This window comes from Aphelocoma coerulescens, chromosome 14, assembly GCF_041296385.1.
Source record: "Aphelocoma coerulescens isolate FSJ_1873_10779 chromosome 14, UR_Acoe_1.0, whole genome shotgun sequence".
Lineage (NCBI taxonomy): Eukaryota > Metazoa > Chordata > Aves > Passeriformes > Corvidae > Aphelocoma > Aphelocoma coerulescens.
Window position 1 is genome coordinate 5,707,237 of NC_091028.1, and position 125,952 is coordinate 5,833,188.

A 125,952-nucleotide genomic window follows, 5' to 3' on the forward strand; every position below is an offset into this window, starting at 1 on the left:
GAGGAAGACAGGAAATGTAACTGAGGTGCATCCTTAATAAAGAGGTACCTCTCAGGAGCTTGCTGCCAAAGCCCTCTTGCGTGTAGTACAGAAACTGCATCTCCCTAAATAAACTTTCACTATCACCCACATTATAACGTCTGTAGCCACGCTGGCTCCTTTAAGTCCTTCTGCAGCCACAAGATATTCCTGCTTTGCCCAAATATCGTGCATACGTGAAACAAGGTATCAGCATTTCTTAGAAAAGCAATTGCAGCAGCCCCATTTCTCACACAATGTACCTTTGTGCTTGAAAGCCCCCATGTAATGCAGCTTTTTAGCTACTCCTCTGGTTATACTAAGCCTGTGTACCAGTAAGTGCCTCTTGCTGCAGATTGGTGAGATTTTGTGACAAATATAATCTGCTTTGCCTGCAGATTGTTGGCACTCAATAGCAGTGAGGAACATGCCAGCAGAGAGAGAGACTGCAGTAATAATTTATGTGGCATCGTATCACCACAGGAAGTAAAATAATCTTCTGCTCTTTCACAAGAGACAGATAAAAGGAGAAAAAAAATCTCCAAAGCATTTTTGTCAGATGTTCATCCAATAGAATTCCTCACAGAAACTGCAATGGGAGATCTGAATGGCTTGCTGTGTTTTCCATTTCATTGCCACTCAACAATCTTGACTGTAAAAATAGGGAAAGATTATTTCATTCTTTAATAATTCTTAGCCTTTGTTGAAGGATGAAGATGATGAGAAGGAGACATTTAGAAATAGATACAGACTATAAATTACATTCCAAGGTTTTTTTGAGCATTGACTCCAATTCTTCCTACCACTCAAGAGAAATACAAGGATTATCTATAGCAATTAGCATCATATGACAAGTAATTAATACACAAATACCCACTTTTGAATTAGATCCTCCTGCTGAAAGATAAAACAACTTCAACAGCCCTGGCAGACTTGCAAAGGAGGTGAACTAGAACACAGATGGGAGTCTGGAGCACCTCTGTCTGTGATTTTGCCCAGAGGGCTGGTCAGCCGCAGCGTGTCCAGCTGCTGAGGTGTCCTGTGCCCGCACACCATCCGCACCCTCTGGACAGCACGACTGACCACACAGCCCCAGAGCCAGAGCAGCAGCCAGCTCTCACTGCAGGCGAGCTCAGCTGGGAAATGACTCCCTAAAACACCATGGTCCAAAACGTAGATACTAAAATCTGGTGGTCTAACTCTGTCAGACATATTTCTGTTGTTAAAGCCTCCCAAAGACTCTGGTTTATGGTGTTTCCGCACAACGCTTAACTCAGCCTTGTTTATTTCACCTGGTTTTTACCTAATTAAAAACTCTTCAGAATTAAGCAACTAATCCCCCAAACAAGTGCACAGCTCTTGCTTCAGCTAACCTTACAGTGGTAATAGAATGCTGACGGTAATCTGGACTAAGGAAGAAACGCCTATTTGCCTCCGCAGAGGTTTTTCCACTTTGTTTTCAAGTCGTTTGGAGATTTTTCATGGGATTACAGATGAACCGAGACAGGGCAAGTGATGCTAAAGACAATTAATAAAAGAACGCGAGTAGGAAACGCGTGTTGAAACTCCGAGCAAGTCCTGCGGATGCTTCAGCGCAAGGCTGAGGTGCGCTGCTGGCGCTGCCTTTCCCCGCCTCCCCGGCAGGCTTTTACCGGGGGTTTAGTGCTGGGTAAGGCTCAAAGACAGGCGATCCCCCGGGCACAGGGGTCACCCCACGGCCGGCAGCACCGCGGGGGCCGCCGGGCAGCGGCGTCAGCGGAAGGAGCCGGAAGGAGCCGCCGCCTCCGCAGCGACACCGGGAGGCGGCCCAGGGGCCGGGAGAGGCGGGACCGAGCGGGGAACGCGGGAGAGAGAGGTGGGATCTGAGCGGGGAAAAGCGGGACAGCTGGGACCTGCCGGGGGCACGCGGGGCCGAGCGGGGAGAAGCGGGACAGGCGGGTCCCGCCTGCGCTCCTGCGGCCGCCCCGCGCCCGCGGAGCCGCGCCCCGGCCGCGCTGAGCCCCGCGGAGGCTCCGGTGGGTCCCGCAGCAGGAACGGGAGCCCCGCCGGGCACAGCCACAGCCGGCGCTTCCCCGGGTCAGTGGCCGGCAGCGCTGGGCGGGCTCCTGCGCCGAGTCCCGCCGGGAAAGAGCAGGTTTGGAGCTGGGGCAGGTGTGGGAGAAGTTAACAAAACCGCGCAGCTGCAGATACAGAGGCTGCCTCTAAAGCGTGGAGTGTTTTTAGTGTGAATATGTATGATGGTCCAGCAGGGAACTACTAAGTTGATCGTTGGTCTGGAGCATCTCTCTTACGAGGAAGTTGAGGCTGAGGTTGAGAAGAGATGACTGAGAGGGGACCTTCTTAATGTGTATAAATATCAAAGGGAGGTGTCAGAGCATGGACCAGGCTCTGCTCCCTGGGGCCCAGCAATGGGACAGAGGCAGTGGGCAGGAGCTGATGCCCAGGAAGCTCCACCTGAACGTGAGGAAGAGCTTCTTCACTGTGAGTGACCGAGCACTGGGGCAGATTGTCCAGAGAGGCTGTGGAGTGTCCCTCACTGGAGATATTCCAGAACCATCTGGACACAATCCTGTGTGCTGTGCTCTGGGGTGACCCTGCCTGAGCAGGGAGGTGGGACCAGATGAGCCACTGTGGTCCCTTCCAGCCTGAACCTTGTCCAAGCACAAGCAGATAATAGCAAATTTAGCATAATCATTCAAGATGTTAATGCCGACACAGGAAATGGCCTTATTTCCTTTGAAGACCTTGATTTAAGGTTGTAATTCTGTGCAGTCATGGTAACATTTGACTTTTTTCAGGGGAGGTTGTCTGTAACACAAGCAAATTAGTAGCTCTTCCTAAAATATGCAGTGGCTGCCACTGAACTACTAACAGTTACATATTTGAGGATTCTGTAAAAGAGAGCATTGGAGCATTGCTACTTTATTGAACAGTGTCATCTGATTTTTATCTTCTGAAATACTGCTGGAGCAATGTTCAGACAGTGTCAGGGTACCACTAAAAGCTGTGTGTGTTTGGTTTTAGGTTGAATATCCTGACAAGCAGGTTGTTGTCTTGGAGCATGGTGGAGCTTCCATAATCACACCTTGCCACACCTTTCTCAGAAATGATGTCCTGAGGTTCCCTTGCTGAGCAAAACTGTTACTGGATGCCTGCAAATGGAAGAGAATGGAATCCCTTTGTGGCAGCACTGCATGAGGGACTGTTTGAGCACTGCAGATGTTCCTCTCACCAGCACACCATGGTAGATTTAGCAGAGAAGGAGATGGATAACCCCACGTTTAGAAGTGACACTGTGCTGTCTGATGTTCACTTGCACTGCCCAAGCAAAAGACACCTCATGGTACGACTGAATGCAGTTGGACAGCCAGGTAATGGATGCTTACACTGATGGAGCTGTATTTTAACTGTACTCCCATCTTTGTAATGGCTGAATTCTCCTCTAAGTGGTTGATATTAGTAGTTACATATTTTATTCCAGTTATAAGCAGAATCACCTCCTACTCAATCTTTAGAAAGAGGGCTAGCTGTGTTCTCCTCATGAAATTCACTCCAGAAATGAAAACTTGTAGGCAGCCTGTCTTAAAAATTTAACTTTAAGTTACTTTCTGGGAAAAAGTAACCAAATTTACTCACTTGCAGGCTTAATTTTATGTATTTGTTCATTGAGCTAAAGTGTCCATATAGCACTTTGGGAATCATGAGTTTAAAAAAAGGTTGTGATGTTCCTTGAACACAAACAAAAGGTGAGAACCCAGGGGTTTTAAATAGTGTAACTTAAGTTTAAAATAAAAACTATCAGTAATTAATTTATGACGTTTAATTAAATGTTTATGTGATGGTTTACCATCAATTCCAGAGGAGCCTAACAGCTTTCTTTGGGCTTTGTGGTGTTTTTTTGGTTTTGATTTTTTTTTTGTTGGTGAGGTTGTTGGGGTTTTTTTTTTGGGGGGGGGGGGTGGTGCTTAAAAAAAAAGTCAACAAGAAAACACAAAATAGCAATGGCTTTAACTGACACAGAATTTGACGAGTCAAGGCTGTAGAGGCAATGAGTTGGCAAATGCCCCTGGCTGATTGCCAGCCTGTAGGTTGCTATAAAGTTGTCAAGGGAACTGCCCTTGGAGCTGCTGGCAAAATGTTCTGTACAAAAGTCCTGCTGTGACAGAAGAGTTAATTGTTTTTTCAAACCCAGTTGTGACATAAAAAGAGTAACTTCTGCAGCTGTTCTGGTGTATGACAATGTGAAAAATTATAAAAGTAGGCCTGACAAAGAAATGAATAATAATTTTGACCCTGTTCAGGTCAAAACTCAGGTACTTAGTGCCGTGGTGGGTCTTCATGCTGTTTGACATGTGTTTGCTGTGATTTTGCTTGGTGCAAAGAACCTTTCAACAGAAGGAAGTGACAGTGTGTTCTACCTACTGTGAATGAGCCCTGTCTGGGAAATTCCTCTGGTTATTGAGACAAGAATTGGATTGTAGTATGACAGCCTTTAATGCCATAACAATCTACCACTGCCATTTTGCTGTGTTTTAGGGAAGTTTATGGGGATTTAGTCTCTTCCCCAGTGAGTCAGTTTGACTTTCCACCTTTTGAATGCTATAGAAATGCAGAGGATCAGAATGGACTTGGAGAACAAAAGGAATTAATTCACTGATGGCATCCTCTATGCAAATTAGTTTCATCTGGCCATCATGCAAACAGTGGAGACTTTAAATATTTCTCGTTCTAGGACAGGCATTGAAGATTTTATTAGATCTATCTAAAAATGGTCTCCCTAGAGAGGACCCTCAGTCAGATTTCAGTAGACCACCTCGGAATGTCTTGCCTACCAAAGAAACTGGAACAGAACTCCATAAATTATGAAATTGTTGAAAGCAGTGGTGGCAAGCACTTTATCTCATCCCTTTTGCTGGGAATGCAGATAGATGGAAGGAATGTGGAATGTTCATTCTTCCTCATGCATGGTATTCAGGCAGTACAGATACCTATGATTAAAATTGCAAGGCCCATGTTTCAATAACTTAACATTTTAATAGATGCTGATGTCACTGAGTATTGCAAAAGATTTTTAATTAATTGGTCATTGAGAATAGCTTAAGTCATTTAATCTCTTTGAATAATCAGTTTGAACACTTAAAAAAAATTACTAAAGTCTCAGCTTTGGCAAGTGCCTCCTGTGCACTTATTTCTGCTCTCATATACTGAGCCTGTTTCAAGGCTTGAAGTTGATTGAATTCCTAAAGACTTTCAAAGCAGTAAACAAAATTTCAACTTTCATTTTACTAGAACGTGCTTGTTTCTTACAAGATAGGAATCTTAACCAGAAGAAACGAATTTGAACTTCTATTAATTCTGCTTTCAACTTGGTTTGAACTTGTGTGAACAGAACAAGTTTTGGAGGATGTAAGAAACCCTCTGCCCATAGTTAAAATAAGTGTTACTAAATCAGATGAATGTGCACGTTGTGACTGCAGATGCTGAGTCAGTCAGTGGAGTGTGAAAGTGCTTCATTTATTTCTACTGACAGAACTTAAAAACAGAAGTATTTCTTCATAGCAAATAAAACTATATTTGAAGTTACCTGTATAATTTTTTTATTCTATAGATTTTTAGTACATGTAATGCATACCAAAATCTCATGCATGTGGAAGTTGTGCATAGATTCTGCCTCATCTGGTGTTTAACCTTTCCCCCCACACTGTGTTCTTACAGTATTCCTGTCATATTTCAAACTCCTTTGGAGCACAGAAGATTTGGCATCTGGGAAACACATGAGAGAAATTACAGCAGGAAGAGAACACCAGAGCAGAAATGAACTGTGTGACAAGGACAAGAGTAACATAAGAAAAGAAGAAGAATTAAATAGTGAAGGAGTAGAAGCTCTGCTAGATGATGATGGAGACTTGGAAGTGGTCAGAAGGCCTCGAAGTGCCTCTGATTTGGAAGCAGAGGATCTTTTGAGGGATATAGTGTGCCCTGTAATTCTGATGAAAGGGAAAGAAGATGCTTTTGAAGATGAAGAGCAGGAGTGCACTTGCAGTGATTTTGTTAAAATAGGTAAATAATAAGCTTTCCGTCAAGGAGAAATGGGGCAAATATATTTCTGTAAAACAAAAGAAAAATAGGTTTTCTTTAGAAATGGAACAGCAGTTTGTTAAGTGAAAGAAAATAATGAACATAATACCATGATATTGCAAATAAAAATGTACATTTTTTCCTCTGGAAGTGATTTGGGCAGTTGTATACCATGGGAAACTCAGTGCTCCTTAATTAGACTGGGTGTTTGGCATTATCTAGCATTATTCTATAGAATGAAGAGTGTTTAGTTCTATATTTGAAAGGGAAGCATAACCTTAGTTTCAAACTTATCACTGTGGAACTTGATTTGAACAATTTTGAGGTAATTATTTCTGCTGTGCTCTCATTTCCACAGAACACACTATGGCAACCCCCTTAGAAGACGTTGGTAAACAAGTACGTGTTCTGCCTTGTAGCATCTTGATTTGCATGGAATGTGCTTCAGAATTGCCTGAGTTTTAACTGCTTCCCTTGTCCCCAGGTCTGGCGTGCTGCCTTCCTTCTGGCTGATTACATTCTCTTTAAAAGGGACACGTTCAGGTGTTGCTCTGTGCTGGAGCTTGGAGGTGGCACTGGGATTTCCAGCATTATCATGGGAACAGTTGCCAAGAGAGTTTATTGCACGGGTAAGGCAGTTATTTTCAGTTATAGCTAATCATTTTTTATTAATGTGTATCAAGTTGTGTTATTTACTGAAAAATAACAGGAACTTTCTCAAGGGGCTGAGAAAGCACAAGAGTTTAAAAGCAAGAGATGCTGGCATGAACTCAAGATAGGGTGTCCAGATTAAAAGAGGTAGTGTAGGGATCTAACTTCTTTCTTTCTTCAAGGATTGCTCAGAGCTTAGAACTGAAAGACAAAAGGAAGAAGGAATCTAGGGAAGCAGTCATCAGTGGACAGAGTTGCTCTGAATTTTCCTTAAGCTCATGGGCTTGAGAGAAACTTCAAGTATTAGTCTGAGAGGCATACATGGCCCATACAAAGTGTTCTTATTTTTGATATCATTATCACTTCTTTTCCAGATGTTGGTGAAGATCTTCTGGCCATGTGTGAGCAAAATGTTGCATTAAACAAACACCTGAGGGAGCCAGGAGGTAAGTGCTGTATGGTCAGACTGCCTCTTTACTTTATCTCAGGTGCTGTCTGAAAGGCCATTTGTGACTGACTGATGTGATTCTTCTTCACCCACAGGAGCAGAAGTTAAAGTGAAAGAACTGGATTGGCTGAAAGATGAATTCTGCACTGGTAGGTGCTTATAATGGTTCCTTTTAGATTGGGCTTGGTGTTTGGTTTTACATACTCAAAAGCCTCTCTTGAGCCTCAAAAAAAATTCTGGTTAATGATAATATTTGATACTGCCAGTTGAAAAGGTTTTATGTTTATTAGACTTGCAAGTAAAGATTCTTTTAATGAAGAATAATTTTTAAAAGCATGATAAGATATGAAGAATAATCAAAACTTTATATAAAGTTTTTTGTTTGTTTTATGGGGTTTTGTTTAAAGGAGTACTTGCTTTAATGTATTTAAAGCTGTGATCTTGCTACAGCATTGTGAATTCTGAAGTGAAGGAAAACTTTTGCTTGTCAGTCAGCCTTGGGAGGGTTGGACATAACACAGAGAAAGCAGGGGACTGAGGGGACTTCAGAGAATGAACAGAGCAAGGTTTTGATTTCCCTTTAGTGGTGTGCTCTGTTTATGGAGTAGCAGATGCCCACAGGAGCTAAGAAGTTCCTTTTCTCCAGTCATTTGAGACATTTAATCACGTACACCAAAGCCATATTCTTTCTTACAGATCCTGAAGCTCCTTATAGCTGGTCTGAAGAAGAGATTGCTGATTTGCTTGATCACTGTTCTGTGATAATGGCAGCTGATGGTAGGAAAATATAAACAGTAAGCTTTTAAATCAAACACTCAAGCATTATGAATAATAATTTAAATATACCTAATTTGTTTTTAAAATCTAATAGGTCAGTTCCTTACCTAATTTGCCAAAGCTCTGCCTTAAGTGTTCCTGTCTGTATTTTTCTTTTCTAAACACTTGTATTTACATTCTGAATTAGCAATTGGAGAACAGATGTTGCAAGCTACTAGCTCTTCCTTTTCTTTGGTGTGTTAATTCTTTGTGGCTAAATAAATTGCTGGACACAATCACAAGTAACTGATGAATCAGGAGAGTTGTGTTGTCCTATCATTGTCTTGTATTATGTAACTTCTGTGCAAATAATAATAAATAGGTTTAAGATTTTCTATAATGTGAACAGCAATTTCAGATGCTGCAGTTTCCCATGGAGTGTTTGGATATCACTTTTCTGCTTTTTTTCTTGCTTAAGTGAAGGACTTTAAAATGACAGGCTAGCTTATCTGTATAGGAAAACCATTGTTGTTTTGATCTGTAGATCAATATATAGATCTACAGATTTCTCACTAGAGGAGAATTGATTTTAGTTAAGATATTGAAAGGAGTTGCAAGACTGCTTTCAAAGGAGATCTGGTTATAAGGGTAAATTAATTATGGCCTGGTTTGGGTTTTTGTAAGAAAAAAGGCTCTATACTCTGTGATATCATGGGGTTTTTTTCAGCTTTATAGTCAGATTATTTCCAGGCTGAGAGAATTCTTGTTAAAGCTTGTAAATTCTGACAATTGATGCCCATTCTGATGAGAGAAAGCTTAAAGTAAGCCTGACATAAATAGCAGAGGTGGATACTCTTGCAGGGTCAGTTGTTGCCATTAAAAACGTACTTTGCACTTAGATAAGATAGGGACTTGTTTGATTAGAGTAATCAAACTAAGGCCTGTTGTTGTTTCATAATGGAGACTTAAGTAAAGTACACCCTTAATTATACATATGCTCCTGATCTTGTTTCTTGTAGTGTTCTATGATGATGACCTGACAGATGCCTTGTTCAGAACTCTGTATAGACTCACACACAACTTGAAAAATTCTTGCACAGTTTACTTAGCACTGGAAAAGAGGTAAGTACTACCAAGAACTTAAAATAAAAAGCACTAAAAACTTTGTTTTGATGAAAGGTTGGCTTCCAATTTTCATTGTATCAGTTGACCACAGGCTGCAGTATATGCTCAGGACAAGCATTTTTTTTCCTACATGCTTAATTTTTATCAGTTCAGAATTTGAGTTTCACAAGAGTTTGCCTTTTGTTGTCCTGCCTTTGCCTCACCTGAGATAACTCAGTGCAAATAAGGATAAATAGGTAGCCAGATTGTGACCTCAAAAATATATAGCAAATGTTGTCAGGCATTATAGAATACATCAGAGTGAAATGAAGTGATTTAGAATTAGGATTCATATTTCCCAGCTTGAGAAACTCTAGAACAGTTTCTCTTGTTTGCTTTCAAGGAATCATTGAATGTTTTTAAGTAATTGTCTGTTAGAGTACATTCATAAGCTGATACACAAATAGGCTTTGCTTAAATCTCTGGAGATAGGGAAGCAGTAACTCCTCCTGTGGTTTGTTGCCAGGTGTTTGTCCAGGAAGCTAAGCCAATAATTCTGTTGTGGCAAAGTGCCTTAAAATCAATGGAAAGATTCATTCAAGAGTTCCTGTGTATTGATGCTGACATAACATCTTTTCTGCTTTTCAGGAGTGGGGGGGTGTATATTTTCTTGGCTGTTGGGAGTTAATTATGCTGAGAAGACCCATTTTTTCATTAGGTGAGGGAAGTTACACACCTATTTAAGAAGCCAGCATAGGAGAGATGTTCTAAATGAAATACTCTTTTGCCAGGCTGAACTTCACTTTAAGACATATGGACGTTACATGTGAGGCCTACAGTCACTTTAGAAATACTCTAAATGATTTGGAGAACCTCCAAGATGGAAAAATGAAATATACAGTGGAGCCCATTAAGCTTGATTTCTGCCAGTTCCTTGTTTATGAGCGAATTGAGCAGTTGGTAAGTGGCATTCATGAAAATAAATGTAATATGTCAGGCTAATCACCTCACATTAATTATCAGCTGTTTATGTAGCATGAAGTAAGAAGAGGAAAATAAACATTATCTTTTATCTCCATTTAGCTTTTTTGATTTAAAGTGATCCTTGTTTGTGCTTACATAATCTGTACTAGATTGACATGTCCTGGTTTTGGCTAGGACAGAGTTGATTTTCTATCACCAGTAGCAGAGTGGCTCAGATTGCACTCAGTTCCTCAAAGGGTAAGAGACATTTACTTCGTAAAATGCCATTTTTGTGACTGAACTGGAAAATGTTCAATATCTCTTCTCATTTATTTCCTTGTAGGAGAGCTTTCATTTCACAGTTTTTGTAATTCCTTTCCCAGTTCAAAGTTCAGGAAATAATGTTCTAATATCTATGAAGAAGTCAATTAGCTGTAAACTTCTGTTATTGAGAAACATCCAGATGTAATATTTCTGGTTATCTAATTACCTCTTGAGCACTTAAGGTTCTCTTTCTCCCTTTTTTTCCAAATTATCTGCCCTTAGGAATATTATACAGGGTAGCTAACAGCTTGCTGACTTCTAGAACAATCCAATCTAACTGATATTTTTAGACAACTTTCAAATCTTGTACAGGATTGCAAATCTGGTACCAAGAAACTATGTTGCTGTAGTCAACTATTGCTGTGTGTATGCATAGTGAGATTGCAGGGGCCACAGTTACTTCATCAGATTGATGTATTTTACTTAATGTTGATACCTCCAGGCATAAAATGTATAAAACGTGTTTAAAAGTTTTACAAGTACACAAAAGTAACCTGGATTATACCTACATGTGTAAACTCATTCCCTGGGTGCTTTGAGGAAGGCTGCTGATCCTTGAAATCTTTTTTCTTGAAATGCATTTTTAAATGCCTGTGGTTTTATTTATCATTAAGTCTATTGCCACAACTGGAAGATATGGTGAAGAGTACATGATAGTCTGCTTAATTATCCTTTGTGGAGCAGACAAAGTGTGTATTAATATATTCTAAAGAAACTAATTGGTTAAGGATTTTTCCTCCTTGTTGTCCATAAGATTGAGAAGGGGGATGTTTATATAAGCCATGCATTTGTGAGACTTTGATTCCTCAGTAAATTATCTCTTCAGCTGTTTTTTACCAGCATTATTGAAACCATTTGTCAACACAGGCTAAGAAAAAGAGCAGGATTATCAGACAAAATAGTGCAGAAGATCATGCAGATCAGTGCAATCACAGAATACTCTGAGTTGGAAGGGACCCACAAGGATCATTGAATCCAACTCTTAAGTGAATGGCCCCACACAGGGATTGAACCAACAACCTTGGCATTATTAGCACCATTCTCTGACCAACTGAGCTAATTTCAAACTATTTTGAAACAAATTATTTTGTACTAACTGTACATTTTCTTAAAAATCATGCTACAAGAATGAAGCAATCAACTATATTGCTCTGTTTCAAAGATAATTTGGTAGTTGTTCCAGGAGACTACATAGATGGATTTGGTATCCATCCATGGATGGATACCATCTGTAGGTGGAGGTATAGGGTATGTCTTAAAATTTGTCTTACAGTGAGCATTTGAACTTTTTCATAATTGCAGCCTACTGATGTGAGAAAATACCTGTATGTATTCTTTCTGCTCCTACAGGAATTGTGGAAGATCATGGCCGAACACCTAACGTGACAGGCCCACGAGAACATAGAAGATCTTTACCTTAGGAGAAGGGCTGTTTTGATGTTCTGTTAAGATAAGGATTTTCATCCCAAGAAAAGCATCTTCTGGTGGAATTGTGTTCTGAGAAAGTATTGCAATGCAGTTTTGCTTTACTTTTTTGGTTTTGGCATTTGGTTTCTTGGACTTGTACACTTGGACATGATTTCTTTGTTGTTTCCGAGTACCTGCTGGATGCCAGACAGTGGCAGTGACGTGATGACTGGCTCTTTGGGATTGCTGACTTCAGTTTTAGAGCCTGGCAAAGAAGTATGTAACCTTTTCCATGTGGCTGATTTGCAAATGTGCATTTCCCTTTTTAGTTTACAGAATATGGACATTTCTCAGTCTCATCCCAGTTCCACATTATTTGTATTTATGGACACTTGTGAAACAGCTTCTGGACAAGACTTGTTTGTCATGAATGAAATTTTCCTTAAGCAATTTGTTTATGAAACTTGGTCATTAATTCTCAGTTTGTCCTATCTGGATCACTCTAGTTTAGGGCCACTGTCTGAACTGAAAGGAGACAAGATGCATTTTGTTTGAGCCTCTAAAAATACTCCACAGAGGTTTTGGAGTATAGGAGGTCAAATGTATATTGCCCTGCAGGAATTTTAAGCTATTGTATTGTAGGCAGGTTGAGGGTGAGAACGTACCACATAAAGTGAGATGTTCCAGCTCTTGAAATATTTGGAATTCTACCCTCAGCATATACATGTGAGGGTGGGGAGAGGGAGGTGGCTGAGAATGTCTTTCCACACAAAAGGGGGCCTCCAATAACTTACTTTTGGATTAAAGTAAAACATATTTATTAAATCTCTCCTGTGTTATTAATGAAACCAAAAATCTGCTTGTACTTCTCTAAATGTTATGTGCACTGTTGTGTTTATATCACTTTGCCATATGTACACTGCCATGAAAATCCTTGTGCCCACTGGATTCCTCAGCACTAGGAGAGTGTCAGTGATGAAGCTGTTCCAGCCTGGGACTCGTGGGAGTGTGCAGACATTCATTAGAAGCATCTGACTGATTTCTTGAAAGCCCGTTTTACATTTGGTGTAGGTCAGTTATTTCATGACCTGCTTATGTGTGTGAAGACCTATTTTCTGTGTTCTGTAATGGGATGAAAGGTTATTATATGATGATGGCCATTCCCTGTGAGTACAGTCAAAGTAAAAATTACATTATGTTAGCACCTGTCTGCCTAGATTAATACAAAACTTCTCTCTCAGAACCCTCATTTGAACTTCAAAGATAAAAAACTCAATTTTAATCCAAAGATTCCCAAACTAGTGTTCGTTTGTTTGTTATGTAATGTTATTAACTTTGGTAGATTCAGCTATTTTTGAATGCTTATTTCAGTAGTGATTTTTTGAAGGCTGTAGAAAGAAATCAATTTGAACTGATGTGAAATAGTATGTGCAGTTAAAGAAGATTTTTTTCTCACATGGGATTTCTCAAAGTCTTTGGAATTATCAACAGAAACTCACCTGCAAGTCCTTCATTTCTGTGAAGGAAGAGAAAGTAGGCACTTAATTTAAAACTTATGAATATTTCTACTTGGCTGTGGAGATTAAGTTGGAAAGTTTTCATTTGGAAAACTGACTTTCTCTTTTGCTAAATAAAGTCATCAGGCAGTTGGGAGAATTTCTGGATCTGGTTGGCAAATCCAGTGGTCATCCAGATGGATCATTTTCTGGAGAGAGGAACATAGAGGAGGTGAAGGGGAACCTGTGGAACCCTTGCAGTGCACTTAGTTCTGATGAAAGGGAAGAGTGTCCAAATATTCTTGGTAATGGACAGACTCATGATCTTCCAGGAGGAATCTGGCTTGAAGCAAACTGATTGTCATTTTTGTCACTGCCATATGGTGAAACAAGAAATGCCTTTTCTCAGTCCCCATCCCTGACCTGCTTTTATCTCTCTGAAGAGAAGCAAAAATGACACAATTATAGATACTGGTCAGGAGAAGAGCTTGAACTTTTATGCAACATCTCAATAAGCATTACAAACTAATTGCATTAATTTCTTTTAAATCTCTGTTGATGTGAAACTGAGAGTTGCTTTGTTGTGAACATCTGTGTGTCCTTTTGCAGTAGAAAAATGTTGAAGACACTCCCTCGATGGGGTAGATTCTGTATATTTATCATTGCTGGGTGTTCTCAAGTGTAGGTGGCTATTTGTAGGCCATCCTTGTAGCTCCATCTGCTGTACAACACTTTGAGTCAAAACATTTTACAGTTTGTTCAACACCCTGTTCCTTTCTAGTTTAACAGTATTGTATTTTGGAGTAGCAGCTTAGGTTGCATGTGTGGTTCTGTACTTCTCACCTAGACTTGCAGATGAAGGTACAGTGGAAATAATCCTGAAAAGAAGGTGGTGTTTAATTGGCTGCTTTTTGACAGGAGCTTTAGGAAGCTGCCTCCAGCAGTTTGGGGTTTTCAGGTAACATTCTAGGAAAAAGTGGACATACTTTGTGTGTGTGGTAGGGACTTCTCATTCCTTAGAAGATGAGGACTTAAATTGGATCTCAAGGTTTTATAGCAGATAACTATTGTGAGATTGTCTGTTCTTTAACTCCACCGTTTGTGGACTTCCATATCTACCACTAGTTCCAGTCCTATTCTGTTTTCACCAGGGAATTAAGGGCTTTGCCCCTGGCAGTTGCATTTCTGGGTTTTGTTTTGTTTGCTTTGTTTTTTCATTCTGATAAACAACATCTTAAAACTTGAAGAAATAATTTTGTGTGTCTGAGATTTCTACTTAGTGAGCTTATTTTATGTTCCAGTTGTATATTTCCCCCTTCCATAGTGTTGGTGATAGCAATTTTGCAATCTGAATTCTGATGGTTTTGATTCCAAGGAACCCAAACTGCAAGTGTACTTTTTCATCGGTTCAATGAGACCTAATTCAGCTGACTCCTGTGATCCAGTTGGGGCCATCAGTGGGGATCTGTTGCTGGGGGTATAAAGAGAGAGCAGACCAGCTCTTTTGATGGCAGTGGATATCTGGGTCCACTTTGGAGTTATGTGTAACTGTGCTCTCAATAAATGTGGCAGTGCAGGGTGTGTTAGCAAAGCTGATTTACCTCAGTCCTGTGCCTGAGACCACATTACCTGGAGTCAGACTGCCAGGAGTGTGAAAGGCAAGTGCTGCTGCTGATTTTAAAGACAATTATTGGTGCTGAATACTGGGTACGGGAAACTGAAGACTGCTTCTGAAAAGTGGGTGCTGAATTCCTGTCTGTCTGCTTGTTCTGACATGTCAAGGATAGCTGCCCGTCTCATAAGCTTGTAGAGATTTTTCAATCTGCAAGTAAATTGAGAATTATTCACTTAATGCTTAGCAACTTGTCTTTAAAATGCAGTTCATCTCCTGAGTGTGATCATGGTGTTTGTAACCTGAACACTTTGGAGGTTCAAGTGAAGGAGGATTTGAAAATGAGCTACTTCTTGCTGCCAGGCTGTCATGCTGTGACATAGTTCCAGAGGTTTGTGTTCTCTCACAGACTTCATCCTGCTGTTGTTCCACTCATTCTGACCCTGACTTTTTGTGTGTCCTTTGCATCTGTGCTGGAAGTTGGTGCATTAACAGAATAAAGGTGCCTCTTGAGAAATAACTACCTCTTTATGCTGCCAGTAGTGCAGTCAGCTGTGTCAGTACAGCACATTGCCTCAGAGAAAAGTTTCTCCCAGCAGATGGCACATGGAATTTCTTTAACAATACCAGCACCTAAAGGCAGTAACAAAATATCTACGTGTATATATGTGTGTGTTTGTTCACACATTGCCCAGGCCAGCCCCACTGGTGTGAGCAAGAGGAGATGCAAAGGAACATCCCTAGCCTGCTAGCAGGGTGAGTGTATTCTCTAAGCTTTTTGAGCAAATATTCAAAGGGAATACTCATCAGATAGTGATACATAAGATGTTAATAATAGTTAGAGACATAATATAAACATAACTCCTGCCTCAAAGTTGAGTAAAAATACATATAATAAATCAGGCAAGAAAGTTGACAGGGATTTGGACAGAAGATAGCATGAAAAAAGTAAAGTTTACTGCTCTGTAATGGCCCTGCTCAGTTCTTGTTCTATGGGATGTCAGTAGCAGGTTTACATTGTAGAATGATCAGAAGGGGCACCAAGAAATTATCTGCTCTGTATTCCTCTCAAAGCAGAATCATATTCATCTGAGAATCTTGATGACTGTCTTGCTTCTTATCAAAGGCTCTCATCATAGAGATCCTGTATTTCTCCCAGTAATCTGTTCTAGTGCTTCCTTATCCTTTATGATACAAATGGCTTACTGCCATCTGAATGGCTAAACTGCTGCCTCTCTTGCAATTTTGGACCATTAAACCTTTCTTACTGTAATAAACTGACAGACATAAGGGTTCTGGGCAGGGTAAGTGGAAATGAGGAGGCGTAGATGGCCTAGCCTCAAGTGGTATGTGCAGGGACAGAAGGATCCTGTAACACCATCTGCAAATTGATGGTGTTGCAGCGCAAAAGAACAGCTCTGGCCACTCCAAGCCCACAGCGTTCCTGCCTTGCTTTTGTCCTCTCCAGCTCTCCTGTCCAGTGGCCTTCAGCTACTCTGCCACAGTATCTGCTCCAGGATACTCCCTGGAGCCTTCAATGGAGGTAACTGGGGACTGAGCAGGGTCTGACAGCTCCCCTCTCTTGTGACTAAGTGTGCATCCCTTATGGATCGCAGTGCAGGAGTTCTCTGAAGTCCCCTGGACAGGGAGAGGGTGCCTGTGTGCTGCTCACAGGAGAGGGGAGGGAGGTGTTCGTTTCAGAAGCGCTTGTTGGCCTTCTGTAGACAGGCCTTAGGTTTTCAAGAAAACCGAGACTGTGAATGAGACATGGAATTCTGTAAGATGAGAGTCCTGGTGGGGTTCAACATGCTTGCCATGGGTTCTGTTGTGGATGAGATACATAATAATTATCATTGGGTTGGAGTTTCAAGGGCAGCATTGTGTCTGCTGTAGCAGAACCAAGCAGCAACGGAGCAGAAGGGCTCGTTAGGGGATTGAGCTGCTTCAATCCACTACCATCCACAACAAAAACGTGTTTTGGCTAAGTCAGGCTTAGGTGTTGGTGAAGATTTGAGTTTTAAATTTGGAGTTTGACATTATACTAGTTTCAATTTTAATTTCCAATCAGAGTTAGAAGACCAAATCACTTTCCCAGTAGCTGCCTTTGCTAAATTAAGTATGTCCCAAGTGGCAGCAGGTAAATACGAGGCAATAAGGAAAGGACAGTGGGTGTTCGTGGAGCTGTAACAGTGCAGGCACGGATTCCAATCGCGGTTAGGAAACAGGCTCCGCTGCGCTTCTCGCGGATGCGCGATGGATGGAGGAAACAGGCTCCGCTGCCCTTGTCGAGGGTGCGCGGTGGCCCAGGGGGCTGGGGGACGCGGGGAAGGCGGAGAGGAGGGCGGGCAGCCCCAGTCCCGAGGGTCCCTCAGAGGCCCGCGCCCCGCCGGCCCGGGGCCCGTCCCTGCTCTCCCTCAGGGTCCCGGCCCGGCCCCGCCCCTCCCGGCGGGGGCGAGCCCCGGCCGCGCTCTCCTATTGGCCGCGGCGGGCGCGGGGCTGCGGGCGGCGGCGCTGATTGGCTGCGCGGAGCGGGGAGGGCGGGGCCGGCGGGGCGGGTGGTGGTGGGGCCGGCGGGAGCGTGGCCGGCCCAGCCCAGCTCAGCTCTCAGCCCAGCCCAGCCCAGCTCAGCCCGGCGCAGCCCGGTGCAGCCCAGCTCAGCCGAGCCCGGCGTAGCCCGGCGCGGCCGCCGCAGGACGCGCAGCCCCGTACTTCCCGGTGAGCGCCCGAACCGCGCGGGGCCGCTGCCTTCGCCGCTCGTCGCTCCCGCGCGGCAGCGGGACTCTCCGCGCGCTCCGTCTCCCGCCGCCTCCATCCCCGCAGGCGGCGGTGCCCACGTTGCCGGCGCAGCCCCGCGTCCCCCCCGCCGCTCGCTGATGCCCTTCCGCCGGGTCCCCGGCCCAGCGCACCCTGCGGGGAGCGGGGCGGCACTGGGCCGTGGCCGCGGGGCTTCTGCCGGCGGGCGGGGGTTGCGGGGGCTGGTGCCGTCCTTGCTGCTCGGGGCACCCAGCCCCGCCGGAGCTGAGCGTGGGGCTGGACCCCGGCGGGGCCCGGCGCCGTGCCCGTGGACCCTGGGGAGCGCGGAGCGCAGGAGGGTTCGTCGTTCCCCGCGCGCTCGGCCGCACCGGGAGGCGGGTTTGCGATGCTCTGCGCCCCGGCAGCGGCACCCCCGGCGGGCGGGTGGGCCCCGGCACGGACCTGCAGCGAGAAAAGGGGGGAAAAGGGAACGCGAGGGCACAAAACCCGTGAGAAAATAGCTGCGTACCGCGGGGAGAACGGCGCTGGCTTTGCGTGGAGGGCTCCCCTGGCTGAGGTGTTGCAGGCAGCTGAGTAATGGTGTTAGTGGAGGCCTGGTGCTGCACTTCAGCTGAGGTTCAGCCGGGCTTTTCAGTTTCCTGTTCTCCGGCTGGTGCTGGTGATGCAAAACTCAAGCCAATACCTCATGCTTTGGTTTGATACATGGTTAGCATCACTTCCCTTACCGTCATGTGTGCTTAAAGTAGCGCGGGGCTGTTCAGCCAGAGCTTTGCCTTTGCCTAGCTGGGCTTTTACCTCTGTGATTCTCCATCTCTGTTTATAAAATAGAGAAGGGAATGATATGCAAAGAAACCGAACTATTGTGGGAGGTTTCCAAGTAATTTTGTAATCAGTAATGAATGTTCGGGCTTACAAATACTGGATTTTGCCCTACAGTTCAAAGGCACAGTTGATGGGTATGGGCTCTTAAAAGGGTCTTTGCTCTTACAGTTTGAAGCAAGGAATTTGGTAGAGGTTGAAAGTCAACTGGTATAAAAGGAGGGTAATAGTAGGGTTACCTTCTGGAAGCTCTACACTAAGGAAATTACCTATCGAATCCTGTTATAATCTGGTTATTGTGTTATAAATTTAATCGGCAGTTTTTCAGTTCTTGTTGCATTGGTTTTTTATTGTAATTGTTTTTTCTGTAGTGTGAGTATTGGGCAAGTTGTGTCTGGGGCCAGTTTGTCTTCTCTGACTGGAGTTACAAATGCAGACTTGGGGTCAGTGATTTAAATGCTGGATCACAGCTCACCATATATGTGCACAACATATGCAAAGAAGGATAATATCTGGATTTTGTAGTGCTTCTCATCCTTAGTGTTTAAAGCACTCCTGAAACATCACTGGTCTGACTGTATAGATAGGGAAGCTGACAGAGATACAGGGAAGGAAAGCTGTTATTGCAAGTTACGTGCTGGGTAGCTTTTTGGACTGAAAATCTATGTTCAGGTCTTCTGTGTCTGCAGTGTGTGTGTGTGGTTCCTCCTGGACAGCCTCAAGTGCAGAGGACAGTGATTCAGACATCTGCAGATAAATGGAGACCTGAGTCAGGGCAGTGTTATTAGACAAGGTGACCACTTGTAAAATATGTGTGGAAAAATGCAATAAAACTGTTCTATTAGTCTTTCATTAGGCCTTTAGTCTTCTTAGAAATGTCAGCCTTGGAGGCATACTGTACAGTGAGGTGTCTTGTGCATCCAGATACAAAGTAAACTCAAAGAAGTGGATAAAATTGGGTATTTATGCCCGGTGGCAGTAAGCAAGCACAGCATGCAAATAAACACCAAGCAAATCAGTAGGTGTCCTGCTGGCAGCTGTGCTGTCATTGGGAAAGGAGAACGTCCTAATCTGGATTTCTTCAGAAGCAGGGAGGAACTCAGATGCATGCCAGCCATGTGTATGTGCATTCAAACCAGCTCTTGCTGCCTCTGCCAGCAGTTTGGGCGTCTCCAGGTGGTTCCCCTTGCCATGTCTGTGGTGCTTAACAGCCAAGTTTGAGAGCAGTTTATCCAATGCCTTGTCTCCCTACAGGTGCAATGGGCAGCAGCCCAGCTGTAGCTGCCTGTGAGTGCAGGTGCAGCTGTACAGGCACCACTCCTGCTCTTGGTGGTGTAGAGTTTTCCTCTGGGTTTGTGCTCTGAGTGTTGGGCCTGAATTAAAACAGCTCAGGTGATGTTGTGATGTACCTCTACTACTGCTTGGCCTCATACATTCAGGGATTATTAGGGTTCACAGGATTGGGAAGAGTTCACGTCTGGTCTAAGGCCAGTTGGATCTGCTTCTTGGCTTCTGAGCTTTGTTTCATGACTTCTAGGATTGAGAGTCCATTCCAGAAACACTGTTAAAATTTTTTATCAGTTTCAAGTACAAATTAAATTCCCTTCCTTTCTTACCCGAATGAAAACAGCTCATGGAAGTGCCTCAGAAAAGAGGGCTGTTAGTTGCACTATGTGTGTGTGCAATATGAACAGGGTAGCATGCACTGCTGTATCTCTGTTGTAAAGATACAACCCAGTTATATCTTTAAATCTTACTGGATTGGCTGTATACCAAGAGCTTTAAATCAAATGGGGACTCTTTGAACTTGGATGAATCTCCTTTGCTCTTGCCTTTGTGAGAGCAGTTGTGAGAGGGAGCAAGTAGGAGAAAGGAACAGATCTTGAGTAATTCTCAGATTTCATGTAAGACTTTTCTCATCATTATTGGTTTCAAATACCTTTTTATTCCTCCTTGTATGTTGCAACTTGTCCATCTGTGTGCACGACTTTTGTTCAAGCAGACTTTTCCAGTAGGGCCTTTTCTTCTTTCGCAGTTCTTTTTAAGCTCTTAAGAGTTTTTCAGGCATAGTGATAAGTCTGAATCAAATAGTGAGGTGTCCTATCCCGTTTGAAAAAGTAGCATAAAAGAGCTGGTTCCATCAGAAGGAAAGCAGCTGGTGCTGACGTGTAGGGAGCTGTGAAAGTACAGGTAAGTAATGCAAAAATGACACATCAAGAGCACTGAAGCTTAAAGACCAAGAATCCACCACACAGATAATTATCACTGTGGGCCCATTGCCTATGGAAGGATAGATATGCTTTAAAAGTTATGTAACAGATTTATCTTTCCAGAGGCTGAAAACACTCTATTCTTTTTCCTGATGGATCTGCTTTCAAATTTCCCTTCTTTATGTACAGAAGATGTTGCCTTAGGGGTCAGAGCTGCTACCAACTAAAAGTAGATAATTTTCCCAGCCACTGTTCTGTGGCTTGAAAACCACTTCTGTCCCCTCTTGGTTTTCTGAATGTTGCAATCTGTTTTATCAGATCATGGTCCTGTTGCCTGAAATGACAGCTATGGTCCAGGAAAATAGAGAACGTGCCATTTTCTTAGCCATATGGTGTTTGTGCAAAAATAACAGTATTCTGGGGGTTTTCCAAAGCATGCAAAGTGTCTAAAACAGAGAATGTTGTTGTAAACTATTTCTGTGGCTTTCAAGCTCTCTTCTGATCTGTGGGAGTAGGGTTCTGTACTGCATCCTTGTATTAGATTGTCTTTCCTTTGACATAATATTTTACTCTTCCTTTTCCATATTTAGCCAGTGTTAGAAATTCAGCAGAAGAATGAGGTAGTAACCTTGCTTATGTGTTGCAGCTCTTGGCTGTATGGAAGAAGAAGCGTGTCTCTCTTGCTGTCCAGTGAGAGGCACATCTACTTGCATCAGGGAGAATAATTTCAGAGGGTATGGTTTTCTTTTTGAAAAGAAATCCCACTTTTTGCAGCGTGAAGTTTAGGTTCTCTTTTCCTAGTTTGTGAATTTGGAGTAATTTGCATTTTGTGTGTGACAGCTTCTATGGCCGTAGATTCTGCTGAGGAAATGGATGCATGTCCTAGCAAGGGCTGGACAGTCATGGAATTCTTTTATAGCACCAGCAAGGAGCTGATCTCACTAAGTGCCTTAGGGATAGCGTTGGGCACCTGCAGTGTCCAGGACACAGGTCTGCCCTAATGATGAACGTAACTTTTATAAAATGATAAAGCTGTGCTGTCCTGGCTGATGTGAGAAAGCACTGAAGTCACTCAACTGAAAGTACTGCCTTTAGTAAGTGAATGCTGTCAGCTTGAAGAAATGTGAACTTAGTTTTTCACAATTTAACAATTCCCCTTTGTAATGCCTTCTGCCATATTTCAGTGAACCTCTCCCAGTTTTTATGCGGGAAATAAAGTATTTGTGTAGATGAGTGCTCGTATTGTATCGAACTCCTCCTTTGGGCTCTGGCTGAAAGGCAGTGTACTATATAACTTCTGTGGCAAGGTGCAAGGCACTTTAACGGCAATAAAGCTTCAGACTTAGTGACTTTCCCATTTAGATTTTGTGATTTTTCCTGAAATGCAACTTGGTGTTGGCAAGTAGTGTTTACCTTCTTGTGACTCTTGTAAAAGTCTTGGCAGTTTAACATCTAGTTCTGGTGTTTCAGGGGGATGTACTGCAGCTTGCTGAAGAATTCATGTAAAAAGTCAGTGTCTCAAATGCTCTCCAGGTGACAGGATGAAGTGCCAAACTTACTGCTTTAGCTGTGTAGCTGTAATTCTAAGAGCAGAAAAAACTTCTGAACCTGTCTCCAGCTTTCCCTTATCTCAAACATTTTAAAATATTCTTTATTCCAGAGGGAATTTCCCTTGCTGTCTCCAAACAAAGTTCAGTTTTAATTTTACAAATGAATATACCTTGCTTTGCAGCTGTTGTACCCATATATAATTCTGTTTTACTTAGGAATTTTTTAGCAATGTCCTCAAAATGCCTGAAGTTTGAAACCTGGCATAGTTCCAGTACCTTGAAAATTGGCTGGATAGCAGAAAAAAATGCCCAAAGGAATTGGGACTAGTGCTTGGGACTAGTGTATTGGAATACACTAGTCCAATTTAACCCTGGCCTGCTTGGGATATGACAACATGCCTTTTCCAAGGTGTGGGCAGCTGCTGGGAACCCACACGAGGGTGACTGTTCTGGGAGTGCATCCCTGAGATGTCTTCCCAAGCAGAAAGCTGTTCCTTTGCCTCAGGAGGGGACTGCTGTTGTGGGAGAAACCTGTATGTGCTTCCTTTGGTTTATAGTGCATTTGTATTCCATGTTGAATCCCTTAGGGTGCTTTTTGCTGGGTCAGTGGAGAGGTTTGGATTCAGGTTCCTGTGTCAGAGTCTGTTCCCCACAGACCGTGCTGCTGTCCCAGCTGTATGGACTGTGTTGGGGAGCATGGATGATCCTGGAGTCAGGATCAGCACATCTCTCGCACATTTCCTTTCATCTCTTCTGCCATCTGCATGCCATGAGCACCCGATTTCCTCTCCTGGAGTCTTTCAGCCTGCCCGCAGTGTCAGTGTGATGTGCTCTCCATTTCCACTGCTCTTCCCACACAGCTTCCCAGCCCTTGTGTTCATGGTGTCTCAGATCTGTTTTAAGAGCTCTTAGTCCTACCTGTCAGCTCTAAAAACAAATGCTTCTACCTGGAAGACCATTACTGCTCTGCAGGAGGCACGGCAGAACATCCGCTGTCCTGCTGGGTGAAGGAGCTGCTCGTGTGGAAAGGGAAGCTGGCAGGGGGACGGGGTGAACTGAGGGAAGCAGTGGGAGAGGTGCTGCCCTGCCCATGGTGTCAGTGGACAGCTCAGCCTGGAGTGCTGTGGGTGGAATGCTTACAGGAAATGTGTCAATGTGTTACCCAAGAGCGTGGATTGCCAGCACGAGGTTTTCTTTCTAGTTGTTTGTTGGGGTATTGGGGTTTTTTCGGGGCTTTTTTTTTTCCCCTCCCCTTGTAACTTTGGTTTCATCACTGGTTTCTCACAGAACAGAACAGTGGGTGTTAGGAAAACACAAATTAGTGATGATGTTTTCATGGTGTCCTATTTTTGATGTTTGGCTCAATTTTAAAGCATCCAGATTCCATCTGTAAGCCTTGTACTGGGCAAAGCACAGGGCAGCAAGTTCCTCATGGAAATTTCTTCCCCAGTGCTGGCTGATTTCATGCTGGGTTCGTTGCCTGTACTCTCAATGTTAAATCACCTCTTCCTCTTTCCTCCCTAGCAAATGAACAATCCTACAGATTTTTTTTTCACAAGACATGTCACCTCTTGTCCTTCCAGGCCTCTTCCTTTCTGAATGAGGTAGGGCAAGAATACAGGCTTCAGAAGCCACTGAGGAAAACAGGAAAAAAAATCAGTTTGCAGGGAAAGGAAAGAATAATATCCCTCATTTGTATTTGTAGCTCATCAGGCTCAATCTTGATTAAAGACTTTGAACATCACCACAGTATGCCAATTTTGGCTTCCTCTTTCAGTGAAAGATGAAGTTTGCAGAGGTTCTTGGCAGCATCTCTTGACAGCAAACACAACTGAAATCAACTCATATGTTTTTAATTGGTTTGGCAATACTACAGAAAAGTGCTTAAGTGACATAAATATCATGAAAATTAAGTATTTTAAATAAACTTGGTGCAGTAATATTTTCTGTTTGTATTATGTTTTCTCCCAATTTGTCTGCCAGTCCTTCTCAAATAATGGGAACCAGCCATCTTGTTCTTCTCTGTTAACTCTCTTTCCACATCTGTCATGAATTACACATTTTTTGCAAGGTGCTTGCTTCATATTGATGTTGTGATGTTCACCAAAAAAAATTAGGTCACTGGGAGCAGGATGGAGGTAATAAGTTTGTATTGAAGCATTTTTAACAGCTCTCACTGATTGCCTTGGTGGGAATTGGAGAACATGACAGGTAGAAGAGCTGTTAGAAACCAAACCAAACTGCTCTGGACAGATTTCAGGCATGATGCTTTCTTCACAGCAACAGGCCAGAGGGTAATCCTGCCACAGGGTGCTGTGGGCAGGCTACAAGCCATGACTTCTCCATCCTTAACAGCTGCATCACTTCAGGCAAAGCTGAGCACACTGACACTGATGGGCCCCCATGGCAGGTGTGAGGGGTGGGATTTACCCAGTATGGACCGAGCTGCAGCTGTGAGGGATGGGATTTACCTCTACATGGACCGAGCTGCAGCTGTGAGGGATGGGATTTACCTGTATGGACCGAGCTGCAGCTGTGAGGGGTGGGATTTACCTGTATGGACCGAGCTGCAGCTGTGAGGGATGGGATTTACCTCTACATGGACCGAGCTGCAGCTGTGAGGGATGGGATTTACCTGTATGGACCGAGCTGCAGCTGTGAGGGATGGGATTTACCTCTACATGGACCAAGCTGCAGCTGTGAGGGATGGGATTTACCTGTATGGACCGAGCTGCAGCTGTGAGGGATGGGATTTACCTCTACATGGACTGAGCTGCAGCTGTGAGGGATGGGATTTACCTCTACATGGACCAAGCTGCAGCTGTGAGGGATGGGATTTACCTGTATGGACCGAGCTGCAGCTGTGAGGGATGGGATTTACCCAGTATGGACTGAGCTGCCATTCACTCTCGTGTTCTCCCCTCTCAGTTCCAGTATAAAGCAAGCCTTGTTTTTTGCTCCACAGCTATTGCTGCAATGCAGCTTCCTGGAGAGAGAAATAGGATTACACAATCAGAGTGTGCTGGTGGAGGTAGGAAAGCAGAGGATGAGCTGGGCTCAGATGAACTCCACATTCCTTGTTTGCAGGGCGGTTTTACCAGGTAATGGAGATACAGGGGAGCAAATCTTCCTTTGTTCTGTGCTTTGGGCAGTGGGTGTTGGAAGGGGCTGCTGGAGCATGATGCTTCTGCCTTGGCTGTTGTGAAAAGCAGCTGAAGCAAAACATAGAAAGGGCTGGTTAGTGTTACAAGGGGAGGGAGTAGAGGCAAGTGGAGACAATGACAAGCGGTACTAGGGGCTGGATTTATGTTATGGGGTCTTTGACTGGGAAGGACTTTACTGATTGCAGCAACAGTCTGTGCATTGCAGTAACTATGACTGACAAATCTTGTGGTTTTCTTCTTCCAATAATTAAATCCAAAATGCCAGTTCCTTTTAGCAGTAACAGGAGACTGCTTGCCTAATTTCTTATCAGTAACTTTTTTTCCCCTTGGCCAAGAAGGTGATTGGAAAACGCTTCTTGTTAGTAATATAGGCTGTAGGATTCCTGCTGTTCATTTATTCATTAAAATTGGACCCTTACCTGATTGTGTATCAGTTTAGAGTTTGTTGTTTCACTTCTCTGTTGATTTTGGTGTAGTGGGACTTGGTTCCACCAAAATGCTAGGACTGACTATGGACATGGGTTCCATGGGTAGGTGATGTTTCAACAGGGAGTCAAGCGTGGTGGCCCCTCAGGGTGGACTTCTTGTTCCTCACACTGCATGAATGTTTCCTTTCACTGGTGTACCTGGTTTGCTCTGAGCCAAACTTGTGACTCTGCTGGACACCAAGAAGGGTTTGGTGATTTTTCTTCCCCAAATTAGGAATCTCTGTGGTGTAGATTGGAGACTGAGTGATGGGAGCAGGTGACAGGAGAGCTAAAACAAAGTGGGGTTCTTCAGAAAAGAAGCTCAGAAGGTGCTACTACCCCACAAACCCAAGGCTGGTTGCATCATTTCAGAATGAAACACTTGCATAAAGCATCTTTTTTTCCCCAGAAAATATGCAGAGAAAATTAGTTTCTGGAGTGATCTGATAAATTATAGGAAATGGCTCACAGCTTCACTTTTGTTGTTCCAAATGGAAAAGAGAGAGGAGAAAGGAACTGTTTGTTATATCTGGTCAAAATCCACACGCAGCCTTGCATAACTGATCCTCTGCTCTGTCTGGTGAGCAAGATTAGCAGGCTTGCAGCCACATTCCTCTCATCTTGCGAAACTCCAACCTCTGCATCTTTTATGTACTTTCACTAGTTAACAGCAAAGAGGGAAAAGGGGCAACTTAAGATGATACTGACACTCAAAGCACATGATGTATCTTCTATGAAGAATTACCTGATTACTGGTAAGTCCTGCAATTGCATCCATTTAGTGAAACCCTGATTTTATGAAGGAGAAGGGAAATTTGCTCTTGTTCTTTCTCTGAGCTTCTATGACAGTGCCCTCTTGAGAGAGAGAGGTTAAGTACCAGTGAGGGCAGAACTCAGAAGGGAACCACTTGCTGTTCCATTGTCCTGATGCTGCTTACTTTTATAAGCTACCTTTAGGAAGATAAACATCTCACACAAAAGGTTTTTGTTAAATAAATAAGCTGTTTAACTTTACTGCTAGCTCATTATTCCATACTGATTGTACTTGTCCTGGAGTAGTGATCCTGGGTTTGCTTTCCCATGTTCATGCAGCCTCTCTTAATATCACAGTTATAAAAGGCATCCTTCATCAGTTTCTTGGTTCCAGGTCCCTCTTCTCTGACCCCAGCAACTAAGCTGGACATGTTCAACTTGTATTAGAGCTTCTGTAAAGATTTTTCCAAATTTAGAAGTTTTCCTAAAACTGGTCAACACTTTTTAACTACCAAAATGTGGTGCATAAAATCTCCACATGGAGGTACCAGACTGAAGAGCAGAGCCCAGTTTCTTGTGTGGCTGTCAGTGTTACCATAAGAGTTGAGGGTGCAGTAGAGATGTACCTTGAGAGCCTTTACCAGTGAGTTTAGCCATTAGCACACTTAGTAAGGTCCAATTTATCTCCTCAAATTTGTATCCAGGTGTTTAGTACCTGTGTTGAAATGCTGTGATGCAGCAGATTCATTAGTTTGGTTAAACAGGCAATATTTAAGGAGTAAATAAGCACAGTTTATGCAGGAGCCTTGTGGATTTTTCCCTAGTGGGTAACTTTCAGGGTTTGATCACCAGAGAGTCTTCCAGTTCCCAGTTTTTCTACCTTGCCTTTAACTCAGCAGAGTACTTTGGCTCATTCACAACTGTAGTTTTGTGAATGGGCGCAGTGAAGTAAAAGGGATTACTTGAGAAACATGTATCTTGCTGAATCAGATTGGCACTAGTTTCTTTCTCCATCTGGAGCCCAAAAATAATGTTCTAAACATATCAGGGAATTTAGTAACAGAGTCTTTTTAACACTGTGTACATATCTATGTTTCCTGAACTGTTCTGAAAACTCCCCAACTGCTGTTCCTTTTTACCTGTTGCCTGAATAAACAGGAAATAATAGGACTTTAAATAGTAGAATTTCATGGTAATTGTGCTTAATTCCTCTATTCCTTTCTGTCTGAATGTGAAGTTCTCATGTTTAATGGGAATTAAAGCAGTTGGCATCTGAAGAACAGAGGGGGCGTGATGCCCCTGTCCCCAGGTCAGTGTGAGTTACAGTAGTTACTGATTAATGAGTAATGCAGGTGCAGTTCAGGTGTGCCCTGCACATCTGCAACCTCTGACTTTTTCAAGCTCAATATCTGCCCACCAAAAGAAATCCCTGCAGTTAGTGGTACTGATTGTGCTGAATTCCACTCTGTTCACGAGCCTTTTAACTTCTTTCACAAAAGAAAAACTGCCTCTGTACACGGAGTGTAAAGTTACTGGATGTGCTAGGCAAGGAAGCAGCCTTCTGGCCAGCCACAGGTTGGAAAGCTGCAGTGTGCTTGCTTTCCCACAAAGCTAAGCAATCCCAGTTGTCCTTTTATTTTGTTTTGCCCTTCATGGTAATCTTCTTTGACTAAATAAGATCTTTATCCTACTGTCTGCAAATTGTTTGCTCAGATTTTTGTAATTAACTTGGGGTCAACATTTATATAGTCTTATTTTCTTTCCTTCCAACTGCATTGAAATACTTCTTAATTTATTTTAAGGTGAACCTAGTGATTACTGCTCACAGTACCTAAAAGTTGATATGACACTCCAGCTTGTGCTTTATTCCTTCTCCAAACACAAGCCCTTAAGAGAGGTGTTGGTTTCCCTCTTCATGCAGGTTTGGGGTCCTGAGACCCTGCTGCTGAGTCTTGTGGAAACTCTGTTTTTTTGAAGGAGGACTAGGACTTGGTGCTTCTGGAGGAATTGGCCATCGTTTGCAGTGAAATGCGTTGATATCATAGAAAACCTTACAATATTTTCCATAAAAACAAAATATCTTTGATACTAACCATGTGCTTTTACTTGGTGTTCTGGCCTGGCCAGAATCTGATCCCCATTTTGCCTTGTATCATCATCATGTATTTCAGAAGAATGTTTGTAGCATTGATACAGAGAAATACATTAGCAGTTGGTTCTACTGAAGCTGGAGATTACTTTTCAACAGTGAAGGATTGTGTAATGAGTGAGTCTTCCTTTGACAACTGCAAATCAGAGCAGAACGTGAACTTACTGCAGGTGGTTGGCCACATCCTTTCCAATGACAGACTGTTCAAATAGGTTTCATTACCACTGTTCTCTTAATTAAATCAAATGCAAGTCCATGGGGTTTTTGTTACAGCTCCCACTTTTGTGAACTGCACATTTTTAATACATATTAAATAAAGTTTTAATAGTTATAGTTGCTTCAAATCACTGACATGGGACTTCTAAGTTTTTTGCCCTGCAACAGGATTTATGTGGTCATTGTCATCCTCTTTGTGCATCCAGCCTGCCAGGCAGGGTCATTGTTGGTATGGAGGGATGAAAGCAGCCATACAGAACAACAAGAATTTAGGCTCTACCCAGGAAGTGGCAGTTTGGTATTAATCAGCCATTTGATGCAAGGGTTAAAGCAAAAAAAATCCATGATAAATAAAAGTCCACAATGGAATTATTGTCTCTCTGCAGGATGGGTTTCCAAGCAGTTTGACACAACGTGACTCAGCACGATGGGGCACGGTGCTGACTGGAGTCTCTAGATGATGTTGCCATATAACTTGGCAGCACTTGGCAGCATGAAGTACTTTTCGTCCAGCATGATTTTGTTTAATGAGTTTAGCCTCACGTTATCCAAGGCAACACGCAGCAGAGGCACAAGAACCTCAGTCTTCCTTAGGAGCTGTAATCCTGATTATTCACTGAATAAGTGTAGTAATGAATCACTGACACAAGGAATTGCTCTTGAATTCAGTGTTTTGTACAGGGCGAGTGTAAGCACCTACAGCTTTTCTCAGTCCTTCCCCCTCTGCTTTGTCATGTGTCCCTGCATTAACCATCTGTCTGAATAGTATTATGGCACTTTCTGTGGTAGATTATCTGGTTAACAGGTTCAGTTTGAAGCCAGCAGTTTGTTCTAATGACTGGTAAACAGAACAGGCCAGCTTAAATGTGTTGTTTACAGTCTGTGTATGTAATGAATAACAGATTTTAAATTATGAAGAAGGTGGGGGATCAGTTTTGGTTCTTATTTTGGATCAAATCAACTGCTTGTTGTGGGATCTGTCTTACAAATAACTGCAGTCTGGGCTTCTTTCTTGGCAGCTGCTCACAGTACTCACATGAGATCCCAGGCTACAGTCTCCAGCAAAGGGAGAAGGGAACCAGAACAGGATTAACCACATCTGTTTCTCTTCCTTGTTGGTGTTAGTGGCATTTTGATTGGCAGTTTGTCTGGATGCTGATCAGTTTTCCATTTTGGGTAGAAAAGCTCTGGGAAACAATGTGGTGGCTTTAAAACTTGTACTCCTGCAACGGGTGTAAATGGGTTGTGTGGATGCTGGTGTGGCATCTGTTGGTGTGTAAATGACCTGGTAGTGTTACAGTGGACACACTGCAGTGTGTAACTAGTCTGCCTGAATGACTTTGTCCCTCGTTGTTCCTGTGTTAGCACAGTGATCATGACACCACCCTCCCCAGCCGAACCAACACTGCTGCTGTGGCTGCTCTGAGTGAAGGGGAAGAAGGAAGTGTGGTGCTGCAGGAGCAGCACAAACTGGAGTGACGTTTGCCAGGAGCCTTATCTGCTTCCTGTAAGCATTGCATCTTCGGTCTTTGTCCCTTGCTGCTGATATCTGTCCTTGCCTCTGTCTGCCTTGGGCCCTTCCTTGCACCTGACTCTGCTCGTGCTGAACCAGCAGCACAAGTCTGGGGCTGGCTCTGGCTGCTCCCTCATCTCCCCCCTTGCAGACAGGGTGCAGTGCCTCAGTCCGAACCCTCTGCTTAGGAAGCATCCTGCCCAAGTGTTGCATCCCACAGCTGGAGCCTACAGAGCCTAAAGCGGGACCCCCAGCTCAGCTCTCACACCTGGCACCCTGCTGCACTGCAGCCCTGCCTGTTGGGGAGCACAGGCTCCCCCTCCTCTGCTCGTTTTAATGCCCTGATTACTGAAATGGGTAAGTCACCACCTCGCTTGTAATAATTACAGATTTCCTCTGTGATTTTTCACTAGTCGGTTGCCACAGCAACTGTGCAGTGGCTCGGCCGAAATGCTGTCACAGGGATTTAAATCTGAAGCGGCTTAGCCTCTCTCTGCGTTCTGGCGCATCTTCCCTCTTGCCCCCTGGTACCATGGCAACCTGGCGATGGCAGCCCAGCCTCGGCCATGGCACCCTGTGCTGCTTTTCCCTGCATCCCTGTGTCTGAAGGGACGCTGCTGGTGTTTTGTGGGTACCCACATCTCCCCCGTTCCCGTCAGGAGCAGTGTGCAGCGGGAGGTGCGGCTGGGATGCGTGCTGGCTGTCGTGCTGCCTGCGCACCACCTGAAGGGAATGAACCAAACCAAGGTTATTCTGTGACAGTCCTGTGCCTGGGTGTCACCTTGAGGATATTTGCAAACCCGAGTAAAAATACGGGGTTTAGAGACAAAACCTGTTCTTCAACTTCCACAGTTGTTGAAAACTAAGGAGCCATTTCAAACCTTAACGCAGTCTGGCTCTGCATCTCGGAATTTGTTTTCAGAGAGCTGCCGAGGAGGCTTTTGGATGAACTCGGACGCCCGTATTCCAGAGCCAGATGCTCTCGGGGTTGAGGCAAGTCGGGTATTCCTCTCTGCTGGCTTTGGCTGAGTGCGGGCTGTAGCTGCCAGAAGCTGGTTCCATTAACCTTCATTAACTGGGGCATCCCCCCAGCTGAGCTGCGGGGCTGCAGCTCAGGGCTTCCTCTGGGTGATGCCTGTCCTCGCTGCGCGGCTGCTGGAAGGAGCTGGCAGCAATGGCATTCCTCACCAGCGCAGCCGGCAGCAGCCTGCGCTGAAGACAAGCAGGGAGTGAAGCGGGGAGCAGCACTTCCAACCCAGGAGCTGGCTGTGGGCAGTTTGGGAGCAGCACTTCCAACCCAGGAGCTGGCTGTGGGCAGTTTGGGAGCAGCACTTCCAACGGGAGAGCTGGCTGCGTGCTGGAGTTTGCATCCGAGTCCTGTAAGTGCCTTTGCCGTGTGCCCGCGGGCAGTGGGGTGGGCTCAGAGTCCGGCCACGCTGTGTCCAGAGGGGAATGTGGGAATTTGTGTTTGAGCAGGTGTGTGTGTGTATTGTTACAGTGTCCCTGCCATGGATACGCAGGGATCCTGCTCCTGGTTTGTTTTCTGGACCCTGTGTACAAGAGATCTCCCGCATGGCTCTGCTTTTCCATGTCCTCAGCTGGAATGGGGGTCACCTTGAGAAAGCAGAGCTCTCGCCCTGGCTTAAGGCATTTCCCTTGGTTTGGTGCAGGCTGTCTCCAAGTGAGCTGTTTTATGCCTTAGGACACAGAAAAATAAATTGTGCTTTTATTTTACACTATTTATCTATTCTCCTGATCTCTGAGGAGGCAGCAGTAAGATGCTAGGAATAAAATCTTACAAGGAATATAACTGAATTTCCTTGGAAATACCACTTGAAGGTATTACTTTGAAGGCAATACTTTAATTTTTTCAAAACTACAAAATGCTTGTGGAGCAACTAATCTGAAAAGCACGGCTGTGCCATAATTTGTTTAATCCATTGTGAGCTGGGCTGTTTTGGTCTGGGAAATATATGGAAATGAACAGGAATGGTTTGGCTATGTTGTTTCCATCTGCATTTAAAATAATGGATTTAAAATATGCAGGCTTGAAGAGATGTTTTTATATGTACCTCACTGGTAAAGTTCACTGAAATATCAAAGTGCAGGTTTTTTCAGGGGGAACTACTAAAAAAAATTTAGAATTTTTCAGCTAATATAAGTTTAGTTGTGCTTGTTTTTAATCAGCATTTATGTATCATTATGCCATTTATGTAGTTATTGTTGGCTTTGCATCTGGAACTTGCCCAATTTCTAGCAGATGCTTTTTCAATCCCATTTTTTCTTTTCCTGAGACAATGTACTTCTTTCACAGGGAAGGTATAGGCACATCTCATCCCACCTTAGCTGTGCCAATAGTTCTTGGATCAAAAATGAGCTGCTCAAAAGTTTAGTAGGTCACCTGAATCCTAGTGTGCCATAATCACAACATTCCTACCTGTTCTTATTTATTGGTTTAGGAACCAGGAGTCCTTCCTTGGCCCAATATTTTTTGAAGAGAGGGTGAACAGAAACAAGGGCAGAAATACTTTATTTTAAGAAAAAAAAAAAAAATCATATGTTCATATCCGGCCACCAAACCCTGCTTAGAGGGCACTTGAGAAGGAGAACCTGGACACGAGTGTAGTGACACTTTTGACTGTAAATGAGTTTTAAAACTTGATGGAAGGACTGAACCTGTTCTGGCTTTACTGCTGAGTGCAGGTCCCATGAAGGAGGTAGGGATTGTCATGTCCTCGTGGGTACTGGACAGTACTTCCAAGCTGTAGGTGTGAGGTTTTCATCTTGTGCAGTGAAGCTTGGTTTGTGCTTTTGCTGCAGTGCTCACAACAGACAGACTTGAATGCCAGCTGCATGTGGAGGGAGAGAAGGGAGCTGTGCAAAAAAACAGTTTATTATGCCTTTGTGTGCAGTATTTACTGTTTTGTCAAGACATGAAGGACAAAACCAGTCTCTCCATTTCTATTCTCCTGAAGACTTGTGGGACTGTCCAACGCTGTTGGTGTCAAAAAATAAATAGGCAACCCTGAATAACCAACACTTGAGCTTTACTTGTAACTATGACAACTGTGTCCTTGACAACTTAAGTACAATCGTGGAGTTTTCAATTACATACTGTTCTACACAAAGCCATTAAGATTATTAGAGGCATAAACAGCCTGTCAGCTTTTGTGGTTTTTGGCAAAATCCATTTAGGTGGTAGATAGACGTTTCCACTTGCAGGTCAGCGTTCTGTTGCTGGTGTTCCTGGTGGGAAGTGCCTTGGTGAGCTCTGCAGGCACAGGCTTGCCAGGCCTTGGGGAGAGCCACACTTTGCTCTTTCTCAGCTGCTGCCCATGAAATTGGGCCACATAAGTGTTGAGCTTCAAAGTGCTCAGGGGTCTCTTTTGGCTGGGTCCTGCAGACCCACCACACCTCTTCCAGGGTGTCCGTCTCTGTCCTGATCCTGCTGCGTGGGCTCGATGTTGTGGGGTGCCTGGAACCACCATCACTTCTGGAGTACGAGGCTGTGGCCTTTGGTTGACCTAGGGATGAGCAGCTTCTTGTTCTTTGCTGTGCCCTCTCATGAAGATGCTGCCAGGTACTGTTCTTCTCAAAGCTGGGGGTTCCAGCTCTGTTTTGTGCTGGGTTTGTATAGACACGTGATGAAAAAATCTAATGCCAGGCTTTTATGAACACTAGATGTAAATCTTCTTTCAACTTCCTCTTAACAGGATTTTTCTATTCAATTCTATTCTATTTCATTTGAGATAACTTTAGCCTAGCTATGACTGAATTTCTAAGTTCTTGGTGTTACTCTTACAGACTTCTCCAAATGCTGCTGTAAGCTAATTCAAATTTGTTTCAGAACTATACTTCGGGATAAAACCCCTGTTGAAGTAAAAGGACCTGTTGTATTTCATTGTGTGCGCTCAGGCTTTCATAATTCCATAGTCTATACTGAACTCTTAACTCTGCTCCTGGGACCAAGTGAACTGCAGCTACATACATCAACACGCTGCCAGGCCTCTTTATTTACATTGGTGTTTACTACATTTAAGTGGCTAAAGCAGCAAGTCAGGATTTCTAACATCACCCTGTGCTCTGTCAGTAACTGGTGAACTCATTCAGTTGCTTTGCTTTGATCTGCTGGGCGTGGACATTCCCTGTCTCCCCAAAGGAGGGTGGGGCTGTGCATTTTCAAACAGCTAGTGCTGTGTTCATTGGATCTTTTTATGCAGATACCATGATGACATTACATTACCTGATTCTTCCTCAAATGCAGACTAAGGAAGGACATTATTATGTTTAACGGATAACAGCCTTGACTGTCTTCTACCTTGCCCATACTTATATTTCTTTGTGAAATTGTGGGGCTATTCCAGACTCTGGGATCTCCTTGAGCTGTTTACAGGAGTAAAATACCTGAGCTAAATCACCTATGTCGTTAAAGATGCTTGTTCATGAACACTACAAGCCAGGAGACTTGTGCCCCATTAACAACTCCAAGATGGACCTGGGTCCTGCCTGACTTTTCAACATTGTCCTTCTTAGTGTCAGGAACCACAGCTGACTTGGTTTCCCAGTTTGCAGTTCCTTCACTGTTAAAAGGCACATGCAGAAAGAGCAGTGTCAAAGCACACTGAGCTGTAAAATAAAGAGCCTTTTTGCCTCTTGGATGGACTCCCTCCTTGCATCCTGTCCTGTGCCAGCTCACCTGAGGGATGCCTGGGCAGGCTGGCTGTGGGAAGCGAGGGTTGGCATTCAGGTGCAATGCTGGTGCTGCCGTGGGCTCCAAGAGAGTGACAGGGCTGCTGCAGCCTCTGCACCCACCAGCAGCCCCTGTGCAGCTCACCGTGTGAGTGAGCCTTGGGCTGGGTTCACCTCCACATGGATCCAAGCAAACAGGACTAAGAGATAGTCAGAGATTCTTAAAATTTCACAGTTAGCCCTTAGCATGACTATACCCTTGCTGTGCAGCCTGGAAAAGTCAAGCAAAGGAAACCATTAAAAAAAGGAATGAATTTGCCTTTAGGTCCCTGCTCCCCACCTCCCCAAATCCACTTTTTGGAAGCCTTGTGAAGTAATTGACCAGTGCAGCTTGTGCTGCTGTTTCTAAACCATGTAATTGTTCCTGGTTAAATGGGTTTGGAGCAGCTGAGGGACAGATGAATGTGCCCCCATGAATTTCAAACAGGTTTCTGGGTCTTTGTCAGAGTTGCAAGAAAGAGACGCAAACCTGCAGAGCTGACTTCTCCTCCCAAACCTGCAGAGCTGGCTTCTCCTCCCACCCCACTGGGTATTAGTTTTGCCTTTACCTGTGCACCTCCCCAGAGGATGTTTTCCAGGGCAGGTTCTGTGAGCTGCAGTCTGGCACACGGATGTCATGCTGCATTAGCTTCTCTGCTAGGGAGTGAGATTGGTGCACAAACTCCCAGTTTGTCTATTTTCACTCTTATATCTGGATTGAGCCCCCTCTTTTTAAAATTTTTTCCAGGGTTCCCCCCCCCCCCCCCAAAGAAAACACAATCATGTTCGCTCATGGAAACAATGCTTCTTTCTATGTTCACATAGCATATGTGCTGCTGAATGACTGTTGTCCCTAGTAACTAGTTTTATCTGTCAGAAGTAATCACTTGGTACAGAAATTTAGCAGCTGCTGTTTAAAAAAAATACATACAGTTTCACAGCATGCATTTAAAAAATCCACATTATGTTTCATGTGCTTGATAAACTGGACTGAGCTTCCTCTTTGAAAATAGTTTTTCTTACTAGAAGAATGTGGCTGTGGCTTAAACATATGCAGTGGCAAACACACTTTATGTAATGCGAAATTACAGACAAAATTATGCAAATGTATTTGGAAAGTTAAAGTAGTGAGCTTTCACTTCAGAATAGCAGTTGTGTAGAGTCATCTGCACCTATGGCCTCCTCCAGCTCAGTTGCCAGTAGAGGAAAAATGTGTGGGGAAGACTTACGAATCTTTTTCTGGAAGGGTGTCACATCTTCATGGTCTGCTGGTCCTTCCCATCCCCTTTCCTGTCAGGTGTCTGAAATTGGTGGCTGTATTTTGCCTGGATTTGGGGAATTTGTGTGTCCGCAGTGGCTCCGGAGCAGCAGCGGTGATGGAGCGTGGCATCGCTGCAGCTCTGACATGTGCAGGAGAGCTGATTTCTGCTGGCTTGCAAACCCTGCTGCTGCTTGCAGTGCTGGAACAGGCTGGGCCCGTGGGAATCGATCAGGAGATGAGTTATGGAGGCAAAATTCAATTGGTTATTGTGATAACCAAATAATGCTTGCTTAGACTAAGATACCAATCACATCAGCTGATGTCCTGTGAGAGCCTGTGTGCATAATGGAGATGGAAAAGATGTTGGGTTTAGTTATACTCACATGTGATATTACATGATTTATTCTGACTCTGGACTAGAAAATGGTAAAACTTTTTATATAAGAACTGTCAAGGAAAATTAGGACTAAGCTACTTTATTTTTAAACCTCATGCAGTAATTTTTTTTCTACGAGTAGTTCAGAAAGCCAATATCATTTCCAATTATTTTTTTCAGCCTCTAATGAATGCTGTAGTTTTAGCTATTAAAGGACTCAAGATAAACAGTAAGTATAAGAAAAAAATAAGTAACATTCTGGGAGCAGACATAGTCATGGCTCACCTAGGGAGAGAAGAAGAAGGGAAACCTGGACAGTGGTGGGCACAGCTGTGGAGTGTGACTGGAAGGTGGTTTTGATTTGTATGTGAAGAGGCATCTCATCCTTGTGGAGAAGGAAAGTTGGACAGCTGGCAGCAAAACCCCCCATGGGAGATGACTGAAGGGCATGAGAATAAGGAGTGAACCTTGGTGGGTTGTTATGTTCGTTTGCACTGCTCCTTTTGTGAGTTCCTGCAAAGCTGTGTTACCTTTTAACAGCCTCTTAAAAAGTGATACTTTGCAGAGCAAACTTATGGAGGGAATTGGAGATTGGAGAAGTATAGACCAGATAAACAGCTCTGAGCAGAGGACATCAGTCGAGGTGCTGGGCATCTTCTCACTGACTTAGACTGGCATTTGGTTTTTGCTAGAGGGTAGTTATGAGATAAGAAATCCCTGGTGTTGGGATATTTCTTCACACATTGATTATGCAAAAGTTAGCACAACTAAAGAAAAAGTTGAGAGAGAAAACATAATGAATGAATTAAACTGATCTTGTCTTATAAGTGAAGTTACTCTTTTCTGAAACAAAATAAACTAGTTCCCTCAGCACTTATGACCCAAAGCCTTAAGAAGCTAATTTTGCTCCTCCAGCATGTGCACAAGTGTTGTGCAAGTGTTTGCTCACATTGGCACATTGCAGACTACCTTGAATTTTAACTTGGACTCAGAGCAAACTAAGTGAAACCAAGTGCTATTGTCTGGAAAGGCACAGGGAATTGGCTTTGTTCCTGAGTCTTAATAGGTCTATGAATTTATAAATCCCCGTAGGTAAGAGTTTTTTTGTTTTCCTTTATGTATTTTGAAAAAGCTCAAGTGTGAAGGAGAACAAATAGTATTTTGCATAAGGACAATAAAGAAACTAAATTTCTCATATTTTAGTTCTGGGTAAGAGATACTTGTTATCATGGTAGCAATAGTTCAGCTACTTCCCTGCATCTGGTCACAAACATCTGCTGGCATGTTTTATTGATGGCATAAGACTGATGGAAGCTGTAAACTGTGATCTCTTTCTGCTGGAAGATCATGTCTACTATTGTTAAATAAAATTTTTCCAGGTTTATGGATAATGACATTTTGTTTGGACTGCGAGCCTCGGTCCACTGCTGCTCCGTGGTCTGCATCCAGCAAGGTGCAAATGCCAGGCAAAGGGCTCCAGTGTCCTTCACAGAACACAGGGGGCCATGCTGATAAGTGTGAAGTTTGAATTTAACCTGTGTCCTGGATAATAATTCAATGATCTGTTTTATCTATTCCTGACTTCCAGCCAGGCTTTCTGCACAAGTGATCCAGAGTGAAAAGGGAGTCATGTTATTGTTCATGCTACTTGACTTTCCAAGGTCAATTATATGTAACCACCTGAGACAGAACTGCAGAATGGCTGAGGCTGGGAGGGAGCTGAGGGTGTCTGGTCCAGCCCTCTGCTCAAGCAGTGACACCTAAAGCAGTCTGCTCTGGACTGTTTGGGTTGTGGATATCTCCAGGCATGGTGATTCCATGCCCTCTCTGGGCAACCTGCCTGGGGTTTTCCTGTGTTTAAATGGAGCTCAGAGTATTTTAGTTTGTGCCCATGGCCTCTTATCCCATCACTGGACACCTCTGAGAAGCCCCTGGCTCCTTTATTCGCTCCCATCAAGTATTCATTACACATTGATGGGATGCAACCTGAGCCTTCTTCAGGCTGGACAATCTCAGCTCTCACATTCTCTCTTCACAGGATTATGATTAATGGGTATAAACTGGGTTTTCAGGAGATTGATTTTTCTTTTATTTCCTAATGCTTGTCCTGCTGTCTTTTGTATTAGATGAGATTTTTCTCATAAACTTAGGTCAAATAAAAAACATCAGCTTTGGCTTGAGAGACTGACTGGAAACAATTTTTTTAAAGTTCAACACAGTCTACATATATAGAGAAAGTAGAGAGGAAGAGCAAGGGAAAACAGGTGCTGACCTTTACCCCCTGGCCCTGCAGAAGCTGGGACATACAGCTTTAGCCTAGAACTATTTTGCCTTAGTAAGACCAAGCCAAGAATCAGATATGGGGCTCAGTCCTGAGGCTGCTCTGAACATCAGCATTAATCCATCAAACCATGCTCTTGGTGTCTTTGGATGGAAATTAGTGAAAGGGGGAGTTGAAATGAGCAGCACAGTAATAGTGGCTGCATCTCTAGGGACATAAATAAGTGTTTGCTTTTTTTTTGCTTTTTTTTTTTTTCAGAACATCAACCAGAAAGAAACCTCTCAAGATTGAGTCTTTTTCAGTAAAGAAAAGATAAAATGGCATCAATGCTGCTTAGTCGACAGCTGACCTGTTGCCTGCAGCAAAACTCCAGACTGCTGGTATTTGGTGAGTATTTCCTTGTATTTTCCTGCTTTGTATTTGGTGAGTGTTAACTTTACATTGGTGGACAGAATTCCAGTTTGAACATCACTGGGGTTTGTCCCGTGCTGTTGAGTCTTTCAAAACTTGAGGAATATGATGTTCTGCATCTTAGATAATGATGCAGTTGTAGTCCAAAGTGTATCTGGTTGATTTTTTCTCATTCTGCAAACAAGAACATATAAAGTTAATAATTTGCCCTTTAAACATGCTTACTTGAAGTAAAGCTCTTCAGCCCTTGGAACTCTGCTTTACCCTCTGGCACTGCACAGTGCAGAGATGAGACAATCATCCATCAAAATGAGCTGGGCTTTCTCTGTGCTGTGTAGCACAACCTTGCACATCTCCTCTTGTGAAGAGGTTTTGTGTGACTGGCATGAAGAGGTGGCCCTCACTGGGGTTGTGTGTTTCTGCCTCAAATGAGCTCTAGTGTGAAATAAAACCCTGCCACACGGCACCAAATTGCTTTCTCCTAAGTGAATGGCAAGTTTTTCTTGGCTATGGCTTGCAATTTAGCTTGTGTATGTGTATATTAAACCTGCAGTCTCTCTGAAATAGATATAAAAATTAAATTCCCATTGGCTGTGTTGGACAAAATGGTGTGGAGTCTTAAGATCATCCATTCCATGTACTGTTACACTGAATACAGTATGGCTGAATGGCTTTTCTTGTGACTGAGTAAATCTTAGTGTTTCTCCTGTCCTTCCACCCTCCCTCTGCAATGCCACTGTGCTCTGGCACTGCCAGGATAAACCAAGCACCCCCTTCCATTTGCTCAGAAACTTAAACATCATTGATTTCCTTTTAAATAATACACTTTGGGGAGCAACTGACCTTTGACTAAAGAACACCGAGTCTGGTCTTATAACCATTAGAAAATATTAGGTCAGTGTTTCAGTGCAGGATGCGCTTCTATTTATGGGAGTGACGCACTGGTTATCCACCCTGGGCAGGAGCAGGGATCGTTTGGTCGATCGTGGGCAATGGAAAGTGCTTGCAGCAAGCAGGCCTCGTTAGCTCCTGGTCCTTTGAGCTAATCTGGCACCTCAGCACCACTTAATGCTCCCTGTCCCTCCCAGTGTCTTGCACAATTCCGTGCTGCTTCCCTAGCACAGAGGTGCAGAAGGGCAGTGGAGGGCAGATGCACAAACTCCTCTTCCTTTCTTGCTGTCAGTGAGGGAGTCTAGATCCTCCTAAGAAGGGAAAGCAGCTCTGGACTCCATTAATCCATCCTTGCTTCCAGAAAACTTCCAAGCCTACTAAAATACTGAAGCAAATAATAGAGGGTCTTGGTTGCAGGTTGTATAAGAGACCTGTGGCCTTTGGGTCTGAATGCTTTGTGTGAGTGAGCAGAGATCAGGAAAGATGGAGCAAGAGGAGAGCCCCTCACCAGAGGACCTGTGTCCTGTGGCACTGCTGGCTTGCAGAATAGGCAGGAGGCTCTGGTGGCTATTGCCAAAGCTGGAGCTTCAGGCCATTTTCCTGAGCCCCAGCTCAGGTTGCAGTGCTGCTGGGCTCTGTTGCTTTTAGGGAGGCGCTGAGGGTGATGTCCAGGAGCTCTCTGCTCCAGAGTGCTCGCCTCCAAGGTATTTCTGAGCACTCAAGTTCAGAGCTTTACAGACTAAAAAAGAGACTTGTACATTACTCCCACAGAAATCCTGCGGTGCCATTTGGGCTGATGCTTTGGGGGTTTTTTTTAGATAATGAAATTACAGGGTTTCCAAGGGGGGATGGAGGTGGAGAGGGGGGAATAGTTTGCCTCTTGGTAGGTCTTTGTGTCTGTAGGCTGTCATGTTTCAGTTGTATGTGCATTAAGCAAATCATCCTGTTCATCTTGAATCTACGATAAATTTATTTACACAGAGGCTTTTTCATCCTTGACTATTTCTCTAGTTGGAAAATTCTTGTTACCTAACCATTGCATACTGTTCTCATTACTCACACAATACTAACCCCTGGCAAGCAAACTAGAAAGGGAAAATGGAAATCATTTAAGTTGATCAAAATGCAAAAGCTAAGCAAAACACATGAAAGTAATATGCAACTTAAATCTTACCTGAAAATGTGAAGCCTGTAAGTACCATGCCTTCCTTGAAAATAAGCCCTTAATCAGAGATGCTTTTGTTTTCCTTCTCTGTTTGATCTGCTCAATAGTTTGCCCTCAAAGATAAAGTTCACTAGAACTGGAAGGGTGGCAGAATGGAGTTAGTAACTAACCTAATCTTTCTTTTACAAAGCCTCCTGCATTGTGCTGTCCATGGGTATCAGCCAGGCAGGGCCAGGAGAGGCGGCTGATGGTGGAGAAATGAGGATGTATCTTGATGTGACATCTTACCTGAATTGAGTTCTGTTGCTCCTGTCAGCCTGGTGTGCTGCAAGTTGATCACAACTGGTAGTGTTCATGTAAATGTTTATTCCCCTTGTGCCAGCTCTGGTTTTATCAGCTGGCCACTGCAGCAGGAAAGCTGTTCTGGCTCCATGCTTCGGAGGCAGATGAGGATGCAGTTGGTTGTTGGCTGGTAGGGCAGTACCACAGCTATGAGGACAGGCTGGCACTCCAGAGATGTAGTTCAGTTTCCTGCTGATTACCCAAAGGGGTTGAATTTGTCTTTGAATCCTGCACTGAAAGCATGGCAGAAGGTCAGGCTGCTGCCTGAAGGTAGCATCAGTTTGCATTAGTGCACGCCCATGCCCTTCTAGGATGCTGATCTGTTCTGCAGCTTCTGCAGCCTCCCCAGGCAATTTGCTTATTGCTGAACTGATCTTACCTTTAAAACTTTATTTCTAACATTTAGCCTAAGTTTCAAAACAGGAAAAAAATCAAATCCTTACTATTTGTCCTGCCCTCAAAGGACCTGGAGGCTGGAATATTTCTTTTTTCTTTGCCTTTTACGTATTTGATAACTACTGTCTCCCCCAAGACCTCATACTTTTCTCTCTGCTGGCCTAAATACTGTTTGAGTCTCTCCTTGTAGGTCCAGTTTTTCTCCTCCAGAGTCTGTGCCCTTCCACTGCAGTGCACTAAGTGGACTACACTTGTCAAGGCTGTACCTCACCTAACTCAGCCTGTTTCCTGTCTCTCTGCAGAGGATAATAATGTTTAGCACTCAGGTGGGCTGCTGTAAAGTCTGAGAGATGTTCATACTAGTTATTGACTTGTCCCCATCACAGTTACCACATAGAGGCTGGAAAGCCACGAGAATTTATTCTCAGTAACACTTTCATCTCCAGTATTGATCCTTGCTAAGACTTTTTACTTTTTTCACTTGGTTTGTACATTAAGAGCCTCCCTAAGGAAATCAGAGAGAGCAGCCTGGATTTGTGTGAGGGATGTGTGGCAGAAGCAGTGAACAATCCCCGTCTTGGGATTGTAAAGGTCAGCTTGAGGTCAGCTTCAACTGATGCCCTGGAAACTGGAGTGCAACCTCTCCTGCTGGACTGAGGAACATTTGCTTTTCTGTCTGATCAAACACTTTTACAAAAAGCTGGGATATATAAAAGCAATCATATAAAACCTGTTGTTGTAAGCAGGCTCTGGTACAGGGCAGAGTCCAAGCTGGGACTGCTGTTCTCAGTTCCTTGAGTGAATGTGATGCTCCTGTGTAGTTTTCTTGTTCCTTCTGTGCCACCAAGGGTGGCTGTAGCAATGCAGGCTCTTTTCTCACCTGGATGTTCCTTGTTCTTGTTCACCTCCAAAGGTGTCCTGATGAGCTCTGTAGCTGTTGAGCTGTTCAAAGAGGGAGGATGTTATGACTGGTTCAGATCACAAGAACTCCAAGACCAGTGGTTGGATGCTCATGTAACTCTGCTGAGGAGTTGATTTAGGATTGTGCTGGGATGAGGAAGGGGAACTTCTCTTGCTCTTTGTTACAGGAGTTTCCACTTCTTTATGGCCTATGTGGTATTAGTTTTTTTCTTCATCTTTGGAGAATCCAAAGTGTGTATGTGGGAGTGCTGAAGCACAGACAATCTCATGTGGAAGAGCTGCTGATCTTGCAGCATAAGCGCTCTGTAAATAGCAATCTCAGTTTTCACAGTGTTATGCAATAGTGATGTTCATTTCCCAAACATCTCTAGCTAGCCTGGCCTTTTGCCATTCCCTTTCAAGATCTGTTAGTAACAGATTCTACTTGTAACACCTAAAAGAGGACTCGGAGGAAATCACAGTCCTCCTACTTTTGGCTGTCAGGGCCTCTGTGCTCTAAAAATTCTGTCTGGAAGGTGGTTTGATCAACACTGTGGAGGGGAAGTTAAAGGCATCCAAGGGAAGTTGCCTGTCTGCACTTGCACAGGGCAGCAGTGCTGTGGCACATGGAATGTGCCTCCCTGGTGACTGCAGAGCTTTCCCTCTACACCCCTTCGCAGCAAGACACTTGTGTTTGAGAGATCTGGTTATGCCAGCATGCACTTTCATTCCTCTTCTTTTTCTTTTCCTTGGAATTGTTCCTTCTGTTAATTACACTCCAGTGCCTCCACTGGAGTTTCTCCCAGGTAATATCCAGTTGTACTCAGGAACTGTGTTAATGGGAGTGTTATTTTTGGTCAAACACAGGAGAGGTTGAAGCTTTTTCTAGCCCTGGCTTGATTGTACCTGTTATCAGAGATCAGCACTCAGCACAGACCTGCCAACAGTGGTGCTCTTTGTGACTACAAGCACCACCAAATTAGCAGGGTGCACTTATATTAATTATGTTGCTATAGCAATGTGGCACTTTGTTCAAATTGCTGACTGGGACTCCTGGTGAGTGATGGGGCCAGCGCAGGGAAGCAAAGTTGGGAAATGAGCTTTTCTGCCTGCTAGCAAGTGATGACATCCTGTTGGATGAAAAGGAAGGATGTGATAATTTGCTGATGTTATTCAAGTGTTCAGAAAGATGATGTGTGATGAGAGCTTTGGGAAGTCTGCAAGAAAAGTAGAATTTAACTTACTGTCCCCACCCTCTTTAAATAGGATGGGTAGAAAATTCTGTGCAAATTGTTCAGCCAATGTGCTCTCTGAAATTAGGTTCTTTAACCTATGCTTGTGTTTTGATGTTAGCCATGATGAAAAGAGACAGCTTGGTTTACCAAGGAAAAAAGGATGCTGTTCTTGGTCATGTTAGCTAAATGTGATTTAAGAGCTTTGGTAATGCTTCTTCAGAGAAGGACACTTGGTTGGAGCCCATTAGCTCCACACTCTTTTAAGGTGAGTGCTGAGGTTATGTCATTTGCTCCTCTTCTTAAGATAATATAACACAAGATCCCCTTTTTCTGTGGGAGTTTGTTCAGATGTCAGCAGAAAATCGAGGGATTACCTTTTATTACAAAGTTAGTGCTTTTAGTTCCGTGAAGGACCAGCCACCAGGGATTCTCAGTTCTTGAAAATACCTTGCTTGGTCAATGTGAGAATCTCAGTTTTTTACCTGTCCCATCTCTGCTGTCATTTTGGGAGGCAAAACCCCAGACCTGGCCTGCAAATGTCTAAAAATCCTAAATATCAAGTTGGAGTAGCCTGAATTATGTGGTATGTTCAGGGTTTCTATGGCAGGGTAAGTTGATATTAAAAAGTCAAACAGGAAAAATTTGGGCTGAGTTGTAAAGCTCATTGAGCACCTTCAAGACAGAAATGCCAGCTGAGCAGAGCCTGCTGCAGTTTCCCAGGGGATGAAGCACTACAGTGAGTGACCTGATTTATTTGCATTTACTTGCACCATCAGGAGGCTGTGGTACTGATGCTTGGGCTGGGGGGAAGCAAGGAAGACAGAGCACGGCCTGAAATCCTCCTCCAGGCTAAACAAAGCAGGTATTGATGCAGCCATCCATCACCATGTCCAAGTGCCTGGAAAAGCCTTTGCAGGAGAGCAGCCACGTCCCAGAGCTGTGCTGTGAGCAGGGCCACAGGCACTGGGGAGCAGGAGGCAGCACCAGTGTCCTGCTGTTCCTCGGGGCCTGGGGCACAAAGCAGTGCAGGGGATCCAGAGTGAGGGGTGCCAGAAAGCCAGTGAGTGCCCAGGCAGGGGGTGCCCAGGCTGCCTTTGGCAGGGCTCTGACATCCTCTGTGCCTTTTGAGAGCTGCCTGAGCTCCTGTTTGGCTTGCAGAGGAAGGGCAGTGGTGGGGATGGGAGGAAATGGGCTGTGTGAAGGGGAGCAGTGCTGGGGCCATACCCTGTGCTGGGAAAACTGCTGCCTTCAGCTGAGCTGGAGTTCTCAGCTGCTCCAAACTGCTGGGCTTCCTTGCCTTTGTCAGCACAAGCCTTTGGACAGGTCCCTGAACACCAAGGTAGCATTGGGCTGCAAAAGTCTTGGGCTGTGTGGCAGTAAGAGAGTTTGTGAGTGTGCTGGTCAGGTGCCCTTAGCCAAGGAGCTCCTTATGTGTGCGTGCTGTGGCTGGCACAGCCTGTGTGCCCCCAGCATCCCCTGTGTGTGCCCCCAGAGTCACACAGAGACAGAGCTCAGCACTGCCACTTTCACTGTCAGTACAATTTCTGATCAGAGTCCCAATTTACTTGAGTAAGAGTAGGGGAAGAAAAAAAGAGGTGTTAAAATGGGGGAAGCAGACAAACTGTGTTCTTTGTTTTTAAGACTTGGGTTGTTTTGTTTATTTTTAATCAACCCTGTGAACAAGTGTGCCTGTCTGATGAGTAGTGAAGTGGGCTGTTTGGCATAAATCTACTGACCTTGATAGAAACTGTGTGAGTTTATGCCAATCATTTATTATGCTCTCACAGGGAGAAGAGCTTCACTAAAACAAAGGATTCACTCCACTTTGGTTTTAGCTTTTACTACCAAAGACTTTGCTAGTATGTTGGAGTTTTGGGATCCTGGGAGGTGAACAGAGGGGATGGGTGGCACAAGGTCTCTGGCAGCAGGGCACCAGGCAGGGTGGGGAGGAGGAGGGTAAGGACAGTGCATGCAGGTTTGCAGGTTATAGCTCACCTGTCTTAAACCTGCAGCTGTGCCAAACGATTCCGAGTCTGATGCTGGGTTTCCATATCTTTCCTGTTAGTGCTGATTCCCAAAATGTCCTGTGCATTCTGTGCCTCATGGTGCTTTCCCCTTTGTCATATGAAATAGCACCCAGAGCCTGGGGGGAGGGAGAGAAGGGGACACAGGAGAAGCAGAAATGTTTGCAGCTGGTTTGGTGGTATCTCCATTGGGTAAGTAGTGGGTGCACAAAAGGGTAAGTTTGGTCTCTTCCCCTTTCAGACTTGAGCATGTGTCTACTAAACGTGCAGCCTTATTGCCTATGAATTGTGCAGGTTTGATCTTTTATATGCAGTAGCTTTTTTTCCCTCAGTGGAGCAGTTGCCATGCAGTCTCCAATTTACATGAATGCTAAACAGAATGACACAAAAATGGTGTTGCTGTAACGAAACCTATTAATAGCTTTGCGGAGAGGCACTGACGCATCTGAATTAAAGCTGGGGAGAATCATCATCTTTGCAGACTAAGTTTTCCCAAGATGAGCAGTGACTTTAAGTGCTCAGAGATGCTTTCAAAGGGCGGTGATTTTCCAGATAGTTTCTTGAGAGCAGGCTTGCTTGAGACATCCCAGTTTGGGCTGACACAAGCTGAGGCAAATGTCTCAAGTCCCTGTCGGAAATTTGGGCTGAATGGCTGTGCTCGGAGCACTGCCAAGCAGTATCACAGGATACCTGCTGTTTTCCTTGATAAATATTTGGTTTATTTAACAACTGTTACTTCCAAACACAAAACATTTTCAGTACATTGCTGAAACAGAGCTCTGGCAGTGAGAGGTGGTTATGGATGGAAGTGCAGAGGGGCTGGTGCTGCCAGTGTTTCTGGTGGCAGTGCTGCACCCCAGGGATTTCCATGTGTTTGAGTGTTGGCCTGCCTTCCCAGGCATCTCCCTTCCTGCACCTCTGCCAAACTGGGGTGCATTTTATCGATTTAGCACCTAGCAGCACTGCCCTGGCTCAGCAGGGTGTGGTGAGTGGTACTTTCAGACCCTGTTGCTCTGAGTGCCCCAGGCAGAAGCTGGTGTTGCCTGACTTCCCATGCTGAGCCCAGCTCTGAGCTGCAGCTGGCAACAAGGACAGCTATGGACCTTCATTCTGGGCCATCAAATTGCACCAGCTTAAAAATGTCTGTCACGGATGTAAAAAAAGTTACTCCCTCTTCTTTCAAGTCCAAGTGTGATACCCCCAAGTTAAGAGTATTAAGATCCGTTTGTTGTTGATACTGTGCTGGGTAGAGGCTTGCAGATGCTCCATGACAAACATGTAATTGCCAAGAATGTTGGTTTAGTTCAACATGTAACCAGAGCGTGCAGAGCAAGCTCATAGTCTCTTGCTGGTCAGCTTGGTAGAGCTTTGGAGTCTGTACTTCCTTTTTTGCAAATGTACAATCCCCATATTATCCCATAATCCCCTGAAGGGACTATGTACATATTTGTAATATATGCTTACCAGAACTGTCTCTGTCATACGAAGTTTGCCTAAACCCTGTGTTTTGAAACAAGTTATTTCAGAAGGGGAAGCAGAGCCTGTTATTGGTGAAGCACAGGAGATTTTTGCCTTTTTGTTTTCATTAAGCTCTCAAGTTTATTATGATTCCCTACACAGGTGGATAAAAACCAGCAAGATCAGAGGGAAAAGTGGCACTGATTGGGACTCAGATTTCAGAGCTGCACTGCAGGATGCTGGTTTCATGTGAGCCAAGGCCATCTACCTTTCTGAGACAAACCTTTCCCAAAGAGTGTTCTTTGAGCTATTGAAAAACATCATACTGGATTTTTCCTGTGAACTCCATTAGGCTTTTTGGTTATTACTGGTAGTCAACTAAACCATCTCAGTGTAGGAGTGGGGAATTTGTGGCAAAGGCTTGCACAGGCTGTAATGAACAGACTCAACAAGAGAGATGGAAACAGATGTGCTCTCAATCCTCTTGTGCTTTACAGTAGGATTTCCCTCTGTTTCTCTAGGGTTGCCTTGTCATTTCCCTCTTTTTTTTTTTTTTTTTTTTTTTTTTAAGCCACCTCACTGGTATTAGTTTTATTTTAAGATTGGTCAAAGATGAGCTATAACAAACAAAGATCTTCACTTCAGACAGTTCAATGTAATCAGTCTCACCTGTCAAGTGTTCTCAGTCAGGCAGTATGGATGTATCTTCTGAGAGTAGAGCACAGAAAATATGGTCTGTACTCAGGTTTTCATATTTCTTACAGGACACAGGTATATCAGTCAGGCTGCAGCTAAAATTGATGTGGATTTTGATTATGATGGACCTCTGATGAAGACAGAAGTTCCTGGACCACGATCCAGAGTAAGTTTCCAAAGTATAGTAACTTGGGGTTTTTTTATCTTTAGCTGTGTCTAACTTGCTAGAAAACAGATTTCATTTCAGAACTTAAATCTGGTATGAATAAACATGATTCCATAAGTCTATGCTCGCTTTTATCAGGACGCTGAGAATAAAAAGCTCGTGAATGAAATGCCCGTCTCTGAGAGGCAGATTTGAATCTCAACTGCCAAGTTCCTGAATGGAATAATTCAAGGCAAAAGAGCATCATTTTAATCTGACAAGGCTTGGTCACTTGTGCTCCAGCTGAAATAGAAACTTTTTATGATGTGAAATAGTGCTTTGGTTTTGAAATGGAACAAGAGTTTCAATTTACTGGACATTGTTTTACTCTGGCACAGTCAGCATTTGTGCATGTGGTGGGTTTTTGGTTTTTGTGAGGTTTTTTGTTGTTTTCAATAAAAAGGAGCTGTCTTTCTAGAACCAATGTACCTGTAGCCCTTCTGTGTGACTCTGGCTTCTCTTATTTTCTGATTTTTCTCTTGTTTTCTCAGTTCAGTTGGTCAATATAGAAGAGGCAGCTTTCCCTTTTTGGAGATTTACAGTTAAACTGTGTTTGCAGCCCGTTTAGCTCTGCATGCCACAGGTCATAGTTTTGACTGTAATATTTGCAAGATGCACCATGAAAGTTCCTGTGGCAGGTAGAGTTGCCTGGTAAGCACACAGGACTACAAAGTTTGTATATGATTTATGGGATCAAAAAAAAGAAACATACATTCTCCATCAGTATTTGCTAATTACACACCTGAGACTCTGACATTTGTTTTTCTGCAGGAATTAATGAAGAAGCTGAATGGCATTCAGGTAATTTGTCAAGTTTTCTGTGTTTTGGGGGTTATTAATACTTTGATTTCAGAAATTGTTTTAAAATCCTGGTTTGTATGTTTGCGCCACAGAGAAAGGTGAAACACTGACTCTGGGATTCCACACTGAGTACATTATGTGTGGTTTATGTGTGCATTTGAATAAAATTTTTTGTAATATATTTTTAATACTGCAGGATCATTTTGCTAGCATCAGGGGTTTTTTCTTTCAAGGTATGTGTTTAAACTTGTGTGTTTAAAGAAGAACCTTGGAGTTGTTACAGAGTGGCCAGTAAAAACAAGGTATGTTAGGGCTTGAGTTTAAAAGTATGTCAGCCTAAGTACATACTGCCTTCCTAAGATGAGCAATTTCTCCAAATCTGTGCTTCATTTCTGTAGAAAAAGGAAAGACTTGCCCTTTTAACAGTCACTATAAAAATAGCTTTACAGTTAATTCCCATGCAGTGAATATAATGTCTTTTCATCCTAGCTTGATATTTTTATCAGATTTTGCTGTATAACCATTAGTTGCACCTTCCTACATACTGCCACTTTTTAAAGCACTGTTTTTCTTCCTTGAAGAATGCAGAAGCTGTGCACTTCTTCTGCAATTATGAAGAGAGCCGAGGGAACTACCTCGTAGATGTAGATGGCAATCGTATGTTGGATCTCTACTCCCAGATTTCTTCCATCCCAATAGGTAGGAGGTGGTTGTACCAAAATGTCTTTGCTTTGTCCTCAACCTGTCATTTTCTTATCTCAGGCACTACCAGGGAAGTTGGTAGATTAATTTAAAAAAGCAGAGGTGACATAATGAACATCTTGTTGTGATCAAGGACAGCTCACTGCTGTGTATTGTTTAGTGGGGGATTTGGATAGCTGAAGAAACTACAAATTCAATATCTAAAGCTCACTTAAAATGTGTTGGTGCCTGGAAGAAGCTCTGGTATTAATCTCAGTTTGAATTTGCAAGTTCCACAATTCAGGTTGTCTTTGTTGGCTTGGATTTGTGACTTTGTGATTCTGTAACAGTATGTTACTGTTTTAAACATTAACAAGCATAGCATAGACAATTTAACGTGAAATTATAGGCTTTAGTTAACATTTCTATCTCAAAATAAGTGGGGAAAAAAAAAAGGAGTGAGCCGTGTGGACTGCAGCAGGATGAAACAAGCCCCAGCAATGAACTGTGGCACTGACTGAAGCGAAGGTGGCAGCTCATTCATTGTCTGAGGGAGCAAGACACGGGGCCTGGCAAGTGCTTGGGAAAGTCAGCTGATTGCTTTGTGAAGCCTTTCAAGCAGAAGCAAGGCAGAAATGTGAGCCCCAACTGCAAGGCATACAGGTTTCAGTAGGAGTTCAGTCCAGTTTCAGTTCAGTTTGTTCGCTCCATGGTTCCTCTCAGCTGATTAAAAATGCACTTCTGCAGAAGCAAACAGAGCAGAAGTGCTGGGGTAATTTAAAAGATGGATCTTGTGCTATGTATAGAAACTGTGATGACTCAAAATCATCCCTACAGGCCTCCTTGCCTGGGAACCAGAATTTGATGATGTTCAGGTTGCTACCAAATTTTTGGCATCTGAGACCTTGTGACTGCAATGGGTGTTCACATATCCCAGTCTTCTTTGCAGACAATGTTTTTGCTGTCCTGTAGCACTCAAATCAGTGTAATCAGTCCAGAACCCTGCAATGTTTGTAGCTTTATTTCTCCAACATGAGTTCTCACTACTTTGTATCTTTCAGGCTGCACTGAGATAACTTGGCTACTGCTCACATGGAAATAGGGATGAGATAGAGGAGCACAATGTTTGTATGCCAATGAGCTTGGATTTTAGGTTTCTAGGAAAGGAGATGTGTTTAGTGTTCATGACTTCCCATTCTTCACACGAGAAATTCTGATTTGGAGAAACAAGTCTCAGTCATGTAGTCAAATGCACACTCCAAAGTGTGAAAGTCAGTGCATACTCCAAAAGAATGAAATTCACATTGTACAGACAGGGCACTGAGGCCTTCTGACCTTCTGGTGCTTGATGGTGCAAGCATAGCTCTTTTAATATAGCTTTGTGCATAAAATATTAAAGTATTATGGAGGAAACATTGTTGAAATGGGCAGGAGCTCTGCAGTTTACTTCCTCTGGTTGACTGAAACTGGTGACAGACAGACAAGACTCCAGTGCTGTGACCCTCCTGAGCCGTGTAGTTCCTCCTTCACATGTGGCAATGCCTTCTGAGGACAAGCTGGGTTTTCATCCTAGGCAACATGTTCCTCAGTCCCAAAGGAACTACAGTGCAGTGCTTCATACAGCTTCTCAGATAATGGCTCTGGGATGTACAGCAACAAAGAGTAAATGGAAATTTAATACTTACAGGCTGACCCAAGTCTAACACACAACATTAATTTATATGTTTCAGTTGTACTGAATGACAAGACTATCTGAAGCTGCCCAGGTTACTAATAATGTCCCTCTTGGTGACAGAGGTAGGGCCTGGACTGGGAGAGCAAAACAAGATCACAAGGTGCTTGTTAGTCATCTGTGCTTATCTCTCTGCAAGTAAATCCAATAAAACCTTTCATGAATCTGTCAGGACTCCCCAAGATTTAATAATGATCTGTTACAGTAGAATATATTTATCAGCAGAGGATGAGAGGTAATAAGTGTCTGTGTGGAGAGATAAGAAACAAGTATAAAAAACCTCTAGGCAAAGATGCTCTGGGCTGTTCCTTGCTGAAAAACAAAAATTAAAATAGCTTTTTACCACACTTTTGTGGGCAGTTGTAGCACAGCATAGTCCTTTCATCCTGCATCTATTCTGTCTAATAGAGTTAGAAACCCCATGGAGCCAGATGCAAGAGGGATGCTATTGACGTGTTTGCCAGCAAACATCCTGGAATAACAAATGAAACAATGTGTTTTTCAGTGCTGGGAAGGTCTGTTTTGTTTGGGGAGATGCAGAGAGGTGTAGTTTGATATTATTGACAGCAGCCTGCTGCTCAGTTCAAATGATTCTTTGGGCTTTCTCCATCTCATTATTTTAGCAGGTTCTAGTTGTTTTTCCTTTTGCAGACAGGCACATTCATGAGCCTGGAGGACATACACGTTCCTGTCACAGTGATCCAGACACACAGCAAGAGTGATGGATCAGGTGCCCCTCCCTTGGAGCCAGCTCAGTCACCTCTGGGAGTGGATTTGTAACACTGCAAACCCTTGTGCTGGTCATGGCACTGGAACGAGTCAGTGCCTGTTTGCCATCCCAGCCTGGAGCTGTTTGACTTGTCTACCACAGTTACACAAGGGCTATTCAAGCATTTAGTTCTTCCTGGTGTTAGTTCCTGACTGAACCCACATGCCAGCTCAGCTTGTGTCACACACAGCCTGACTCTTGCACAGCAGTTGGGCTTTGAGGATCCTCTCTTCCTTCACTGGGGCCTGTCTGAGGAGGTACAAGGATGAGGGAGTGTTAGGAGGAAGACCAGGCCACTTGGCCTGAAGTGAAGAGATTGGGAGAGAGATTCTATGGGGGAGGAATATTCTGTGGGGGTACAAAAGGGTAAATGGGGGCTAATAGAAGTTTGTGTTGCATAAGAGAAGATACAAAGATACTCACATATGGTAACGCCAGCAACAGGATTACAAGTTCTTACAATCAATACCAGAGTTGATCCTTGAGCTTCCTAAACAACAGTAGCTGTTTATAACAAAGTTCTGTGTGCTTTGGAGATTTCTAAAACACTTGATTTGCTCTCAAAGGGGGTCTCAGTGGCAGCCACAGGTGCAGTTCTCAAGGACACAGCTCTCAGTGTGTCATTCCCTCTAGTTGAACAACAGCTATTCCCATGACAGCAGATGCCATGCAGATTTAGCTGTTCTGTGTCCCAAATAGCCACTATTATTATCTTCATAATAACTTTAACAGATTTATCAGCATGACATGCCGCTAAAACAATATGGATATTCTCTTGTTTTCAGCTAAAATATTCAAAACTGAGCTTATAATTGATTTGTTAACACAGTAGCCTAATGCTTCATTGCTCAAAAAGGATAATCAGGGTTGTTGTCATTCCACTGGAATGGGGATTCAGAAGCACAATAAGCGTTTGTAACAAAATTAGCGTGGTCTGACTTCTTGAGCAATAGGGAAAATGAGGTTTCCAACTGTTTCTACAAGGAAATTTAAAAGATGATGTTAATCTCTGGCGTTGGCATTTCATACATTAGAGATCAAGCTTAAAATGAAATTTCTGGCCTCCTTTGAAGATTTTTTTTTTTACAGCAGATAAATTGGTTTTGCCTGTAAGCAAGCAAGTTGTCTTGTAGAATGTCAATGGGTGTAAATTAAGCACCTTCATTGTGTTAAAACTGAAGCTTAGTTTCTTAGTAAAAAGGACAAATTGTTGCAAACAAAAGTTTGTCAAAGTAAGGAAATGGGAAGGAAAAAACAAAAAAGCTGGTTATGAGAGAAAGTGAAAAGTGCAGAACCTCCTTCTTTAGCAGGAGACAGCAATTTATCAAACAGGTTTTTTTATGGTGATGCAGGACTGAGATATGTAAATCTGTGTCTGAGAAGAGAAGATTCCCAGCCAGGTGTCTCGGAATACGTAATGGGCTGTGGCAGGGCAGGGATTCAGGTGCTCCTTAGCCCATGGGTTTTGAGTGCATGGCTGGCTGTGCAGTCAGCCTCTTCCTTCTGGTAGGACTGAGATGATTGTGCAAGAATCTGCATGTGAGGGGTGAAATCTGTATCCCGAGCCTGCAGTGACTGTGAGTGTGTTTTTGTGGGAAAGGCTGGATAACAGTGAGGCTGGGGCATGCACACCCCAAAGTTGGGTTCAGCAGCGCCTGCCACAGGGTGTGTGTGCTCAGAGAGCACTGCAGAGCAGAGTGGTGACAAGTGCCATCCAGCTGCCACAGGTGTCAAGGAGTGCTGTCAAGCCATGGGCACAATGCTGCTGGAGACTTCTCTGTGCTGGGTGTGCCACGTGAGCTTGGTGCACACACAGTGACAGCTCCGAACAGCAGCGCTGTGCTGGACAGCCTGCCCTGCACCCAGACAGGCTGTGAGGGACAAAGAGCCCAGAGGTTTGTCCTGCTTCAAAAGAAGTCCCCTTATTAGTTAAAAGTATACAAGTTACACAGAAACAGTCAAGCATTAAGTTATGGTTATTCTCTAGGTTATGCTTTGCATCACTTTATTGAAACCAGATAGAAAGGACTGTTTTCTTTCTTTGTTCCTTTTAATTAGGTTACAGCCATCCCTCTCTGATAAAGCTTTTGCAGCAGCCACAGAACCTGGTAAGTTAATTAGAACATTAAGCACATGAAGGAGTTGTCTCCCTCCTTGTTGTGGGCCTTCTCTTTTTTTCTTACACTGATAGTGAATGCTAATGATTCAATTTCATGTATGATAGGATCTGATTGCTTTACTTCTCACTAGATGAAAAGAGCTTTGTAGTGTTTAAGAAGACACCAAAGCCTCTGGGATGTTTTACAAAAAGCAAACATTTGGGTGATGCAAGCACTTGATATGTTTGCAGCCACATTTAAATCATAGTTCAAACTTAGTGTCTCCAATTAACCATTTTAGTAATGTTGTCTGAGTGGAGATTTTTTGAGCCTGAAAGCAAGCACAAGATCTTGAGAGAGAATACAGTATCTTGGACATGGTGCCCTACATCTGGAATGCTGTGGGAAGTTTAGGGTTTTTTCAAAGCTGGGGATGGTGACTGATTCCCGTCTCCTAAGTGCATTCCAGCAGAGCAAAGAAATGCAGACATTTGAGCTCCCTGAGCTGATTTCCTTTATGGAATATTCATGTCTTCAGGATGAGAAATACTGCCCTTCCCAGAACTAAAATACTTCAAACCAACAAAAAAAAAAAAAAAAAAAAAACAAAAACACACAAACAAAAAAAAAAAACATCAAAAACATCAAAAAAAACCCAGCAACATACCAGGACCAGAAATGCTGAAGTTATCAAAGGCACATCTGGATATTTTGGAAGGTCTAATATTTATGAATACTTATATTAATTCATAAAGATGATTTCTGAGAATAATATTTTCATTATAATGCAGCAGCAGGCAAAGTCAGGTTTATAAAACCAAGAAAACAAAAAAGAATAAACAAACAAAAATCCCAAAACCAATAAAAACTCAAAAAGCCCTGTTGCTGTTGGCAGTTGCTGATTTGCCCACTGGGCACGGGCAGGTAACAAAGGGGTTGGTGTTTCCCAGGAGGGACTTTTTATTTGGTTTGTCTGTAATTCTCCACAGCTGTAAACACAGAATGTGCATCTGTTTATTTGAGTCCACAGCAGCTTGATGTCAATGTTCTGTTTTTCTCAGTTCTGGGTGTCTCATTATCTACCAAAGAAAAATACACTTTTCTGCTTAATGGCAAATGTTGTCAATTGACTGTGACAACCCATAATCAAATTCACAATAAATTTATGTCTTCTCTCTTTAACTTGATACGAAAATTTACTTCTGAACTGTGATAAAAAGTCAAGTAAGATTTCTCATAGCTACGAAACAAAAATGTGGTGTTAACCTGTCAGTAACATCCTTGCTTAGGTTTTCCTTGAAGCTCGAATCTGTTGAAATAGTGTTTTGGAAGTAAGACACTTGAACAATTTACAAAGCTCTAGCTCATCCAGTGTTCTATCTTGTGTGATACTTGGTATTCCCTAAGAATCCTGATGAAAAGTCCTTACAGGTACAGTGTGACCACTTACACCTCTTGCTGTGCCTCACACTTCTTGGAATGAATGAGGACTTGTGTTGAGGAGAAAGACTGAAGGATGCTGATAAATGTGCAAGCTTGAGCTGCACTGAAAATATGAGTGTTTTGGGGAGGCTGTCTGTCCCCTCTGGAGACCCACTGAGACTTAAATTATTGAAGCTCAGCCTTTAATTTCAGCCATTATTGTTCAACAAGAAAAACAACAAACAAAAGAAAAGGGCAAATATGCTTGGTAGTTGGCAAATTTATTGAGCTTGTCCTTCTCTGAGAAAATTTAATTTAAAATAAAGAGTAGCACGGTAGGAATCAAATAAGATTACCCACAAAGACTAAGAGCAGCAATGAATTAATTTTAATCCATGACACAATTTAAATTAATTGCATAAATGTGACAGTCATCTCCATTAGTGGACCAGGGAGGCTGAGGGGCTTTTTCCAGAGCTGCTCCTTAGAAACCCCTCTGTGGGCAACAGAAACCCCTGTGTGGGCTGTTCACTGACACCAGAAGTACCTTTCCCAAAGGTGTGAATCCTCGTGTGGCCAGTTCCCAGTGCCAGTGAAGGGACCTCAGGTGGTGTCTTGGCCAACCTCCTGCTCCAAGAAGGGCAGCTGTGAGATGAGACCAGGGTGCTCAGGGCTTTATCTGGGACCTAGGAAACCTCCAAGAAGAGCAGCCTGTTTCACTGCTTCACTGTTCTCTTGCAGAAAAACCTTTTCCCTTTACCCAAATCAGTACTTCTCATGCTTTGATTTACACTCATAGCTCCTCATCTTCCACTGAAGAGCCTGGCTCCACCTTCCCAGTGTTGCAAAATGGTCTGTCTTGAAGCTCAGTAAGGATAAGAATGCTGCTGCCCTAGTTGAATTTAGCTACTCAAACTGAAAGCAAGTAATAAAGATTTTTAAGCATATTTCCTGTGTATAAGGAAAATGCAGATTGAGCAACTACAATGGCAATATTGAAGAGAAAATATCAGTATGAGTTAGCATGCACCTTTCCTAAGGTGTCCTGCAAGAATAAAGTAGTAAGGATTAGACAGAAAAACATGTGCTGAGGCAGGAATATTAATCCCTATCTCAAAACTACTTGTGCCATGATACAGATTTCTGCCTGGTATTTATAACTAGAATAAAATGTAACTGCTTTGATATCAACGAATTTTCCGTGGGATGGTAAGACCTAACAATTCCTCTTCCTTTGTCTTTTTAGAGCACTTTTATCAACAGACCTGCCCTAGGGATTTTACCTCCAGAGAACTTTACAGAAAAACTGAAGGAGTCTTTGCTCTCAGTAAGTTTAAAATACCAGTGGACTGATCACTATTATTATCACAGTTATTATCACTTTGCACTACACTTGTGCTCAGTATTTCAGAGTAATTTTCTGTCTTTGTTGACAGGTGGCTCCTAAGGGTCTGTCACAGGTGATGACCATGTCCTGTGGATCCTGCTCTAATGAAAATGCCTTTAAAGCAATATTCATGTGGTACAGAGTAAGTAAAACATTAAGATGTTTTTGTAGGTTTAGATGTAGAAATGAGTATTTATTCATCATCAGAATTGTTATTGTAAAACAAGTGGGGCTTGGAGGTTGTCTTGCTCACGATGTTTGTTATATTCAACCTAGTATAAAATCTTAATTAAAATGTTTTTGTCTAAGCTTTTACTTTATATTGACACAACTTAAGAAGTTATAAAGAAAAGGAAATAAAGAAAATGCAGATTGCAGTCAGCATGTGAAAGCCATAGTCAGGGTCTTTCTTGACTCCAGTCGAATACCAGCGTTACTGGTTTGTGGTTCAGCCATAAATGCATTGGTTGCAACTACAGGAGCACTCATGTTGGGTTGTTTGGGTTTTTTGTAGAACAAGGAGAGGGGCCATAATAATGTCACAAAAGAAGAACTGGAATCTTGTATGATTAATCAGGTAATGTTTGTTCTTTATCAGATACACCTACAGATGTACCACTGGTTTGGCTTGTAATGGAAGATTGAGAGGAAAAGTTTGGTTAGCTACATGTGAAGTGTAATCTCGGCTTTGTAAATTTAGAACATGGTGAAATACAGACTGCTCCCAACAAATATCAGCAGGTCATCAGGAGTGCACGGAGGGCCCAGCACAGGGCAGCCCCAGCCTCTCCTTGCTGAGCCCCCACAGCCCCAATACCACCCCCAGGCACAGCCACCCAGTAAAAAGCTGCTCCTAATTTGTGTAAAAAGGGGTGATTGTGCTGATGGCTCAGCCTGGTGTGAGCTCACCTGTGCAGTGATGTCAGGCCACAGCATGAAACACCAAGGACTCCTCAGTGCCGGGCTTTGGGAGCTGGGGCAGGCTTTAGGGTGTGACCAATGTACTTGTTAAAGGGGGGGCTGTAACAGTTGGTGGGGCCTGATGGAAGAGGAGCTCAGGGGGCAGTGAGGGGGTGTGTGAGCCCCTCGCTGACCCCACTGTGTGCTCTGCTTGCAGCCCCCCGGCTGCCCCGACTACGCCATGCTCTCCTTCATGGGCGGCTTCCACGGCAGGACCCTGGGTAAGCTGTCCCTTGTCCCCCCTCAGCCACTGCAGGGACCCTCAGCTCACTGTGCTTGTCCTCAGACACACAGTGGAGACAATAGAGGTTCATTGACGCTTGCCTTGGAAGCCCCACTTGCATTGAAACAGAATGTTTGAGTGACAGTAGGAATTGATTTTATATTTTTTGAAAAACTGTTCCAGACGGGCTCTTATTTTCATTCTGAATCTGCAGTTTCCTGTCTATACTCGTGAAAATCTAATTCCTGGGGTAAAATCCCCACAAACATGCTGTCACTCGCTTTTACTGGCTTCTATCAGCTCAGTCCCTGTTCTAAGCATGTTACCTGAGAGTGCTGCAACTGTGAACTTTGTGAGCAGTTGTCTTTGGAGGGTTGAAACCCACCTTGTCTGAGCAACCTGTTCAGACTGACAGAGGTTCTCCTGCTCTTCTGGAACAGTGCATGTGGAAACTGATGCTTAAAATCTAGAGCAATCCATTTAAGCCTGACTAAATCCAATTACCCAGTATTTCAGAAGACAGTAAAAACACAGCATTTAATAGAATTCTATAGTCAGGCCATTTTTCACTCTTGGTAGCTTTTTTCTTGTATTGTTCCTAGATAGGTATTGTTTTAATTTTTCCCTCTCTGGATTTAGGTTGCTTAGCTACAACTCACTCTAAAGCAATTCACAAACTGGACATTCCCTCATTGGACTGGCCTATTGCTCCATTTCCAAGGCTAAAGTATCCCCTGGAAGACTTTGTGAAAGAGAATCAACAGGAAGAAGCCCGTTGTTTAGAGGAGGTAAAAAATTCACTGGCAGCTTTCTGTTGTTTTCGATTTGAAATAATGAATAGTGTTGGTAGGATTAGTGCTTTTCACTGAAAGAATGTTTTCAGGGATTGGAACAGCCTGTGATTGGACCAGCATTCAGTGTTGTTTACAGTCAGACCCTTCTCCCTGCCAGCTTACTGGGAATACAGGGCTGCATGAGTGATACCAAAGTGAAATTTCACCTCATAACTTTGTTGTATCACAATGAACTTGTCTCCCAGCTCTTACCAAGGGGCCATGGACTGAGAGAGAGCACAGTGTGGATAACCCTCTCTGCAGTGAGAACCTCCAACACTATTTCAGCCTTTTCACCTTTCAGTGGCAGCCTCTGGCATAAAGCTCTGATCATGCAGGGTTGGACTTGCGAGTCCACTTAGCCAAACCTGCCTCACTTCAGAGAACACAGAAAGCACAGCAAATGGCTTCCCTGGGGCTGCTCCAGGGTAGCTTTGGTGGGAGAAATGCAATGCTGGGAGCCATTATTTTAACAAAAAAACAAACCAAAAAGCCAAACGTTTTCTTAGCAAGTCTGTGCTTGGCTTACTGGCCCCCTTTGGAAACCATTGCTTTGCACAGCCTGCAGGGGATGTGGCCCTGAGAGTTGTGAGGGGGATTTCAAGCACAAACACAACACTAATTGCAGCAACTGGCACTATGAGGTTAATGAGAATTATCTATCAGCCCCTTACAACAACAAGATTTCTGCACTATTTCATCTGGTTAATTTTAATATATCTGAAGTGAGTGACTGGAAAAAGTAAATTTTCCAGATTACCTTTTCTAATATGTTAGCAGAGTTTCGGTTTCTTGCACAAAAATCTATCCCCTTCCATATCACTTAGGTGGAATGACAGCAGTGGCACAGTGAGCTGCAGTAGTGCTCACCACACTGCCAGCTGAACCTGGCTTGAGCTTTCACAGCACTGTAGATAAATATGGAACTAGTTACAGTGTGGTTAGGACATGATTTAAACCCATTCAGGAACAAGAAGGCAGTGTTAAATGCTGGAGGAACCACTTGTTAATCCTTTGTGCTTCTGGCACCTTTAGAGCCAGGAATGTCTATGCAAAGGTGAAGTTCTGCTGAGATTTAATCTTGCTGGGAGGAAATGTGCAAATGTTCTGGAAGGAGAACGTACCATAAATGTTTGTTTTACAGGTGGAAGACCTGATTGTAAAGTACAGGAAAAAGAAGAAGATTGTGGCTGGAATCATTGTGGAACCGATACAGTCAGAGGGTGGGGACAATCATGCTTCAGATGACTTCTTCAGAAAGCTACGAGATATTGCCAGAAAGGTAATAAAACATTTCTCTGGGCACTTAGTGGTAGCTAAACATGCACCCACACATTCTGGGTGTCCCCAGAGGCTTTTCCCTGCCCCAGGCTCTTGGAGGGCTTCACAGGCCTCCTTAGCAGCAGTCAGGGTAGTTATGTACCACATACAAGCAATGTCTGCTCTCTTCCATTTGATCCACACCTAATGGTTTCCTCAGTCCAATAAATTACTTTCTAATTTGAGAGTGAGAAAGAAATATTACTCTGATTCATTAGCTATGAATTTTTTGGGTGTATTCTTTAAATGATAATGCCAGTTGGTTGGGGAGGTTCAATTTCTGAAGAAGCGGATTGTGAAAAGTATAAATTTTTAATGACATGTTTTTAATTGCAAAAAAAAAAAAAAAGCTGAAACACAACTGAAGTCTGGCCATAGTGCTGATGTTCCAATAAAACAATGAAAAGGACAGATGTCTTGGTACTTGGAATGTAAAGTTACCTATTTAGAAGCTATGACCCTCAGTAATACCTACTCCATGCTTTTTTTCACCCTCAAAACATCTGTGTGCTGAAGAGATGCTGCCAAAAGTACTTGCCCATTGTTTTTAAACACAGTATTGTGATGTAGCTTGCTTTCCCTGTCACAAAGTTTGTACAAAATAGTCCTTCACATAAAAACCCCACACTGCCAGCTCACATGAGTCTCTCTTTCAGGAGACGTGTCTGAAAAGGCAGCTTTTCATGCCCCCTAAACTGAACAGCTCATGCTGCTGGTATTGCCTCTGTGCTACATAATGCCCTACTCAGACTGGTGGCAGAGGCTTCATATTTAAAACAAACAAAGCCCCTAGAAATGACACTCTGCTTCCCTCAGGGGCTTTGAAAATGCCACCTCTGCTCCTCTCAGATGTTTTCAGGTATCCTCTAGAAATGCTCAAGACTATATAAAAACATGTACTTTGTGAGTATAGGTAGAAAACAAATTTCTAGTGCCTTCCTGAAAAAACTGCTGAATTTTTAACTGTGAAATCTAACGCACTGTGAGTGGCATTGATGGAGGGATTGAGGAGGGAAGGTTGGGGCAGTGAAGGGAGAGGAGGAAGGGGTGTTGCCTGTGAGTAGCTTGTGTTTATGTGTTCACTAAGGGAGGTGTTTCTGTTTTGGGAAGGAGGGCTCACATTCCCTGCTCCTCACGTCTGTCTCTGCAGCATGGCTGTGCTTTCCTGGTGGACGAGGTGCAGACGGGAGGCGGCTGCACAGGGAAATTCTGGGCACACGAGCACTGGGGCCTGGATGACCCAGCTGATGTGGTAACATTCAGTAAGAAGATGATGACAGGAGGATTTTTCCACAAAGAGGAGTTCAGGCCAAACGCTGTAAGATTTTCAATGAAACTTGAACTCTGTGCTGGTTGGTGACCCCCTGAGGAATGACTGTGACATGCATAGAAGGGACAAGGTTTCCTTCAGCAGTGCAGGTCCAGCTGGATGGGGCTGCTGTTTTACAGAAACTTGCTGTGTGCTCACACAACAGTTGTCATCACCTCTTCCCTTTTATTCCAGTTGTTGTCAGTCACCAAGGTCATCAAGCTGGTGGGGGGGAGAGGAGAACTGAGTTTAACCTAATGGAACAAACCTTCAGTACAAAATCCAGCCACAAACTCACTCCTTGTCCTGTAGGGCAACTTGGGAACTTCAGAGCCTATATGTCAGCATTAGAGATGTTGTCAGCAAGATTTCTTCTTTGCACTAATGACATTTGAGATGTAATAAATTGGAAAAAAAGTAGAATTAAGGGGAAGAACATAAATCTTGATGTAAAAGCCTGTATAGATGATGGTTAGTTCCTGTCATCTGTAGCTGCATTTCAATGAGACGTCAGAGCAGCGAGGCACAGTGCAGTAAATAAGAAGCATGAAGTAGTCACCCCATGTTTCAGCTCAGCAGGGCGGTGGGATTTTGCTTTACAAGATAAAAAACAGAGGGGTTGGTGAGATTAGTGCATGCCTTTTCATATATCACGTTTGCATTGCCAGTGTGATGCCTTGCTTTTCTTAATTTACAGTGATTTGCCTGTTAACATGTTCCACAACTCTTTTTCCACCCTTTCCCAAGCCCTACCGGATTTTTAACACCTGGCTTGGAGATCCATCCAAGAACCTTATGCTTGCTGAAGTCATTAAGGTTATTAAAACAGAAGACCTTTTAAACAATGCAACCCACGCTGGGAAAGCACTGTTGACTGGGCTGCTGGATTTGCAGGTAAACTTCTGGAAGGATTGTAGATAAGGAGAAATTTCCTGATGAGGTAGGATCTTACCTCATCCATTTTAAACACGTGGACTGAGGAACTCCAGCTGGGGTCTAGACCATTATAATAACTTCAACATGAGCCTGAATAACTGTGTCATTTGGAATTGAAGTAAACTTACTGACTTAAACATGCTGGGTTTATATAGCTTAATCCAGTATAAAGGGTAGTTCCCAAAATACCTTAAGGTATGAACTGCAGCTAATTAAATTACTTTGTAGAAGGTTTTGTTACCATAAGCAGCTGGTATTTTATTGTCCTAAAGTTTTTTTTCAAGGAAGGTGCTTTCATATTTTTTTCCTATTCTGCTGGGCTGTTGAAATAAGAAAATTGTATCTTTCCCTCCCTTGTTTAAGGGAAATTCCTGACAGCTTCTACTATGGAGCTCTTCAGACAGGCATTTAAGCATAGGCTTGTGGTGCTCACCTCCCAAAGGCATTTTGCACAGGACAATCCCAGACACAGTCTCTGCTCTCTCCACAGCTTTAAGACACAGCAGGCAGAAGAACAAAAAACACTATAATCTCATACCTTGGAGGGCCAGAATACAACTAGTTTTATCCAAAAGGTTGCTCTTCCAAACGATGAGGATTGTAATTGAGAGTAAGTGATGCAGATGCTACTGGCAGGTGTCTCAGTGCAGGGTAAGAATGAGCTGGTTTCTAGCCCCAGTGCAGATGAGTCCACTGTAGATGTAAGTAAGGTGTGCTAGGCTCATTCCAAAGAATATTCTACTTGACCCAGCTGATGGGTCAGATTCATTCTCCCTCCCTGCTTTGTGTTGGGCTCTGCAGGCTGAGCAGGACGTGAGGCTGTGTGAGGCTCCACTCCAGCAGAATGAGGAGGCATCAGGGTTTCCACCTGGCAGAGCCAGGCTTGCCACCAGATGCCCTCTGTTGCAGCACCTGCCATGTGCTTGTCTCTCCTCTCTCTGCAGGCTCGTTACCCCCATCTCATCAGCAGAGTGAGAGGAAGAGGAACATTCTGTTCGTTTGACACTCCAAATGATGCAACTAGAAACAAGTTAATTACAATAGCCAGAAACAAAGGTAAGAAACTTTGTACGTGTGGATGAGCTTCATGTGACAAACAGTAGCACAGGTAATGCTTTACATTTTCCTTTTCATATGGTGCATGTGTATTTCAGTATCACAGGACAGCAGTAAAATGACAAAGTTGTGGTTAGACTTAGAAACACTGTTGTCAGAGATCTGAGAGCAGTCTGTGTGCATTTACCAGTCTCTACAGGTCTGAGGTTACTGGAAGAGATCTGTATAGGGCACGAGTTTTTGTGACATCAGTTTCATAGTCCTCTGCAGTGACCTTAGGTGCCCATGGACATGGTTTACTTCTAGAAACAGGAAAGTTAGAAGAAAGTTAATGTCACTCAGGAAAACACAGGGAGGAGAACTGTGAATTCTATAAATACATAATTCCTATACCTAGGAACACCTAATGATGAAGTATGAGTGCCTAAAATGGGCACAGATCTACAGTGACATCCCTCTTTTCCCACAGAACTATTACCAGCTGCAGACAGGCCCAGGTATCAGGAGGGGAACCTTGGTATCTACACCTAACATTCTCTTTGAATTGAAGTGTGTGGGCCCTGTGTTTGCTGCTCTCTGGTTTTGCTGTTACTCCTATCTCTTGAAAGAAGCAGCCAGAGTGCATCTAAACCGTGGTGAAACCAAAATTTTAGAGTGCAAAAGACACCATTTTTTTTCTTGGAAACTAAGCCAGCAGGGAGACGAGGCAAGTGGTTTGTTTCATGGGTAAACCAAGGCTCTGCTTTGAGGCAGGGTAAGCTCAGCTTAGTAATATGGGTTCTCGTTGCTCAGACATTTCCAAGAACTGATTTTGGGCTAAAAAGTGCATTTTAAAGCACTGCAGGGAGCGGTTTGCTGGCACTGAGACATTTTAACTTTTTGTCATTAGAAATGAATTAGTTTACAAACCAAATTGCAAAGAAACCTCCTGTGTCTTGTTGTGGCACCAAGATACTTGACCAGCAGAGTACTGTAGCTCTGAAATCTCAGATGCTGCTTGACCTCTGTGCTGGATGGATTCTTTCCATTGCTGTCAGGATTAGTCCCAATACTCCAAGTGTTTATAGAACAGCTCCAGGCACACCCACAGTGTTATTCTAAGGTGCTGTGAAGCTTGAGGGCATTCACACCACAATGTGCTGTATCATGGTGTGGCTAGCAGGATGTGGGGAGCTTCTGCTGGCCCACCACAGTGAGGTTATCCTCATTCAGAGACCTGAATTTTTCTGGATATTTGGCAAACATGGAAATGACTTGAGGACCTATTCTGTGCTCATTTCAGGTGTTGTTCTGGGAGGCTGTGGAGACAGATCCATTCGTTTTCGTCCAACACTGATCTTCAAGGATCACCACGCGCACCTCTTCCTGAACATTTTCAGTGACATCCTAGCAAACTTCAAGTAAAAAGCAGTTCCCTCGCACTGAACAGCTGATTATGAAATTAGTTTGCATTAATTCATGTCTTCTCTACTTACAAGATAAGTGTAAAGTCATAAACTGAGGTTTGTGTTCTGTCTGTAATCCTGCCCAAGGCAAGCTGCTCCATGCACACGTGCCCCAGGCAGAGCATTGGCACTGGTCACCAGCAGGTACATGCAGCTGTCCCTCACTGTGCATTCCCTAGAAAATGTGGCCTGGTGCACTCCCTAGAACCTCCCTCTTCTGGCCTGGGCCATGTTAACTGCAGAGTCCTCCCTCCAGCCATGTCCCTGACTCTCCACTGTCTGAACAGGACCTGGTACAGTCTGTTTCCACAGGTGACCCTGGTAGATTTGTGTCCAGAAGCAACAACAACTGTGGCCAAACACGCAGAGCCACACACCTGCCACACAGAGAGTGCCATTCTCTAATGGCAGCTGGAATAAAATCAGTGTTTCAAGGAAAGCTCTACTTTCCACCACTGCCAAGCACAGTATTTTAAAGAATAATTTCCAGCTTTATTCCCTCGAGTACAGGCATCTGCCACACCAACTGCATCAGGGCACTGTCAGCTCTGCCCAGCCTGCACTCACTGCTTCAGGGGCACTGGTGCCCTCAGCCACACCTGCAGTGCTGCAAGTGGCACTGAAGCCCTTGTCCTTTTGTCCTCATCATGGATGAGTTTTAAAACTTTTGACTTCTCTTACAAGCAGACTTGTACAGAGAAAACTCTACCCTGAAGTATGTAATTTGACAAAGCTTAGAGAACCATGCAAAGCACATTCTTCCACTTCTGCCAGCAGTCTAGAATGATTCCAATTATTTTACTATTTGCCCAGAACACACAATAGCCATTAATTTATCTATTACAACTTCTACACGAATACTTGAGGTATTTTGTAAAACTAAAGCAGAACTGCTTTATCTTAGCCATTATCTGGTATCAGAGCCACTACAGTGAAGGCCTAGTCCTGACTGCACATTTATAATGCAAAGTAATTCTATTTTTGTTCTAATAGTATATTCTAAGTCATCAATACTTCAGAGATCTTCTAGAAAGCCACAGGATCAAAAAATGTGTCAACAGTTCATTAATTTGTTTCTCTTCAGAGAATTGTTTTGGACGTCTCTTTACTGTTTGCTGAAGGCTGACTTGAACTAGATCTGGTGCCTTTCTTTTTCTTGGTGAGCATCTGGATTTTGTTTACTAAGTTTAACTTTTTGTTGTGCACCAAAAACAGGGACCACAATGGCCTTTACAGTTGCCCTATCAGGACCTGACCACAATTTTTAAGTACATAATAAGAGACAGAGAAGTTAAAAGATTTACATGTTTAATACAGCTACCAAAATGTGAAAAGGTTCCTTACCTGCTTTGAGAAGCGTTAATCATGGTTTTCCCATTTTGAAGTACTGGTATGGGAAACTCGAGCACAGTCACTTCTGCCAGCTTTAAACCCAGTGGGATTTCTGTAAACCTCTGCAGAAAGCAGAACTCTGGTACCAGCTGGGCAGAACCTGAGCAGGTTTTTGAACAGAGGTTGTAGAAATCTGGGGGAAGGACCGGTAAAAATTGGTGTTCAACAAAACCTCATTGTCATCGCTGTCCTCGTAAGCGTATTATCAGCAAAAGGAAAGTCAAACCAAGAACTGGATTTGACAGCATTTTGGGAATTAGTTTGTTCAACATATCAGTGCAGTAGTTTTAGTGAATGTCTCTAGCAAGTCTTGTACTTTTACAGAAGCAAAGGTCCAGTAATTTGAAGTCTTACCACGTCTTCACTTTTATTATAACTACTCTAGGTGTTTTTATAATTTTTACTGACACTCAGTAACTGTATAATTGTGTACAACATGTTGATGAAATCGTTAGAGAATATATAGAAAGCACTGCAGCTGAAGCATATAAAGTTAATATTGTTTACAGCATACTGTGGACAGTGCCAAATAAATGTTTAAACAAATACTTAAGTACACTTCATGGTGTAACTAGTAACTGTACACAGATTCATAACAAATGACATCAATCGTGTAATCAATATTCTTAAATAAAATATTTATAATTGAACTTCTCCAGGGCTTTTCATTTTGCACCCAGTACACGCCTAAACTGAACAATGAGTGTGTATTAAATACATCTTGATGAATATAAACCTCCAAAAAACACAGTGTACCTGTACAGCCCACTGTATTTTGCTGCCATGGCGTTTACACCAAGGAACATTTGGATTTCTTTTGATATTGCTGTGCCACACAGTATCAGCCACAATTTAAACTTGCAGAACCCCATTAGGAAAAGCTCAACACGAATAAATAGTAATTCAGGGTTACCCTGTGGCACTTAAGTGGCAATTTTATTTAACTGCGTCTGCTGATCCACCAAGAAACAGAGGTTTCACTTCACATGAGGAAGAAATAAGGGAAAGAACACTGCAGATTATTGGAGAGGGTCAGTTTATTTGCCAGTTTCAAATGAAATAAGAGCTAGAAGAGTGGTGTGAGGAGTTACCTTGCTTCTGACAGTTCAAAAATGCGTTATAGGTGGTAAGTTTGGTTCTTTCTTGGGTTTAAATTCCTCATTTCTACTGAGGTTTTGGAAAAGGAAGAATCATACCAGTACCATGAAATAAACCCACAATCCTTCACAGGCACAGGTGCTGCATTTCCCATTCCAATGAAGAATGGCAATTTCTGTAAAAGGCTCCTGAAATAGTGCCCCAGCCTTTAACTTAACAGCTGAGCTGCCAGTGTCTCTTGGAGCACACACCCTTGTTTTGCCCAGTTCCACTCCCATCCTGGAGGACCCTCCTGAGGCCAGGACACCCCCCCATGCCTCCCCAGTTCCCTCAGTTGCATTAACACATGAGCATGTCTTTCTCTGACATGCAGCAGTACTCATCATATGGATGTACCAGACCAGCTTTAATTTCCAGAGCCTTCCCAGCCAACCTGAAATTGGCTAAAAGAAACAGAGTTTGCAGTGAGGATGCTCTGGCAGCTCCTGCATTTCATTTCAAGAGTTTTTTCATGTTTCGAAACAACGGAAGAGGCCAACTAAAACAAACAGTCAGGGTCAGCCCCAGTACTTTGGCCTCCTATGGAATCTGACATGGAACAGACACTCCTCACACCTTTAATCCAGTGGGCTGTGCTTTACCACTGTGACTTTCTACACTGAGTGCACTTAGAGCAGGCTTTGCACAGGAAAAGGACACAGATGTAGTTTGGTAAGCTACTTAAACCGCATGGAACAATGAACATGCATCATAGAAAAACACTGGAAATGAGGTGCTGTGTCACACATGTTCTCCAAATATTTGAGTAAACTTCTGTCTGTCTACAATCTGGCCATACTTAATTGTAAAATACAAAGTATCTGTACTGTTAGACCGTTTGAACTGGAGAAGTAGCTCCTCCTTGGTATCTCCAACTTCATCCAAAGTCACCACTGTCTCTATGGGACAGTAAATGTCATTACGTCTTCCCCAAAATGTCAAGTGGGCCACTCTGACAGTTTGGCCGGTTTCACTTAAGTAGATGAAGCCAATAATTCTTCTGAAAAAGTAGCTCATACCATACAACATTACCCCCGCAAAGACGGCGATGCCAGTTGTATAGAAGAGGATATTCTGAGACACGTGGCCCTGCAGGTAGAGGTAGCAGATGGGAGGCAGCATGACCATGGAGGTGGCAGTCTGCAGCAGCTTCAGTCTCGACAGGACCCTGCAGTACTTTATCCCTGGGAACCTGTAGACCAGTTTGAACTCTTCTGTTCTCCCATCCACAGCCTTCTGTTGGACCACATCAGCAGGGGCCGAATGGGACAGACACACAGACGGCTCTCGCAGTCTCCTGATGTAATTACTGACACCATGAATCCGCTGGGTTTGTGACTGCAAACACTCCCACGAACCAAAAATCCAGGGTGGGCGAGCATCTTCCCTTCTCCATGACCTTGTCCAGAGCTCCTTCTGTAGACATCTCCCAAAAGCTGGTGCCGTGCAGACTTTAGTTCTAACTGTGCAGAGCCAAGCCTGTAGGGAAAGATTCCCACAGGTCATCATTTGAGTCCTCTTTAAAACCCAATCAGTGAGCTCAGAGTTGGTCCCCCGGGCACCTACAGACAGTAGAGCACAGGCCCCAGCTCACTGCAACCTTAAACCAGTGTTCTGACAGGAAACTGATGTTTGTGTTCCCATCCCTCCCTGCAGAGGGTGAGGGAAAACTTTGCTAACACAGCTGGTATCAGTCAGCTCAGTGACCGACCCTTGCCCACCCCGTGCCTGTCGCTGTCTGAGCAATACCACAGTGAAAGCTGCCTCTACCTACTGAAATCGGCGACTCGTTAAATAACCACTTAAACAGCAATTTTAGGGAAAAAAAAAAAGTATACTAAGCACGGCAAAGGGGAGGACAGCGCGCGCTAGGCCGAAAGAGAGAGCAGACGCTGGGAACACGCAGAACTGAAGAGAAAAGGCAGAAGAGAAGTTCCGCGCTGCCCTCGCCGTGCTGCAACACACGCGGGCACGCGTCTGTGCAAGGACCCGTCACCGAGCGGCCCGCGACGGGATGGGGACAGGGCTGGGGAAAGGGGACGGGAAGGAGATGGGGAAAAGGGAGAAGGAGGGGAAAAGGAGGGGAACAGGGAGCGGCCCACGATGGGATGGGGACAGGGCTGGGGAAAGGGGACGGGAAGGAGATGGGGAAAAGGGAGAAGGAGGGGAAAAGGAGGGGAACAGGGAGCGAGCGGCCCACCCCAGCAGCCGCAGCCCTCACCGCCGCCATGGCCCCGCCGCCTCAGCGCGGCTGCGCCGCCGCCCCGCCCCGCCCCGCCCCGCGCCGCCTCTCCGTGAGGGGCGGCCCCGCCAGCCCGCGCCCGCCATGGCGCCGCCGCCCTCAGCGCTCTGCCTGTTCGACGTGGATGGGACCCTCACGGCCCCGCGCCAGGCGAGTGCGGGACGGGGCTGCGAGCCCGAGGGGAGCGGGGCGGACCGCACGCCGCATCCCGCCTGCGAGCCCGCGGGGACCGGCGTGTGCCGCACGCTGCATCCCGCGGGCTCCGTGGGCACCCTCAATGCGCTGCTTAGAGACCCGCACGGGCTTGTACTGTGGGCTTGTACTGCTTGTTGCGGAATGGAGGCGCTGGCCTCTGGCAAATCTGACGGCTCTGTTTTGGACCCCAGAAAATCTCGGCGGAGATGGCGGCGTTCGTGCAGCGGCTGCGGCAGAAGGTGAAGGTGGGAGTGGTGGGCGGCTCGGACTTGGCCAAGATCCGCGAGCAGCTGGGCGAGGACGGTAAGGGCCGGGCTGATGCAATCCGGGGCCCACGGGGAAGGCGTGAAGGTTACGTGGAGGTTAAAGCCCATTCATCTTCCTGTTGCCTTGCTTTTAACTCTTTCCTGGTGGTGTTGTGTTGAGCTTAGGATGACGAGCTACTTACCGGCAATTGGAAATCGCAGCCTGTTTGCACTGTACAGGTATCTCGGTATCAAATTAAGAGGTTGTTACTGAAGGTGAAATTCTGCCGTGGTGACAGAACCTTGGGGGGGCTGTTTCACACTGCTGTGTACAGTGGAATCGTGTATGTGACGTACACGTGTGGGCTGCTCAGCTGTCGAGCACATCCCTCAAGGACCTGATTTTGTTCACTGTGGGGTTATGATACAGCAGTGGATTCTTGCCTTAGTCTTTTATTTTTAATGGTCTTTACCTATTTGATGCCACTGATAGCCTCCTGCAGTCCCCAGACAAATCAGAGTTTGTTTGCCTTCCCAGTGGTCTCCAGTAAACCGTATCATCTTGTGTTGTGCTGAGAGTCTCACAGCTCCCAGGCATCTGCTGAAGATTAGTGACACTGAGGAAACAAACCTAACAGGGCATTATTTGGCTTGCTTTCTAGCCAGGCTGTGTGCCAGGTGTTTGCAGTGTTTGAGGTGTTTGATCATTTCTTTACATTTAATGCAAAGAGTCACTTGCAAGCAAGGAAGAGCCTCTAAGTAAAACCACAGATAATGCAAACAAATGACTTCATGTGATTTGAGGTGTGCGTTAATCTTGGTGAGAAAGGGGACTAGCATTAATCTTGTGCTTCATGCTGTGCTGCTGAAACTTTCATGCTTTAGGAGCTAATGTTTTGTGTATTTTAACCTATTTGACATATAAGACAATTCTGCATGAAGCATACAGGGGAAATGGTGAGTTACTGTCTTTTTGCTTGTTTGCAGTGATTGAAAAATATGACTACGTGTTTCCAGAAAACGGCCTGGTAGCATACAAAGATGGGAAGTTCTTGAGCAAGCAGGTAAGTGTGAAATTTACAGTCGTGGGGAAAAAGAAATCTGCTAAGCAAGATTTTTAGTTTATTGCTACAGAGTAGTCTTCTGTAATCACCTTTTCAAAGACCAAAATTACTGCTGGTTTCATATGTTAGTCCTGTTAATGCATCATTCATTTGGCATGTAATGTTTAACATAAGTGATGGAGAGTAAACATTTGAGATCCTGGCTGAATTTGCTGCCTTGACCAGTGGTTCCAGCTTACTGCAGGAACAAGCTCCATTTCTTCATGCTTGGCTGTAGCAGACATTAAACGCAGCTTTTTGTTTAGGGCTGCTGCTTGTGGCCCCCAGTTTCCTTCTGAAGCAGGTACAAGTAGGAATCACATTAAAGGGCAGTTTGCTGTTATTAAGTGAACAAAAAGGAAAATGAGAGCCTTTAGTTAGTACCATGTGAGCATCAGCTGATGTTACTGATTGAAGGCATGTTTGTTTCTCTGTGGTATTAACCATGCCTGATTACCCAATATCTGTGTTTTCCATGTGACTTGCTTTTAGAATCTCAAATTCTGGACCCTTGGTTGAATGGTGTTTGTTTTGTTAGAGCATTCAGGGCCACCTGGGCGAGGACATCCTTCAAGATGTCATCAACTACTGCCTGAGCTACATTGCAAAGATTAAACTGCCAAAGAAGAGGTATGTGCACACAGACAGCTCAGTGTGGGCAAGTTCTCCATGCTGGGATGTAAAGCTCAGCTCAGGGTGCTTAGCAAAAAAATGAGTAATTTCTGCCTAGGGAGCAACATTGTGTGTGTGAAACAGAGCTCCATCCATGCAAGCTCTCAGCTGGAACACAGGGTTTGAAATACTGACGCAGTGTTTTTATGTCAGGGGAAAGGAGATTCGGTTTTGAAGTAGGAGTGTTGCCTTGCCATGGTTGGAATTCAGCAGCACAGTGTTTTCCAGAGATGAGAAGTGCAGCTGGACCAGCTGTCCTCACCATCTGTGTGATGTGTGAGGTGCAGCTGCTCAAGACACTGAAATGCACCGTGTAAGGCAGGGCAGGACACTGCCCACATTGCTGTCAATTTTGCATCTCCACCCCAAAACTGACAGCCTGGCCTGTCAGGCTCTGAGGTTGATGGGATGCTCCAGTCACACTTGTAAAACCAAATTGTACCTTTAAAAGTTGGTGAGGATGATGTTGAGGTTGCCAGATTCAAAGTTCAAAAGACTTCTTGGTGCCAGAGGTGTCTGCATGTTTGGGGTTTATGCATACAGTGAGACAGTTGCCTTTAGAATTAAATGGAGACTTATTATGATATTAAGTGTTTTGAGCAATTTTCTCACCTATTTTCTGTCTTGCTAATCAATTCTCTTGCAGAGGCACTTTCATTGAGTTCCGAAATGGGATGTTAAATGTATCCCCCATTGGAAGAAGCTGCAGCCAGGAAGAACGACTTGAGTTCTATGAACTTGATAAAGTGAGTTACAACTCTTGAAAAATACCCAGCTCTCCTGGAGGAGGCAGTTATGGCCAGGTTATGATTTTTAAAAAACTTCTATAATTTGTACCATTTTTTTCATTTTAATCCTTTTATGTGGTTTAACTAATTTCCTCATTCAGACCTCAGGCAATAAGCAATGCGGTTTTTTGTTGCAATAGCAATGATTACTTGCAGAAAGGTGGGTTTGGCTCATGTTTTTAATCCAATATCCAGAATACTGAACTGTTTCTATACATGGGGTTCCTGAAAAACCCTGTCCTAGGTAAAGCCATAATTTCTCGGTGTGCTCTTTGGTGTAACCATTCAAGTCAATAAAACCATTCTTTTTTTGAATATTTTGGGGTGTTTCTGGGTTATCTTTTCATTGATAAATCAACACAGCGTGTGTGTAACTGATGTTTTGTTTTCTTTTTTTCTTAACAACAGAAGGAGCATATAAGAGAGAAATTTGTAGCTGATCTACAAAGAGAATTTGCAGGCAAAGGCCTCACATTTTCTATAGGTAAAACTTTAAAATAATGTCATTTAAAACATCAATTAATTTAAATTTCATTTAAGTCATACTCTCTTATGGCTGTGACATCCCATCTCATTTGTGTGACAGGTCTCTCTGGGGATGGCTGCAGGCAAGACTGAGCATCTTTTTCTTTTCAGGCTTTTACTGGGACATTTTAATTGAAATCCATCAACAAAGAGAACTTTATTTCTTGTCATCAATTCATTGTCCTTTAATGTCAGTTGTGTGACTGATTCTGCTCATTTTGGAGCATATTACATGCTTCTGGTCAGTCAGAGTTGTTCCTGTGAATCAGTTTTGATCAGAACTACTCCCTCAGTGCTGTTCCAGTTGCCCTTGGTTCTTCAGCTGTACCTGCATTGTGTGGGAGGAAAGAAAGAATCCAAGAGCAAGTGCAAGCTTAAGGAAAAAAACAATAATAAGGGGGAATTAATTTTTCATGCATTTTTTTCTTTTTTACCCTCTCCCCTAATATATCACCATATTCCTGCCTTTTATTACTTTTCAGAATTGCATAGCATGGTTGCCATTAGTGCTGAAGTGCTAAGGCAAAAGTGAAGTGCAGTGTAGCTCTTCCTCTCTCCTTTATGTTGGAAATACCTTTTGGACACCTGCTTCAACTGGGAATCCTGCTCCTAGGTATTTGTGAAGGCCAAGGGCTCAGAACTGGAACAGTTCATTGTCCTGTTAGCATATGCTAAAAGGGCTGATTTCTTCCCTTTCCTACTCTGAAAGCCTTAGAAAGTCTTTTGCCTGTGATTTTATGGCTGTACATTCACCAGTGGCTGTGTTCATTTGTGTCCTTTCTTTCTAAAAGAGGTTGAACATAATTCTTTTTAAAAGGTTCACTTGGAGAGCAGTGAGTATTTGGGAACATGCTCAGACTTCCATATTTGTGGAAAATGGATAAATAATCTCTGAATCACAACTGTGGGAACTGATACCCTATAAGACACTTTCTGTATTTGCAGGACTTAACTCGGGGCTCTCATAACATTTCTGTGCCTTCTGCAAAGCTCCCTCTGCCTAAAATCATACCCACTTCAGGGTTTTTTTCACCTCCTCTCCCTTCATTCTTAAAATGAAACAAGTCTTGGTTCCTCTCTCTCCTAGGAGGGCAGATCAGCATCGATGTGTTTCCAGATGGCTGGGATAAAAGGTACTGCTTAGGAATTGTTGCCAAGGATGGATACAAGACTGTTTATTTCTTTGGAGATAAGACCATGCCAGTGAGTATATTAGCTTGTTATATTAATTTGAGAGCTGCTGGTTTTTAAACCACAAGGACTGTAGGTTCTAACCTTACAACCTTAATCCTGGCAAGAGCTGAAGTCAGGATATAACAACTGTATGTCCATGTTTACCTGGCTGCAGCTGGGAGGTTTTCCTTCTGTTTCCTGAAGTGAACACAGGGTTCTTGCCTTAACAGAGGTTGTTTTAAAATTGAACTCCTGTAATTCTGTTGAACACCTAGGTGACATGACTGTGTGAAACTGATTATCCTGCTTGGTTAGTGTAGATTGATGATGCTTGTTGGCTGGTGTTTATTAAACATATTTATTCTTATTTAACATTGTGCATTTGCTCACTACTCTGTCTGTCTCCACTCTGGGGAACTGAACATAGTCCCTGTCCCTCATCATGGGGCAGAGCTCTGTAGGGCAATTCAGAGGCTTTTAAAAACCCTGAACAGAGACCTGACAAGAGCTGGTGAGAGCACTGGCAAGCACAAGGACTTGGATGAAATTAAATCTGTCTAAATATGGCCAAGGAACAGTGCCAAGCTAAGTTTTGTAAGAAAAGGCTTAGTTTTATAAGAACTTTCAGTTACAAAACTCTTAAGTTACAAGGAACTTTATACATTTTAAAAGGTAAAGTTTTATAAGAAAAAGACAAGATTGAAATTAAAGGTTTTTTCCCCCACATCAGCTGCAAAAGTAATGACCTGTCCCTCTGGCACAGAGTTTACAGACAGTTCATTTTAAACCCTCTAAGTGGCAGTGCAGCATTTCCAGAGTGTTGAAGTACTAAGAGCTGATGCTGAGCCTGTGAAAGCAGTGAGGCAAACAGAAATTTGGGAACAAAGCTGTGGATTTTGGGGATCTCTGCCCATACAGTGGCAGTGCTGTTGTTCACTGAGCCTCATCACTGCAGACCCTTGGAAAAAGTCCATTCTTTCCCTGTTTCTTTCCATGTTTTCCTTTTTGTGACTCTGCTTTATGTTAAATAAAATTAAATCCTCTTCTGCTTCCAGGGAGGGAATGACTATGAAATTTTCACAGACTCCAGAACAGAAGGCCACAGTGTCACATCCCCACAGGATACAAGAAGAATCTGTGAAGAGCTATTTTTTAAATAAAAGACTTTTAGAATTCACACTTCCAAGATGGTTAAAACAGCAAAATAACTTGAAGCATCATCTTCATTCTGTATTGTTTTTTTGTATTTGGTCATGAATATCAAGTGCTTTGCAGGTCAGTCATTACTGAAGGGAAATGTGGTTTTTAAGATACCTGTAAATTTCCTTACCAAATTAATTACAATTTAGGGGGGGAAGGGGAAGCATAATCTGCCTCTGGTTGATTCATGGTCTCAAAATTGGCCTGCAATGCTTTGTCCCTAGTTTTTTATGTTGAAGCTGCTTTTTAAAAGATGCAGTTGTTTTTTTTTTAAATACTCACCTTGTGCTATATGAATTAACATTAATTATAAGACAGGTGGGATTGTCTTGTCTAAAAATGGAAGATGAGTAGAAGGGAAAGGTTTTATTTCTTCCTGGGGGTGGGAAGATGGAACTGAGCCAGAAGTCCCTGACCACCACCCCTGGCAACGCTGGGCCAGCTGGTGGCAAAGTTCCCTCCTCAGGGTGGATTTGGTGCCAAGGCACAATCAGGCCATGGTACTACACTCTCTGCAGAACAAATCTAAAAAATAATTTGTAAAAATTAATTAAAATAACTTCACATCAGCAAAATCTATTTCTGTCACTTTCTGATCATATTCTGAGATTCCTGATTAAGGAATTAAGGGTAGGTGAGAACTACAAAAATGACCTAAATTATGTTTCTATTAAAATTCAAGTCAATGCCTGACACTCTGTGTAACTGTTAATATTACTTTTCTCATCTAGTAATCTTGAGTTATGAATGGTTTGAGAATAAAATCTCATTTTATGATGAAAAAATACTGTTCTAATTGTCATCTTGGCAAATAAAATACTTAAAGCAGTCCTGTTGAATGCTGCCTGTCTGTACAAAGAAATGAGTGACTTGAATCTTTCCAGTTCCAGGTTCATGTGATACTTGCACAGTAAAAAAGCAGAGCAAGGAGGGGGAGCTGTAATGCACCTCATGCACCAAAACTGTTTTGTCTTCTAGCACACTTCTTCCCTAGGGTAATTCCTGTTTTAATGGAGCAGACTTAGAACCAGAACTACCTGTGGTGTAGGAATGCTCTTTAGGACAGACAATTTAAGAGCTGCTGCTTTGTCTGTACTCGCATGTCCTGTATCTGATGCCTTATTTTGCTGCAGGGCTGGTTGCAGCAAGTTACCTGTGCAAATATCCTGTGCAGGACCAAAGCCAGCTTTGTTTTCAGCCCCAAACACAACATTCCTGGCTGATTTGTCTCAGGAGCCGCCTCTGACATGTCCTGGCCTTATTATTTCCAAATTGTTCTGGTAATTGCAGTCAGTTGGTGTGAAAACATTTTCCTCAAATAAAACTTTTAAATGTCATCACACAGGGGTGCTTGTGCAGGCACCTGCATTCTCCCCTTCTTTCATGCTGATCCTCTTCAGCACCAGCTACCCAGGGAGCAGACTGAAAACACATTTAAGCACTGAAATGGTTGCATTTATTGTAAAGAAAGCAGGGAGTGATATTCCAACAAGCTGCACAGTGATAAACCCACCACTACCACGTCTTACGGGTCATAGAAAACAAAACCGAACCCAAACCCCACTACACCGTGGTGTAACACAGGTACAGCAAAGGATAAACAAGCCAGCACAGCAGTTCCTGGCCCCACACCCCTGTGCTGTCCCCACATCACACCTGGGAACAGATCAGCTGCTGTGAAAGGCTCAGGACATGTCCTGACAGCGAGCACCTCTTGGTGAAGCTCCAAATACAAAACTGAAGCTGCACTGTTTCATACAACTAACAAGAGTTGTGCCCTTTTCTTAAATTTTTTTTTTATTTGCAAAGTCAATAAAAATCCACTGTTAGGAACATAACAGAGAAAATGCTTCATTTGGAAAAAAAAATATGTGGAAGGCAAATAGGAACAAAACCAATTTAGTAGCACTACAACTACATGAAGAGTTTGGGGAAGGGTGGCCCTAACACATCCTACCAAGCAAGTTTGCCAGGGAAATAGATGCAGAATGTACTTCACCAAGACAGCTGAGCGTGTTGAGTAACTCACCCAGAGTTTAACAGACAGGCCCCTGGGCAGCCCACACCTGCTGGGCAGCAGTGCAGGGGGTGTCCTGCCTGCCCAGTGGCACACCATGGCAGTCAGCTGGATGCAGGCTAGAAGGCGACTCTTCAGCCTTGTCAGAATTCAGACACAGTCAGAAGCTATGAAGTATCCACTATTCTACACTTTTCTACCACTTACCGTGAAGCAAATTTAAATTTAGGATGGGATTTTTTTTTTTTTTTTTAATACTGGCCTATAAAATCTGTTGCTAATCAACCATCAAGGCACCTAAGTAAATTCACAAACAGCCCCAGCTTTACCACCACAACACAGTTTCCACACCATTTGCAGTGGTGCACCTGATGGGCACTGGAGCATAACCACCTGATGGAGATTTTCCATCCTGTGGCAACTGCTCTGTTTGTGAACTTCCTTCCATGAGGAAAATAAATCAGCAATGAACACCTCTGTCTCTCCAGCCAAGGCATTCAGGCACTGTTATCAGCAATAAAGGTACTGCAGCCCTACAGAAGAGCAGCCCAAGGGAACACAGGGCTCACACAACGCCCAGGGCTCAGTTGTGCTTGACCATCTGCACCAGAAGAGCTCTCCTTGAAACCTCTCCCCCTTCCCCTGGGCATTTCCTGGAATCAGTTCACAAGATAAAAGAAAACCCAAACCTCCCATCCTCCACCAAGCACATAAACTAGGTCTCTTTAAATACATTTCTTGTAAACACATTATGCTAGATTTTTTTCATTAGCATTTGAATTGCCTTTTTTTTTTTTTTTTTTTTTTAAATCAGGCCAGCTGTAAAAAATTGTAATTTTGGCCTGCTTCTGCTTTATTGACAATGCAGTATTTCCTCACACACAATATTCTTCAGCCAGGTCCCTGCAGCCAGTTGTTGAGCAGAGGCCACGCCGGCAGCAGCTGCGTTCCCAGGGGACACTCAGGAGCTGATGATGTGCCCCGACCACGTCTCGTGCTTGGTGCCAGGGGCCAGGTGAGTGATCACCACCTCCACTGCCTGCAGCTTCTCGTTCTTGGGAGGGATGGTGCACATCTTGTAGGTGACCTCGTCGCCTGCCACGGGAACGTACTCGCCTTCAATGCTGTGGAGGGAAGCTCCAGTTAGTCATCAATCACATAAACACTCGTTCTCCTTCGCAGCTTGCTGAAGTTTTTATCATCATTGTTATCTTAGATGTTCAAAGTACTTCAGGAATTTTATAGAGTCTGTCATCCATCAAAGTCTGAGCTTGATTTTGGTTGTCTTGCAGTGAAATCCTATGAAAATACTATAAACACCACCATCGTCCAAAAAAAAAACCACCAACAAAAAAAGTACAAAATAAAAACCAAAATAAAGCCCACAAAAATCCTCACCGTAATATGCCCTAAAGAATACTCAGGTGAGTATTCAGGCTTGGACTGAGAACTGTGCACCAACACCTCACTCACAACAGCACTAGAGGGCAGGGCTGCCACTGGCTGCCACTTACTTTGGGGATTTAGTTCTTAAACTAAAGAAAGTTGATATCTTTCTGTTTGGTTTCCTCCCCGCTCCTCACTTAAGCTTTTGAAGTTTGAGTTTGGGTTTTTTTTCCCTTTTTCTTATAAAGAATTGTGCCACGTAATGGCAAGATTTTACCTTTAGGTTATTCCATCGTAACAGCATTTGTGGTATGCAAAAAAAAAGGAGCCCAAGTGAGATATGGTATCAAATATTTCAAAATTACTTGCTGTGAGAAAAGAGAGTTCTACCATCCTGATGTGTAGCCTGCAGAAACTCTCATCCAGCACTCAGGGAGATTTCCAGGAGACTCCTACCTGGCCTCCCCAGGGTGATGCCAGGGGATGCTGGAAGACCTGCGCTGTGCATTTGCTACTGCACGTGAGTCTGTGTTTGGAATTGGTGGGAGATGCCAAAAGGGCTTCACCTTCTGTTCAGAGCAAGGTGCTGATGGAACAGAGAACTGCAAAGTGTAACAGCCCTCCTCACCTCCACCCCCGTGCTTGAGATCAGAGCTTTGTAATAAAAATCCCAGCACGTGCCAGTGAAGACTGGCAGGGATTCCTTTATCCTGCACTGCCGTGAGGCTCTGACAGTACAGGAGATGCTACTTCACCTTTCTTTAAATATACCTACACAAGCCCATGCTCAGCCTCCCCTGCCCTGACAGCCTGGGCTGCAGATCTTAGTGAAGGTTTTCAGTGTTTCTCAGCAGCATCTGTATTTGGGAACAGAGAAACACCAATAACAAATTCTACTGGATGTCTAATTGATGTGACTTGCTTGTGAACTCCTGTTACACTGGAGGTAAGGTTTGGGTTCAGAAAGAGAAAAAAAAGTGGTCTAGGTCAGGAGTTTGTACTGCACCACTGAGTTTGATATTTGCCTTCTCTGAGAGCACACTGGGAGCATGCTCACCCCACCCAGGAATTTCACCCCATGTTTCTGTTAATAGCAGGGATCTCAGATTTTACCAGTGCCCTTTATATCCACTCTCCTTTTGTAACCCATTATTCTTAGGGGTTTTCTATTGCAGGAAAGGCTGCCAGGACTGATAGGAGGTAAATACACTGGCCCTTACTGCCAGTTCTAACCTCACATCAGAGTTTGTTTCTCCTCACACTTTGGCAAAACTTCTTCAGCTTCATCTCCAGCACTGACTCTCCCCAACCCTTTCCCCTTTGAGGGCTCCTGTCTGACTCCTGCCCTGCAAGTGCTGCTCAGGGAGCTGGTGCCAGGCCATGGCGAAGCAGGAGCAGCCCATACCCAGGGACAGGACAGGGTAACCAAGAATGTACAAGGGAAGCTAAAAATGACACATAAATCAAAATTTCTCCCATGGGAAATTCAAAAGAAAAGTCATTGTTTGCTAACTGATTGTATCAACGTGACATTGAAAATGCTCCTCTATCTAAATATGAATCTAAAACCTGCTATGAGGAGTTAAAGGCATTCCCAGGCCTGTGGCTTGAAATGCATGTCCTTCAAACTGTATTTCCCTGGAAATACCTCTACTCCAGAGCTACCTGTGACTGTGGCAGCCAGACCCAGGAGGGCATGTCCTAGGCTGAACCCTTCAGAGCAGTGCCTGGGAAAATGGGAGTAAACTGAAGGCAGAAGAAATATTTACAGAAGAATCAAGATAAAGCCTCCTTCATCAGACCTGACAGCCCTTTCCAACCCACACAGGCTGATCTGACTGACCTTTATCTACTTCCAAAGTCTCCAGGCCATCCTGTCAGCCCAGCCCTGGATCACACTGGACAGGCTCCGTTCAAGCTCCCACATCTGACCTTTGTTGTGGCTGTCCTCCCCAGTTACTGCCTCCATTTATACCCCACTTCCCACAGGTTTAAGATCCTTTCAGGTGTGAAGGGATTGCACACCCAACCCTTACTGTCCTTCCAGGAGCAGAAACTAATTTACCTCTTCTAGTGCCAAAGGAATTTGCTACCAAAGCCCAAGAAGTTTACCCTGACTTTGAAACAGCAGTTTTCCATCAAGGATATACTGGAGCTTGATGAGGGGACATGAGGCCCCAAGAAGAGACACAGAAAGGGGTTGAAAGTGTCAAACCACAAGTGAAAATAGGAATGGCATATAAAAAAAAAAGATGACATCACCTTTCCTACTTGAACCTCTCGAATCTTGAGGAACCTTGATCCTTTGTTGCCAAAAAAAAATTGTTGCTACAGAGCTAAAACCACTAAAACTAAAGCAGCATCTCCCCTTGGCATTCCAGCCACACACTGCAGCACCCCAGGCCCCTGCAGGGAGCAGGAACACGTCACCACTGTGCAGCCACCCAACCAAACGGATGCCCTGCCCAGGAAGGGATCTCAGGTTTGCCTGAAACTCTTTTTTTTTTAACAAACAGGAACCTTACATGTTTTTTAAAAGCTCCTGTAAAACAGGATGAGCCACGGTTAGTAAAATAAACATTTAAAATCTGCAAAAGTAGGTAAATATGGTTAATGCAAAAGGAAAGTGGATTCGCAGTCTCCTGAAGCACCAACACACAAAAGTTTTAAGCTCCTGAAAAATTGAGATTAATTAGGTATCACTTGAATATTCAAAATCAAGTGAGGAAGAAGTACAGCTAGAGCATTAAATAAGATGGGTGTTTTGTTGGGGTATGTTTTGTTTAAAATTGAAGTGTGAATAGGTGCTGGACAGGTTCTGGTAAGATGTGCGTTGCAGGTACACTGGTAACAAAGTGATTCTGCTTTTCCAATAAATAAGACCAAGAGAATCACTACACACACACAGAGAACATGCCTAATGTACACGCTGCAGCCAGGGAGAGAAGAAGCAAAGGCCCAGCCTGCAGGACACACTCAGCTCTCACTAAAGGCACCACATCCCTCAGCCCTTGGGAGGTCACTGTTTGGGGCACTGCCTGTGGAGCCCCTGGTCTGCCAAGGAAAAAGAAAAAAACAAAGTATTTGTTGACCCACATTTCTTATGCTGAACCATGAGGATAAATACTCATGTTCCTTCTACTGAACAGATCAGGTCATCCCCAGAATCTGCAGAGCCCTTAGCATTACCCAGAAAAGTGCACTTTTCTCTGCTAGAGAGCGTTTCTTGCAGGGCTGAGCATTTTGCTGACAGCATCAGATCCTTTCTTGGTTTCATTACTTATCCAAGCTGACACTACAAGTGACTGGAGCTTGTGATAAAACCTCATTCAACCCCAGCATGGCTTCATCTGATCCCTAGTTTGATGTCTTTCCTTGCTTGTTGAGGTGACCCTTCCCCACCAAGGCCAGGCCTGTCCTTTGCACAGCTGTGGATAAAGGTTGTGGCCACACGAACAACTCCAATTTCATTTTCTTTTCATTTGCTTTTGGCCTTTAAACTTTTCTCCCACAGATCAGATATTCTTTTCTCTCCTGGAGCTTTGTGATCACTGGTCATTCCTGGTACCTAACAAATATGGGATTGCTAGCTCATTGCCCCCAGAGCACATGAAAAGCAAGAGGACAAAGGTCCTGGTCTGCAGCCTGAAGAGACCTGTGAGTGAGCAGTGTCCCCTGAGCAGTGTTTGCCACCAAAACTGCTTCTGGGACAGACACAGACTTACTCCAGCACAGCTATCACTACTTGTGATGCTTGGAAGCAGAAACAAACAACATCCAGACTGTGCAGTGCTTCTGGTGGCATCAAGAAAGAGCAAAATGATGGCACTTGAGAGGTGATGAGATGGTGGCACTGGAGGCAGAGCCCTACACAGAGCTGGGGGAAGATCTTCCAGCAGGAAGCAATTGCCTCAAGCACTGGGCAGGAAATTAACTGGAAAAGATCAGAGAGAGTAAACAGAATTCTTGGAACAGATTCAGCCTACAACAGACATTCTGTAAACAATGTAATTTACCTGGAAAAATTGGTAAAGGAAATTAAGTGTGGGCTTTTTTGATGTCACATACTGATTAAATAATTTTAGATCTGTATTTTTTTTACTTTTACCCTAAATATATACTAAATGTTGATCTAGAGGAAGGTGGAGATTTCCACTGCTATTTGAGATATTGGAGGGCACTTTCAATTCAAAACAAAGAGTATCTACATACCCAAGAATCTTAAGACACTTCAAGACTTCAAATTCAAGCTAAAAATAGGAAATGCTTCCCTGATGTTAGAGTCAGAGGGAGACACAATAGAGTGAGTTTTAGATTATCCAGCAACTCCCATTTCCCCAGCTCAGCATCAGTCTGGTATGGTAGAGCACTTTATCCTGCACTATTTTTAGGAAACCGAGAAGTTATTAGGAATTTACCTAAATAAGGAATGTTCTAGTTCTTCCTTCTTGTCATACATGAAATCCCTATTTGTGCTTGGTCTTTGCATATTAAGTGCTTTAATTAATTTGAGCTTAATATTTTTAAATTGAATGTTAAAATCAATCCATCAGTCCAGGTACACTAATCAAGTTTTTATGGTCTTCCTGTGTTTACTGTATACTTTTACAAGTGTTTTAAGATGTGTTGGATGTATTTTTATGTTTTACTTGTATCTTGGTTTCAAGGCAGATTTTAAAAAAAACCCCAGTTGCAACAAACAGCCCAACCCCCCATAAGCACATGACCCTTATCTCAACTGATATCACCCCTCTGACCAGGAGGAGCCATTGGTGGATGGAGATGGTCTGTCAAAGGGAGAGCACCAATCACCTTGAACCAAAGGGGTGGGCTGTGGGCGGGCTGTGGGCGGACTGTGGGCGGAGCAAAAGCTATAAAAGGGATCCAAAAGACACGCCCACTCATTCTCCCTTCCTCTCCAGCTTGCTAAGGCAGTGCTGGAGAAGCCTACCCCTTTCTAGGGGCTTTTAGAAATAGATTTCTTTTTGACCAGCCTAAACTGCAAGTTTATTTTTTTCTCTACCTGAGGTTCAGAGCTGTCTTAAGCCTAAAGTTCCTGAATCCCTGCGCTCCTGGGGCATATCTCTCGAGCCATCTGGATCCCAAATTTTTATATTTTGTTAGTTTTTTTTGCAATTTTTCAATTTTTTTTCTGTTTTAATAAATTGTTTTAATTTCTACAAAGAGTTGTCTCATTCCTCACACTTCTCACAGCTGCTATTCATACTCCAGGGCTCTAGTTAAACCTCTTGGGACAAAGAGTAAGTCATGTGGAAACATTTTGGAACAAGACTTTCCAGTGAATTCCAAGCCTTGCTGGTCACCAAGTGTTGTCATGGATGAGACCAAGGAGCACTTCCATGGCTCAGTGGCTCTGTTACCTCATGAGCTTCTTAAAGTTCATTTCACACCTCAGCATTTGTCTCAAGAAACCTGAGGGTTTTTAACAGCAAGATACAACGGAATAAGGAACCACTGTGAGTTACTAATCCCAGATGCCCTCCCATGCATTCCCTGTGCCAGCCAACAGCCCCAGCACCCACCAGCAAACCAGCAGTGACCTTACGGAGCTGGCCAAGCAGGAGCAGGGCTGCCTCTCCCCACCAGTCACACTCCTCACTGGGACCAGACAAGTGTAAGAGGCTCAGACACTGAAGAATCCCAGCAGTTCAAATCCAGGGTCCCTGCTCCAGGATTGCCCTGGTCCCTGTGCCATTGCAGAGAAAACTTCCCAGGAGCTGCACTTCCCTCCCAGTTCAGTGAATGCATCATCCTCTAGTCCAGTTCTCTACGGGCTCAGGGTGCTTGAAGCCCCATTCAGGGATAGTTATGACTCCATATCTACTTCCAGCAGCCAATTCAAGCCCAGGCAGCACAGCACACTCCATGAGAAAGGAACAGGAGAGAGCTTTCCAAGGATGCCTTTGTGGGCTCAGTCAAAGACAAAGACACCCATTCCTGCAAACACCCAGCCTGGATTCTGTCACAATCCCACCTACTGTGTGCATCTGGACACCAAAGCCCAGGGCAGCTACCTTCTGTGCTCACTGAGCACAAAGAACCTCCATCCTCGAGCAGCCACTGCCTGCAGTGCCCACTGCCTGGCTGGTAGAGTGCCAGCCTTGGCTCTGACCTATTACAGTTTGTATCATTGAGGCAAAGATTCTGGGAAGGCTTAGCTGCAATAGTGACCACAGCAACCTGGCACTCCTGCATGCACCACTGCAATGTGAGTTTTCTGAACTGACTGGGGGGTGGAGAACCCTTAGGAAAAAGATTATCCATGTTCTATTAATTTCCAAACATCTCTCAAGAAAGATCTGGAATTCTGCTGCCTCTCCGTCCTGCCCCAGATAACCTACTTATTTCAGACACTTCAACAGATGCAGCAAAGCACCAGAAAGGGAGCACATCAGGAAGGAAGTGAGCTGTCCAAAGCAGGTAAGTCATCCAGTATTTTGAAGGCCAGCAAAAAGCTGAGATTTGGCTTCCCAGCATGCCCAGAGCAGTTGGTTGCAGTCAGCAGTAGTCATTTTTCTGGTAGTTCACAGAAAAGCCAGAGAGGCCAGAGTAGTTCGTTCTCTCAGCTCAGATTCAGCTCTCAGATCATTTAGAATTATCAGGTAATTTCCAACCCATATTGTTTCACTCCACCAGGGAAACAGCACCACAGAGAAGCCAGGAGATGTGGCATTAATGCTTTACATCAAACAGTGATCTAGCAGAAAATCAGAGGAAAGAAATGACCATGAAAAGATGATCTCTCCATGGACACAAATAGCTCAGAGCCAGCTCCTCACTGCAGCAGGGACAGAGTTGGGTTCTCCCTGCAGGAAGATGCAGCTGATAGAACATGTCCAGCACAGCCAGCAGCTGGAATGCAGCAGCAGAATGGGACCAGCCCCACGTGGGAGCCCAGCAAGAGCCCGCAGCCCTCAGCTATTCAGCACTGCTGAGCTACAGACACAGGAGGTATAACCTGGTATCACACCACAGTGCACAAACAAACCACAGCAAGCTCGGGATCTCCCCAGGGACCCAGGGGTGCTGTGTGTCAGTGTCCCTGGGGGAAGCACAGCATCAATTCTCCAGAGCCATCAGCACACACAGGGTCAGGAATCCAGCCTGAAGGACAGCCTGAAGGCCTCTCTGCAATGCAGCATTTTTCCCTTCAGAGCCAAGTGCTGGCAAACTGCAGAAAACCCACAAGCACTTCACGTTTTTTCTCTTTCATTAAATATGCTGGTTTTGCAAAATAAAATCCTTAAAAAAAGCAGGAGTGTGGTCGTTCATCCGTCACTGCTCTCTGATGAGCCACCTCCTTGCCTTGCCCTTGCAGGTACACAGGCTTCAGGCCAAATCCCAGATAAAAGCAAAAGCCTGGAGCACAAACCAGTCTCCATCAGGTGCCCACTCCCAAAGGCAGTGGGGAGCAGAAGAGTGGGTGCAGTGCTCTAATGCACAACATTTGATCTGTTCTCCACCCCACCTCCCCCATCCCCTGGGTCTGTGCCCTCAGCAGCCCAGTTGGGAAGGGAAGCTGATGTGAATCTGTCTGTACAGGCAGCACCTGGCAGGGGACATCCACAGCCAGCACTGCAGGGAGTCCCTGTCTGCTCTCTGGGAACATCCACAGCTACAGGTGGAACAGCAAGAGAGTGAGAGGGAGGCCACCACTGCATGTCAGTGACAACCACAGCTGGGAGCATCTGTGAGAGCTGACTGACTCCCAGGATGGAACACGAGCCAAGGAGGTGACACACAGGAGGGTAAAGCTCTCACACTGGTGCTGTAACACCACCATCAATTTGGTGACAGTGGAGCACCTTACAGGCTGGTGGGAATGGAAGCATTAACAGCACATGCTGCTATCAAAAACGTAATTACGGGCTTTTTAAAAATTTCTCCCCAGGCATGCCTTTGCTTCCTGCTTTCCAGAGGTGTTCTCTGGAATTACTATCTCAGCAACTCCTCTGCCTCCATGCTTGCCAGCTTGGGTTTTATATTCACTCCAGCAAGCACATTTTGTGGTTGTTCTAGAGAGGGATGAAGTATGAATCTGAGAAAAACAAAACCTCATCACATCCAAAGAGCCATGATATGGCTAGCACAACTATTTATACCAACTTGAGAACTGTCTCCAGTGAGCACAAGGAAGCAGGACTCACTTGTACCCAATCAGTTAGAAAGGAGAAGTGGCTCCACACAAGTGTTATCAAACACCAAAAACAAATCATCTCTGCAGCCTTCGGAGCCACTCATTAAAACAAAGCCAGGCAGAACAAAGCACCTTTCCAAACCTGTGTTTCAAAGGGATGTGTGATGTGTTTCTTACACTGATGGCACGAAACTGGGGGCAGTGGCTGGTACAGCTGATGGCTGTGCTGCCATTCAGCCAGACCCTGATGGGCTGGAGAAGTGGGTGGAAAGCAGCCTCATGAGGCTCTGCAAGGGCAAGTGTGGGGTCCTGCACCTGGGGAAGGATAACCCCAAGCACTAGAACAGGCTGGGGCTGACCCACTGGAGAGCAGCTCTGCAGAGAAGGACCTCAGGGTACTGGTGGGTGACCATGAGCCAGCAGTGTGCCCTGGGATGCATCGGGAAGAGCATGGCCAGCAGGTCAGGGAGGTGACCCTGCCCTCTGCTCAGTCCTAGTGAGGCACATCTGCAGTGCTGTGTCCAGTTCTGGGCTCCTCAGGACACGAACAACAAGGAGCTACCAGAGATGAGGAGGGATCTGGAGCATTTCTTATGAAGAGAAACTGCAGGAGCTGGGCCTGTTTAGTGTGGAGAAGAGAAGACTGAGAGGGGATCTCATTATATGCATTTAATTATCGCAAAGGCAGATGCCAAGAGGACGATGCCAGACTTTTCTCAGTGGTGCCCAGCAACAGGATGATGAGCAATGGCCATAAACTAAAACACAAGAAGTTCCACCTCATCATGAGGAAGAAATTCTTTATGTTGAAGGTGACTGGAACAGGCTGCCTGGGGAGGGGGTGAACGCTCCCTCTCTGGAGACATTACAAATCCACCTGGATGTGTTCCTATGTAACCTGCTCTACGTGACCCTGCCCTGGCAGGGGCGTTGGACTGGATGATCTCCAGAGGTTATTTCCAACCCTAACAATTCTGTGATCCCCATATTTCTACCCACATCTCAAGTCCAACACAATAAAGCAGCTTTGTTGCAAGTTCCACTCAAAACATGTCCACGTTCATGCATAGATACACAGAAAATTTTGCAGACACCAAGTGAAGCTTTTGAATGTCACACACATTTGGCTTTATTTTTGGGCTAATGCTCACTTATAGAAAGGAAATGCCATCCTAAGTGTTATTATCTTACAAAAAATACAGAAACTTACAGGAAACAGACATCCCATCTTAGAAGAGATTTTCACTAAAGTGTAACCTCACAGCTCCTAAAAGCTTAGGGAAGAAAACAATTTAATTCCTAAAATTAAATGCTTATGTTGAAAATCATACTAATCTGCAAGATAGGCAGCTGGTCTCAATGCCTAAAACCTTCACTAATCATCACAGCTTAGTGATGAACACAGAGGAACAGTCTATCTTGGTGAATCCAAACTGGCACAACCATTTTATCCAAGTTCCTGAAATCCCAGCTTTTGGGGAGAACTGATCGGGAGAAACAATCCGCTTTGGTTTCACAAGTGGATGCCTATACCACACTGAGACAGTGAACAGACTAACATCTCTCTCACATTCAGATTTAACTGAATAAATAGGTAGAAAAGAATCATTTGATAAACATGAGGAGGATCTCAAAACTCACACTGTGCAAACCAGAGTCACTGGAGTCCCCTGAGCCACAGGCCTGATTACAGAATGCTGCCACAAAAAGCAATTCCCGTTAATAAAGAGCAATCTATCAAATTCACTGTGAAATAAACTGAAATGAAAGGCATTACTAATTCATCCTTCAAGTGTTGCCTTGCATCAGAATTAAGACAGTGATACCATCACCCTCCAGCACTAAAAGCTGTTTCCAACAACTCAAATATACTCCCAGTAATTAAAGAACACAATGTGCTGAAACCTTCAGTACTTCAATAATAGCACTTTTCACTAACAGGTTGAGGCAGAAAGATCAGCTATTTTTGAACTGAAGCTCTGAGACTGTACCTACACATGAAACATTTAAAACAGTGGCCCATTCCTGGTACAATAGAAAAAATGCTACTGACTTCAAGAGAGCAGAACTGACATAGAGAAGCTGTAAAAACACAAAACACTTTAGTCCTACAAAATCCATATGAACTAACCTTGCTAAGATGTTTCTGAAAGAGCAAGGGAAAGAGTCCTTGAACACACAAACAATTTCTTCATAAAGAAGAACGGCATCATTTGCCTGCTGTGGAGATGGGAGAAGTGAAGGTCCATCTTGAAAGCCAAGTCAGTTAAACACCAGAAAGGACTCAGAGCAAGGTCTGTTCATGGTGGGAAGAGATCACCCAGGGAGGCAGTGGATCCTCAGTACAGGAATTGCCAACCATGGGCTGGGCACAGCATCTGCCAGAAAGGCACAGGGGCCTCCCAGCAGTGGATGTGGTAGAGGAGGTCCCCTCCAACCTACTCCTGCTGCACTGCAGGGATACCAGAGCAAACTGCAGCACAGCACATGGAGACTGCTCCTGGTGTGAGCTTTGGGTTGAAATGACGTGGCTGAAAACAAAGAGAGCCAGCCTGGTCCAGTGGGTGGGCACTGGGTTGTGAGCTGGGAAGCCGGGGCTCAGGCTGAGGGCTGTGTCTGAGGGGCCAGAGCCCATCACCCCTGCCCACAGAGCAGCTCTGCCCCTCTCAGCCCTCACCTGCTCCAGCTGTCCCAGACAGGGGTGGTGCGAGGGCACGGCTGGGTGAGGGTGGTGGAGCAGAGAACCTCCTGCGTCAGCAAAGCAAACACACTGAAAACCTTTGAGAAATGTGGCTGCCCATAAACTTTTACAACCTTGGTGACTCGTTCAGTGGTGCTTTAGGATGGAGGGAGTGGGTGGGAGGGATGGGAGGGCAGCACAGCACATTCAGGGCACGGTTACTCAAATATAACTCATTGGTGGCTCCCAGTCAAAGCAGTTTGACAGCAGATGGGATCAATCAACAGTACAGCCCACGAGGGGGGACTCCTGTCAGAGGGGCCTCACACAGAGCACCAAAAATCACAGCAGACAACATTATTTTGATAGTGTCACTTGGGGTTTCAACATAGGAGACATATGGGAGTCTTAAACAGGGAAACAGAAAAACCATCACTGGAGTTTCTACTGACTGGAGGGGAACTGAGGGCAGGAACACCTTGTGCACTCAGAATCCAGTTCTGGGTTTGGGCCAAGACAGAAATATGTGTTGGGCCATAGGATAGGAACCTGAGAGAGCAGTTCACATTTTGTACAGACAAACAAAACAGCAACCCCAATCAAAAAGTAATCTCCAGGATTTTAAAAAGATTCATTTCACATAACTGAAGAAAATTTTACTGAACTAATTGGAAGAGAAAATGTACAGGGAAAAAAAGCAGGACCCAAAATAGACAGCTCTTTAAAAGGAATTCATTACAGGGCTGGAAATTCATGTTTCTGTGAGAAGGCTGTTGTAACTAAACCCCTGCTGATCAGTAACTGTATAGGTCAGACTAGATGCTCACAGTTAAATTTTTTTAATTGTGACATAGGAAATGCTATTTTTAAGTTATTCAGGAAATTAGGAGAAACTGTGCATTTGCATTAGACAAAAGAGAAAGGAACTATTAAATGACACTTCCTTGGGTTGAACACGTCAGACCACTGAGCCTCTTTGCACCCATGAGCCCTACAAAATTTTGGTTTGTCAAGGCCCATCATGCAGTAACATTCCAGAAGCCTGGAGGAAAGCCAAGTGCTCCTTCTCCAAGGACATGTGCTACTCACACAACCAGGAAAGACAGCTGGGGCAACATGGGTAGGTTTGGTAAGGCTTTTGTTGACTTACCAGTGCATAACCACTCTGAACAACAAATAAGGATTATACAGCTTCAATACTGTGAACAACAGGTAAAATAAAACTGGTGATAGACCTGGAAGAGTTTACTGGAGAATAAACACTGAGCAGTCTTAACACACACACCCAACACTGGTCAACATCTCAAACCACGAACAAATATAAGAATTGCCCATTAAACCTTGCAGATTAGCCAAGCCATAAACACCAAGGCCAGTGCAGGCAGGGGCTGTGCTTGGGGTTCCTGGGCAGGCAGGGTCTATCCCAGTGGGATGTGCTGCTCTGCAACTCAAGCAGAAGTCGCACATCCAGGAACCAGGAATGCAAACACGGCTGTCGGGAATGCCAGGCTGTATCTGGGACCGCAGCAAACCTTGGCACTGCAGAGGATGCTGAGGTCAGAGAAGGTAAGAAACTCTGCAAAGACTGGGGATAAAGGGCTAATGTGATTATGGGATGTACAGAAAGAGAAACAGAGCAGGACTCTGGAGGAGATTTTATCTCCTTACACTGAACATATGTGTACAGTGTATAGTCTTAAAATTATACTTAAATTCTTCAGTCTCTTTTCTAAGTATGCTGCAAAGACTGGTTTAGGCTGGAGAAAAATTCTCAGCAAGGGACTTAAAAAGTTTTATCTGCTTAGTTTATCAAAAGGTAAATTCAGAAGGGGTGGTTCTCAGTGTGTTCAGGACAAAAAAGGCTGAGGTACTAATGAAGCCTTTAACAGAGAAAGCTTTAACTATAAACTGCTCACAACCTAAGCTAGATAAATTCAAGGAAGTAATAAAGTGTGACTTTTCTCAACAGTAAAGGCAATTAACCTTTAGTTTAATAATGGTACATGCAGTGCAAAGTAAAAGTAATGAATTTTTAGTGTTATAAATCTTTACATTACAACTAGACACTGCATGGAATATTTGCTTCAGGTAAATGCGAGTTTCTAGGTCTGGGCAAAACTGTGTAGCTTATTCTAAGAGATTTAAGGATCATCTTCTAGTTTTTAACTCAACAGATTTATAATAATACAGGAAAAGAGCAGCATAATCTATTGCTGCCAGTAACATCTGCATAACCCCTCTTTGCTGGGGTAAGGGTAACAGATTAAACCAATCTCGTGTCTGACACATCAAAAGCGTTTAGTAATGAAGGCAAACCAGAGCTCCAGCCTTCCTTGGCCACACACACAACTCACTCCGAGATGTGCACGAAGATGTCGGGCCCTCCGTCCGCAGGGGTGATGAATCCGTGGCCTTTGGAGCGGCAGAAGCACTTGCAGACCCCTTTGTAGATGGGTCCCTCCGAGGCTCTCACTGTGCTGTGGGAGGAAGCACAGAGAGCAGGTCAGTGCTGAGCACACTCCTGGTGTCACCAGAGCACGCAGAGCAAGCGGGCACAGTGGGCCAGTGCTCCCTCCCAGTGAGCCCAGTGCTCCCTCCCAGTGAGCCCATTGCTCTACAGCAGCTGCTCAGCACTCCCTGTCACACACTGCACGGGTTTTTCCTGGGGCCTTTTGGAGGGACACAGAGATGAAGAAGACGTTTGCTAGCACTATAATGCATCAGTTGCCATCTTGAATTCAACTGCTCCATCACTGCACCAAATTTTCCCCCAGACACCATACTGAATGTAAGAATCTTCTACCAGGTTGGGAGTACCAGTGTGCACCTAAGCACTGTGCTTTCACAGGAAGTGTGAAGCCCAACTGCAGTGCATAACAGCAAGACTCATGTCTGAACTCCTCCTCCACTGCCATGGGACCTGTATTTTAAAATGAGACACATCTGCAGAACCACCCTTAGGGAGACTTACTGCCACCAAGAAAAACAATTTGCATGAAAACTGTGTGGTTCAATCCTTTTCTCCATCAAATACACTGGGTGCAACCTCCAGGGATCCAAATTCACTCAAACACTTCCATGAATTAAAACCAACTGTTTTAAACACATTATGGGGTTTACTCTGAGCAGTTACTAGATCAGAAACTTCTTCCTGCCAAGGGTATCTAGTAGGTTGCTTCCATGTTAGAAGGGGATTTTGGTGCAATTCTTCAAACACAATGACTGTGCTGCCACTTGCTTACATGCATCATGGCAACTTGGACACCACTGTCCCAAATGTTTAAATTTTACTGAAGTCTAAATAAAATTGTTTTTAAAAAAATGGTAACAGCTACCAATAAAGAAGTGCAGTTGAAACTCCTAAAGAAAGAAGTCTCCATTAAATCACTTCATTTCCAGCTCTATAAAGCTGTCAACACACCTGACCCCACAAGTGCTTGTTACACAGAAAAGCATTCACTGTCCTAACCAAGGCATTAAAGTTCAATTGCATCTTTCAAAGAGATAGGGCACTGTGGGGGACGAGGCGCCCCACTTCCAGTGAACCAAAATTAAATAATCCCACTGAATAATAAACCACTGCCTGTCACATTGATCTCTTTATACAACTGCTCACCTAGAGCTCCTCTTGTTTAAAGAGGACAAACACACACAAAAATTCAGAGCTATTTTGGTTTTCAGGGCAAACAAATACAGCAAGATTCCTACACTGATTAATGATTAAAGAACTGTGGAAGCCAAATAACAGATTCTTTATTTTTGTAAGAACCAGACTAAGATTAACAGCTGAGAAGATTTACAAAGAGTTCATTATTAACACAGCACTGAAGCAAGCTAGCTTGGACTTGCTTTTCAAGGGCAACCCCAATTATTAAGTCAATTATGTTCCTTTTAGCAATCTACTTCCATCAGGAAGTTCAGGGCATTTGAAGGCTTTTGGAACTGACAACATATAAACTTTTCTTCTGCTGCTCTTCTTTTTGCCTCATTTTGAATTCAGAAGTAGTAATATGAAGCATCAGTGAGACTGTTATTATTTAAATCCACATGGATAACTCTGGAAGAAAAGAGCTGGATAACATTGCAAGAAGTAAAAGGGAAAAAGCGCAGCAACCAGAGTAAGTGGCCCAGAACAGGCTGGCTGCAGGGCTGAGATCTCACTGCCACAGCATTCATTCAGCACTGCCAGACCTTCCTCATACAGAAATAAAAGCCTGGGGCAGAAGCTTCACATCATACCCTGATTCAAAGGCTTTGAGATGAACAAAGAAGCCCATATGGCCTTCTGCAGGTCAGCCCCTCACTGGGAGGCCCCTCACAGGCACTGGGAATTCTTTGCAATGGCCAAACCTTGCCACACCATTCTCTGCTGCTGCACTGGGGAGGAGTCCCCTTTGGACAGGGCTCCCAGGAGCCTGCACAGCACCACAGGGCCTCAGGAAAGCGCAGGGGAAGCCAGCTCTGCTGGAGGATCACTACCTCAAACAACTACAAACAGCAACAAATATTATCTCATTTCATGAAAAACCTTAGAGAAAGAGATCAGGGTTCACACCCTGACAACCAACACGTTCTTTTACAGGCCTATTTGAGCAATTTTAAAATGGAGATATGAAAGCTGAATAAGAAAAGGAAACAAGGAAACACTTTCCTTGGAAAAGTGATGGAATATCTCTAAAACAACCTCATTGATATTAGCACAGGTGTCAGGAGTAGCAAACCTAAAACTTCCAGCGAGGTTTGATCCAGAGCTTCAGGGGCAGTGAGAAGAGAGACCATGCAAAAAAAATTCTGGATCTGAGAAGGAAACACCAATGGGAACTGCTCCTGAAAGCCACGAATCAATGTCTGAAGTGAAGCAAAACTTCAGACAAGGATCTCTGTTTTGAAAAATCTTGGTGTATTTTGCCTTCCTTGTAAAAGTCTGGTCTTAAAGAGTCAAGAGACTTTAAACATCCTTTACTAAAAGAGAGCATTGAAAAACTATGGGATATTTGGACTAAAAGCCTAAAGGCATCAGAATTTGTCAGAGAGGAGTAACACACCAAAGCATCTTCAGACACAAGCACCCCTCCACCCCACAGCTCCCTTCGCCTGTGCAGGGGGCTCCTCGCTGCTGGCCGTGTCCGTGGCAGGCAGGATTCCCAGTACTCACGCAGAAAACGTCCTGGTGCGGCGGGTGGGCAGCGGGCTGGGGATGAGGTACCCCCTCATGGGGGACGGGGAGCGCTCCCTGGGCCGGCGGCTCTCGGGCAGATGGAGGGAGCTGGGCGAGGGGGGAGAGGCGGGGGACTGCTGCGAGGAGGATGAAGTGGGCTCAGAAGACATTCCTGAGGCCTGAGAAGAGCCTAGAGGAAAGAAGAGATCTGATTTAGTCCAAAATGGGAATTGTCATAAAAGTCACAAATTCTTGCAATGCTGATTTTGTAAGAACATGACTCACTTCCTGTGGATGTACACACGACACAGTCGCACCAAAAGCTCCTGCTCTGTATCAGTGAGTTCATATTTTGTAAAGTTTATTTATTTTTAAATGTCACAGCTTCTGTCAGCTGTACCAGGAAGCTCCATTGCAAACAGATTACTCCACAACTAACGCATTCGTTCACTCCTGCCTCAGTCACAGGCTCTTGAGGCACAGCTGAGCCCCAACTCTTGGTCTTGGTGCACCCCACACACCTCCCTGACTGATGGGCTTTGACCACAGGCAGCACAGAAGAGCTCCTGCACCCGCACATAAACACACATCACAAGAAAGAAGCCCTTGAAGAAGAAATGCTGAGATAAAGCTTTACCTCTGCTGCTGCAGGTGGGGTTTGCAGTGTGATCGCTATGATAACTCCACTGCTGCTGCTGCTCACTTATTAACACAGCTCTGCCAGCTCATAACACCTTCAGCCTGACTGTGAGAAGAAAATCATGAGTGCTCCTTAATTCCCTTCGGACTGAGCCAGCCAGACAGCAGATTTGCTCTGCCTGGGACAGGAACACAGACACAGCTGGCAGGCAGTGGCTGGCCCTGAGGGGGTGACCCCTCCTGCCTGGAGAGATCTGACAGACCCAGCAATCCCTTTTGAGAGGTCTGAGTCTGCCACAATCCCCCAGCAGCTGGGAAGCCAACAGTCCACATCTTCATTCAGACCCCCAGCAGCCTCAGGTTTGCTTTTGTTCAGGTCCTACAGCAGAGGAGGGAGAAGATCCCTTTCTCAGCACACCAGCAGCAGCACACATCATATGACACAACAAGAACTCCCAGAATCCATGCAAGGAGAAGGATCAGAAACAGCAGCTCTTCTACATAGACAAATGCAAGGCTTACTGGTGCAGCAGTGGCAGAAATAAGATGAAATAATCAGCACTGCTCTGATATTACTGTGCAAGTCCCCATCCACACTGGAAGGGGAAGATGATGTACCAAAATAACCAATAACCCACTACAGTCTTACTTAAGAAGACTAAAAATATCTGGTTATCTGGATGAGTTAGCAAAAAATGTGGCTATCTGAGTCAAGAAAGTTATCATGAAGGCAAGAAAAGCTGCCTTTAAGACCAATAGTTTGATTGAACTGAAATCTCTCACATCCATTATGCACCCTCCTCTTGCCACCCACACTCCCTAACCCATGAATTATGGAATGGATCCTTCACATGACATTTGAGAGATGCAGCCTCCTTGTCAATGACAAATCCATATTATTTCTTCCTGAAAATAAAGACTAAAATTAAAAAAGCTTCTTAAGAATGAAGTCACCAGGGAACAAAGCTTTTGTCTTTAATTGCTCAGGGTGCTGAGAAGATAGAAGTGAATAGTCATGTTCCCTCCTCTACCAGCTCCAGCTTTCCTCACTGTTCTCAAGAGCAACTCAGCTGAGAACAAAACCCCAGCTTTAGGGATGGCATTTCAAATATGGATGGCATCTGTCACCCATGAGCTAATGCCCTGCCCAGTGTCACAGCACAGAGTTCAGCTCAGACCAAGACGATAACACCAAAGGGTCGGGATTTTCCAGACTTCCTCCTCCTCAAAATAGACCTGCTGTGCTGACTGGTACAGAGGAAGTCTCAATTTTCTAAAGACCTGTCCTTTGGACACCTTGCTTTCAAGGAAAGTGTTTGACATGGCAGGAGCATAGCCCTAGTAAGTCACAGGAAAAATAAGAGCAAACAATTAAAACAAATTCTGATAACTCAGCACACACGGGCTGGCCTCTTCACAAGAGAAAATGCAGCTTTCAGAATCACACACTTTCTCTCCTCATCTAAATAGAAACCAGCTTGTCAGGTGACAAGCAAAATGCAGAGTATTCACCCATCTACTGCAATATAACCACAAAGTACTGCCTGTGCCCTCCCTCAAACAAGGCTAGAGAGGCAGGAGAATTTTCCCTCCTTTCTTTAAAACACAGACAAAGCACGAAAATATTTACAAATAAAAAAGACTAAATGGAGTTAGAAGTGTGCTACCATATGTTATTGCTCCCACTTATATTATTTTGGTGCCCTCTGCTCTGTAAACACAAAATAAAACAGTGATGCAGAACATCCAGTACCGTTTCACTGTACAAATAGCCTTTTTGTTCTCTGCCCACGGCCAAGGTAGAAGAATAGCCTCGACTCTTATCATTTCTATTACACGAGCCCGACATCGTGCTCAGAGCTGGGTGAGAGCTGACCCAAACACAGAGCTGGGTGAGAGCTGACCCAAACACACACAGCTGGAGGCAGCTACGCCCGACCTGACCCTGCCACAGCCAGCGGGGCAGCGCGGCACGGGGGGATGCAGGGCAGCAGCAAGGGGCAGCCTGTGCCCACGCTGCAGCTCAGTCTGTATGGGCAGTGTGCTGCATCTCTGCACAGGAGCGTGCACTGGCACATCCCTCTGCCTCTCGGGCTTCTCTGAAAATTGTAAAAACCAGGCACTGTGAGAAGGATTGGAGACTGAACGGCCAGGTTTTACCGTGTGCGTACAGCGGGATGTCAGCAGCTCCCTCCTCCCGCGGCCCTCAGCAGAAGATCACTTCATCTGGACCTTTACAGAGACAAAGGTGCAGCTTGGCTATTTCAGTTCATGCTGGTGTGGCCACTTCTTGACGTTGTTCATACAGGGATGAACTCATTTCCCTTGGAAGCCCTCCTGCGGGAGCAGAGACACTCTCCCCACTTGCAGGTGCAGCTGGAGGCACTCAGAGGCCGGGCAGTGTTGACACAGGAAGCCTACAGCAAAAACTCAAAACAAAACAAAACCCACGTCCCAGCCCTCTCAGCCTCCTCCTCACTAATGCTTTGCCTTCCTAAGGCAGTTATCAGCAGTCTTCAGAGATGTTTTCCAGATGTTATCCTGCGTTCTGAACTGACTCCCTGTAAATCAACAATGGCCCCTGGGACTCAGACAGCTGCCTACCAGCCCTTCCTCAGCACCCACAAATTCCTTCCTCTCTTTTTGACTCTGTGACTAGTTGAACAAACCAACTTTCCTACCTCTCTCAGAAGCCCACCACTTCCCAACCCACTTCCATTAGGTTTTCCCCTGTCCCTCCAGCCCAGCCACCACTTCCCACTTGGCCATGGCAGGGACAGCATCCCAGGAACCCCAGACAGCACCTCCAGCGCACCCACCCTGAGCTCCCAGGAACATCCATCCATCCATCCATCCATCCATCCATCCATCCATCCATCCATCCATCCATCCATCCATCCATCCCTCCATCCATCCCTCCATCCATCCCTCCATCCATCCCTCCATCCATCCCCCTGTGCCTCATGAGGGCAGCCAGCCCTGCAGAAAGCCCAGCAGTGTGAGATCCCAGCCAGGCAGAGACCAGGGGCAGCACAGACAGTATCCCTCTCCTGCTTGAGCCAGCAAAGCATTTGCCTGTGGGCGTTTGCAGAATGAATGTAACATGATGTAAGATCATGTTTTCAGGCTCTTTAGGAAACTCCAGCCACGTGCCACATCACCCTTAAATCTGCCATATTTCAACATGCACCATTTCTCTTTCTCCAATGTGATTTTTAAATATTTATGTATAGGAATGCACCAAACTAAAATATAAATGAAATAAATTACAGTAGCATCATGGAAACAATAGACTAATTTAACATTTCAAAGCAAAAGTATCTTATTTTTTTACCATATCTTTTTTAGAAAAATTGGCCAATATGTGCAGAAAGAGACCCCAAAATGTCATCTGTAACAGGTGACCTACAAAGCACCTGTAACAAGTGAACTACAAAGAGCACAATACATGCAGGAGAAATTTCTGAAAGTCTCCATGAAAAAATAACTAAAAAAAAGCTATTGAAGTAATAAGGTTTGGGGTATATAAATGCCATCATAATTCCTCCATATATCCAATCTCTCAGAGTCTACCCCATACCTCTAGAAACACCCTAAAAATAGCAGGTTTGGGTAAGTTATCCATTCTGACCAGCACAACACTATCACAGAAACCTTGTCTCACTCACTTTTAATTAATGTAAATGCCTGGAAATAGTCCAAATGGATAGGGCAGGGTGACAGACCCCATGAAATCCCTCCATCTATGAATGGTTTCTTTTTCATGTGGCAGACTGCAACACCTCCAGTGAACTGGCAGAGCTCATCCCCAGGGAATGCTGCCCTGCACCCTTCAGTGCTCCAGCACAGAGAAAATGCTCTTTCTGGCCTCCTTACTCTGGAAATGACCCTGTCTGGAGGAGCTGCTTTCAGATGGTACCACGATGGTCCATGAACAGGACAGCATTGGCTACGCTTGCCTGGAAAATGAGTTTTTTTCTCAAAGACAGAACAAAGTCCCCCAAGAGGAGCTGCTTTCAGATGCAGATTCTGCAAGTTCTCTTTCATTTCAGTCTCTAAAAGGAATCTGGAAAAGATGTCTAAAAGACATCTGAAAATTTGATTGTTTTGATTGTTTTCTGGGCTTTTCCCGGATTTAAGAACAACACCAGAAACTCTTCTTATTTTTTAAATTTTCACTTTCAAGTGTCCTGGTTTCCAAATTTATTCTGCGCAGCTGCATTTCTTTCCTTCTCTAAGGAAGCCATGCAGATAAACCCCTCAGCTTCACCTGCTTTTCTGCTGAGACCTAGAAAACCTCCTCAGCAAGAAAAACCACAGCCCCTTGTGCCCATCTACTGAGAGAGTGAAGGCACCAGGACTCCCTGCTCCCTGCCCTGATGAAGGTGAGGCACTGAGGGTGTCCTACAGCAGCTCCCAGCTCCCTCTGCCAAGTACTTGAGCACTACTCACAGCACATCTCCTACCTGCAGCTCTTCCCAAAGCCCTTTCGGGCACTGGGACCCCAGTGCACAGAAGGATCCCAGCACTGTGAGCAGCCCAGCACTGCCCCTGCACCATGGAGTAAAGCACTTACAAAACACAAACAGTTACGAAACAGCAGCTTCCGAGAGCTTCCCCGTCCAGCTTAGTTTGCATGAGTAACTTTCCACAATTAATACTGGTATTTCAATTAGCACTGAAACTCAGAGGAGTTGCAACATGCATGTGACATGTCACAGAGGATTACGGTATAAACATGACGCTCTTGGAGGCTGCAGAGGAGTGCCCACACACTGGTTTGGCAGTTAATGGAGACCAGGACATTGCCCAACCATGTTCAGTAAAAGCCTAATTATAAGGTAAACAAAATACAACAAGGAAAATTCCTATAGCTTGCCTGTGCACACAAATTAATTTGGATTGAAGGAGGGTTTCATTGATAAACAGCAGCAGCTATTTCCAAGTGATCTCAGCACTGAGCACCTTGTCCCCAAATGCTGGGGGTGCTCTTCTGCAGTGAGCAGTGTGCTGTGTCTGAAGGAAATGCTGCCCAGGCAGCAGGAACCCACCCTGCACAGCAGAGATCACAGAGAGGGATGGGGAGGAATAGGTCAGCAGCCTATACAGCACATTGATAGATGAGGAATTCCTACAGTCCTGTATTTTCTACTGCTCATGAAAGCTGACAGGTACATAAAAAAAAACAGAAAAGGTTTAGGTTAAGGAACTGAGTGGTTAGTCAAGTTAGGTACATGTTTCAACCGATTTAGGATTATATTGAAGGATACATGGTGATACCCTGTGGCTCATTTTATCAAAAATACAGAGGAATTGGGATCCTCTCTCACTGGAAATCCAGTATTTGCCATGACTGACGATGCATAAACTTGTTGCTCCAAACTGCCAGGAACAGAGCTAGCCAGGGTCCTCCGCTGGTAAGTGACCACAGGAGGCTGTAACCAGATGTACTGTTGGCTGCCATGGGGACAGCACTAATCTGGGTTTGCTCAGAATGTGCACAATAACATGAGAAGGGCCAGGTTCCATCCTACCTCTCGTAAAAAAGTACTTCAGTGGGAGCAGAACACACCAGCAGCCAGTGGTGAGGTAACTTCCTCAGGACAGTGCTGGGAATGGCACGGAGCTGTCCCAAGACCAGCACACCTCTCTCATAGAAGAGGTCCAAGCCTTCAGTCTGCTTACAAAATATCACTTATCCAACTCCTTTTGTTTAAAGGACAGATTGCAAGAGGTGGAAAACTCTCCCCAGCTCATGGCGAGCCTGGACAAGCAGTGACAGGTCCCAGAACAGCATCCTCCTCTGGAAGCTCTTCCCAGGCAAGGATGAAGATGATGGTTGAAGATGATGGTGGTAATTAGGTGCAAGTGTTGCCCAGTGACTTAAGTTCCCCTGCACTTATAGTACTGGCTAATGTCATCAAGTATTTCAACGACAGCAGGAAGAGGGGGCTCTCACCAGGGCAGGACACCACAGCCTGTCACCAACCAGACAGGTGGCAGTGCCCTGGTGGGATGAGCTGTTACAGCCATCCCTGTGCAGCTGATGGCCCCCAGCACATCCAAAGGCATTGAGCCAGCACCAGCCTGGGATGTGATGCCCAGCATCTTGCCTTGCTTTTGGTCTGCCAACTGCTTTCTGTGTGAGCTGCCAGTCCACAGCCCTGGCTGTTTCTGTGGCAGCAGGGACACCATGTCACAGCACTGCCCAGCTGCTCCCAAAGCCACTGCCAGCCATCCCCACAGGGCCAGAACCTGGAACAGAAGCACAGATACCAGCTCCCAAAACCCTGCCCCAATCCAAGTGCTCCTTCCTTGGAGCCAAAGACACAACAGGTCACCTCGAAGAGCAAGTGTTGGTGTCCCCAGCTATGTCAGTCTTCACACAGCTGTGATAAGGGGACAGGGAAGTGTGAATGGAGATCATAAAGGACCCTTGCAGTAAAATTGGGGAGCATCAGGGTGACTTTACTCAGCCAGGTGTGGCTACCTAGGTCAGAGTTAAATATAAGGTGAGTGCTCAGTGGTGCTCACTCTCGACAGCTTTTCAGCATCCTCATATAAATAAATGGCAAACTAAAGGTTGCATAGTGGTATTTTATAACCTCATATGAGATTTTTCAGGCCCTTCCTGAGCTCATATAATCTTTTAACCTCTGCAGTATCCTGTGGCAAGGAGTCCCACAGTTTAACTGTTTATGAAAAGAGCCTCCGCTCATTTTAGCGGACAGTGAGGAGAGGCCCTTTTTACTGGGAAATTAAGAAAGGACAGTGAGACCAAAAGGCATTAGCAAATTAGAAAAGGAGAGGGCAGGGAAAAGGAATATGTAAAGAAACAAATGGGAAAAAGCATTACCTCAGAGGAACACACAAGAAAGGTTATACAGACTGATTCAAAAATCAAATCTTAAATTTTCTAACAGAAGTGACATTGATGGGATAGAGCAAGAGGAGATACAAGCTGCTTCTGGTGTTCTTGCCCCCCCCCCTTTAAATTTCCAAGTACAAATGAAAAACCTTATGCCTTTTTAAAACAAAGCACTCCCTAATTTGTCACTTGAATGGCTGCCATTACTCTTTCTTAGACAATAAACCTTACCAGTATCAAATATTTCTAAAGATTTAGCTTTGTCAACAAGTTAGCTGGTTTGGGCCAGAAAGCAGATATTATCTATTCAATGCTTTTTGGTCCCCAGCACAGAAGCATTGTGCTGGCCACTCCGAGTTCCTGCTGCCTTCATCACTCCACCATTAGCCAGGGCTGGGAACTCTGTTCTGGGACAGCAGAGGCAACACTTCATATATCCCATCCTGTCCTTGTTAACATGCTCAGTCACTGTGAGCTGATATATTTCCCAGATGAAATAGAATATATAGCTGAAAAGGGAATTTTCTGTCCCTTCCAGTGCCTGCTCTGGAGCTTTGGAACCCAGCTCCTCCTTCAGTGCTTTTTCAAGTCTGAAGCTTTCCCTCTGCCATTGCATCCATGCTGGAGCACCCCCTGTGAATTTATTTCAGGATTTATTTCATATTGGCAGAAAATATTTATACCAAAACATGAGAAACCTCTCATGTGTCTTGTGTCTAAGCATCTTAAAGCTCATCTGCAAGGCAAATGGGCTTATACAGTGTCGTACTATTATAAAGAAGTTATACATATGTAAATCCCTAAGCACTTCTGAAAAGTTCTCCCCTTTTCAGCTTCCTCTCACATCACAAAACTTCATGCACAATTATGGTTAAGTTTGTTCTTGTGCAACTTTGAGCCTTTTAAGGCTACTGAAATCCCCTGAAATATTTATGTGGCTCAAGTGCTACTCAGAACAATTAGTTCACTGTGTTTCCTCCCTAATCAACATTTTCAATAGGGGAAAATAGTTCACATTACAGAGATCTATAACCATGGAAATTTATGAGACATATGTGTATTGGCAAAGAAAAAAATAAATCCTCTGAGGGTATTTTGTCCGCCAGCATTCCAACAAGATGCAGTTGGCAGGGTACAGAGTCAGAAACCACTCAAAAATAACTTGATGCTCACACCAGTTCCGTGAGGCACCCAGAGACCCCAGATGCCCTTTTTGACTGGCCAGGCTCCACTTCCTGGTTATCCCAATGCACAGGCCACATCCCAGTCTCACTGCCTCACACTTTCTATGCATATTTTTAAGCATCCCAGGCTAGTAACTCAAGTCTATTTCAAATAGATCACTCAGAAATCAATTAAACAAAAGTTTTGTGATTGAGACAGAATTATGAACCTACGTGAATATCAATTAATGACCAAAAAACATATAATTGACTGAAATAATTCAAGGAACAGAAAATGCTCTGAAATCTGATGCAATGATAGACCTAAATTCTAATTGAGAAAGCTAAATATAGATATATTTAAAGATCACTGACCTACTTAACAATCCCATTTCTGTTTTTTCTTCCCTCCACTACATCCCTCAACACAATTTCCAGTATATCTCACCATGCTGTACACAAGTTTGTGCTTGTGACCCCAAGACCCCCTCACCGTCCTCATGCTCCAGCAGAAGGCAAGTGCTCCATCAACACTGTAAAACTAATGGCTACTTCTTAACTCTCAAGCTGAAATTGCCTTAATTTGTTTAACTGAAGTCTATGGGATAGGAACTACATGAATATACACATGCACAGATCCGGTTTCTCTTACAGAACCAAACTACTTGTGGAACAGAGAATATGTAAGCAAACATGCACAACCAATCTCCTTGGCCAAGCAGAAAATGTTGCATTTTACCTTACAGACCCGCTCAATCCTGGCAGCACAACCATCCCCGCTGCCAGGGGGGATGCTGCTTTAGAGCTCTGTGTGATCTGCTGCACTGACAGGCAGCCCCTACAAGTCCAATCAAACCTGTGATGCATGCAGAGCTCACCCCACAGCTCACAGCCTCCAGAGCTGCTCCAGGGACAGCAGCCACCCCGAGAAACACCCCAAATCCTCTGGCAACTACACATTGTACAAACCCTGCATCACATCCTCTCATATGGCAGCTTGGAAAACACCACCGATGATGCACTTTGGACTTGTAGGAAAGAAACTCCTTTTAGTCTCAACAATGCTCACAGCACCCCTAGCCGAGCAAGCAACACATCGTTCACAGCCAACTAATAAGAAAATGGACCTGTGGGGACTGCCACCGCCCCCCCCGATTATCATGTGTGCACAAACCAGTCCTTCTTGCTCAGCACATCCACCCTGCGTTCACAGCCCGTCGAACGGCGAAAGGACTCACATTGTGCTGTAGCGCCCGCAAAACCGCAGCGCCAGCACAGGCACGTGTGCGGGGCTACATTTCGTGCCTGCTTACACATCAACAAAACTATTGACTGCGCTGTGATTTCCAGAGCCCGGCCCCAGTGCTGTGCCCGGAGTGCGTGAACAGGACAGAGCTGTCCAGAACCACAGACGCTGCTGCTGTTATTTATGGCTGCTGTGTTCATGCTCAAAAGCCAGCACAGACCAGAGCAAGGGAACAAGCAACTCAAGCTTTTCAGGCAAGGTAAAAATCAAGTGTAATAGTTGAAAAAAGCAGGCAAATCTTGAGGCATGTATGTTCTTCAGGTATAAAACTAAACCTCCATATAGAAGCACATGTTTAATAGAAAATTGTCCTAAGTGTTGTGTTAGAGCAATCACTACCCCAAAACCCTGCATCTACTTGAACTGCAATCACAGAGGGAATGGGACACACAAGCAGAGCAAACTCTGCACACAGGGACACCAGTGAATGCCTTTATGAAAGATTGTTTTGATTCAATTTACCTGTTTAGCCACATGCTTACAGTTACATGACCGTATGAACCTGGGCCAGACCCACTACCAAGAGAGATGCGAGATCAGTAAAAAACAGAGGCAAGGATATGTTTAACAGTGCCTTTGTTATTTTTATCCAGGGAAATGTTTTGTGTGAAACCCAGTGTTAGACAGCTAAGACTCCTCAGGGTCTGCCTGCCTCAGGAACAAGCCCCAAGTCCAGAACAGGTCATGTCATGGTACTGGTGCATGCACATTCTGTGGGTTCATCCTGGCCCTGGTGGCCAGGAGATCCCAGACTGCACAGGTCCACATCATGGGGTACCAGAAAGAGAGTTCCTCCTCAGGATCTGTGTCAAGGAAGAGGCAATGCAGCCACACTAAAATGTTTAAGAACAAATTTGATTAGAATCCCAGACCCCAACTGTACCAGTCTAGTGAGTGTCCAGCAAAACCCCACCTTGTCCCCATGGGGCTGTGATAAATGCTGAGACAGCTCTGCACTACCTTTGTTTCTTATTTTATTCCTCTGGGATGTTTTTGAGGTAAGTTTTGTCTACCTGAAAAGCCTGAGGGATGGGAGGGTGGGAAAGGTGAGCATGTGAAAAACTGACAGTGCAGACAGCAGCATGGTGACATCACGATACTGGGATGCTGCTGGCAGTGCCTGGGCAGCAGCTCTGCCAGACTCAGCCTGAACTGGGTTCCAGCAGGGAGTTTCTGTCCTGAAGTCCCTGCTACTGTGGGTCAAAGACACTGCAGTGTATCACACATCCCCAGGGACAGAGACCTTTTTTGTCTAAGCCTGGTACAGGGAGAAAAGACAAAATCAATTTTTAAAAAATAATGTTATCAGAAAACAGTGGAAGTGCACAAACATTTAAGTATATTAAGATAGTCTTTCTACTCTAGGACTGGTGTCCTAAACATTGGTGAGAATAATTTCTAGGACTGACACAGTTCCCAGGATAGGGCAAAACCCCCCTTCAGCATAGAAAGGGAATAACATGTTCATTCAGAAACTGAGACCTGTGTAAGATTCAAACACTTTCTGTAACACCATATAGCAGAAAATCAATATTCACTCTATTTACTCTCTCCCCTACCAGTAAAATGAAAAACCCACCACTTGAAATAGTTTGAAATAACTTTAAGGACTCCTCCTATCATTCTCCATCACAAAGAGGGTCCATGAAAAGGCTATCACCACATTTCATAATTCCCATTGCTAGATTTTGTTCAAATATTGGAGAAAACAAAGTCACAGTCTTCACAGCTGAGTAAATTTTGCCTTTCCTGGCTGTGGTCAGCAGAGCTCCTGTTCTGGACCTGCCACTGCACAGACAGGCACTGCCTTGATGAGCTGGGTGAGAAGATCCAAATCACATATTTAATCATGTGTTTACACTTCAGTAACAGGTATAAATTTTGTTAGCAGGAAATTCTTTGACACTGCTTTGTGGCAGTTTCATTTACCCTTTTAAGTAGTTGACAAGAAGTTGCAATCATGACGATGACTTATTTTATCAAGTAACTGATGGAACTGAAAAACAAGCAAATGCTTTTGACCAGCCTTCTGAAATCATTTCATGAAGGGAAAGCCAGCAGACAATAAGCACTGGGAAGGAGGAGCTCATAAAACAATATAGTCCATTTCGCCAGAGGGCCTCCATCAGCGTGACTGGCTGTGCAATGTAAACAAACCAAACATTAAACCAGGACTGACATAAAAAGAAAATTCCTCCCCCACTGGACAGGCAAGATTAAGTGTTAATTTCCTGGACACAGTCTACTCTTTGTCTGGGCATTCTCTTAAATAGCAAGTGGCAGAGAATTTGAAACCTTGGGAAAAGCACTGCTCCTGGAAAACTTTTAAGATGCAGAGTTGTGCCTGAAGGAACTCAGTGGGACTCCCCATGGCAGAGAATTCATCCCTCCCACCCTGCCCAAAACCAGCACTGGGAAGACAAGGTGAACATCAGATGCTGAATGGGCTGCAAACCTCCTTATCCCAACAGTCAACTGGATAACCAGTCTTTTGGAAGCAGAAGTTCCCACTCCAATTCTCAGCAATTCTATGTTTTGGTTTTGCTGTTAGTCACCACGATCTGCAACTGCAGCAGGCAGCTGTGTCTCCACTGGCAGCCTGTTCTCCACCGTGGGACGAGTACACCATGGTTGATGTGACAAGTGGCTGAGCAGGACAGACACCCTTTGCTAGAGGCTCTGCCAGCAGTGTGGGAGCTCTCCCCACGCTGGCCACGCTCCACTGGGGCCTCATGGCTGCAGCACCATCAGTGCCCCATCCAGCCTGGCTCCCCACCCCGGCTCCCAGGCAGCCCCCAGGGCTTTGGCCCACAGGCTCCCACCCGGAGTAACACCAGCACACTCTTTGCTTCCCTCCTCGGGATCAGCCTTAGCTCTTAATGCTCTGCTGCTTCCCCAGTCATGCGCTGCTCATGGGGCATGGCAAAGGACCAGCATGGTTTAATATTCAAGAGAAACTACCAGGTCAAGGTTCTCCGTTTTCCTTGGTGCCGCACAAAGTGCTCTGTGATCAGATCAGGCACGGAGCCATCGGGCTGAGGAAAGTGTGGCACACACAGGCCTGCTCGCTTTTTCCAGAGAGAGGTAATAGAGCCCTCCCTTGCAGTTCAAAACCCCCGGGGATTTAACTGCAGGTTGGTTTGTTCTCTCTGTGCCTTCGCCCCTCCACTATCTGATCACAGGGAGGCTGCAGCTCAAGCCCTGGTTTACCTTCCCAGACCCCACTGCTAGGCAGGAAGTGTGGTCACAGGCCATCGATTATTGCCCAAACAGCTGGGCAAGCACCCAAAGGCCAAATTCATAATTGCTGTCCTTGAAACACCCTAGTATTTAAACATCTGTTGAGACCTTGACCCTGTCACCAGCTCCTCCCTGCAGAAACACGCTATTCAAGGCAAGCAGAGCCTAACGCTCACACCATGGGTCAAAAACTTAATGTTCATTTTCTTTAGACTACTATTCAGTTTCCAAATTGCATTAATAATGCAAGAACCTCAATGCGAGTGTCATTACGCCCAAGATAATCACTATTTTAAAGAGATTTCATAGATTACTTTACATATATATATATATATATATACATATATATATATATTTGAAATCGACCCAATGAAAAAAGCTGCTGTGCAAAGCAACAGCAAATAAAGAACCAGCAAAGCCCTGAAATCAATCATTAGGGTTGTAGCACCGGAGGAATCACACGAATGAAGCTGATTTGAGCGAAGCAGGAGGGGTTTCCAGGCTGTTGAAGCCCTGTCCATTAGTGCCAGGTCAGGCTCCCGGGCAGCACCCCACGCCCCATATCTACCTCGAGGCACTACAGCCAAGCCTGGGCAGATGCGATTTGACTCACATTGTATTTTACAGCTTCCCTCGGGGCGAGGGGCGGGGCAAACAACAGAAACACCACTTAAGCGTACTCCACATGCCCCAAAAATGACAGAAACGAAAGCTAAGTGAGTGTCTTCCTGCACAATGCAGAGACAAAGAAAGCGTCAGTTCGCTTCCTCTCCCGGCTGCCACCAAGGCGGGGACGATGCTCCGAGGTGTCACCTCCTGTCAGACAGGATCCCACCTCTGCATCTTCTCTACCTTAGCCTTCTTAGCAACTAGCTGAGGTGGGGGGAAAGCCAAATCTCTGCAGAAAGTGACCTCGCTTCTGCTAGTTTACAAAACGCGAGAGGCACCTGTTTATTCTCAGGAAGGGGAGGCTGCAAGGAGCGAGGGCGAGCAGGGCGAGCTCCGGGGCTGGCTGCTCACCCCGCACTCGCTGCCGCCATCAGGCTCTTCCTGCTAACGTGGGGTGCATCACGCCAGCCACAGCCACACACGTCATGAAAAGGAGAACGGGCACGAAGACAAATCCTGAAAGCGCTGCCTCGCCAGCTGAGGTTTGCTCAGAGGAGTACAATTGCAGCAGTGAGAGCAGGCAGCGGAGCGAGGCGAGGCTGCTCCAGCCGGGCTAAGTTACCCCCGCAGCCCCCGGGAGCATCCGGAGCGGCAGCGGGGAGCGGAAACGAGCCGCAATCAGTGCGGGAGGGGGAGGAAATAAAGATTAGTGATCTGTCCGGGGAGTTGCCTCAAAAACGAGGAAAAGACACGCTGAAAGAAGGAAGCAGAACAATTGCCTCTACCCTGCTCTGAGAGCACAGGCAAAGCAGTTAGTCAGATGAACACTTTCTATTTTTCACTTCATCTGAACTGTGCTGGGGAGTGACACATCATGCAAACCCAAACCACCTCTCTGCATCTCTCCTTTCTTTACAGTGCTTCAGCTGGATTTTTTTTTTTTTTTTTAGTTTTTCAACATCAACCTGTTGCAAAAAGCAGGAGTTGAGTTTCTAAAACTGTTGTACAGAAAGAAAAACAAACATTTCATTCCTTTTTTTTTTTTTTTTTTTTTTGTTTTGCCTCTTCAAAGACTGCCACCCCTCTGCTGTTCCCAGCCCTCTGGCCCCCAGGAGATGGCAGGTCCCAGCCCCAGGGAAGGGATGTGATCCCCACTCATCGTTCCCCTTGACTGGGAGTTGATGAGGTTTACACTTTTCAAACTCAATTTCTCTCGTTAGTGTCTGGCAGAAACCTTCCAGATGAGGGGCAGATTAACCAACAGCTCTCACCACCAACACCCAGAAAATTTAACAACCTAGACTTGAATAGTTACAACATCAATAAATTTTGCTAATGATGATCACCATCAGTCTTTTCCCAAGTTTCAAGCAGTTACTATCAATCTCTGCCAAGTCTACTCCATGCTCAGGGATTCAAAAATGGTTCCTTATAGAAACTTGAGACAAGAATAGACAAAAAGGTGCAATAAGTAACAGCTTTCACGCTGAAGACACCCCAGCCACAAGAGTCCCCAACCCCATCTGCACCCCACAGCCCACTCCGGGTGAAATGGAGGCAGGGGAAGGATTTATTTACTTCTGTTACTGTCAGGCTTGACACCAAGAACAACCATAGCACAGCCTGCTGGTCCTATCACCTAGAAAGAACCACACACACCACATTTCCTCCCAGGAACCACACGTGGTGTGGTGCACGAACAGGGTCTGGCAGTTTGCTGTAAGGGAGCTCTACTGGCAGCAGATACATTCATGTTCATGGTGGGTTTCATTCTTTAACTGAATATAAAACCTGGATTCACCCAGAGGACAGCACTACCCAGAAAGCAACAGTTATAAGAGAAGACAGAAGGCAGCATTACCTGGCCTTACCTGGCTAATTTCAAATTACTTGCAGATAAACACTTCTGTGTTTACATGCCTGTAAGTAAAGGAGGAGATGGTGCTGGTCAAAATATTTACAACTCTGGGCAAAGCTCCGGGCAGTGCAGGGGGTAGCTGTAGCCAGAGGTGCCCTGAACACGGGGGGACAGAGCAGCAGCACAACCACGCACTCGGTTATGTCACACGTGGGTGTCACAGCACACACGGGGCCGTGGGATGAGCTCCTGCCTCAGCTCTGCCCCTGCAAAGGGCCACTTGGAAGAAACGTGTTTTCTCTGCTTTACACCCCCACGTAGAATGTGAAAATAAACCCATTGTCAGAGAACAGGCTCATCTTTCCTGCAGTTTCTTTGGCACACCCAACTTTTTTCCTGTAAACACCCAAAGCCTTCGTATAAGTTGGGGCTTTTTTTAACGTTTTTGCTACATGTTAAGCCTCTTTAGATTTAATGAGATACCAAGATGTATTTGTGAAAGCCCAAGCCCTCTGCAGCTACGTTCACAGGCCTTGCTGTCTTCCATTAATAACCAACAGAAGGAAAGAAATTATGTTTGCCAAACATAAGATAATAGTCAGAAGGTAAAGGTTAACAGCAGTTTAAAAACCCCTTTCAATCTCACAAAAATTAATGACTAGGAGGGTCACATCAAAGGAGCCTGAAAGTTTACTGAGACTCTCTAAGAAATCAAATCTAGCACCACAAAAGGTTTTGCAAACATTTCTCAGAAATAGCTCGACAGTTCCAGCAAAAACAGCATCAGAAAAGAGTTCCAAATCCCCTCCTTGAAAGCCAAATTCAGAGGCACAGATCCAAAAATCAGCGTCAGAGGCTCCTCTACAAGAGCAAGAAGTGACACGCACACACATCCAGCATGCCGAGGGAACACGAAATAAGGATTGCTTCTCCCGTTTCTTTGCTTTCCCCCTTTTCCTGAACAGAAGTGCTGACTGTAGGAGCGGGCAGTTCACGCTACAGCAACAGAGTCTTTAGCAAGGCTCCGAGTTCTGCAGTGCCCCTCTGAGCAACCAGTGCTGTGAGTCCTTTATCTTCCTACTGGTTGAAAGCTCTTGTTTAGCACTCTTTGTCTCGCTCGTCACGTCTAAAACAAGCGATTCTCAGAGTAACAATGTCACATCCCCAGTTCCAAAGTGCAACAAAAAGGCAAAAGTTAAAACAAACAAACATAGAAAGAAACAAAGAAACAAGCAAAACAAAACAAAAGAAACTCGCCCTAATCTCTGAAGCGAAATAAATCCACCGCCCCGGAGGAGGCGAGCGCGGCCCCGGACACCTCCCGGGGGCTCTCCAAGCCCGCTGCCTCCGGGCCGGCCACCCGACCTCCCAAAGGATGTTCCCTCCTCGCCCCCCGCGAGAGACCCCGCTCACCTGGGCAGGGCAGGGCAGGGCTGGGCTGGGCTGGGCACGGCGGGCTGGCGGCCCGGCTCCGCTGGGCAGCAGGGCAGGACGGGCAGGGCAGGACGGGCTGGCGGCGGCCCCGCTCCCCGGGCTGGTGTCGGGCTGGCCCCGGTGCGCTGTGCCGAGGGAGGGCCGGGGCCGCCCCGCTCCGCCCCGCTCCGCCCCGCTCCGCCCCGCTCCGCCCCGCTCCGCCCCGCCCCGCCCCGCCCCGCTCCGCCCCGCCCCGCCCCGCCCCGCCCCGCCCCGCTCCGCCCCGCCCCGCCCCGCTCCGCCCCGCCCCGCTCCGCCCCGCTCCGCCCCGCCCCGCCCCGCCCCGCCCCGCTCCGCCCCGCCCCGCCCCGCCCCGCTCCGCCCCGCCCCGCTCCGCCCCGCCCCGCCCCGCCCCGCTCCGCCCCGCTCCGCTCCGCCCCGCCCCGCTCCGCCCCGCTCCGCCCCGCTCCGCCCCGCCCCGCTCCGCCCCGCCCCGCCCCGCCCCGCCCCGCCCCGCCCCGCTCCGCCCCGCTCCGCCCCGCCCCGCCCCGCTCCGCCCCGCCCCGCCCCGCTCCGCCCCGCTCCGCCTCGCCCCGCCCCGCTCCGCCCCGCTCCGCCCCGCCCCGCTCCGCCGGGGACACCTGGCTCGGCCAACAGCGCCGCAACTTGTCCGGGATGCTGCGGCCCCGAGAACGCCCGCCCGAAAATACAATTACAAGAGCCTGCCCGAAAATACAATTACAATGGTGTTAAGGAAAGGACGGCATGGCCAGAGAGCTCAGTAAAACCAGGCGAAGTTACAGATGAATAATCCTGGAAAAACCTCCCGAATGTTGCAATGAGGATGAGGAACGGGGCTGTGGTGTGCGCTGCCGAGAGAGCATACGCGTGTGCTCTGTACCGTCATCATTTGGATGTGTCTGGCGTCTCCTGCATGAGCCAGAGCTGTCACACAGGGCCTGGGGTGGCAGCTGCAGCAGGACAAGTGATGGCACAGTCCAGGGCAGCAGTGACAACAGGCTCCCAGTTAACGCTCACAGACTTTACTGGGAAACATCACTGAGAGATCTTGGGGCAAAGTGCGCTGTCTTCATCCAGCATCCAGTTTTACCAATGCTTTCGTTTGTGCATAATTTTCCTAGCTGATAATAACCCACAGTATTTTAAAGGTGGTTTTACAAAGAGAGCTTAGAAACTGAATCCTTTCTAGGTCTTTTCCACCTGTAGATACCAGACAAAACATGTCCTCATGACATTACAAGGGTAAGACTCAGGAGACAGAGGTATACACTCTTTTAGCCAGCCATAATCACACAAGAAACAGCACTGAACGATTTCTGATAAAACTGCCACACACAGGTCTTAGCAGGGCATTTTATTTCTGTTCCTTGAGGAAGAGCAAACAGAATACCCATAACAGAGTGTGTGTGATCTGAGATAGGGCATCTAGAAAAGGTCTAACAATATGCAGCAAGCAGTTTCCTATGTCAACCACATGGTTGTCTTGCAAAGTACTTTACCTCTCCATCCCATCCTGTTCCACACAAGATCTAACCTCTTTCTAAGATACAGTTACAGGACTGATGACTTCTTTTGCTTAAAATATTAATTAAAGCTACAATTAAATATTTATTCCTGGAAATCTTTTCTGCTTTGTTTTGTGCACCAAAACTTGTTCCAAGGTGGAGGAGGATGAACACACTACATGAGCAAACACTGTTCAGAGCAGTCCCTCCAGTCACACAGTCTGGGATTACAGCTGTGCTTTCCTCGAAGGTTCGGCACTCCTGAGTCATCCCTCTTCTTTCCCTCTCTCCCTCTGCTTCCCAAGCAGAAATGCACAGCCCTTGGGAGATCCATGGCAATGGATGCCCACAGCCTCAGGCTGTTTTTCAATGCCAGATGCGGGGTTTGAGGGACCCTCCCTGTGAGAGTGTGCGTTTGTTTGTGTTTGTGTGTGTGTGTGTGTGTGTGTACCCCCAGCTACCACAGTTAGGAAATGGGATTTTGCCTGCCTCCTTTTCTCAACAACTGCCCGAGACAGGAGAGGTTCCAGCTTCCCCCAAACTCCAGCTGGTCTCCCTCTCTTCTCCTTTCTGTCAGTACAATTACTGACGATCAGTTAATCATTTCCAGCCCACGTGCCTACCTTGCTCCTTCTGTCCCTGGTGTGGGGCGGCCGGCAGTGGGGCAGCTCCTTCCCAGGATGCAGGCAGGGCTGGGAATCTTCCCTACGGCCGATGCTTCTTGGGTTGGGCCAGCAAGGGACACCTCACAGCTGGGAGGAGGGCAGGAGGAGGTCCAGAGCTGCAGGACTCGCCTGCCTCTCTCCTTTCCTGCTGGATGATCCCCTGCTTACTCAGACACAGCTCTGGGCTGTTGCAGGGACTGAGCACTCCCCTCAGCAGTCCTGACAAGGAAAAAAAAACTCAGAAGGATTTCTTGATAGCATAGCATCCTTATACCCCTTTTCATTCATTTAAAGTATTCAAAGTGCAATTACTTACACAATTTGAGTCAAGGAAATGAGTGTGTAGGGGGAAAATGTATCAGGTAATGTGATTCATTAGTAGTGGTGGGTGATACACGTCCCTGTGCAGCAGCAAGGATGAGGTGGCTTGAACAGCTCTTAAATAATTAGATGGGTGCTTCTTGTCAACATAGGGCAAATAATTCCCACCTCTATTAGAAAGGCATGAACTTACCTAGGATTGCTCCACACATTACAAAGGCAATCCTCATTTCCAGTTCCGGACTGTTTTTCAGAAGTATTTAATCTAAAAGATATTGTTGGCACAAGCACAGAGAGTGTAGGCTGGTCATGAATGGACTGTGCCTGGAAATTAGAAATAGGCTCTTAAAGATTAGAGCAATAAGATTGTAACAGAGAATAATAGGAGGAAAATACCCTTAACTCCTTGAATATGTGGCATATTAAGCATGCTTCAGTCCAGAGTGCTCTACTGCACTTCATGTTCTCATGTCCAGTCCCCATGCTGGCTGAAAACCCACCAGTGTGCCAGCCACAAAGAGTGGGATCTGCCTTTCACTTAAGGCTGTTTACTATATAATGGGATACACTCATTCTATTTTACCAGATCAATTTTTTCCTACCAGGCATCTGACAAGTTATTGTGTGCTCTCAATATCTTAATCATCTGTAATTTTGAATCATGCTTCAGATGAGCTCTGTTCAGTTTGCAAAGCGTAGGAACTGAGGACGTCTTTGCTGTTCTCACAAAAATCATAGCAGCAAGACCCAGAGGAAACAAAATGGTCATGAAGAAAAGAATCTCATGCTGTAGTTAGGGTTAAAATTCAATTCATGTTAGCTAAAGGTACAAATAACCTTGCAAATACTTTACAGAGATTTGAAATAATAAAAACAAAGCCCCAAATTGCCATTTAGTCATCAATAACACAGTGTACTAAAAGTAGCACTAACACAACCTTCTCAACAAGGATTTAACAAACATCTTTCCACCTTTCCCTCAGGGAAGGATTTAGCCCCCAAACTTGGTTATCAAATCCAGAGCACTCTTAATAGCAGGGTGAGAAATTAGTTCTGGAGCCCCACAGCCAAGCTTGGGACACTATGTCATGGACAAGAACTAGGTCAGCTCCAGGTTGTAATCACCTCCCATTTTGTCATCCTGGAAGGTGTAGCAAAACCCTACAAAACAGGTATTGCTTAAGTCCTAATCTGGCCAGCTGGCTATTTCATTTGGCTACTGAAACAGTGAGAGCTGGCATGAGCTTGCCTTGAGCAGGGATATCTTCTTATGATCCTTTTTTCTTTTCTTGCACTAAAACAGTTCCAGGTTCTTTATTAGGAAACAAGGGACTCCATACCAGTGCAGAAGTCATCAGGGAGCAGCTTGGCAGGAGGCACAATCCATCCTTTTGCTGCAGATTATTTTTTCACTTTGCTATCTTTTTTTAAGGTTCCACTCCTTCTAAAGAAAGATTATGTTTATCATGAACAGAGGAATCTTTTGATGCATGAAATCAAAGATTTTAAGGTCAGTTAGGCTGTCTCTCTCTTGGTCCTGATACAGTCACCTAATATTCAGCTCTCAAACCTGATTTTTCAGATTGTTTGTCTTCACAGTCAAAAGGATAAGTTTTTTACTTCAGGAAAAATAACATCTATGGATTGTGCTGAAGTAGAAACACAGAAAAGCTGAGCTTTTCAGCAAGGTAAACTCCAGGAAAATTGGGGTGTTTAAAGACCATATGTCTTGTCTATTTGGTGTTTTTACTTCACATGCCATAGGCTTCCTTAAAATAACCCAAACCCATTCTATTAGAAAAACACCACCTTAAAGAAGAACAGTTTCTCTGTAATTTACTTTTTATATTGTTAATATTGGCTGCCTGTCAGAAATAAAATACTGTTCCTTGCTCCCTGCTCTTCAGCTGCCATCTTCTACCCCTTCCTTCTGTTGTTTTTGTTTACTCTCAGTCATTACCACCAGTTGCCTCATTGGCCACTCTGCTTGCTCTGTGGAGACTCACATCCTTCAGCCTCTGCCTGTTGGGAAATAGAATTATTGGGATCAATAAAAGAACTGTGCAAGCAATAGGCCTGGAAATTTTAGGCTTGTGTGTGAGAAAACTTTCCATGGGAAAGTCCCTGTGTGTAGATAACAAGCAGGGCTGGGAACAAAAGAGGGAGCCTTGAGATGGTCCAGCTGTACTATCTGGGAGTGAACGAGGGAGATAGACACTGACTTCTTTATGGAAGCTTGCCAATGTAAGTCCAATTATGTAGAAATAGAAATGTGTTTTGATAAGCTTTAAGCCACTTAGGAGTTAACAAGGTGGTATACTATATAAGTGCCTTTGGATCACTAATAAACAGAGTTTTTGCGGCGTTTGCTCTATCAGCCATATTGGTTTTGGACTGTTTCTCTCTCCCCGCCGGAGGCCCCGGGCTCCTCGTCCTGCTGAGCTTCCAACATCTGCCCTTCCTGAAAGCTTCACCTGCGCTTCCAGTCCCCCCTGGCAAACTCAGCATTGCATCCACAATCAGGCCTGTCTGCTATGAACTCTCCATGAGATGCCAAGCAGCTTCCTTTCCATCCTGTTCTGAGGTCCACGGGGTTTGCATTATGCATGCAGGAGGGTCAGGCCGGGAACTGATAGGCAAAGGGCATTAACATTTGAAGATAAGATGCAGCATCACAGCTGAAGTTTCCTTTCCAGGTACAAAGTGTTACCAAGGGGTTAATCTACATGTGCAGTGCAAGGCACAGAGCAACCACAAGCACTGAGGAGTGGGGAACCTCCTGAGTATACACACTGTGCACAGCGCTGAATCAGGCAGCTCTTTTTGGAATACAAAATATAGAAGCAGCTGCTCAATGAACATATTGCTATGGCCTTCATACAAGTTTCCAACTTTGAACTGGAGCAAAGATCAAACTGACTCATATTTTACTAATTCTGACAGATCTCATGATCCAAAGATGGCAGCTAGTTAACCAGTCAGACTGCTGAGCCACTCTTTGACAAAAGTCCATATATATAATGTTGTGTTATCTGCAGCCATTTAAATACGTTTGTTTTACCACACACCGGATGATAATATTCGGAATTCACAATGATGAAGAATGATGATGCTAATGATCACATAATTTATAATGATGACATGCTGATAACTAATTATAGGAAAAAAAAAAAAGAAAATAAAACGGCAGCTTTGCTCTGTCCAAATGAACACACAGCAAAATCTTTATGGTGAAAAAGAGCCTACAAAACAATCCTCTCCCACATGTGGCTTAGGTTGTTGTGACCTGCCTCAAGAGATGGCAACTGCCTGGAGAGAAACCACCAACACAGAGCACGTAACCAGCAGCATCCCTTGAACCTGTGACAGCTGCAGCTGCTGGGAGCTCAATACAAAGGCTGGACATTTCCATGTTTCTTCTTCCCTCACTACCTGTCCATCCTCAGATTGTGTACTGTTGTCTTCTTTTCCCAGTCTGTCTGTTCTGTTTAGATCCCAAACTGCACAGAGAGGTCATGTTTGTGCTTAAACTATACATGCTGCAAAGAGCTCTGTTCGTTATTAGGTGATACTCTGTCATAGCTGCGATTAAACTGATACAGATATTTTGGTAAAAGACTGGCTCTTATTAGCAATATGAATTGACTGGACAAATAGATTCTTCCAAAACACTTGTAAATGCAACACACCACACAGCAAGAAAAAATTATCAGGTGGAGTTTTTTTCCTTGAAAAAAGGATTAGATGGAACTCCCCATGGTGCTAGAACTATTAAGTGAATGAAAACAGAGATGGAAAATAATACGATGGAGAGAGATGAGTACAAGGCTCCAATGTCCCAGCATCCAGAAGATTCTGTGCACTCTCATTTCCAGAAGTTTGGAGCAGAAACCGCAGTCACAGTCCATGTAACAAGATGCTACTTCCTGTGTTAGTGATCATTGTGATACATGGTTTAGAAAATTTATGTTTGTTTAATTTTGGGCAATGATCCCATCAGCATTTTCACTCCCACACCAGGGAGGGAGAAATGCATTCTCTCGGCTACATTTCTTAATGTATGGTTACTTGTTTCAATCTACAAACACAATTAAAGGCAGAGTCTCTGTCCATTTTTTCTCTTAAAAAACACTGGCTATTAAATCTCATGCACACATTACTTCAAGTCTTCTGCAAATTGAAAACAACAAGTTAGATCTGGCAAAACAAGGGTGTTTTCACAGGCTGGCAAGCCTGCCTCTCTTGAAAGCCTACCAGGTTTAAATATTTAATGATCAGTCATGGCATTCATTGTCCTAATAAATTCTTTTTTTAGATACGAGTCTGAGGAGTCTCAGAAAGTGCAATCAGGCTGTGCTGGAGACCTGTAGAGGCTTCTCACACCAAACAGTCAATAGCTACACTTGCTAGGAAAAGAGACGGGAAGGCAGAATTCTCTACCCTGTTCCATTAGAGGCACATTGATGCCATAAAAAGGGCAGATTGCTTTGAGATAAATTGGCATTACAAAGCCTTTTCTATATATCCTTCATGTTGGTGGCATTTTTTACTTAGAATTAAATGAAATGGAAACTTTTACAATGTTGAAATAAGGAAAATTCTTTCTTGGAAGGCAGTGGACAGATGTAAGCTCCTCCCATGCAGAAGAACTGTGCAGTGGGTGCATGTGAACACAGACATGGGTTGGGTTCAGCCAGGCAGTGGGGCACACCATTTGGTTTAGAACCCCATGGAGCACTTGTGGGGCTGATGGAATATAAGAAATAAAACTGACAAATAGTCAGAAAAGAGTGTCTGAAGTCATCTTTTGGAAAGAACTGAGGTACTTTCAGCCAAATGCTCCTCCTTCTCTGATTGGGGTTTCTAACCCTCCCTCCCTTCAGGAGCCAAATATTTACCCCATTCTTTTCTGCAAAACCATAGCCAGAGGGGGATTGGTGCTTTTCCCCTTTTTTAGTAGCTGAAGGGTCAGGATGCTTAATGTCCTGAGCCATCCCAATGAGTGTGGGAACCTCCAGCAAAGGCAGTCCTTAGGGAAAACAAGACTTCTCCAGGGCCTCTCAACTGGTCTCTGTTGGCACAAATGTACAAATCATCTGAGATGGGGCTTGAGTACTGGCCTCTCCTCATCCAGAAGATTCCTCTCATCAGTAGATGATCCTGTAATTCCTTCACAACTGGATTAATAGACTTTGGAATGTCCTTAGCAAAAAGAACTGCATTGACTGAGAGCTGAGACCACACAGATCCACGAGAGATACACATTCCAGATGTAGACTCAGACCAATTCAGATGGAAGAACAGACTAAACCCCACTCCCTCAGTATCTTTGGTGAAGTGCTGAGTGTTATGACATCTTGCATTGCAGAGAATAGTTCTTGGGAAATTATTTTGCTCTAAGTGAAGCCAATAATAAAATGTCGGTTGTTTCCCAACGAGATCCAGGCAAGGCACAGTGCATTCAGCTCCTAGAGAAAGAAATGTGTGAAGATGGACACATTACCAGATAACAGTGCTCCCTACCCTGGCATTTCTCTTACAGCCCCATGGACAGAAGTTGAACTGTGAGAGTTCATTAGCACCCTTCCTTTGGGCCCAGGGTTTTATACCCTGCATTTGATACTTAGATGATGATGCACCATCAATACTCATGTCTAAACAACAGAAATCAAAACTGGTTTGAAAGAGATGTCGTGAGAATTCTGGTTTGCAGGAAAAAGAGAATGGTGTCTAAAAGGATAAAAATCTCTCCTTTCAGAGCAACAGGATTGATCTGGCTTGTTAACACACCCAATAAACAGTGGTGCTGTTGTTTTTTTAACTGCAGCTTGTCCTTATGAAAGAAGCTTGTTTATGCTTTCCACAACGTTCACAGGTTCCTTTTATGGCACTTCATATTTCTCTACTGCACAACTGAATAGAGATTAGGAAAAAATGTTGCTGTGCTCTATTTCAAAGGGCTGACAATAATGACAACTGTACTGTCTTTTGCATTAAGTCCAGGACAGCCACAACTGATGGCATCTTGCAAAGAGATCAATAGGATGAGCTGATAAAGGTGAACATGCTTAAATATGATTGCACAATTCTCAGAGAGTACTTTTATAGATCAGATCCCTGGCAAGAAAATAGTCATTAGTGTATTGAGATGAAAAATGCATGGGAATATTTTCACTCATTCTCCTGCAGAACTTCACACTTCTCCATTTAAACTGCTGCTGCGTTCCACCTCGAAGGAAATCCCTCCAAACTTATAAAGGGGGTCCCAATACAACAAACTATTTAATCCTGTCAGTCAATATTTAGTTGAATGCACAGGAACTGCACTGAGTGGGTAGAGATGTGCTCACTCTGTATTTTATATTGACAGAAACATTCACGTAAGGTACAGGCAAACATAAACAATCCTTGACTCCAGGAATTCAATGTACTTTCTGCAACTCTGTGTGCAAGATAAGACCAAACACTGACAAAGAACTTGACAATTGAAAAACTGAATAAAAATTGTTCATCTAATTTTGAATCTTCATCAGGAGCTCAAATATCGGAAAAACTGCTCATAAATGTGTGCGTGTGGAGGGAGTCAAGGACAGGTCAAATCCTCTGTACAGATTTCAAGGAGTAAGGGAGTAAATGTATTAAGTCAAGAAGTAAATGAGATTTAAAATCTTCAGGCAGTGCCATGTCCTTTAGATGGATGTGTATTGAGGCTCCCTGCAGTCATTCTGGGGGAAGGATCTAGAACAAGGGTGAGGCTGCTGTGGCTCCTGCAGGAAACTGCTGAGTTCCTTGTGCTGGTGCCTGCAAAGGTCAGTGCTCACTAAATTCCACCGTGCCCCTGTGACCTTGTTTGTGCAGGAGCTGTGGCAGCAGCAATGAGCCTCCAGAACATTCTGCAGCAGAGAGGGCTGGCTGCAGTTATCCTCAGCTCTATTAGCCATGGCTGTGGAGATGTTACACACATCACATTTCCCAGCAGTGACCCTGCTCCCGTCACCAAGAGGAAATGCTTCCCAGCCCTTTTGTTTCAAGCATAGCAAACAGGAAATACTCAGCTACCTTGCTCCCAGTATTTCACCATCCATTTCACTGCTTCCTGCCTCTATCTATTCTGGGAGAGAAGTGTTTGAGAAAATTGCCTCTTCCACAGTTCAGGTTTCGCTTACAGAGGCAGACTGAGCCTTCAGTGTCTCACTGGGTGGGGAAAGGGCAGGAGCAAAAGGAGGATGAAACCAGGAGTGCTCACAACATCTGCTTCTTTTAGTTTTAGCCTTTTGTTCCTTTTAACTGAGGGCCGTTTCTCATAGCATGGAGAAATTATTCATGAATATTCTCTCTGTAGTGACAGTCTGGAATCCTTTGGCAGTGGGAACTGGCCATGCAGGAGCAGGCATCGTGGTATATTTTTTTTTTAACTCTTTAGACTGACAGTTCCAGGTGTTTGATTTCATTGGTTATTTGAGCAGAGTCTATGCTGGCTCTATATTTTTGGGGAAAAAATAAAAAAGCAACCGAAGAATTTAATGCAGTCTAACAATTTCTTATCATTTTCAGAAAATGTTGAGGCATTAATGCAATGCTAAAAAAATGCATTCCTCTTTGTATGGTAAATGCAAGTATAGAAAGATGATGTGTTTGTGTCACATTAGTGTATGACACTGGGGAAGATTGGAAACATAAGAGAGGTGTTTGCACAAAGATGGAAGCTTAAAAATGTTGTCCTTTCTGCTTAAAATGAGCATCAGTGGTGCAGAAATATCACATCTTCGTTGGTTTTTTAGGGAATATTGAAAATTGTTTTATGCCAACACCACGGCAGCTGACAAGGAAAAGGCCAAGATACGGGTGCTCTGATCAGGGAAATTTTTATACCTACTCTCTTTTCACCAGCCATATTTCCTCAAGATGAAACAAGTCATTGGAAAATATAAAAATTATATTTGTAAAAGGAAATTAATTGAACACTTCCTACTAGTTCATCAGGTCAATTTGCACCTCATCCTTCTCTCCAGATTTGCAGCTGCACAGCTGGGTGTGTGTGTTTAATCCCTTTCTGCTGATCTCTGTTTATCTTTTTACTCTGGTAAAGATTTCACAGTCAGTGTGTAGAAAGCCATTCCTGCACAATGATGTTCAAGAACAATAACCCCAATCCATGCTCAGTTGTGTATGTGTTAGCGACAGCTTTGAGATGTGTCTCACATCCTTAAGCCTGGGGAAAACAGAGAGAGTACACACGAGGCAGAAGCATTTGCCAGCTCTGATTTTTTCAGAATGACACTGAATTCAGTGCTTGGTTCAATTAATCATTAAGATGATCCCATGACTAACTCCAGTTTCTCTTGAAGTAAATAGGAGTAAATTGGAATAAATAGAAATCAACATCTCATATCATAAGCCCCAAAGAAAGAAGAGGGCCCCTTTAGGGTTCTTTAGGGTTTCTCCAGGTATGAGCTGTATCCAGGTGACAACAGTAATGCAGCACTCTTTTTCCTTTCTTTTTAAATTTTTCTCCTGTTACCTTGTGTTTTTCCATTTATCCTCCTCCTGCAGTCTCAAATTTCAGACTGATGGACTAGAACTTGCTGTATAAAGGATGATTTTATTAATCATATAAATTTTTGTACATGATTCAATACTCAACCTAGACACATAAGTGGACTCTGGGCTGACTCAGTAAGGAGTGTTCACTGAATTCATTCTGTGAGCAGTGAGGTGATTCCTCACTCTGATATTAATTCTGCTGCAACTCCACCAATGCTATCACTCCACAGCCTCTGGCAATACCACCTCAGTAATAGGTTTATATGTTTTTACTATTATTATTATTATTATTATTATTATTATTATTATTATTATTATTATTATTATTTTGTAAATGTCTTAAATGCTGCATCATGGCAGAGATGCTTTATGCTAAATGCAGTGTTCCATTTAGTGCAATCTCTATTTTCCAATTCAGTCCATGTTTTGTTTTGAGCTGATTCAGAGTGAAATTGCTTTCAATTTTTCACTTTGGCCAGGCAATTGGAGAAGCAGCCCTGCAGCCTCACCACTGTGCTGCCACCAGGTACTGAATTGTTCAGGGATGACTTGCAGAGTAGCTTTTCTTTGGAAGAAATTGGTCAGTCTCAGATCTCCCTTTTGTCTGAAGACATTCACAATCTAGGCATGTGAAAAACACAACAAAAAAAACCCCAAACCAGATATTACTTATATTTTCAAGTTCCTAATGATGTACTCAGGTGCTTTCATGACAAAGGAAAATTTGCTGATGAAACAGACTTGAAAATAAAGAGATTTAAACTTGTTGAAGCTCAAATATCCCAGCAACACCTGGTCTGGGAATCAGCAGACTGGGAATCAGCAGAAGCACTCCATGCTCATGGATTGCAGCACTGACTCTCCCAATTTTCCTTAATTTGGTAAAGGTAAGCAGTCTGCATCCCAGCTTTTCAGAGCATCATGAGGGAGAACTCAAAAGGAAGATCTGAGCTGAGCCTGCTGAACAAAAAGACTCCCATCCCATCCCATCCCATCCCATCCCATCCCATCCCATCCCATCCCATCCCATCCCAAGCACAGCCTGGTGCAGTTTTTCATCTTCTCAAGCTACACACATTTCTCAGCTCTTTAAACACCCTGCTGTCTCTCAAGCATGAAATCTGGGGGCAGCCAGTTGTTTGGCACAGAGAGTAAAAGTGTCAGAGGAAAAAGCACAGAAACAATGGCCCTTTGACAAGGCAGCTTCACAGCTTTGATGTTGCCTCTCTCTCCTTTTCCCTAATTAACTCCGTGGCTACTCTCTGCACAGAACTCAAAAAATGCTCTTGTACTGGAGCCATTTAGTGTTATTTTTTGGGCTTCTCATCTTGCCATGTGTGTCTAGTCCATACCAGTTCTTCAGTCTGTTGTCTGCAGAGATACTTTGGACTATGTCTTAATTTGGTGTGTTGGAATACAGACTATTTGAGACATTATGGACTATTTCTTTAGGTAAAACAGCAAAGTAGATTATTACAATATTGTCAGTTAGTCCAAATTCATTGTCCCAGGGCCAAAAACTCAGCTATTTCCCAGTCACAAGAGCCATGAAGCTGCCAGGCCAGGATGTCTCCATTTCTGCCAATGCTGACACAACTGTCAGGTCTTTTGTAGTCAGCATCACCCTAACAGGCAAATATTTACTCTTCAAATATTGCCCCACCTTCCAAAAGATGTAAAACTCACTAGCAGGCGGTGGATTTTATTTTAAACAATGTGCCTGTCTTGTGGCTCCATTCCTGACTGAGAAACTGCTTATATTGGTTTTCCCTCAAGGGCCTCACTTACAGTAAACAAAATTAGGGCTAAAGACATTATCTACCATTAGAAACTGCCTGCTGCTTTTAGCTTTGCTTTGGGTGTAGTCTGCTCTAGACACAAGCCATCCCTCAGTGATTAGGGTGCTGCAGCTCCATGTCTTGGAACCCTTCTTAA

General features: G+C 44.5%; 5 protein-coding genes across 17 annotated transcripts; 3 read left to right on the forward strand and 2 right to left on the reverse strand.

Annotated features, from left to right (window-relative positions):
* The first annotated feature begins 1,809 nt into the window (after positions 1 to 1,809).
* METTL22 (methyltransferase 22, Kin17 lysine) lies at positions 1,810 to 12,624 on the forward strand. Of its 2 annotated transcripts, none has more exons than XM_069029988.1 (11): positions 1,810 to 1,873; positions 3,043 to 3,389; positions 5,734 to 6,078; positions 6,455 to 6,495; positions 6,581 to 6,725; positions 7,122 to 7,193; positions 7,291 to 7,344; positions 7,892 to 7,972; positions 8,971 to 9,073; positions 9,847 to 10,015; positions 11,693 to 12,624. In XM_069029988.1, the coding sequence occupies exons 2-11, from the start codon at positions 3,167 to 3,169 to the stop codon at positions 11,726 to 11,728; spliced, it is 1,269 nt and encodes a 422-aa protein (XP_068886089.1). In that variant the 5' UTR covers positions 1,810 to 1,873; positions 3,043 to 3,166; the 3' UTR covers positions 11,729 to 12,624. The 2 variants fall into 2 exon arrangements, with proteins under 2 accessions (XP_068886089.1, XP_068886088.1); XM_069029987.1 differs by lacking the exon at positions 1,810 to 1,873 and adding an exon at positions 1,880 to 2,152.
* A 4,818-nt stretch (positions 12,625 to 17,442) lies between these two features.
* ABAT (4-aminobutyrate aminotransferase) lies at positions 17,443 to 67,836 on the forward strand. Of its 7 annotated transcripts, none has more exons than XM_069029960.1 (18): positions 25,118 to 25,291; positions 30,305 to 30,446; positions 31,375 to 31,831; positions 39,357 to 39,485; positions 48,685 to 48,782; positions 49,593 to 49,622; positions 50,204 to 50,321; positions 54,863 to 54,912; positions 57,572 to 57,652; positions 57,762 to 57,854; positions 58,227 to 58,289; positions 58,830 to 58,893; positions 59,535 to 59,683; positions 60,873 to 61,010; positions 62,199 to 62,366; positions 63,105 to 63,251; positions 64,238 to 64,349; positions 65,632 to 67,836. In XM_069029960.1, exons 4-18 carry the CDS (start codon positions 39,416 to 39,418, stop codon positions 65,751 to 65,753), a joined length of 1,503 nt encoding a protein of 500 aa, XP_068886061.1. In that variant the 5' UTR covers positions 25,118 to 25,291; positions 30,305 to 30,446; positions 31,375 to 31,831; positions 39,357 to 39,415; the 3' UTR covers positions 65,754 to 67,836. The 7 variants fall into 7 exon arrangements, with proteins under 7 accessions (XP_068886059.1, XP_068886061.1, XP_068886062.1 ...); XM_069029959.1 differs by lacking the exons at positions 25,118 to 25,291; positions 30,305 to 30,446 and adding exons at positions 30,604 to 30,809; positions 33,856 to 34,032; XM_069029961.1 differs by lacking the exon at positions 31,375 to 31,831.
* Positions 67,837 to 68,205: 369 nt separating this feature from the next.
* TMEM186 (transmembrane protein 186) lies at positions 68,206 to 70,586 on the reverse strand. Of its 2 annotated transcripts, none has more exons than XM_069029966.1 (2): positions 70,545 to 70,586; positions 68,206 to 69,802 (listed from the first exon to the last, which is right to left on the reverse strand). In XM_069029966.1, exons 1-2 carry the CDS (start codon positions 70,551 to 70,553, stop codon positions 69,065 to 69,067), a joined length of 747 nt encoding a protein of 248 aa, XP_068886067.1. In that variant the 5' UTR covers positions 70,554 to 70,586; the 3' UTR covers positions 68,206 to 69,064. The 2 variants fall into 2 exon arrangements, with proteins under 2 accessions (XP_068886067.1, XP_068886066.1); XM_069029965.1 differs by having other exon boundaries at positions 70,524 to 70,582.
* A 28-nt stretch (positions 70,587 to 70,614) lies between these two features.
* On the forward strand, positions 70,615 to 76,452 carry PMM2 (phosphomannomutase 2). The gene is made up of 8 exons (XM_069029940.1): positions 70,615 to 70,715; positions 70,952 to 71,063; positions 71,993 to 72,069; positions 72,647 to 72,738; positions 73,427 to 73,526; positions 73,977 to 74,052; positions 75,181 to 75,296; positions 76,322 to 76,452. Exons 1-8 carry the CDS (start codon positions 70,650 to 70,652, stop codon positions 76,424 to 76,426), a joined length of 744 nt encoding a protein of 247 aa, XP_068886041.1. The 5' UTR covers positions 70,615 to 70,649; the 3' UTR covers positions 76,427 to 76,452.
* Positions 76,453 to 77,899: 1,447 nt separating this feature from the next.
* CARHSP1 (calcium regulated heat stable protein 1) lies at positions 77,900 to 113,148 on the reverse strand. 5 transcript variants are annotated; one of them, XM_069029945.1, is made up of 4 exons: positions 112,962 to 113,148; positions 95,863 to 96,055; positions 93,062 to 93,184; positions 77,900 to 79,607 (listed from the first exon to the last, which is right to left on the reverse strand). In XM_069029945.1, exons 2-4 carry the CDS (start codon positions 96,033 to 96,035, stop codon positions 79,445 to 79,447), a joined length of 459 nt encoding a protein of 152 aa, XP_068886046.1. In that variant the 5' UTR covers positions 96,036 to 96,055; positions 112,962 to 113,148; the 3' UTR covers positions 77,900 to 79,444. The 5 variants fall into 5 exon arrangements, with proteins under 5 accessions (XP_068886046.1, XP_068886042.1, XP_068886044.1 ...); XM_069029941.1 differs by lacking the exon at positions 112,962 to 113,148 and adding an exon at positions 100,971 to 104,762; XM_069029943.1 differs by lacking the exon at positions 112,962 to 113,148 and adding an exon at positions 98,676 to 99,360.
* Positions 113,149 to 125,952: the final 12,804 nt, after the last annotated feature.

Bases quoted from the DNA above. Each gene is read 5' to 3' on its own strand.
- METTL22 (XM_069029988.1), top strand. From the start codon at position 3,167: ATGCCTGCAAATGGAAGAGAATGGAATCCCTTTGTGGCAGCACTGCAT. The intron at 7,345-7,891 runs GTAGGTGCTTAT...TCTTTCTTACAG, and splicing joins GAAAGATGAATTCTGCACTG to ATCCTGAAGCTCCTTATAGC. The intron at 9,074-9,846 runs GTAAGTACTACC...CTCTTTTGCCAG, and splicing joins TACTTAGCACTGGAAAAGAG to GCTGAACTTCACTTTAAGAC.
- ABAT (XM_069029958.1), top strand. From the start codon at position 39,416: ATGGCATCAATGCTGCTTAGTCGACAGCTGACCTGTTGCCTGCAGCAA. The intron at 58,290-58,829 runs GTAATGTTTGTT...CTCTGCTTGCAG, and splicing joins AATCTTGTATGATTAATCAG to CCCCCCGGCTGCCCCGACTA. The intron at 63,252-64,237 runs GTAAACTTCTGG...CTCTCTCTGCAG, and splicing joins CTGGGCTGCTGGATTTGCAG to GCTCGTTACCCCCATCTCAT.
- TMEM186 (XM_069029965.1), bottom strand. From the start codon at position 70,553: ATGGCGGCGGTGAGGGCTGCGGCTGCTGGG. The intron at 69,803-70,523 runs GTGGGCCGCTCG...CTTTCCCTACAG, and splicing joins TGAGGGCTGCGGCTGCTGGG to GCTTGGCTCTGCACAGTTAG.
- PMM2 (XM_069029940.1), top strand. From the start codon at position 70,650: ATGGCGCCGCCGCCCTCAGCGCTCTGCCTGTTCGACGTGGATGGGACC. The intron at 72,739-73,426 runs GTATGTGCACAC...ATTCTCTTGCAG, and splicing joins ATTAAACTGCCAAAGAAGAG to AGGCACTTTCATTGAGTTCC. The intron at 73,527-73,976 runs GTGAGTTACAAC...TCTTAACAACAG, and splicing joins AGTTCTATGAACTTGATAAA to AAGGAGCATATAAGAGAGAA.
- CARHSP1 (XM_069029941.1), bottom strand. From the start codon at position 101,064: ATGGTGCAGGGGCAGTGCTGGGCTGCTCACAGTGCTGGGATCCTTCTG. The intron at 93,185-95,862 runs GTGAGTACTGGG...TTCCTCCCACAG, and splicing joins CGCACCAGGACGTTTTCTGC to CACAGTGAGAGCCTCGGAGG. The intron at 79,608-93,061 runs GTGAGTTGTGTG...TTCCCTCCACAG, and splicing joins ATCTTCGTGCACATCTCGGA to CATTGAAGGCGAGTACGTTC.